Below are 143,429 nucleotides of genomic sequence, written 5' to 3'. Positions count from 1 at the left end.
GGAGGGAAGGGAGGGGGCGAGGAGGGGGGAAATGGTCAGGGTGAGGTGAGGGGAGGGAGGGGGCGAGGAGGGGGAAATGGTCAGGGTGAGGTGAGGGGAGGGAGGGAGTGAGGAGGGGGTAGAGAGTCGAGAGGGGAGCTGAAGGCTGAAGGTCGAAGAGAAAGGTCTTGAGACCGGCCTTGAAGGAGGAAAGGGAGGAAGCGGCGAAGGCACTGGGAGATGGAAGTTCCAGAAGATCTAATTTCTCCCCCTCTAGAAAATAATCTGTTCTTCTATTTTTTCTACCTACCGAGGTGAATAACTTCACACGTGCCCACATTAAATTCCATCTGCCACCTACTCGCCCACTCCCCTCGCCTATCTATATCCCGCTGCAATCTTTTTGCATCATCCTCAGAGCTCACTCTCCCACCGAGTTTAGTGTCATCTGTGAATTTAGATACGTTACAGTCAATGTCCTCATCTGGATCATTGATGTAAATTGTAAATAGCTGAGGCCCAAACACTGATCCTTGTGGCACTCCACTAGTCACCTCCTGCCACTTCGAGAATGACCCGTTTATCCCTACTCTCTGTTTTCTACCCGTCAGCCCCTCTTCAATCCATGTTAATATGTTCCCATTAATCCCGTGGGCCTTAACCTTGTGCAATAGCCTTTTGTGTGGCACTTTGTCAAATGCCTTTTTAAAATCTAAATATACTACATCTACTGGTTCCCCCCTTCTAACCTGCAGATACATCTTCAAAACACTCTAAAGGATTAGTGAAGCGTGACTTCCCTTTTATAAAGCCATGTTGACTGCCTAATCTTGTTATGGTCTTCCAGGAATCCCATAACGACATCCTTAATTGAGGACTCAAGAATTTTCCCTCCCACTGATGTCAGACTAACTGGTCTATAGTTCCCCATCTTCTCTCTCCCACCCTTCTTAAATAGTGGTGTTACGATTGCAATCTTCCAATCAATGGGAACCGGTCCAGAATCCAGAGAATTTTGGAAGATCAAAGACAAACCATCCACTGTCGCAGTAACCACCTCTTTTAAAACCCTGGGATGTAGGCCATCAGGTCCAGGGGATTTATCAGTTTTAAGATCTGATAATTTACCGAAAACCATTTCTTTACTAATATTAATTCCTCCAAGTTGCTCACTAACATTTTCTTCTTGGTTCATCTCTATTATTGGTAGGTTTTCAGTGTCTTCTAAGGTGAACCTAACTTTGTATCATCTGCAAACTTGGAAATAGTGCTCCCTATGGCCAAGTCCAGATCATTAATATATATTAGAAAGAGCAGTGGTCCCAATACCGATCCCTGGGGGACACCGCTGCACACCTCCGTCCATTGCGAGAAACACCCATTAACACCACCCTCTGCTTTCTGTCACTCAGTCAGTTCATAATCCAAACGGCTACTGTCCCCTTAATACTGTGGGCCTCTAATTTCTGTATTAATCTCTTATGCGGTACTGTGTCAAAAGCCTTTTTAAAATCCATGTAAATAATGTCCACCGCATTTCCCTCATCAACCCTCGCAGTCACCTCTTCAAAAAATTCCATTAGATTTGTTCGGCAAGATTTGCCTTTAACAAATCCATGTTGGGGTCTCTAATTACCTCGTGTTCCTCTAAGTAGAGATTTATTCTGTCCCGGATTATGGTCTCCAGTAGTTTTCCTATGACCGAAGTTAGGCTGACTGGCCTGTAATTTCCGGGCTTGTCTTTCTGCCCCTTTTTGTAGAGTGGGGTAACATTAGCCACTCTCCAGTCTCTTGGCACTACTCCTGTGTCCAATGACGATTGAAATATAATGGCCAAAGCCTCCGCTATTTGAACCCATATCTCCCACAGCAACCTTGGGTGAAACCCCTCTGGTCCTGGTGACTTATCAATTTTGAGCCCAGTCAATCTTTTCAGAACTTCCTCTCTGTCGATAGTAATCTGATCTATGTCCTCTGCCCTCTCACCAATGCTGCGGCATTTGGGGCATCCATTTCCGTTGTGAAGACAGATGCAAAGTACTCGTTCAGTACATCAGTCATCCCTCTGCCTCCACAACAAGATGGCCGTCATTGCCTTTGATTGGCCCCACCCTACCTTTAACTAACCTTTTTTCCTTTATGTGCTTGTAAAATATTTTAGGATTCCCCGTTATGTTACCCGCTAACCTCTTCTCAAGATCTTAAAGTTGATCTGTTCAGTAATTGGGAGCCAGTAGAGCTTGGCAAGGACTGGGGTGATGGGGGTACGGAGCCTCGTGTGGGTGAGAATCTGGGAGCGGAGATCTGAATTAGTTGTATTGTGTGTGTGGTGTTGCTGCGGAGACAGCGGGGAATAGTCCGGCCGAGAAGTGACGAAGGTGTGGACGAGGGTCTCGGCTGCTGTGGGTGTGAGGTTTGGATGGAGACGGGCAATGTAGGGGGAATAAAGTGGTCCTGTTCCGGGAACAAATGTGGGAGGAAAGGAAAGCTGGGAATCGAAGCTGACGCCGACGTGGCGCACGGGTTTGGGGAGTCTGAGGGAGAGTCCAGGGGAGGTTGAGAAGTTCAACTTGCAGGAGAGAACACGTTGACGGGAGCCAAAGATTACATCTTGCCAATGTTCAGCTGCAGGAAATTCCCCTCTCCCTCATGTGAAGGTCTAGCTTCCTCTTGAATGGAACTACACTCTCTGATTCAACCATCATTTTAGACAGCGAGTGCTATGAAGCTATTACTATATCAACGACATAATTTGTATTTATTATCAATAATAACAATTCCAGGACACCGGGAGAGAGAGAGAAACTCCCTTCTCTTTTCCAATAGCCCCGCGGGATCTCTACCATCCACCTGAACAGACAGATGGGACCTCGGTTTAACGTCCCAGTAACCCCCCCCACCCCACCCTTCACCAGCGCTGGATTGGAGCATCAGCTTAGACTGTAATTTAGTTATATAGCGGCTTTCACACCCAAGGCACTGACCTGACATTGGGAATGTGGCGCAAGGCCTAATGTGTTATCACATCTTCCTTTATAGGTGCCCAGCGGGCAATGGTTGGTGGTTTTCGGGCAAATACTGTAATATGTACGGGAAGAAAGAGGACGCCATTATAATGGCAGTGTCCTCAGCCTTTACTGTGTTCATACTAATGGTGGTGTGCACACTGGTCATCAGCCTCTCCCTAAAGCAGAAATACCAGAAGGAAATGAGAAAAAATAAACAAGGAAAAATATTTATAAATGTGAGTATTTACAACTTTATTCGTCAAATATTTGGAGTCCAGCAGCATATTGGTTAGAGCATTCGCCTCGCAATCGAGAGGACCTGGGTTCGATTCCCAGGCAGGGAGAAATTTTAGGCAAATTTCCACATGCTTGTTTATTTAGCAGTAAGTAGTAACGCAGTTGTTATTCGATTGGCAAATTGCTTTTTCCGAGGATTATAATCCCTTCAAAAAATAAATACTGTTAATAATAAAAAATAACAATTTGCTCACTCAACCCACGACTGTTTGTGTCGGCTGCCGCACTTCGCCCAAAATATACAGTCAATTCCACTTTACAGTATATTCTGTGAAGCGCTTTGAGACGTCTCAAAGACATGATAAGGCTCTATATCAAATGCAAGATTTATTATTATAATTGCAAGTAGTTTTTTAATCTTATAAAGAGACACTTTCTTTCTCTCTGTTGACGATTCAGGACATCCGCGTTATAACCCATTTGTAATGTAATCATCGGTGGTACAATATCTCAAGACCTGCTCACAAAGTAAAGGATGTTTCCAACCTGGGAGGTTTACTCAAAATTAATGAGAGAAGTATATTCTTTTTTTTAAAAAATTATATTACTCAACTTCTGTATTTCCCATTCAAATGTATTAAACAGTATTAAAAAGTAGTGTAGCTCAAAAGGGGCTAGTCTTCTGTAAGAAATAAAATCCTATGACAATCATGACTTTGTTTCTAAATCTATATTAGTAGTGCGCTCGCCACATAAGCGAGAGAACCTGGGTTTGATTCCCGGGCAGAGCAAAATGTTGGACAAGTTTCCTTATTCCACTCTGTTTACCTAATTGTGAATAGGAACCCCGGTTGTCAGTCGATTGGCAGATCATTTTTCGGCGGCTAATAATCCCTCCAAAAAAATTGGTTACTCAATCTACCACTGTTTGTGAGACTTGGCTGTGTCCAATTGGCTGCTGCATTTTGCCCACAAAATATGCAGTCAATTCACTTCACAATATTTTCTGTGAAGCGCTTTGAGACGTCTCAACAGTATCTCAACAACTGGGTACTATCCTCACACAGCGTAGTACCCGGAGCACTTGGAAAACATGTCCCTCAAACCTGGCAAAGCCATCGACAAATGGTGAAGGTGATAAGTGGTGAATGTGGATTATTCCTAATATTCTCTCTGTCTGATCAACCGATCTGTATTTCCTCCAAACCCAATATGAAAAGAATTAAAGGAATCACAAAACTGATATATTGCCTTTCCTAAATACATGTTTTGGTGAGACAGAGGCAGAGATGGGGGTAGAGTCGGCAATGTTGCGGACGAGAAGCAAAGGGGTCCTGTGATCAGAGACCGAATGTGAGGAAGGAAGGACGAAAGGAGGGAGGGAGGGAGGGAGACTGGCTGCTGCGTTTCGCCCACAAAATTCACAGACTCAGACGCCACAGTGACGTATTGGGTGTGATATCAAATGCAGATTATTATGATTATGAAATTAACTTTGTGAATGGTGGAGAAGGAGACACTAGTGATGAGGGCATGAGAGAGGTCAAGAGTCAGCAGCTTTGGGTATCAAGTTTCATCAGAGGTGAACTATGTGGGACAGGACTCAGCTCAGCTCCACCACTGTCCCACTGAGGCTCAGCTCCACCACTGTCCCACTGAGGCTCAGCTCCGCCACTGTCCCACTGACAGCTCAGCTCCACCACTGTCCCACTGAGGCTCAGCTCCACCACTGTCCCACTGAGGCTCAGCTCCACCACTGTCCCACTGAGGCTCAGCTCCACCACTGTCCCACTGACAGCTCAGCTCCACCACTGTCCCACTGACAGCTCAGCTCCACCACTGTCCCACTGACAGCTCAGCTCCACCACTGTCCCACTGAGGCTCAGCTCCACCACTGTCCCACTGACAGCTCAGCTCCACCACTGTCCCACTGACAGCTCTGCTCCACCACTGTCCCACTGACAGCTCAGCTCCACCACTGTCCCACTGAGGCTCAGCTCCACCACTGTCCCACTGACAGCTCAGCTCCACCACTGTCCCACTGAGGCTCAGCTCCACCACTGTCCCACTGACAGCTCAGCTCCACCACTGTCCCACTGAGGCTCAGCTCCACCACTGTCCCACTGACAGCTCAGCTCCACCACTGTCCCACTGACAGCTCTGCTCCACCACTGTCCCACTGACAGCTCTGCTCCACCACTGTCCCACTGACAGCACAGCTCCACCACTGTCCCACTGAGCTCAGCTCCACCACTGTCCCACTGAGGCTCAGCTCCACCACTGTCCCACTGAGGCTCAGCTCCACCACTGTCCCACTGAGGCTCAGCTCCACCACTGTCCCACTGAGGCTCAGCTCCACCACTGTCCCACTGACAGCTCAGCTCCACCACTGTCCCACTGACAGCTCAGCTCCACCACTGTCCCACTGACAGCTCAGCTCCACCACTGTCCCACTGAGGCTCAGCTCCGCCACTGTCCCACTGACAGCTCAGCTCCACCACTGTCCCACTGAGGCTCAGCTCCACCACTGACCCACTGAGGCTCAGCTCCACCACTGACCCACTGAGGCTCAGCTCCACCACTGTCCCACTGACAGCTCAGCTCCACCACTGTCCCACTGAGGCTCAGCTCCACCACTGACCCACTGAGGCTCAGCTCCACCACTGACCCACTGAGGCTCAGCTCCACCACTGTCCCACTGACAGTGACACTGAGGCTCGCGCGGCACTGGAGGTTTTTGAGCCTAAAATCAGATCATAAATTGAAACTAAAGTCGGCGACACGAACCGATCCGTCACCGCAGGTCAGTGCCCGGGGGCGGGGACAGTGCCTGGTGTCTGGGGTTTAGGGGGTTGGTGTGTGGGGTTTAGGGGGTTGGTGTTTGGGGTTTAGGGGGTTGGTGTCTGGGGTTTAGGGGGTTGGTGACTGGGGTTTAGGGGGTTGGTGACTGGGGTTTAGGGGTTGGTGACTGGGGTTTAGGGGGTTGGTGACTGGGGTTTAGGGGGTTGGTGTTTGGGGTTTAGGGGGTTGGTGTTTGGGGTTTAGGGGTTGGTGTCTGGGGTTTAGGGGGTTGGTGTCTGGGGTTTAGGGGTTTGTGTCTGGGGTTTAGGGGTTTGTGTCTGGGGTTTAGGGGTTGGTGTTGGGGTTTAGGGGTTGGTGTCTGGGGTTTAGGGGGTTGGTGTCTGGGGTTTAGGGGTTGGTGTCTGGGGTTTAGGGGTTGGTGTTTGGGGTTTAGGGGTTGGTGTCTGGGGTTTAGGGGGTTGGTGTCTGGGGTTTAGGGGGTTGGTGTCTGGGGTTTAGGGGTTGGTGTTTGGGGTTTAGGGGGTTGGTGTTTGGGGTTTAGGGGTTGGTGTTTGGGGTTTAGGGGGTTGGTGTCTGGGGTTTAGGGGGTTGGTGTCTGGGGTTTAGGGGGTTGGTGTCTGGGGTTTAGGGGGTTGGTGTTTGGGGTTTAGGGGGTTGGTGTTTGGGGTTTAGGGGGTTGGTGTCTGGGGTTTAGGGGGTTGGTGTCTGGGGTTTAGGGGTTGGTGTTTGGGGTTTAGGGGGTTGGTGTTTGGGGTTTAGGGGGTTGGTGTTTGGGGTTTAGGGGTTGGTGTCTGGGGTTTAGGGGTTGGTGACTGGGGTTTAGGGGGTTGGTGACTGGGGTTTAGGGGGTTGGTGACTGGGGTTTAGGGGTTGGTGTCTGGGGTTTAGGGGGTTGGTGTCTGGGGTTTAGGGGGTTGGTGTTTGGGGTTTAGGGGGTTGGTGTTTGGGGTTTAGGGGGTTGGTGTCTGGGGTTTAGGGGTTGGTGTCTGGGGTTTAGGGGGTTGGTGTTTGGGGTTTAGGGGTTGGTGTCTGGGGTTTAGGGGTTGGTGTTTGGGGTTTAGGGGGTTGGTGTCTGGGGTTTAGGGGGTTGGTGTCTGGGGTTTAGGGGGTTGGTGTTTGGGGTTTAGGGGGTTGGTGTTTGGGGTTTAGGGGGTTGGTGTCTGGGGTTTAGGGGGTTGGTGACTGGGGTTTAGGGGGTTGGTGACTGGGGTTTAGGGGGTTGGTGACTGGGGTTTAGGGGGTTGGTGACTGGGGTTTAGGGGGTTGGTGTTTGGGGTTTAGGGGGTTGGTGTTTGGGGTTTAGGGGGTTGGTGTCTGGGTTTAGGGGTTGGTGTCTGGGGTTTAGGGGGTTGGTGTTGGGGTTTAGGGGTTTGTGTCTGGGGTTTAGGGGTTGGTGTTTGGGGTTTAGGGGGTGGTGTTTGGGGTTTAGGGGGTTGGTGTCTGGGGTTTAGGGGGTTGGTGTCTGGGGTTTAGGGGGTTGGTGTTTGGGGTTTAGGGGGTTGGTGTTTGGGGTTTAGGGGGTTGGTGTCTGGGGTTTAGGGGTTGGTGTCTGGGGTTTAGGGGGTTGGTGTTTGGGGTTTAGGGGTTTGTGTCTGGGGTTTAGGGGTTGGTGTCTGGGGTTTATGGGGTTGGTGACTGGGGTTTAGGGGGTTGGTGTCTGGGGTTTAGGGGGTTGGTGTTTGGGGTTTAGGGGGTTGGTGTTTGGGGTTTAGGGGGTTGGTGTTTGGGGTTTAGGGGGTTGGTGTCTGGGGTTTAGGGGGTTGGTGTCTGGGGTTTAGGGGGTTGGTGTTTGGGGTTTAGGGGTTGGTGTTTGGGGTTTAGGGGTTGGTGTCTGGGGTTTAGGGGGTTGGTGTTTGGGGTTTAGGGGGTTGGTGTCTGGGGTTTAGGGGTTTGTGTCTGGGGTTTAGGGGTTGGTGTCTGGGGTTTAGGGTTGGTGTCTGGGGTTTAGGGGTTGGTGTCTGGGGTTTAGGGGTTGGTGTCTGGGGTTTAGGGGTTGGTGTCTGGGGTTTAGGGGTTGGTGTCTGGGGTTTAGGGGTTTGTGTCTGGGGTTTAGGGGTTGGTGTCTGGGGTTTAGGGGTTGGTGTCTGGGGTTTAGGGGTTGGTGTCTGGGTTTAGGGGTTGGTGTCTGGGGTTTAGGGGTTGGTGTCTGGGGTTTAGGGGGTTGGTGTCTGGGGTTTAGGGGTTGGTGTCTGGGGTTTAGGGGGTTGGTGTTTGGGGTTTAGGGGTTTGTGTCTGGGGTTTAGGGGGTTGGTGTTTGGGGTTTAGGGGGTTGGTGTTTGGGGTTTAGGGGGTTGGTGTCTGGGGTTTAGGGGGTTGGTGTCTGGGGTTTAGGGGGTTGGTGTTTGGGGTTTAGGGGGTTGGTGTTTGGGGTTTAGGGGGTTGGTGTCTGGGGTTTAGGGGTTGGTGTCTGGGGTTTAGGGGGTTGGTGTTTGGGGTTTAGGGGTTTGTGTCTGGGGTTTAGGGGTTGGTGTCTGGGGTTTATGGGGTTGGTGACTGGGGTTTAGGGGGTTGGTGTCTGGGGTTTAGGGGGTTGGTGTTTGGGGTTTAGGGGGTTGGTGTTTGGGGTTTAGGGGTTGGTGTTTGGGGTTTAGGGGGTTGGTGTCTGGGGTTTAGGGGGTTGGTGTCTGGGGTTTAGGGGGTTGGTGTTTGGGGTTTAGGGGTTGGTGTTTGGGGTTTAGGGGTTGGTGTCTGGGGTTTAGGGGTTGGTGTTTGGGGTTTAGGGGTTGGTGTCTGGGGTTTAGGGGTTTGTGTCTGGGGTTTAGGGGTTGGTGTCTGGGGTTTAGGGGTTGGTGTCTGGGGTTTAGGGGTTGGTGTCTGGGGTTTAGGGGTTGGTGTCTGGGGTTTAGGGGTTGGTGTCTGGGGTTTAGGGGGTTGGTGTCTGGGGTTTAGGGGTTTGTGTCTGGGGTTTAGGGGTTGGTGTCTGGGGTTTAGGGTTGGTGTCTGGGGTTTAGGGGTTGGTGTCTGGGGTTTAGGGGTTGGTGTCTGGGGTTTAGGGGTTGGTGTCTGGGGTTTAGGGGGTTGGTGTCTGGGGTTTAGGGATTGGTGTCTGGGGTTTAGGGGGTTGGTGTTTGGTGTTTAGGGGTTGGTGTTAGGGGTTGGTGTTAGGGGTTGGTGTCTGGGGTTTAGGGGTTGGTGTTAGGGGTTGGTGTCTGGGGTTTAGTGGGGTTTGTGTTAGGGGTTGGTGTCTGGGGTTTAGGGGTTTGGTGTTTGGGTTTGGTGCCTGGTGTTTTGGGGGCTTGGTGTTAGGGGTTGGTGTCTGGGGATTTTGGGGGTTGGTGTTAGGGGTTGGTGTCTGCGGTTTAGTGGGGTTTGTGTTTAGGGTTGGTTTCTGGGGTTGAGGGGGTTGGTGTTAGCGGTTGGTGTCTGAGGCTTTTGCGGGTTGGTGTTAGGGTTTGGGGTCTATGGTTTAGGGGGTTGGTGTTAGGGGTTGGTGTCTGGGGTTTAAGGGGGTTGGTGTTAGGGATTGGTGTCTGGGGTTTAGGGGGTTGGTGTTAGGGGTTGGTGTCTGGGGTTTAGTGGGGTTTGTGTTAGGGGTTGGTGTCTGGGGTTTAGGGGGTTGGTGTTTGGGGTTGGTGTCTGGGGTTTAAGGGGGTTTGTGTTAGGGGTTGGTGTCTGGGGTTTAGGGGGTTGGTGTTAGGAGTTGGTGTCTGGGGCTTTAGGGGATTTGTGTTAGGGGTTGGTGTCTGCGGTTTAGGGGGGTTGGCGTTAGGGGTTGGTGTCTGAGGCTTTTGCGGGTTGGTGTTAGGGTTTGGTGTCTATGGTTTAGGGTTTGGTGTTCGGGGTTGGTATCTGGGGGTTTAGGGTTTGGTGTTAGCGGTTGGTGTCTGAGGCTTTTGCGGGTTGGTGTTAGGGTTTGGTGTCTATGGTTTAGGGGGTTGGTGTTAGCGGTTGGTGTCTGGGGTTTAAGGGGGTTGGTGTTGGGGGTTGGTGTCTAGGGGCTTTAGGAGTTTGGTGTTAGGGGTTGGTGTCTGGGGTTTAGGGGGTTGGTGTTAGGGGTTGGTGTCTGGGGTTTAGGGGGTTGGTGTTAGGGGTTGGTGTCTGGGGTTTAGGGGCTTGTGTTAGGGCTTGGTGTCTGGGGTTTTGGGGGGTTGGTGTTAGGGGATTGGTGTCTGCGGTTTAGGAGGGTTGGTATTTGGGGTTGGTGTCTGTAGTTTAGGGGGTTTGTGTTAGGGTTTGGTGTCTGGGGGTTTAGTGGGTTTTGTGCTTGAGGTTGGTATCTAAGGGGTTTCGGGGGGTTGGTATTAGGGTTTGGTGTCTGGGGGTTTAAGGGTTGGTGTTAGGGGTTGGTGTCTGGGGTTTAGTGGGGTTTGTGTTAGGGGTTGGTGTCTGGGATTTAGGGGTTTGGTGTTAGGGGTTGGTGTCTGGGGTTTAGGGGGTTGGTGTTCGGGTTTGGTGCCTGGGGTTTAGGGGCTTGTATTCGGGGTTGGTGTATGGGGTTTTGGGGGGTTGGTGTTAGGGGATTGGTGTCTGCGGTTTAGGAGGGTTGGTATTTGGGGTTGGTGTTTGTAGTTTAGGGGGTTTGTGTTAGGGGTTAGTATCTGGGGTTTCTGGGGGTTGGTGTTAGGGGTTGATGTCTGGGGTTTAGTTGGTTTTGTGCTTGGGGTTGGTATCTGTGGGGTTTCGGGGGGTTGGTGTTAGGGTTTGGTGTCTGGGGGTTTAGTGTAGTTGGTGTCAGGGTTGGTGTCTGGGTGTTTAGGGTGTTGGTGTTAGGGGTTTGTATCTGGGGATTGAGGGGTTCGGTGTTAGGGGTTAGCGTCTGGCAGTTTAGGTGTTCGGTGTTAGGGGTTGGTGTCTGGGTGTTTAGGGGATTAGTGTTAGGGGTTGTTGTCTAGTGTTTAGGGGGTTGCTGATAGGGGTTGATGTCTGGGGTTTATTGGGGTTTGTGTTAGGGGTTGGTATCTGGGGATTTAGGGGTTTGGTGTTAGGGGTTAGTGTTTGGCGGTTTAGGGGGTTGGTGTTTGGGGTTGGTGTCTGGGGTTTAGTGGGGTTTGTGTTAAGGGTTGGTATCTAGGGTTTAGGGGGTTGCTGATAGTGGTGGGTGTCTGGGGTTTAAGGGGGTTGTTGTTAGGGGTTGGTGTCTGGGAATATAGGGATTTGGTGTTAGGTGTTGGTGTCTGGCGGTTTAGGGGTTTGGTGTCTGGGGTTTTGGGGCTTGTGTTAGGGGTTGGTGCCTGGGGTTTTGGGGGGTTGGTGTTAGGGGATTGGTGTCTGCGGTTTAGGAGGGTTGGTATTTGGGGTTGGTGTCTGGGGGTTTAGGGTTTTTGGTGTTCGGGGTTGGTGTCTGGGGTTTAGGAGGGTTGGTATTTGGGGTTGGTGTCTGGGGTTTAGGAGGGTTGGTGTTCGGGGTTGGTGTCTGGGGTTTAGGAGGGTTGGTGTCTGGGGTTTAGTGGGGTTTGTGCTTGAGGTTGGTATCTGGGTGGGGGGATGGTGCTGGTGTTGGAGATTTGGTGATTCACAGTGAGTGTAATATGAGCGCTGTGATGAGGCGCTGTAGTTATTATTCCTGTTGTGATTATTATTGGTGGTGATCACTTGTCTCCTCACCTCTGTTCCAGACGCCATCTTCATCATAATTCAGCGGTGATCAGTGTCCTCGTGATGGGACGGACGTCAGTGCCGGATCTTGTCTCCGTGGTGACTGGTCTCCTGCTCTGCATCACATCCCTGGCTCTGGCTCACGGTGCCCGTAAGGTGAGGTCTGGTGAGAGCCTCGGGGGAACTCTGCCTCAGTCTCCCTCTGACCATTCACCTCATGGGCTCAGACACTCAGTCTCGGCACCGGGTTAGAGGATTTTGTTGTTTGCCCAACGGGTTCCTGACACGTGCGGAAACCATCACTGTGCTTCAGAGTATCCAAACCACACTGAGGTTTCCATACATCCCACCTGTACATGGAAATGTGGTTTCACCCACAAAATACACAGTCACTTCACTTTACAGTGTGTCCTGTGAAGCGCTTTGAAACGTCTCGAAGATGTGATGAGGCGCTGTATCAAATGCCGGGATTATTATTAAATCCCAGAGAGAGATTGTTGGAATGGAATACACTCTCTCTCTCTCTCTCCCCCTGGAGGGACACATCCTGTTTACCCAATTCCGGAGAGTATTAGGCGCAGGTTGGCGAGAGCCAAGGTTTGGGGGGGCCCCAGAGTGTGTGTTGGGGTAACTGCTGGAGTGTAACCCGCTAAACCCACACCGCTCGGCCATTGATATCACTGTCCGGCAGCTTTCCCGCTGCTCGTCCAGCGAGGACCCCCCTCCCCGTTAGTTAGGGCTTTGGCTGTGGGGTTACCAGGAGCTGAGGGGGAGGATTCCCGGCCCCCAGTGACTGGTCGGCCCTTCATGACGAATGGGGAAGGGAGTTTCTCCTGGTGTCCTGACTGACAGTCCCTTTTGGACGTGATGAAGTGCCTGTGTTTGCTCTCACCCCCACTGCTCTCCACCCCATCACACACCCTTTTATACATTACGTTTTGAAATATTCATGTAATTCTCTCAGAAAAAAATATTATAAATTTACCTTCTACCTGCACGTTTGGTCGGGTATTTACATCAGACATAGGAACAGGAGGAGGCCATTCAGCCCCTCGAGCCTGTTTGGTCATTCTCTATGAGATCGTGGATGATCTGTACCTCAACTCCAATTACCCGCCTTTGCCCCGTATCCCTTGATCCCGACCTCACAAACATCTCCCACCTCAGTGTTGAAAATGTGAATGGATCCACAGCCATAATCCACAGCGTTATTGTGGGAGAGAGTTCCAGATTCCCACTACCGTTTGTGTGACAAACTGCTTCCTGTTTCCACTCCTAAATGGCCGGACTCTAATCTTAAGATGATGGCTCTGGTTCTGGATTCCCCACCGGAGGAAATAGTGTCTCTGTAGCTGCGCTATCAAACCCCTTTATCATTTTATTATTAACTTCAATCAGATCAGCCTCAAACCTTCTAAACTCAAGGGAATACAGACCAAGTTTATAATAATAATAATAATAATAATAATAATCCTTGCATTCTGGACATCTCAAAGCGCTTCACAGAATAGGCTGTAAAGTGAATTGACTGTACATTTGTGGGCAAAATGTGACACCAACAGCATGCCACCTGCCCTCGTAATATAAGCCGTTCCCAATCTGTCTCTCTCTCTCTCTCTTTCTCTCTCCTTTGTTGGTGATGATCGTAAATCGATGTCCCTGACTCACTGTGGAGTCCCTGTAGCTCAGTGGTTAGAGCTCTCGCCTCACAAGCGAGAAGTCCTGGGATTGATTCCCGGTCAGGGTGAAACCTTCGGCAAGTTTCCTTACTCCCCGCGCCTCTGGTTACCAGCAGTAAGTAGGAACCTGGTTGTTAGTCGATTGGCGGATTGTGTTCTGGGGGCAATAATCCCTTTTTTTTAAAAAATTATAATAATGTGGTCACTGAATCCACGACTGTGTGTGGGACGCTGCTCTGCGCAATTGGCTGCCGCGTTTCACCCACAAAATGTACAGTCAATTCACTTTACAGTGTATCCTGTGAAGCGCTTTGAGACGTCTCGAAGACGTGATGAGGTGCTGTGTTAAACGCCAGGATTATTATTATTATGTTTATTATTGTTGATGAATTTCTTTCATTCCAGATCAGCCTGGGTCTGGCCGCTGGCTTCCTGCTGCAGGGCTGTGCTGCAGGGTTGGGAGTCGCTCAGTGCTGGAGCGAGGAGGATGGCAGTGGTCCCCTGGTGGAGCTGCACGAGGAGGCCAACTGGGCGGCCACTGTGCTGGGGCTGCCCCTCCTCATCTTCGGCTTCCACTGGCTCAACAACGACCGGCTGACGGCCAACGCCGTGCTGGGGGGGGCCATCCTGGCCGCGAGCTTCTCTGATTGTCTGGGGGCGGAGGGCAGGGCTGTGGCGCTGAGCGTGGCTGGCACTGTGCCAGTGCTCACCGCCCTCACCGCCAGCCTCTGCTCCCTCAACCCGTACGGCATCGGGGGCTGCTTGGCCCTCAACCTGCTGGGGGTCCTGGATGAGGTCAAACACGACCCCCTCCTGGGGTTCAGCAAAGTGGGCATTCGCAACCTGCTGCTGTGGGGAGGGACCCTGGGCCTGCACAAGGCACTGAGCGACCAGCACCGGGCACAGGGGGACGGCTGAACAACACCCACCAACACAGGGTTTACCCTCTAGTTACCCCCGGCCCAGCCCGGCCCGGCCCGGCTGGATTAGCCATGTGTAGTGTGTCCCAGATGCAGCCAGAAAAACAGCGCCCAGTATGGAGGGAGCTATAGAAGTGCAAGTTGTTGTTGAACAGTTAGTGTGGGAGGGGCTGAAGTTAGTGTGGGGGTGCTGGGGTTTGTGTTGGGGGGCTGGGTTAGTGTGGGGGGGCTGGGGTTCGTGTTGGGGGGCTGGGTTAGTGTGGGGGGCTGGGGTTCGTGTTGGGGGGCTGGGTTAGTGTGGGGGGGCTGGGGTTAGTGTGGAGGGTGCTGGATTAGTTTTGGGGGCTGGGGTTAGTGTGGGGGGCCTGGGGTTAGTGTGGGGGGGGGCTGGGGTTAGTGTGGGTGGGGCTGCGGTTAGTGTGGGTGGGGCTGGGGTTAGTTGGGGGGCTGGGGTTAGTGGGGACCTGGGTTAGTGTGGGGTGCTGGGGTTTAGTGTGAGCGGGCTGGGGTTAGTGTGGGTCGGGCTGGGGTTAGTGGGGGGGGGGGGCGGGGTTAGTTGAGAGGGGCTGGGGTTAGTGTGTGGGGGGGCTGGGGTTAGTGTGTGGGGGCGCTGGGGTTAGTGTGTGGGGGTGCTGGGTTAGTGTGTGGGGGTGCTGGGGTTAGTGTGTGGGGGTGCTGGGGTTAGTGTGTGGGGGTGCTGGGGTTAGTGTGTGGGGGTGCTGGGGTTAGTGTGTGGGGGTGCTGGGGTTAGTGTGTGGGGGGCTGGGGTTAGTGTGTGGGGTGCTGGGGTTAGTGTGTGGGGGCGCTGGGGTTAGTGTGTGGGGCGCTGGGGTTAGTGTGTGGGGGCGCTGGGGTTAGTGTGTGGGGGTGCTGGGGTTAGTGTGTGGGGGCGCTGGGGTTAGTGTGGGTGGGGCTGGGGTTAGTGTGGGTATTGTTGATTCAGGAAAGGGTGGGGTTTAGAACGACCACCTCTTTCCCCGCGCCCTCCGCCCCACTCCCCCGCGCCCTCCCCTCCACCCCCCGCGCCCTCTCCCCCACCCCCCGCCCTCCCTTCCCCCTCCCCGAGGCCCCCTCAGAGGAGAGGGAGGGAGCTGAAGAGACACTGACCACCTGAGGTTTGTGACCGGCAGACGGTGCTGTATGAGAGCAGTCAGCAACATTGGCCTTTGTGAACTGGTCGCTGCAGTGGAATTTAACCACTAATAAAGTTCTAGTTTTCTTGCTCCGGGTGTGACTCCCTCTCTGTGACCTTCCCAATGTTTCATATAATCCTGAACTCATTGTCGCAAGTCTGGCAGTCTGACTTGCCAATCTCTGTCTCTAACCCTGACCTGGGAGTGTGGACACACAGTGTAGAGGAGCTTTACTGTGTCTCTAACCCTGACCTGGGAGTGTGGACACACAGTGTAGAGGGAGAACATAAGAACATAAGAAATGCTCGATGAAAAAAGACTAAGGTCCATCCGGTTGGCCTTCCACCTCCCTGATGGTCACATGTGGAGTCCTGTAGCTCAGTGGTTAGAGCACTCGCTTTGCAAGTGAGAGACCTGAGTTCAATTCCAGGCAGAGGGCGAAACCTTGGGCAAGTTTCCTTACTCCACACAGAGCCTAATAATAATCCCTTCAAAAGCCAGAAACAATAATAAATTGGTCATTTTCAATCCCTGACTGTTTGTGGGACATTGCTGTGCGCAATTGGCTGCCGCGTTCGCCCACAAATATACAGTCAATTCACTTTACAGTGTGTTCTGTGAAGCGCTTTGGGATGTCCTCCCGACGTGAAAAGCGCTATATCAAATGCAAGGATTATTATTTATTATTATTATGTAGATATGTCCCCATCTCCCTGTGCGCTGTATCCCATCATATTATTCCCTAAAAGAAAACTGTCTAATCTGCGTTTGAAAGTATCAACATTTCCTGCTTCACCGTCTCCCCGGGAGTCTGTTCCACACGGTCACTATCCGCTCACTGAAATGGTGTTTGGTGGACTTGTTCTGTATTTATGCCCTTCAATCGCAGGCCGTGGCCTCTGGTTTACTATTCTGGACACGTTGAAGCAGCCCATCATGTTCCAGATTGTTTGGCCCCTTTAGAACCTTAGACAGCAATCATATCGCCTCTCACTCTTCTCGTTTCCAGGGTGAACCCCAACTGATCCCTGACTGTTCAGCGACTTGGAACATCCTCCCAACGTAAAAGGCGCTTTACAAATGTAATTTTGTTGTTGTTGTTGTCCAATTTACTCAGTCGCTCCTCACAGTCCAGTCCTTCAATTCCCTCAAATCTTTTTAATTGCCCTCTGTATCTTCTCGATTTCTCCAATATCCTTTTTGTGCTGCGGTGACCAGAACTGTACACAGTCTCTAAGTACAGTCTCACCAATGATTTATACAGTGGCACTATTTCCCCACTATTTTGGCTGCTATTGATCTTTTGATACATCCCAACATCTGGTTTGCTTTATTCACTGCCACAGAGCATTGTTGGGAGAGCTTCAATTTATTGTCAATCAGGACCCCCAGGTCCTTTTCATTTTCCATACATATTATTTTCCTTCCATTCAAATAATAGTCCTTTCCAGGATGTTTTGTCCCCATGTGAAGTACTTTACATTTCTCCACATTGAATTTCATCTGCCACCGATCTGCCCATTTCCCAAGTATGTTTGAATCCTCCTGTAACCTCTCTTGTTCAGCTTCGCAATCTTCCCCCTTCATTAGCTTGGTGTCATCTGCAAACTTATCCTAGTTTCAAATAATTTACAAAAGAGGTCCCAAATCAGACCCTTGTGGAACTCCACTGGTAACATTTTCCCAGTCTGATGACATTCCTGTACCACCACTCTCTGGATTCCTCCAGTCAACCAATTGCGTATCCATTGTAATTTACCTCCACCGATTCCCGCTTTCTTTACTTTCAGTACCAGCCTCTCAAGAGGAACTGTAACAAAGGTCTTACTGACATCCAGATATACAACATTCACAACGTTACCCTTATCAAGCTCCTTGTCACACCATCAAAGAAACCAGTAAATTAGATTGGCAAGACCTTCCCTTCATGAACCCATATTGGCTATCATTAATGATTTTATTTCTGTCCAGACGCTCCATGATTTTATCATAGAATCATAGAATCATACAGCACAGAAAAAGGCCATTCGGCCCATCATGTCTGCGCCGGCTCCTAAAAGACCAATCCAACTCAGTCGCACCGGCCCTCTTTCTCCCCATAGCCCTGCAATCCTGTCCTCTCCAAATATCCATCTACTTTTCTCTTAAAAGGTGTTATGGAGTCGGCTTCCACTACCCTTTCAGGTAATGCATTCCAGATCCGCTGGTGAAAACATTTCTCCTAACCTCCCCTCTGTTTCTTTAAACAACTAACTTAAGTCGGTGTCTTCGGGTTACTGACCCACATGCCATTGGAAACAGTTCCCGGTTCAACCTATCAAATCCTCTCATGATCTTGAAAACCTCTATTAAATCCTCTCTGAATCTTCTCTGCTCTGGGGAGAATAATCCTAGTTTCGCTAACCTCTCCTCATAACTAAGGTCAGACAAGCAACCGTTTACTACCACTCTCTGCTTTCTGACTCCTCGCCAGTTCTGGATCCATGTTGCCACAGTCTCTTTAATACCGGGGGCTTCTATTTTGTTTACAAGTCTCTTATGTGGCACTTTGTCAAACGCCTTTTGAAAATCCAGATAAACTATGTCTACTGCACTACCTTCATCCACCCTCTCAGTCACTTCATCAAAAACTATTAGGTTTGTCAGACACGATCTGCCTTTAACAAATCTGTGTTGACTGTCCTTTATTAAACCATATTTTTCTAAGAGAGAATTTATATTGTCCCGGATTATAGTCTCCAGAAGTTTCCCTCCTACTGATGTTTGGCTGATTGGCTGTAGTTCTCAGGTTTATCCTTCTGCCCCTTTTTGTACAGGGAGTAACATTTGCCACTCTCCAGCCCTCGGGCACCTCCCAGTGTCCAAAGAGGATTGAAAGATTGTGGCCAAAGCCTCCGCTATTTCCACCCTCGTTTCCCTCAGTAACCTCGGATGCATCCCGTCCGGACCGGGTGACTATCTATGTTGAGCACCGAAAGCCTTTTTAGTACCTCCTCTCTGTTGATTTTTATCATATCTGATTTCTGTTCACACTCCTGCGATATTGTGCCATTGGTTACATCGTCTTCTTTTGTGAAGACAGTTGCAAAGTACTTATTTAGTACATCAGCCAATGCCCTCTGCCTCAACAAGAAGATTTCCACTTGGGTCCCTAATTGGACCCACTCTACCTTTGACTACCCTTTTACTCTTGATATGCTTATAAAATACCTTAGTGTTCCCTTTTATGTTTCCTGCTAATCTTTTCTCGTACAATCTCTTCGCCCCTCTTATTTTCCTTTCACTTCTCCTCTGTACTTCCTATATTCTGTTTGATTATCCTGTGAGTTTTGGACCTGACATTTGTCATAATAAATTGTCATAATAATAGACATTTGTAATTTGTCATAATCCTTAATAAGAGTCTCCATAATTTTACCCACAATGGATGTCAAACTTACTGGTCTGTAGTTTCCTGGGTTACTTTTGTTACCTTTCTTCAAAATATGAGTAACATCTGCCTTTCTCCAGTCCCCTGGGAGCCTTTAAACCAAGGCTGGATGAGACGTTAAACCACGATCCCATCTGTGTCTGTTCAGGTGGACGTTAAACCAACAAATGCAACAATTATTATTTTTACACTATCTGGTGCGAGTGAGCATGGTTCAGCCTTTTGCCTTTGGATTAGGTAAGTGTGGATTCAAGCCCCATGTCAGTGACTTAGATAGTGGCCTGGCAGTCCAGGCACACACTCCAGGAGATGCTGGGAGATTGTCAGAGGTACTAAAGTCACTAAACTTAGCTAATATCAGTAGATAATCATGCACCCTCTGCCCTAGGCATCCACTGCGCTGTGATGTCCTGCCCAATATTCCTCCATCGTCAAAATGGACGTAGTAAGCCTGGCTCAGTTCAGAGGACTCTCATCTCCACATTAGGAGGTTGTGGGTTCAAGCCCCACGTCAGGACTTGGAATCACACAGTCTAAGCTGATGCTCCAATACAGTGCTGGGGGCGGGTGTGGGGGGCACTATGGGAGGTGCCATCCTCGGGAGGAGATGTTAACCGAGGTCCCGTCTGCCTGTTCAGGCGGATGGTAAAGATCCCGCGGGGCTATTGGAAAAGAGAAGGGAAAATTGGTCACTCGCTCCGTGGCTGTTTGTGGGACACAGCTGTGCGCAGACTCGCTGCCGTGTTCATCTACAAAATAGTGCTCCACTTTACAGTCATTCCTGTGAAGTGCTTTGAGATCTCGATAAGGCGCTGTATCAAATGTGCAGATTATTCTTGTTATAAATCAGAATTGGCTCATCTCATCCCTCTGCACGTGGGTGGTCACTGGTGCAGACCAACAGACACATTTGCCTACATAACAGTCACTACACCTAGTGCATACACTACATTGCATGATTGTTAGATGTTTTGTTGTGGCAAGGTGGAATATTGTACCTATCCAATGCCAATCCTTCCTTCATTCAAGTCCAGTCACTGGGGGCCGGGAATCCTCCCCCTCAGCTCCTGGTAACCCCACAGCCAAAGCCCTAACTAACGGGGAGGGGGGTCCTCGCTGGACAAGTAACGGGAAAGCTGCCGGACAGTGATATCAATGGCCGAGCGGTGTGGGTTCAGCGGGTTACACTCCAGCAGTTACCCCAACACACACTCTGGGGCCCCCCCAAGCCTTGGCTCTCGCCAACCTGTGCCTAATACTCTCCGGAATTAGGTAAACAGGGGGCGTCCCTTCAGGAGAGAGAAAGAGCGCATTCTATTCCAACACTCTCTCTCTGGGATTCCCAGGTGTGGGGGGATGTGGGGAATTCTCAGGTGGTTTGGAGACTCTTAAGCAGGTGATGGGTTTCCACAAGTGTCAGATACCCGGCTGACCTAAAAAATACATATATAATTTAAATTGTAAAGCATTGCACATTACTCAGCTCTACATGGGAGTCTGAGGGATACTCTTAAACACGGTGATGGGTTTCCATATGTGTCTGACCCCCGACTGACGCCCCCAAAAACATTCCTTCATTCAAACCACACAGCTGCAGATTTAGTCAGTACCAGAAATAATCATTTATTTTACATTTAAATAATTTAATCACACGCTATTTATTTTTCCTCACTGCCGCGTTAGAATCTTCCCCTTCGCCCAAGGGAGTTTGTTTTTCTTTGTTAAATAAAAAACCTGGGGTGTTTCCATGCACTGATGTCTAACAGGATTTCCTAACCAGAAAACCCAAGGGTGATTTATTTCGGTGATGGAAGCAGATTGTGCCAAACACTATACAAGAACTCCACCAAGCTCTATGTTTCCACTTACTACGATTCCGAGGATTTAGACCTTAACGAGATATAATAGGAAGCATCCCTCTATTCCTAGGGGATTATTTTCTTTTTGTACTGAACAGTAGAACCAGAGGTCACGGTCTGCGATTGAAGGGGGTAAGTTCAGAACAAATCTGAGGAAATATTACTTCAGTGAGCGAGTAGTAAACGTATGGAACAGACTCCCGAGGGAGACAGACGGTAAAAGCAGAAAGTGTTCATTCTTTCAAGAATAAATTAAGATAGAATTCTGCTAGGAAATAATAAGTCGGGATACAGTATATAGTTTGGAACATGACATGCGACTGCCAGGTTGGTGGAAAGCAAACTGGATGAGCCTTGTTCTTCTTTTGCCGAGCAAATTCTTCTGTTCTTATTCCTCACAAACTGACGTCACTGGGAACCTCTCTCCTGGGTTCAGTGCTGGTGATGTTTAAGGGTGTGTGTGAGTGAGCTATTACATCTACACCACTGGGTTGTTTGAGAGGACATCTGTATTGGCTGGAGACACGTTGTCATGTTTCTGCCAACAGGTGAAATGCCTTCCCAAGTCTCTGGGCTCCTTGATGGATTACATTTATACAATGCCCCTCGCGCAGGGTAGAGTCCCACAGCGGTGACAGTGGTGGAGCACGAAGCCGAGCCTGGGATAGGTGACTACAGGCACAGTCGAAGAGGAAGGCCTTCAGGCGCAACCTAAAGTTGGGGAAGGAAGAGCCAAGGTGGAGGGATGGAGGGAGAGTATTTCAGAGTTTCGGGCCGTAGTGGCTGAAAGCGCGGCCTCCCATGGTGGAGAGGACAACTTGAAGGACAAGCAGGAGGCCGGAGCCATTGAGCAGAGGCAACTTGTTATGGGTTGGGGAGTAAGAAGGTTGGAGAGGTATGGAGGTAGGATTAGAAGCTACTGCCTGGTATGAAGCAGAACCACTCACCCCAACCCCCTCCCTGAGGACTCGGGTTTTCATTCCAGGCTGTGCTAATCTTGGCTGGGACCACTAGGGACCACTAGATTGATTCTTGAGAATGGAGAACTGATCACTATGTTGGGTGGACGGGTGGCAAATGCTGCCTAATGTGGACACGTGCAGTGAAGGGATTGGGGGTGGACGATAATTAGTGGGAATGGAAACTAAATGGTATTACTCTACAGGACACAAGACAGGAGAGGGGTCGGGGGAGGGGGGGGATTGGGTTGGTGGGGGAGGGTGGGAAGACAAATTGCTGATGCCCTCAGCATGGTGTGCAATGTTGCAGTGTCAAGAAGAGTGAGTGGCTCTTCGGTTGTGGAGCTAAAGGGATGGATGTCATAGGAATTGATTGTGAGTTCCATTGCCCCCATTAAAAGGCTGTGGGTGGGTCCCCGGCTGTCCCCATTAACAAGTCATTTTGATACTTCACATTTACCAGGATGAACGTCAGTCACTGGTCACCATGAAAACAGAATCGGGAACAGAAGCAAATGCATGTCTCTGATCTCACCACTGAGCACTTTGTCATTTACAGCAAAATTCCCAATGTGCACATTCCATTCCAACAATCTCTCTCTGGGATTTCCATGTGTAGGTGAGATACATGGAATTATCAGCTTGGTTTGGAGACTCTTTAAGCAGCTGATGGATTTCTGCATGTGTCAGACACCTGGTTGGCCAAAAAAAACATCTTCAGGTGGGAATAAAGAGGAGGAATTCTCCACAGCTCCCAGCTAGACAGCGCTCCCATCCTTTTATTGGACAATCCATCTTCAGAGTTCTGGCCGTGTATGTGCTGGTGCTCACTCCCCCACTGGAGTTCTCTACTATAATCCCATTGCCCTGCTCTATGCCTATGCTTGTGCTCACTCCCCCCCAAATGGAGCTCTTTACCGCATATTTGCCTTCCAGATTCAACTTTGTAATACCATTTTGGACTTCATGGCTGACCTTTGAAATTTATCAATAATAAAATAATTTGAGCTGTGAGTTGCAAGTTGCTCCCAAGGCTCATTAAAGTTTATTTTAATCATTCAGTCTTTATTTCACATCTCAGACTCCCCTGTCTGGGTTTCGTTGAGAAACGCTATCATATAAATCATTGTCCTAGATTTGCCACCATTCAATGTGTTAAGCGTCCTGGCTGTGTTCTGGGGTTGAGACTCTTATATTTTGTACAGTTGTGTTTTGCATTGTTTGGGAGGGATTCCTCGTATCAGTACGGTAGCTTTGGTCACACAACCCAAGACCATGCCTTCACTCTCCTACCCCACCCTCCACCCCTCCTGATCCCAACCCTCAGCTTGGGTACAAATACTTGATTGTCCAGTGCCTTGGGATGTCCTCCCGACGTGAAAGGTGCTGTATAGATGTAATATGTTGTTGCTGTCTCTGTCTATTGTGATTTTCCTCACTGAGGGCAGGGAAAGAGGCAAGAGTGGACATCTCTGGGTCTGAGGTGATGTACCTTAGGATAATAAAGAGGGAATGGAGGGATTTGAACCAGGCAGCTCTGCAGTACTCCAGGGCACAGCTCTAATCACTGACCAGCCTGTGGAGCGGAGTAGGGCAGGTGGGGCATTGGGATCAAGGCATCCTGGTCTATTTGAGTCAAGTTCCCAATCAGCCAGGCTAATGAATACTGGATGTTTTAACAAGTGGGTCTGGAATATTAAAGGAAGCAATATAAAGAGCACCGGTCAAGTCCTCATTCAAAATTCAGTCTTGAACACCCAGTCTCAGCAAGCACATACTGGCTTGAAGACTGACCAGTGGCAATTCACTAGTTAAGTGTCTGGGTGGGGGAGGAGGTGTTAGCTATGTTGAGAATGTGGACCCGAGCTGGGGGTTGGGATCAGGAGGGGTGGAGGGCAGGAAGGGTGGGGTTAGGAGGGTGACCGAAGGCGAGTTAGGAGAGTCTTGAGACGGGCCTTGAAGGAGGCGAGGGAGGAGGGACTGTGGGATGGAGTTCCAGAGGGTGGGGGCAGAGAGGCTGAAGGCCTGCCAGCCAATGGTGAGGTGGGCCGGGCGGGGGACATGGAGTAGGCTGGAGCCCGCTGAACAGAGGGAGTGAATCTCTGGTTGAATCTCTGTCCTGACTAGCTTGACTAACCTGCCAGCTAACCTACTGCACTAGGCCTTACACAGAACCCTGAATAAGCTGCTCTCTGGAAGCCTGATAGTGATGTCTAAATGCAGACGAGTGAGTTTGTACTTATTATAGTCTGGATTTTATGGGATTTGAACCATACAGTACGTGGGGGGAGGAGAGGAGACAGAATCAAAGGGGTCACTATCAATGAGATATGATATGGGACAAGTCAACACTGTGAAAGCGCTGGTCACTGGGTTACGCCAATGGTTTCCAGTTTGTGTTATTCGGTGGGGATTAAAGGGCTAAAGTGCTAATCACAACGGTTGTTGTGTTAATTGTTCGGAAGAGGGGTTCGCTCGCTCGCTCGCTCTGTAACTGGGGGCGGGGGGGGGGGTCTCACTGTGTACAGCACAGCCTCTCACTGTGTAACTGGGTTGGGGCCTCTCACTGTGTACAACAGGCTGAGGAGTCTTGTTGCTCACTGTCACTGACTGATAGCCTGTGGGCACTGGCACCTCCTGACCTTAACTGCGACTCTGTACCTGACCTGGACTTGGCTTAACCTGACTCTTCCAACAAATTCACACTCAGAGGGTGTGTGTGTGAATGTCTGAGTGAGTATCTGAGTGTGTCTGAGTGAGTGTTTGAGTGTGTGTATGTATCTAAGAGAGTGTGTGCCTGAGTGTGTGTGTGTGTATGTACGTTGAATGAGTGAATGTGTGTTGAGTGTGTGTGGATTTTGCTGGTTCTACCTTAAACTTATCTGCTGGGATGAACTTATTAATTCCCTACAATGTGGTCTGTTCCTTTCTGTCCAGGTTTGGACTAAAATTAATTTCTGTAACTGTACCCCAACCCTCTGCATTTATTTCCTGGTGAATGTTTGAGAATGTGTCGAGTGTGTGTATGTGTTGAGTGTGTGTTTGAGAATGTGCGTGTATGAGTGTTGAGCATGTGTTGACTGTGTGTGTTGAGTATGCATGTGAGAGTGAGTTTGATGAGAGTAAGGCCGGTATTAAAGGGACTGACTGACCTGTGTGTGTTTTAACCCCAGTAATGTGGATGCTGATGAGGACCAGGGACAGGCTGAGGTTTGATGATTTATTCTAAAGGGGCAATTACACACTTCATCATTAAATACTGGGGTAATTTAACGGGGAAGCGGGGAGGGGGAGGGGGTATCCGAACCCATCACGGAAGCTCCCGGAAAGTCATGACCGACAAGCACTGATAAGCAAGGTTTTCAATTTGTTTCTTAAAATCTCTCTCTCTTTAACGTATAGACTGACTGACACTGGCTGGGTAGCATCTCGAGGTAACTGTGGTTCAGTGGTTCTCTCTCTCTCTCTCAACGTCTCCCTCCCTCTCTTTCCGTCGCTCTCGCTCTCTCTCTCTCTCTCTCTCCCTCCCTCTCTTCCCCCGTTACTTCTGTATCTGAAATATAAAGAGCCTCAGGTTAATGTTTTTGGCGGCGAGCAGCTTGTTACACTCTATGGAGTCTATGATGGGCAGCGGCATGTATTCCGTCTCATTGTTCTCGTTGGTGAAGGCGAAATGGTAGATGACAGGGTTGATCTTGACGTCGTCGTACGGACCTTTGAGCAGGAGGAAAGAGCACTCCATGGGTGATCCTGCCTTGCTCTTCAGGATCAGCTGGAATGAGAGAGTGCGCTTGCAGGACAGGTTGGGGTTGCGTTCGGAGTCGTTGACTCGGGCCTTCAACACCCAGGTCTGGTTCAGCACCGTGAAGCGCGGCGTCTCGTAGTACAGCCGGGTGATGAAGTCATCCGTCCGGTAAGGTCTAAACTGCACTTCTGTGGAGAGGAGGGGAAACGGGGAGAGAGCAAGAGGCAAGTGTCAGATAGACTGATAAGAGTCCTGACTTACAAAGCAAAGCTCTAACCAACACACTACAGTGCAGTCCTGTAGCTCAGTGATTAGAGCCCTCGCCTCACAAGCGAGAAGACCTGGGTTTGGTTCCCGGGCAGGGCAAAACCTTAGGCAAGTTTCCTTACTCCACACACCTCTGTTTACCAGCAGTAAGTAAGAACCCGGCTATTTGTCAATTGGTGAATCGCTTTCCAGGGGTAATAATCCCTTCAAAAAAGAATAATAATTTGGTCACTCAATTTGGTCACGGCTGTTTGTGGGACGCTGCTGTGCACAATTGGCTGCTGCGTTTCACCGACAAAATATACAGTCAATTCTCTTTACAGTACATCCCGTGAAGCGCTTTGAGAAGCCTCAACGACGTGATAAGGCGCTGTATCAAATGCAAAGATTATTTGTAAGCGCAGACTCTTCAGTCTTGAGAGACGATGACTCAGAGAGGACCTCATAGAGGTGTATAACATTGTAATTGAAAATGTAAACCCAGATCATTACATTAGTATGTGTCAAGACAACAGATCAACAGGTCACAGGTTTAGAGGTGTAAAGGGGCAATTTCAGGACAGACACCAGGAAGTGTTTCTTTACCCAGAGGGTAATTAACGGCTGGAACAGGGTTGGGCAGGAAGGGTGGTTGAGGCCCGGACACTGCGACTTGTTTAAACAGCTGCTTGATGCTGTGATGGGGGGATGGTATGATTCTACCGTTAAGTGCTCTGGGACGGTACTGCACGTGAGGAGTGTTATATAAACGCAAGTTGTTGTAGGTGGGTATTCTGAAGGGAGTTGTTGTTGTTGTTGCCGTTGTCGTCGGGTGGGTGTTCTGGAGGGAGGAGATCGGATGGACTTCTCCATCCCAACTGATCCTGGGCCGAGCTCACAAATACGTGCAGTACTACCCCGTACTGCAGGTGGCGCACCGCCCGGTTAGTCTCAGCGTTGCTGCAGTTTTACACTGAACTACCCACAGCTTCCAGCAGAGAGCAGTACAGAGGGCACAATCAGACACCAGTAACAATCCGGCATTTCACACAGCGCCTCATCACATCGTCGAGGCGTCTCAAAGCGCTTCACAGGATACACTGTAAAGTGAGTTGACTGCATTTTGTGGGTGAAACGCGGCAGCCAATTGCACGCAGCCGCGTCCCACACACAGCCGTGGGTTCAGTGAACAAATTATTACTATTTTTTTTTGAAGGGATCATCACCCCCGGAAAAGCGATGCACCAATTGACCGGGTTACTACTTACTGCTGGTAAACAGAGGCGTGTGGAGTAAGGAAACGTGCCCGGTGTTTCGCCCGCCTGGAATAGAACCCAGGTCCTCTCGGTTGCGAGGTGAGGGATCTAACCGAGAAGCTACGGGACTCCAAGCTACAGGACTATAGCACTTACTGCTGCACTCAGGGCTTGAATCTTCCTTTTTTTTTGCACAGGAAATTGCTGGGAAAGAGTACAACAAAATGAGAGCATTGAGATAATGAAGCTTTATGTGGAGCTCTGTCTAATTGTGTGTCTCTCTGCTCTCTATCTCTCTGTATGTGTGTGTCTCTCTCTCTGCCCCTCTCTGTACATGTCTTTGTCTCTGTCTCTTTAACTGTGCCTATGAGTGTCTCTCTCTGATTCTAACTCTGTATGTGTGTATCTCTCTCTGCCTCTCTAACTGTGTGTGTGTATCTCTCCCTCTATCTGTCTAATAGACAGCCAACACACAATAACAACAACAACAAGATTTCATTTATAGAGCGCCTTTCACGTCCGGAGGACGTCCCAAGGCGCTGGACAGTTGGGTCAGGACCCGAGCATTGGGGGGAAATGGTGAGGGGAGGGAAGGGAGGGAGCGAGGAGGAGGGAAATGGTCAGGAGGAGGGGAGGGAGGGGAGGCGAGGAGGGGGGAAATGGTCAGGGTGAGGGGAGGGAAGGGAGGGAGCGAGGAGAGGGTAGAGAGTCGAGAGCGGAGCTGAAGGCTGAAGGTCAAAGAGAAAGGTTTTGAGACCGGCCTTGAAGGAGGAAAAGGAGGAAGCGGCGAAGGCACTGGGGATGGAGTTCCAGAGCCTCAGGGCTGAGAGGCTGAAGGCCACCGATGGTAGGGCGGTTGGGGCGGGGGATGTGGAGCAGACCGGAGCCAGAGGAACGGAGGGTACGGGCAGGTAAGTGGGGGATAGTAGGTCAGAGAGGTAGGAGGGAGCGAGGCCGTGAATGGCCTTGTAGGTGAGGATGAGGAGGGAGGGCCGGGAAGGCCGACGAGGAGAGAGTTCCCATAGTCCAGCCTTGAGGTGATAAAGGTGTGGACCAGAGTTTCAGCCGCGTGAGGGGTGAGGTAGTGCCGTAGTCTGGCGATGTTCCGGAGGTGATGGAAGGCGGTGCCAGTTGTGGTGCGGATATGAGGAAGAAAGGACAGCTCAGGGTCGAACAGAACCCCGAGGTTCCTGATGGCTTTGAGAGGTGGAGAGTGCAGCCTTGGATGCTGATGGTGTCGGCGCCTGAGGTGCGGAGGCGCTGACGTGAGCCAATCAGGAGGGCCTCAGTTTTGCGCACGTTGAGCTGAAGAAAGTTGTCTCTCGTCCAGGACTCGATGTCGGACAGGCAGCTGTCAGGACATCGGTGGTCGTGGAGTTGAGGGTAGAGGAGGAAAGGTAGAGTTGGGTGTCATCCGCATACATGTGGAAGTTAACCCCATGTCTGCGGATGATGTCACCACAGGGGGAGCATATAGAGGGTGAAGAGGAGGGGACCGAGGACAGAGCCCTGAGGGACACCGCACGAGACAGTGCGGGCGGTGGAGGAAAGCCGTTCGTGGAAACAAAGTGAAGACGGTGGGAGAGGACGACCTAAACCACTCAAGGACAGGGCCTTGAAGGTTGAGGTGGGAGGACAAGCGGTGGAGGAGGATAGAGTGGTCGACCGTATCGAATGCGGCCGATAGGTCGAGGAGGACGAGGAGGCAGAGGGAGCCCTGGTCGCAGATGGTCAGGATGTCATTGGTGACCTTGACCAGGGCAGTTTCTGTGCTATGGGCAGCACGGAAACCCGACTGAAGGGGTTCGAATAATGAATGGGTGGAGAGGAAAGAGCGCAGCTGGGAGGCGACAACTCGTTCCAGGACCTTGGACAGGAAGGGGAGGTTGGAGATGGGCCGGTAGCTTGATAGCTGCGACGCATCAAGGGAGGGTTTTTTTAAGGTGGGAGTGATGGTGGCAGTTTTTAGGGGAATGGGAATAGAGCCACAGGAGAGGGACAGGTTAATAGTGTCTGTGAGAAGTGGGGCAAGGAGGTGGAGCTGGGAGATAAGGAGTGGAGTGGGGATGGGGTCAAGGGAGCAGGTGGTGGGTTTCAGGGACAGGATGAGATTGATGACAGAGGGTGGGGAAACGGGTACAAAGATGTGTAGGGGAGGATGGGTAGGAGTCGGAGTGTGGGAGGGAGGGGGTGGGTGGATGTTGGAGGGGAAGTGACCGCGGAGCGGATTCCCTTGATTTTGGATTCAAGGAAATCCAGCATCTCCTCGCAGTGAAGGTTGGAGGAGATGACCTGCGCGGGGTGGCGGGGGGGACCGAGGAGTTGGGATGTGGTGGAGAACAGAAGCCTGGGGTTGTTCTTCGCCTCCAGGATTATCCTGGAGTAGAAGGACGACTTGGCCGAGGCTAGAGTGGAGCGGTAGATTTTGAGGAGGTCCAGCCAGATTTGTCGGTGGACCGTTAGGCCAGATTTGAGGCAGGTGCGTTCAGCGGCCCGCACCTGGCTCTTCAGTGAGCGGAGGTGGGTGGTGAACCAGGGGGAGGAGCGGGAGTAGGAGACAGTACGGGAGGTGATGGGGGCAAGAGTGTCAAGTGTGGAGGAGAGGGTGTTGTGGAGGAGGGTGAGAGCAGAAGAGGGGTCAGTGAGGGTTGAAGGCCAGAGGGAGAGGAGTTCAGAGGACTCCAAGGCAGCGGTTAGGGATTGTGGGGGTAACTTCTTCCAGGGGCGGTAGAAGATGGTGGTGGGTCTGGTGGAGGTGGGGAGGGGGTGGAGGTGGTGAAGGAGATGAAGTGGTGATCGGAGATGGCCTTGTCGGTAATGGTGACATCCGAGACACTGAGGCCCCGGGTGATCACCAAATCGAGTGGGTGGCCGTGACTGTGAGTGGCGGAGTTGATGTGGAGGGAGAGGTTGAGCGAGGAGAGGAGGGAGGAGAAGTCAGAGGAGATGGAGCAGGAGGGGGTGAAGTGCAGGTTGAAGTCGCCCAGGATGATGAGGCGATCAGAGCAGAGGCAGAGAATGTTAGTAGGGTAAAAATATCGGCAAAATACACAGCAAAATAGAAGCTCATAGTATTAAAGGGACAGTGGCAGCGGATACAGAACTGTCTGAGAGACAGAAAGCAGAGAGTGGTGGTGAACGGTTGTTTTTCTGACTGGAGGGAAGTGTGCAGTGGTGTCCCCCCGGGGGTCAGTATTGGGGCCACTGCTGTTTGTGATCTATATAAATGACCTGGACCTGGACTTGGGTATATGGAGCACAATTCCCAAGTTTGCAGGTGACACTAAGCTGGAAACAGTAGTAAACAGTGAGGGGGATAGTAACCGACTGCAAGAGGATAGAGACAGACTGGTAACACGGGCAGACACGTGGCAGATGGAGTTTAATGTGGAGAAATGTGAAGTGATGCATTTTGAGAGGAAGAATGAGGAGAGGCAATATAAGCTGATGGTACAGTCTTAATGGGGTGAAGGGACAGAGAGACCTGGGGGTCATATAGTAAATCTCTGAAGGTGGCCGGACAGGCAGATACAGCTGTTAAAAAAGCATCCGGGATACTCGGCTTTATAAATAGGGCATAGAATACACAAATCAGGAAGTTATGATGAACCTTTATATAAAACACCGGTGAGGCCTCAGCGAGAGACTGGGTTCAGTTCTGGGCCCCACACAGGATGTCAAGGCATTGGAGAGGGTGCAAAGGAGATTGACCAGAATGGTACCAGGAATGAGGGACCTCAGTTATCAGGAGAGGTAGAGAAGCTCGGATTATTCTCCTCGGAGCAGAGAAGGTTAAGAGGAGACTTAATAGAAGTTTTCAAAATGATGAGGGGATTCGATAGGGTGAACGAGGAGAAACTATTCCCACTGGCGGTGGGTCGGTAACCCGAGGACACCCATTTAAAATAGCTGTTAAAAGAAACAGAGGGGAGGGGAGGAGAAATGTTTTTACACAGCGAGTTGTTGGGGTCTGGAATGCATTGGCTGAAAGGCCGGTGGGAACCGATTCGATAATGGCTTTTGTGTGGGGGAGTGGGGTTGATCAGGGCTATGGGGAGAGAGCGGGGGAGTGGGGTTGATTTGGAAGCTCTTTTCAAAGAGCCGACAGACACATTGGGCCAAATGGCCTCCAGTGACTGGTCGGCCCTTCCAGGTCGTGCTGATGAGCCGGGCCGGGCTGTGCTATCATCAGCAGTGAGTGCCCTGGAATACTGCGGCCCCTCCTGGCTCAGGAACCGGACTGGAGACCGTTGTGTTGTGCAGTGTTACCTGTGTAGCCGATCTTCTCGAAGCTCAGCAGGTTGAAGATGCTGTTGTACAGCTGCATCTCTTTCCTGTGTGTTTGGTCCATTCCATCCAGAATCTCCATCAGCTCATTGCCTGTCTTGCTCGGATGTCCACACTCTGCTTCATGTACCGTCAGCTCATGGTAGGGTCCCAGCCAGGGGCAGCCAATCCGCTTGTACTTGCACTGTGTCACCCTGCGGGGAGGGAAGCGGGGGGGGAGGGGGGAAGTGGGGGGGGGTTAGGGAGGTGGTGGGAGGGTGGGAGAACAACAGACGGAGAATAAAAATAATAATAATACTAATCCTCACATTTCATACAGTGCCTTACACGGCTTCGAGACGTCTCAAAGCGCTTCACAGGACACACTGTAAAGTGAATTGACTATATTTTGTGGAGGAAACGCGGCAGCCAATCGTGCACAGCAGCGTCCCACAAACAGCCGTGGATTAAGTGACCAAATTATTCATTTATTTATTTACTGAAGGGATTATTAACCCCCGAAAAGCAATCCACCAATTAAGTAACAACAGGGTTCCTGCTTACTACTGGTAAACAGAGTCATGGGGAGTAAGGAAACTTGCCTAAGGCTTTGCCCTGCCCGGGAATCGAACCCAGTTCCACTCGCTTACGAGGCGAGGGCTCTCACCACTGAGCTACAGGACTGCGCGAATTAGACTCAGTTTGCAAAGTGTCCCCCAGGCTGAGCAGGTGCCACTGTCCCGTGTTCGGAGCCTGTTCCCCCGGGAACCATCTCTGCATTGTGAACACTCCCCGCCACACACCACACAGGATCATACTCCACACCACAAGACAAGGGGCAACCAAACACAGAGCCTTACAGCACAGAAACAGGCCCTTCAGACCATCCAGGCTGGAGCTGGGAGTTTGTGTGCGTGTGAGCTGGTCAAATCCCATTTTCCCATTCATTTGCTCCCTCGTCGGGGGCTGTGTATGTGTGTGGGGGGGTCTGAATCTGATTACATCCTCGCAGGACACCCCCTCCCCACCCCATATCCTCCAATTAGAGTCGAACTGTTTCTTAAATACATCCCAGTGACCCGGCCTCAGTCGCCCTCCCTGATGAGCACGGTTCCAGACGTTAATTGTTAATAATAATATTAATAATAATAATCTTGCATTTGATTTGGCATTTTAATCACATCCCTGAGACGTCTCGAAGCTCTTCATAGAATATACTGTAATTTAATAACCGGTTGTTAGTCGATTGGTGGATAATAATAATAATAATAATCCTTGCATCTGATACAGCGCCTTATCATGTCTGCGAGGCGTCTCAAAGCGCTTCACAGGATATACTGTAAAGTGAATTGACTGTATATTTGTGGGCGAAACGCGGCAGCCAATTGCGCACAGCAGTGTCCCACAAACAGCCGTAGATTGAGTGACCAATTTATTATTTTTATTATTTTTGAAGCAATTATTACCCCTGGAAAAGTGATATTCAGTGTTTATTATTATTTTTTATTATTTATTTATTATTACCCCTGGAAAAGTGTAGCTCAGTGGTTAGAGCACTCGCCTTGCAATCGAGATACTTGGGTTCGATTCCCGGCAGGGCAAAACCTTGGGCAAGTTTCCTTACTCCACATGTCTGATAATAATCCCTCAAGAAAAAAATAATAAATTGGTCACTTAATCCACATTGTTTGTGGGACACTGCTGTGCGCAATTGGCTGCCGCGTTTCACCCACAAAATACAGTCAATTCACTTTACAGTATAGTCTGTGAAGCACTTTGAGCGTCTAGAAGACGTGAAAAGCGCTATATCAGATGCAAGGATTATTATTATTATTATTATCCACCAATCGACTAACAACCGGGTCCCTACTTACTGCTGGTAAGCAGAGGCGTGTGGAGTATGGAAACTTGCCTAAGGTTTCACCCTGCCCAGGAATCAAACCCGGGTCCTCTCGCTTGTGAGGCGAGTGCTCTAACCACTGGGCAAGAGGATTCCACACTATTTTACTATTGAGCAATCTTACACTATTATGTGAAAAGCAACTCCATATAAGTTACACGGTTCTTTGAGATTTTATCCATCTGGTCAGCTGACCATTATACTCCCATAATCCACACGTGTTTTTCACTCACTTTGCCCTGGAGTAAGTATTCCTTGAGATTCTAGCATTTTTTTAACTCTTACTCTGCAGTAACTAATCCTTCTAATACTTGATATAATCTCACTCCCTTTGCCCCATATCCCTGACCTAACAAAACTCTATCCCCTTGAAAATGTGAATGGATCCACAGCCATAATCCACAGCGTTATTGTGGGAGAGAGTTCCAGATTCCCACTACCGTTTGTGTGACAAACTGCTTCCTGTTTCCACTCCTAAATGGCCGGACTCTAATCTTAAGATGATGGCTCTGGTTCTGGATTCCCCACCAGAGGAAATAGTGTCTCTGTAGCTGCTCTATCAAACCCCTTTATCATTTTATTATTAACTTCAATCAGATCAGCCTCAAACCTTCTAAACTCAAGGGAATACAGACCAAGTTTATGCCACCTGCCCTCGTAATTTAACTCTTTAAGCCCTGGCATTACGTTTCTCATTCCCGCCCACCCCCCCCTCACCTGAAGGTGCTGGCCTGTGCTGGGGAAGCGCGTTCCCGCTGCCCTCCGAAACCTCTCCCATGTGACCATCCTTCAGGTGTGAGCCTAGACAGTGAGTGGCGGCAGGTTATTATACTGTGGGGATCAGCCCTGATTTACTCCCCCGCCCGACCCACCCCACCATCGGCGGTCAGGCCTTCAGCCTCTCTGCCCCCACCGTTTGGAACTCCATCCCACAGTCCACCCGCATCGCCCCCTCCCTCGCCTCCTTCAAGGCACATCTCAAAAGCCTCCTCTTCTACCGCGCCTTCAGTCACCCTCCTACCCCCACCCTCCCTGCCCTCCACCCCTCTTTATCCCAACCCCCAGCTCAGGCACAAATCCCTGACTGTCCAGCGCCTTGGGTCATCGTCCCGATGTGAAAGGCCTGTGTAAATGTCATGTGTTGTTGCCTTTGGCAGCATCTCCTCAGAGACACTTCCAGGAAGACAACACGCACTTCCTTCCCTGACCTCCCAAGGGTGAAGGGCCTAGTGTCCACCCATGAAGCTAGAATCTAGTGACCATTAATTAATAACAATAATAATGCTTGCATTTGATATAGCACCTTATCACGTCTTCGAGACGTCTCAAAGAGCTTCACGGACTACACTGTAAAATGTAGTGACTGTGTTTTGTGGGCGAAACACGGCAGTCAGTTTATGCACAGCAGCGTCCCCACAAACAGCATTTGGAGGATTGTTGTCCAGGACACCGGGAGAGAGAGAGAAACTCCCTTCTCTTTTCCAATAGTCCCGCGGGATCTTTACCATCCACCTGAACAGGCAGACGGGACCTCGGGTTAACGTCTCCTCCCACAATGCGACCCCCCCCAGTGCTGTATTGGAGCATCAGCTTAGACTGTGTGATTCCAAGTCCTGACGTGGAGCTTGAACCCACAACCTCCTGATTGAGAGAGAGCATTACCAAAGTGCCAGACTGACACACATATTAGCTTTCAAAAGGGAACTAAATAGATTTCTAAAAAGAAATAAATTATAGGAGGATGGGGAAAAGGATAGAAAGAATTGATCACAAGATCAATCCATAAGATAAAGACCCAGCTGACCTCATCTAAGTGTCCTGAGCTTAACCACCTTTCCTGGTAACCTGTCCCAAAGAAAAACTTCAGAGACGAGAGAGAGAGAGTGCTACCACCGAGCCAGGTTGACAGGTATTTAACAGGACCTTGGAGAAATAGCTGCTAAGGATGCCTTTGGCATTGCAGTGCTCTCCCAGCTCTGCATTTGAGCTCAAAGTGCCAAAATAGGGCTTGAACCCATCAACCTTCTGAGCCTGACATGAGAGTGTGACCAACTGAGCCAGACAAAGCTTGTGAGGACAAAGTTAAAACTGCAGTAATAATAATAATCTTTGCATGTGATATATCACGTCGTTGAGACGTCTCAAAGCAACAACAAATTACGTGCACACAGCGCTTGCCTTTCACGTCAGGAGGACATCCCAAGGCGCTGGACAGTCAGGATTTAGACCTGAGCTGGGGGTTGGGATCAGGAGGGGGGGGCGGGGGAGGGCAGGGAGGGTGGGGATAGGAAGGTGACCGAAGGCGCGGTTGAAGAGAAGGGTCTTGAGATGGGCTTTGAAGGAGGCGAGGGAGGGAGCGGGTGAAGGTAATGCTGGATTAAGTTCCAAAGGTTGGGGGCAGTGAGGCCAATGGTGGGGCAGACTGGGCAGGGGATGTGGAGCAGGCCGGAGCCTGCTGAGCAGAGGGAGTGGACAGGTCTATATCACAGCCAAAGTGCACCAGAGCCAAAGTGAAGTAAGAAATTCCACTTCAATGTGGATTAAGACATGCCTCCCCCCCCACCCCCTCCCCCATTCAGTACAGTATTTTGCCCCCTCCCTGCATTTCACATTGACAAAAGACAGAAGGGTTTCAGTCCATCCCCATCACAGTGCAACCTGTTTACAGAGGGATTCTGCTCACAGACTGACCGGGTGGGTGGGTTATGCACACAAAGTGCAGTCACTCCTGGAGCTGACACGCCAGCTTCCTGCCTGCACCTGCCCACAGGAAGTCAGTCAGTCAGTGAAGGAAGTGACACTGCGGTGACCTGATGGCCGGGAAGCAAGACGAGCAGCCATTTATATTTTACAGAAAGTTGTACTAATAATAATCTGCTATTTGATTCTGCGCTGTGTTATGTTGAAACATCACAAAACACTTCACAGACTTTTCTGTTTACTCGGGGCAGACGCAGTGACCAAATTGCACATTAGTGCAGTGGTGTCCCCCCGGGGGTCAGTATTGGGACCACTGCTGTTTGTGATCTATATAAATGACCTGGACCTGGACTTGGGTATATGGAGCACAATTCCCAAGTTTGCAGGTGACACTAAGCTGGAAACAGTAGTAAACAGTGAGGGGGATAGTAACCGACTGCAAGAGGATAGAGACAGACTGGTAACACGGGCAGACACGTGGCAGATGGAGTTTAATGTGGAGAAATGTGAAGTGATGCATTTTGAGAGGAAGAATGAGGAGAGGCAATATAAGCTGATGGTACAGTCTTAATGGGGGTGAAGGGACAGAGAGACCTGGGGGTCATATAGTAAATCTCTGAAGGTGGCCGGACAGGCAGATACAGCTGTTAAAGAGCATCCGGGATACTCGGCTTTATAAATAGGGCATAGAATACACAAGTCAGGAAGTTATGATGAACCTTTATATAAAACACTGGTGAGGCCTCAGCGAGAGACTTGGTTCAGTTCTGGGCCTCACACTTTAGGAAGGATGTCAAGGCATTGGAGAGGGTGCAAAGGAGATTGACCAGAATGGTACCAGGAATGAGGGACCTCAGTTATCAGGAGAGGTAGAGAAGCTCGGATTATTCTCCTCGGAGCAGAGAAGGTTAAGAGGAGACTTAATAGAAGGTTTCAAAATGATGAGGGGATTCGATAGGGTGAACGAGGAGAAACTATTCCCACTGGCGGTGGGTCGGTAACCCGAGGACACCCATTTAAAATAGCTGTTAAAAGAAACAGAGGGGAGGGGAGGAGAAATGTGTTCACACAGCGAGTTATTAGGATCTCGAATGCATTGCCTGAAAGGCCGATGGGAACCGATTCCATAACAACTTTTAAGAGAGAAGCAGATACTTATTTGGAGAGGACAAGTTTGCAGAGCTATGGGGAGAGAGCGGGGGAGTGGGGTTGATCAGGGCTATGGGGAGAGAGCGGGGGAGTGGGGTTGATCAGGGCTATGGGGAGAGAGCGGGGGAGTGGGGCTGATCAGGGCTATGGGGAGAGAGCGGGTGAGTGGGGTTGATCAGGGCTATGGGGAGAGAGCGGGGGAGTGGGGTTGATCAGGGCTATGGGGAGAGAGCGGGGGAGTGGGGCTGATCAGGGCTATGGGGAGTGGGATTGATTTGGAAGCTCTTTTCGAGCAGCTGACACAGACACGATGGGCCAAATGGCCTCCTTCTGTGCTGAAACAAAAACAGAAGTCGCTGGGAACACTCAGCAGGTCAGGCAGCATCTATGGAGAAAGGAAAGTGAGTCAACGTTTCGGGTCCACGACCCTTCGTCAAAACGGGTAATTCTATGATTCTACGAATGACTGATTATATTTTATCAGGGGGATTGTCGGCTGGGGCACTGGGAGAGAGAAACTCCCTTCTCTTTTCAAATAGCGTTACAAGATCTTTAACATCCACCTGAACAGGCAAATGGGACCTTGGTTTAACGTCTCACCTGAAGGACAGCGGCTACAGCAATGCAGAGCTCCCCCAGCACTGCACTAGAGTGTCAAAAATACTATAATGCTTGCATTTGACACAGCTGTTTATGTACAACAACAACAAAATTACATTTGTTAAACGCCTTTCACTTTGTTTTGGACCCGAGCTGGGGGTTGGGATCGGGTGTGTGGAGGGCAGAGGGGAAAGTAGGGTGATCAAAGCCAAGTTCAAAGAGGAGGGTCTTGAAATGTTTTTAAAGGAGGCGAAGGAGGGTGCGAGGCAGAGGGACTGCAGGATGGAGTTCCAGAGGGTGTGGGCAGCGTGGCAGAAGGCCGCCCGCCAATATTGGGGTGGGCGAGGCAAGGGGACATGAAGCAGGCCGGAGCCCGCTGAGGGGAGGGAGCGAGCAGGATGGGAGGGGGTTAGGAGGTGGCAGAGGTCGGGGGGAGCAAGACCACAGAGGGCTTTGAAGGTGAGGACCAGGATCTTGGACTGTACCCTCTGTGTGATGGGAAGCCAGTGGAGTCGGGTGAGGATGGGGGTGATAGGGTCACGGAGCCGGTGCGGGAGAGGACACGGGCTGCAGAGTTCTGGATGATCTGCAGTCTGTGGAGGAAGGAGTTGGGGGCCGACAAGCAGTGAGTTTGCACAGTCGAACCTCGATGTAATGAAAGCGTGTGTGAGGGTTTCTCTAATGAATACACTACAAGACTTTACATGACCCAGAGTCCAGAGGGCTAGTTACTGCCAGGCTGACACTTCATAAGAAAGGTTCGATTTGATGGACCCAAACCTCCTGTTATAATAGGGTTGCACAGTATATGTGCATACATGGAATGTGTATCATGAGCTGTTAACCACGGAGCCGAGAGCTTCTGTCCACATGAAAAGGATCTCAGTCCAGAAAGCAAACTGAACAGCAAACGGCTGCTTTCCATTTTGATGCAGAATAACAAGTTGTAACGCTTCAGTGCCCTTCAAGTAAAATAAACGTGCTTCACAAAGTGCTTCACAAAACAGGATCCATTACAAATGAAGTGAACACCTGTAATACAGGCAAACGCAGCAGCTACTTTTTACCACAGACAGTGAGGTGAGCTGTGAGGTGAGCTGCCAGGTAAAGTGAACTTGAGGCTGATTTTATTACAATAATAATCCTGGCATTTGATACAGCACCTTATCATGTTGTTGAGACGTCTCAAAGCTCTTCACAGAACATACTGTAATGTGGATTAACTGTGTATGTTGTGGGCGAAATTTAATATAAATACAGGTTACTATATATTTTGGTATATATCCACTCAGCCGGCTCTGGCCTCCTGTTTGTCCCTCGTCCCCTCCGCTCCACCATCGCCGGCCGTGCTTTCAGCCACTACACCCTGAAACTCTGGAACCCTCTCCCTCAATCCCTCCGCCTTGCCCCTCCCTCCCTCCCTCCCTCCCCACCTTCAAATCCCGTCTAAAGACCTTCCTTTATGATGGTGCTGATGGTCACCACCCACCTCCCTCTCCCCTTCCCTCTCCCCCCTTCCCTCTCCCCCCTCCCTCTCCCTCTCCCCCGGCTCGGGGTCAGACTCCGCCACTGGGAAGCGCTCTGGAACGCTACCCCATGTGAAGGCCACTGTACAACTGCAAGTTGTTGTTGAGGAAAATAAAAGCTGTGAGCGATGGTGGGGAATTTGTCCCTGAATCACAAGGCAGACACGACCTAAACTAGTGATAATAAAAGAGGTGCTGACCTGATAGTAACGAGCAGCCCAGTACTGAATACAACAACAAGAACTTATATAGCACCCACTATGCAGGGCAGCGTCTCAGAGCTTAACAGTGGCAGAACCTGACTCCGAGCCGGGGGGGAAGATGGCCTTGAGCACTGTCGAAGAGGAAGGTTTTCAGGTGGGACTTGAAAAAGGGTAGAGAGGAGCACGGCAGAGAGACCGAGGGGGAGAGTTCCAGAGTTTCAGGCTGTAGTGGCTGAAAGCGCAACCTCTGATGGTGGGGCGGAGGGTGCGAGGGACGAGCAGGAGCTGGTGCCAGTCGAGCGGAGGCGTCTGGTGGTAGATTGGAGAGTGAGGGGGTCGGAGAGGTGGGGAGTGAGGGGGTCGGAGAGGTGGGGAGTGAGGGGGTCGGAGAGGTGGGGAGTGAGGGGGTTGGAGAGGTGGGGAGTGAGGGGGTCGGAAAGGTGGGGAGTGAGGGGGTCGGAGAGGTGGGGAGTGAGGGGGTTGGAGAGGTGGAGAGTGAGGGAGTTGGAGAAGTGGAGAGTGAGGGGATCAGAGAGGTGGAGAGTGAGGGCGTCGGAGAGGCGGGGAGTGAGGGGGTCGGAGAGGTGGGGAGTGAGGGGTCGGAGAGGTGGGGAGTGAGGGGGTCGGAGAGGTGGGGAGTGAGGGGGTCGGAGAGGTGGGGAGTGAGGGGGTCGGAGAGGTGGGGAGTGAGGGGTCGGAGAGGTGGGGAGGTGCCAGGGAGTGAAGGGATTTGAACACGAGAGTGAGAGCATCTTGAAGTGGATGTGTTGGGTGATGGGGAGCCAGTGGAGCCTGGGCCAGAGCGGGTGAGATGTGGGGATGGAGTTTGGTTCAGGTCAGTGTGTGGGCGGCAGAGTCTGAATGAGATGATCTTGTGAACAGTGGAGCTGAGGAGACCGGCGAGGAGGGGGTTGCAGTAATCCAGGGGGAGGTGACAAACACATGCACAAGGACTTCGGCTGCATATGGGGGTAAGGTACGGTCGGAGGTGGGCAATGTGGCGGAGGTGGAGGAAGGCCTCCTGGTCAGGGACCGGATGTGGAGGAGGAAGGACAGCTGGGGGATTGCGCATTGGTTCGGTGAGTGTGAGGGGGAACCCAGTACTGAATACACAATGTTCTGACGGCAGTAAAGACTTCACTGGCTCGGCTCACGTAAGGTAAAGGCCACACAGACCTACCTCTGAGGGCATTGCTGTAGCTGATGAACTTTAACCTTTGGCGTAGAATCAAAGGGTTTCACAATACACTATCCATTGGCTCTCAGTGATGTTCATTCAACCCACTTCCCCTCCTCCCCCCCTCACTGTACCATATCCCTTCAAGCCTCGATCCTTCATACACCTGTCCTCCTCCCTCTTCAAACCCACACTGGACTCTGCCTCTTGGCTTTAGTTTTTTTAAGGGAATAATAATCCTTACATTTGATACAACGCCTCATCACGTCTTTGAGACGTTTCAAAGCGCTTCACAGGATATACTGTAAAGTGAATTGACTGTATATTTGTGGGTGAAACATGGCAGCCAGTTGTACACAGCAGGTAAAGTGATCCGCACATCGATTAACAACCGGGTTCCTACTTATTGCTGGTAAACAGAGGCGTGCGGAGTAAGGAAACTTGCCCAACATTTTGCCCTGCCCAGGAATCAAACCCGGGTCCTTTCGCTTGTGAGGCGAGAGCTCTAACCATTACACTACAGGACTCCACTATAAGCAAACAGAGTGAAGACATTTCCAGGCCCCCTGTCATTTAGGGGCCTGGCTCTCACACACACACAAACACACCCACACACATACCCACACACACAAACACACCCACACACATACCCACACACACAAACACACACACACACATACCCACACACACAGACAGACAGAAACACACAAACACACCCACACACATACCCACACACACAGACAGAAACACACACACACCCACAGACAAACACAGACATACACACCCACGAACAAACACACACACACACAGAGAAACACACACATACACACACCCACCCACAAACATACACACAGACACACACTCACGCACAAACCCACCTACAGACAATCACAGACACACACACATACCCACAGACAAATACACCCACACACAGCCTCCCCACCCGCCCTGTGCACTGGCTTGTGTACGTACTCCCTTTGCACTTGGTTACCACGCTGCCTGCTTGTGAGTTCCGAGGAGGGTAAGGCATTACCTGTCCTGGCAATCTTCCTTCTGGTGGGTCTCCAGAACGGAGCGTGGGAACTGCTTCAGGCAGAAGCCGCACTCGCTGGGCAGCTCGCTCACTGCCTTCTCCACGGCCAGGTTGCGGCAGCACAGGCTCTTGCTGATCTCACAGCGGCAGTTTGGGCAGGTGGCCTGCTCCTCCTTCAGCCTGGCGTCAGCCAACAGGTGTATAAAACAGCCAGCGCACATCAAGTGACCGTTCGTGCACTGCCGGGCGGAAAGAAAACTTACATTTATACCATGTTTGGACACTTGCCGTAAGACTGTCTGTTGTTGTTGTTGCTGTAAACATGAGGGAGGACAGTGCTGGGGAATGGAGCACTGGTCAGGACAGCTCACAGCACTCCTTCTTGTAAATGTACCCGATCCATCCTCAGAACCATCCCCCTCTCCGGTGAGCTCCTGATCACCGTACTTACTGTTCTGGTGGCCACTCACGGGCAGACTGTCTGTCGTATTAGTGCCTCTCTGTGCTGTATGTAAAGGGAACTTAAGTTAGTGCCTTTCAATAATAATAATCCTTGCATTTGATATAACGCTTTATCACATCGTCGAGACCTCTCAAAGCACTTCCTGTATATGTGTTCCTCCCTCCCTCTGTCAGACACTGTTTCACTCTCTCTCACTCTCTCTCTCTCTGTCTTCCTCCCTCTGTTGACCCCATGTCTGTGGATGGCATCACCAAGGAGCAGCGTGGAAATGAGAAAAAGGAAGTGCCAAGGATAGAGCTTTCGAGTCCCCGCAGGTGACCGTGGGGAGGGGAGGGGCTGGAGGAGAAACTGTTTGCGGAGATGAAGTGATGGTAGTGGGTCAAGTGGGACTTGATCTAGGAGAGCGGTCCCTCTGAGGTGGATGAGGGAGGAGAGGTGGTGGAGGAGGATGACGTGGTCAACTGTGTCAAACCAGCGGAGAGATTCAGGAGGATGAGGAGGTAGAGGGAGCCCCGGTCACAGAGAGAGTGAACGTCGTTTGTGACTGTGAATGAGCGCCGTCTCTGTGCTGTGGGCAGAATGAAAACCAGACTGGATGGGCTCGAGGAGGGACTTGAGGAGGGAGTGGAGGGGCTCGAGGAGAGAGTGGAGGGGCTCAAGGAGTGGAGGGGCTCGAGGAGAGAGTGGAGGGGCTCGAGGAGAGATTGGAGGGGCTCAAGGAGAGAGTGAGGGGCTCGAGGAGAGATTGGAGGGGCTCAAGGAGAGAGTGAGGGGCTCGAGGAGAGAGTGGAGGGGCTCGAGGAGGGAGTGGAGGGGCTCGAGGAGGGAGTGGAGGGGCTCGAGGAGGGAGGGGAGGGGCTCGAGGAGGGAGTGGAGGGGCTCGAGGAGGGAGTGGAGGGGCTCGAGGAGGGAGTTGAGGGGCTCGAGGAGAGAGTGAGGGGCTCGAGGAGAGAGTGGAGGGGCTCGAGGAGAGAGTGGAGGGAGAGGTGTGAGAAGTTAGTTGTTAACAACACATTCCAGGACTCTGGAGATGATGAGGGGGGAAGTTGGAGATGGATGGGTTTGTGAATTTTGAAGGACAAAAAGTGGGTTTTAGAGGAGGGGCTGATGACAGGGGTTTTGAAGGAGAGTGGGATAGTGGTGGAGGAATGGGACTGGTTGACTGTGTGCATTAGCAAGGGGCAAAAGAGGGGCATTTGGGTATGGAGGGGATCAAGGCAGCAGGTGGTGGGTTTCCTACGGCATATATCGCAAACAAGAGGACCTGGGTTTGATTCCTGGCGGGGCAAAAGCTCAGGGGAGTTTCCTTACTCCGTAGGCTTCTGTTTACCCAGCAGTAAGTAGTAATCCAGTTGCTGGCCAATTGGCTTTCTGGGGGTAATAATACCTACAAAAATATAATAATTTGGTCGCTCAATCCATGACTGTTTGTGGGACGCTGCTGTGCGCAATTGGCTGCCACGTTTTGCCCACAAAATATACAGACAATTCACTTTGCAGTATATTCTGTGAAGCGCTTTGGGTGGTCTCCACGACATGATAAATTGCTGTATCAAATACAAGGATTATTATATGGGTAATGATGGTTGTGAGGACCAATTATTATTTGGGGGATTATTCTGTGGAGTCCTCTAGAGTAGTATTTGAGCACTTGTCTTGGAACCGGAGTTTAATTCCCAGGCAGGGTGAAACCTTAGTAAAGATCCCTTACTTCACACACACGTTTCTGTTTACCTCGCAGTAAGCACGAACCTGCTTCTTAGTTGATGCTTTCCAGGTAATAATCACTTCAAAAACTAAATATTAATAATTTGGTCACTCAATCCACCTCTGTTTGCATTGAATGACCAAATTGACGCAATTGGCTGCCACGTTCCACCCACGAAACACAGTCACTCCACATTACAATTTATCCTGTGAAGCGCTTTGAGGCGTCTCAACGAGGTGACGAGGCGCTGTATCAAATGCAAGGAATATTATTAATACAAAACGGTAAGAATAAGACCTTTTCTCAAAACATCACCTTGAAAGAGGGGATGATCCAAAGAAAAAGTCTTGTTATAATAAACCTCGAAGTCCTGTAGCTCAGTGGTTAGAGCACTCGCCTCGCAAACGAGAGACCTGGGTTCGATTCCCGGCCAGAGGAAACCTTGGGCAAGTTTCCTTACACCACACACACGCCTGATAATAATCCCTCAAGAAAAAATAATTGGTCACTCAATCCGTGACTGTTTGGGACATTGCTGTGCGCAATTGGCTGCTGCGTTTCGCCCACAAATATACAGTCACTACACTTTACAGTATATTCTGTGAAGCGCTTTGAGATGTCTAGTAGATATGGTAAGGCGCTATTTCAAATGTAAAGATTATTATTATTATAAACCAATATTATTTGGGGGATTGTTGTCCGGGACACCGGGAGAGAGAGAGAAACTCCCTTCTCTTTTCCAATAGCCCCGCGGGATCTTTACCATCCGCCTGAACAGGCAGACGGGACCTCGGGTTAACGTCTCATCTGAAGGATGGGAGACTGAAGACTGTGAGGAGTGTTAGTTGCCGGAGAATCCTCACAGCAGAGTGTGTAGGAGATGAAGCCTGATTCTGGAAAATTCGAAAGCAACGTCACATCAACTCAATTCTAGAGTAGGAAGGACTGAAACCATGTCTTGCTCAAAGACTGACAGCTCAACCTGGAGCTGTTCATGTCACGAGCACAGCTATTATAATAACAATCCTTATATTTGATACAGCATCTTAACACGTCTTCGAGACATCTCAAAGCGCTTCACAGAATATACTGTAATGTGAATTGACTATATATTTTGTGGGAGAAACATGACAGCCAATTGCGCACAGCAGGTCCCACAAACAGTCGTGGATTGAGTGACCAAATTATTATTATTATTTATTTAGTTATTTTTGAAGAGATGATTACCCCCGAAAAGTGATCCGGCAATCGATTAACAATCGGGTTCCTACTGATTGCTGGTAAACTGAGGCGTGTGATGGAAGGAAACTTGCCTATGGTTTCACCCTGCCCGAGAATCGAACCCAGGTCCTCTTGCTTTGCGAGGCGAGGGCTCTAACCACTGAGCTACAGGACTCCAGATTCAGTGATGCTCCCACCTTTGAGACTGTGGGCGTATGTTGTCTGAGGTCTGTGGTGAATCAATGAATGACAAGGGGGTTAGTGTATGTAGAAGAGTAACACGGGGCCTCTATATGGAAAGCCTGCAAAATGGTTAAGCAATTAGGACTGCAGAGACAGCAAGGTTTTCTATTGAATTCCATTTTCAGTGTAGAACAGTCACATTTGACAACCGGCTGAGACTTTGCGAATCAGAGGGGTGGAATTTTATAGTATTAGTATCAGCAAAATAAAAAATTGTCATCAGTAGTTAAAGAGACAGAAGCACCACTGAGATCACTTCACTGCAACCAGACACATCTACAGAGAGGGTGGTCCTCGCTGGACAAGCAGCGGGAAAGCTTGCCAGACAGCGATAACAATGGCAAACAATGTGGTTTTAACTGGTTAGACCTCAGCCATTATTCCAAAGCAGACTCTGGGGTCCCCAAGCCTTGATCCTTGCCAACCGGCACCTAATACCCTCTGGAATTAGGTAAACAGGATGAGTCCCTCCAGGGAGAGAGGGCGCATTCCAACTCCAACAATCGATCTCTGGGATTACCATGTGTAGGTGGGATAATAATAATAATAATCCTTGCATTTGATATAGTGCTTTTTACATCTTCCAGACGTCACAAAGCACTTCACAGAATACAATGTAAAGTGAATTGACTGTATATTTTGTGGGCAAACCACGGCAGCCAATTGCACACAGCAGCGTCACACAAACAGTTGTGGATTGAGTGACCAAATTATTATTTTTTTCTTAAGGGATTTCTTCAGGCGTGTGGAGTAGGGAAACTTGCCCATGGTTTCGCCCAGTTGGGAATCCAACCAGATCTCTCGCTTGCGATTCTACAGGGATGTATAGAAATCTCAGTTTTATTTGGAGGCTGTGAAGCATGGTGATGGGTTTCCACATGTGTTAGACACTCGGCTGGGCAAAAAAAAGACACATCTATGCTACGCTAAGAGCGTTGGGTGCTAGAGTCACTCAATGGGAATCGTCACCCACCACCCCTTCTCCCACTGAACTCGAACCTCTATCAGAGTCCCAAAGTTTTTCCACTTAGAACTGAAAGGCCCATCTCTGTGCTAAAGAGATTCCTGTAAGGAAGGCTGCCAGGGCCTCAGGGTCATCTTCACATATAATTCATGTTAACATTACTCACCATCGATAATATTAATCCTTGTGTTTGATACAGAGTCTTATCACTTTGTTGAGGCGTCTCAAACCGCTTCACAGAATATCATAGAATCATAGAATTATACAGCACAGAAGGAGGCCATTCGGTCCATCATGTCTGTGCTGACTCTTTGAAAAGAGCTTCGAAATCAATCCCACTCCCCCGCTCTCTCCCCATAGCCCTGATCAACCACACTCCCCCGTTCTCTCCCCATAGCCCTGATCAACCCCACTCCCCCGCTCTCTCCCCATAGCCCTGATTAACCCCACTCCCCCGCTCTCTCCCCATAGCCCTGATCAACCCCACTCCCCCGCTCTCTCCCCATAGCCCTGATCAACCCCACTCCCCCGCTCTCTCCCCATAGAGCTGCAAGCTTGTACTCCCCAAATAATTATCTACTTCTCTCTTAAAAGTTGTTATGGAATCGGTTCCCACCGGCCTTTCAGGCAATGCATTCCAGACCCCAACAACTCGCTGTGTGAACACATTTCTCCTCCCCGCCCCTCTGTTTCTTATAACAGCTATTTTAAATGGGTGTCCTCGGGTTACCGACCCACCGCCAGTGGGAATAATTTCTCCTCGTTCACCCTATCGAATCCCCTCCTCTTAACCTTCTCTGCTCCGAGGAGAATAATCCGAGCTTCTCTACCTCTCCTGATAACTGAGGTCCCTCATTCCTGGTACCATTCTGGTCAATCTCCTTCGCACCCTCTCCAATGCCTTGACATCCTTCCTACAGTGTGGGGCCCAGAACTGAACACAGTCTCTCGCTGAGGCCTCACCAGTGTTTTATATAAAGGTTCATTTTGGCGGCAAAATGCGGCAGCCAATTGCACACAGCAGTGTCCCACAAACAATCGTGGATTGAGTGCCCACATTTCTTTTAGGGATTGTTACCCCTGGAAAGTGATCCACCAACCGACTAACAACTGGGTTACTATTTATTGTAAACGAAGTGTGAGGAGTGAGGAAACTTGCCTAAGGTTTCAACTCGCCCGGGAATTGAACCCAAGTCCTCCAGTATATCAATTATAACATAAGAACTGCTCGACAAAAAACAGCCAAGGTCCATCCGGTTGGCCTTCCACCTCCCTGGTGGTCACATGTACATATGTCCCCATCTCCCTGTGCGCTGTATCCCATCATATTATTCCCTAAAAGAAAACTGTCTAATCTGCGTTTGAAAGTATCAACATTTCCTGCTTCACCGTCTCCCCGGGGAGTCTGTTCCACACGGTCACTATCCGCTCACTGAAATGGTGTTTGGTGGACTTGTTCTGTATTTATGCCCTTCAATCGCAGGGCGTGGCCTCTGGTTTACTATTCTGGACACGTTGAAGCAGCCCATCATGATCCAGATTGTTTGGCCCCTTTAGAACCTTAGACAGCAATCATGTCGGCTCTCACTCTTCTCGTTTCCAGGGTGAACCCCAACTGATCCCTGACTGTTCAGCGACTTGGAACATCCTCCCAACGTAAAAGGCGCTTTACAAATGTAATTTTGTTGTTGTTGTTGTCCAATTTACTCAGTCGCTCCTCACAGTCCAGTCCTTCAATTCCCTCAAATCTTTTTGATTGCCCTCTGTATCTTCTCGATTTCTCCAATATCCTTTTTGTACTGTGGTGACCAGAACTGTACACAGTCTCTAAGTACAGTCTCACCAATGATCTATACAGTGGCACTATTACCCCACTATTTTAGTTGTTATTGATCTTTTGATACATTCCATCCCAACAACTGATTTACTCACTGATTCTACTTCCTGACATGAATACTGTACATATCTGCACCTTACAATGAAAAGAGAAACGTCTTTGAGAGACTAGCAGGGGATAGGTGACCAATGAAATGTTTAACTTTTCCAGTGCTTTCAGGAAGCTTGGAAATCCTAAGGTCTTCTCTAGCCAACTCTCCCACCAATTATACTGTAACTCCAGGCATCACCAGGCTATTTAATTTCTCTCTAAGCCTTACACAAAGGAATCCTACCTCAGGTGTAGCTCAATACTCAACTACCTCAGTACCTCAGTTCTTGTCGCTCAAGAATTAATTGTTCAAACCCTATCGAGGAATCATTGAATATTATAGCATAGAAGGAGGCCATTCGGCCCATTGTGTCTGTGATGGTTCTTTGAAAGAGCTACCAACTAGTCTCACTCCCCGCTCTTACCCCAACTAATCTCACTCCCTGCTCTACCCCATAACCCTGCAAATGTTTCCTTTTCAATTCCCTTTTGAAAGCTTCAATCAAATCTGATTCAACCATCCTTTCAGGCAGTGCATTCCAGACCGTAACCAACTCTCTGGGTAAAAAAAAATTCTCCTCATCTCCCCTCTGGTTTCTTGGCAATAATCTTAAACCTGTGTCCTCTGGTTACCGACCCACCCACCAGAGGAAACAGTTTCTCCCTATTTACTCTATCGAATCCCCTCATCATTTTGAACATCTTTATTAAATCTCATCTTAACCTTCTCTGCTAATAAGGAGAACAATGACGGCCTCTCTAGTCTCTCCACATAATTGAAGTCCCTCATCCCTGGTACCATCCTGGTAAATCTCCTCTACGCCTTCTCCAAGGCCTTGACATCTTTCCTAAGGTGCGGTGCCTGCTTCATTACTGTACCTGTTCCTGTGTGTGATCTGGCTCTGTGGAGAGGTCGGGGGAATCCAGTCAAAGAAAAGACTCACAAAAGAGGAGCAAGCCGCCGCTTTCACCCACATCTTTTCAATGGTCTCAGGGGAAGGTAAGAGATTGTTGGTGAGTCAACCAACTCGTTGGTGACTCCAATTGGGCAGAGAGGCACCCACTGCAGCCTCTGGATGGTAGAGAGGGAGGCTGCTTCTTTACCACAGCCACCAAAGTGGTCACTCAAGCTGGATAATGAGAATAGGGCAATAAAGCCGGCAATGTGAACAGGGAATAGGAGTGAACCGGGCAACATGAGGTGGGCCATGTAAGCAGGGCAAGGCATGCCAGGCAATAACTGGACAATAGGAAGCAGGCAATGTCACCTGGCAATGCAAGACAGTAAACAAGGAAAGCAATGCAGGCAATGCAAGGTTGGCAATACAGATCTGACAAGCTGGCAATACCAACCAGACAATGAGACCTGCGGGCAATGTGAGACGGCAATACGAGTTGGGCAATGGCACCCAGAGATATGAGGTGGGCAATGCACAAGCCAGTCCATTTGGCTGGAGAAAGTGGGCATTTGTGAATTGAACAGTTTGTATTGAGGTCAGGCAAATGGCGGAGACCTATGATAGAGATTGCGCTTTCAAGTTGAAAAAGCAGAGAAAACAGGATTACGTTGTTAAGGAGTCCTGCAGCTCAGTGATTAGAGCATTCGCCTCGCAAGCGAGAGACCTGGGTTTGATTCCAGGCAGGGCAAAACCTTGGGCAATTTTTCTTACTCCACACACCTGATAATAATCCTTCAAGAAAAAAACAGTAATAATTTGGTCACTTCAATCCATGACTGTTTGTGGGACGCTGCTGTGCGCAATTGGCTGCCACGTTTATACCACAAAATATACAGTTAATTCACTTTACAGAATATTCTGTGAAGCGCTTTGAGATGTGGAGAAGATGTGATAAGGCGCTATATCAAATGCAAGGATTATTATTATCATTATTATTGATCACTACACAGAAGTCCAGAGAACTATGAGGAAGGACAGAGTGAGAGGAATATGGAGTTCCACAGCTCTGGGGCACTATGATAGGAGAAGGAGTGACACTGCAGAGAAATGATCACCACAGTCAGGCAGGAGAGGGTACAGTCAACAGCTCTGGACTTTTGAAAGAACAAGAGGAAAGTCGTGGTGGCTGTGAGTTTCAGTCCCATGTCAGGACTTTGAGTTCACTGTTTGGGTTAACCCTCCAGGCAGTACTCGGGAGAGCACTGCATTGGCAGAGTTGCCATCTTTCAGATGAGATAAAAATAATAATAATCCTTGCATTTGATATAGCACCTTATGGAATTAGAGCACTCGCCTCGCAAGCGAGAGAACCTGGGTCCCAGCAGGGCAAAATGTTGTGTTTCCTTACTCCACACACGCCCCGGTTTCCCTAGCGGTAAGTAGGAACCCGGTTGTTAGTCGATTGGTGGATCACTTTCCGGGGGTAATAAATCCCTTCAAAATAAAATAAAAATTTGGTCACTCAATCCGACGGTGTGTGGGACGCTGCTGTGCGCAATTGGCTGCTGCGTTTCACCCACAAATTATACAGTCGATTCACATTACAATATATCCTGTGAAGCGCTTTGAGACGTCTCGACGACGTGATAAGGCGCCGTATCAAATGCCAGGATTATTATTATTACAAAACGGTAACAAGGATTATTGTTATTATCGATGGTGGGTAATGTTAACATGAATTATATGTGAAGATGACCCTGAGGCCCTGGCAGCCTTCCTTACAGGAATCTCTTTAGCACAGAGATGGGCCTTTCAGTTCTAGGTGAAGAAACATTGGGACTCTGCTAGAAGTTCGAGTTCAGCTGGGGAGAGACCTCATGGTGAAGCTGATGGCTGTGCCAGCAATCACTATACCATCCAAACCTAGACTGTCAGCGCTGGTGTAGCTGTCGTGTTGGACAGAGCAGCTTTGTATCAGGCATTACAGGAAGTTGTCCCTAAGGATGTCAATACCCTCAGCCAGTTGGCACATCATTACCATTATCCATTTAGCTCAGCCCGGGCCCCAATCCAGCGTCCAATTCACACAACCTGTGTACTGATACACAGACCGTTTAGCTCAGTGTGTACTAATACGCAGACCATTTAGCTCAGCCTTTGTACTAATACACAGATCATTTAGCTCAGCCTGAGTACCACTGCACCATCTCACAACCCATCTAACTCCCCAAAAGATTATTTTGATACTAATAACCTGAACAACAACAACTTGCATTTATATAGTTCCCTTCACACTGGATGGCATCTTGGAGAGCTGAACTCTTTTAATTTCTAGGAATCTGTCCAGGTCCTTTTAGAAACCCTTCATAATAATAAAATAATAATAATCCTTGCATTTTATATAGCACCTTATCACGTCATTGAGAAGTCTCAAAGTGCTTCACAGAATATACTCTAAAGTGAAATGTCTGTACATTTTGCGAGCGAAATGCGGCAGCCAATTGGGCACAGCAGCGTCCCACAAACAGTCGTCGATTGAGTGACCACATTTTTTTTGAGGGAATATTTCCCCAGAAAGCGAAAATACAATAGTTCTAAATTAAGGGTCTAGCTATATGGCTAAGGGAATTGATATTTTAAGGTCACTCAGAAAATACAAACTGTGTTTTAAATATGACCTGCGAGGAGCGCTGACAAATGTTTTTCTTCGTTTGCATTACTCAAGACTGATTTGCAAAGAGCCAGTTGGCTTGAGTTTTAAATGCTGACACCTCATGTCATCTAATCACTTCTGCATTCCAGGCAATAGATTGAATTACAGCCTTAAATTCACTACACCACTCTGATATGACTTGGAATATATTATCAGAACAAAGTAGCTTTGTTTTACAATTTTACAGTCTTGGTAAAAAAACACACTTAAGGGCACCTCATCATATGAAAGCCAAAGACATTTAGTGGGGAATCATTAATAATACTAATAATCCTTGCAAAATATAAAATACTGCAGGTGCTGGAAATATGAAACAAAAACAGAGGTCGCTGGGAACACTCAGCAGGTCAGGCAGCATCTATGGAGAAAGGAAAGTGAGTCAACATTTCAGGTCCACGACCCTCCGTCAGAACCTTCGTCAAATAATCCTTGCATTTGATATAGTGCCTTATCACGTCATTGAGACGTCTCAAAGCGCTTCACAGGATATACCATAAAGTGCATCAACTGTGTTTTTTGTGGGCGAAACGAGACAGGCAATTGCACACAGCAGCGTCCCACAAGTAGTCATGGATTGAGTGACCACATTATTTTTTTTAAGAGATTATTACCCCCGGAAAGCGATCCCAAACAACTAACAACTAGGTTCCTCCTCGCTGTAAGGTAAAGAGAGGTGTGTGCAATAAGGAAACTTGTCTAAGGTTTTTCCTCGCCTGGGAATCGAACCAGGAACCTCTCGCTTGTGAGGCGAGTGCTCTAACCACTACACTACAGGACTGCACTAGGATGGTACCAGTGATGAGTAGTGTATACTACATGAATCAGCATAGACACGATGGGGAGAAGGAGAGAGAGAGAGAGAGAGCAGGGAATGGGGTTAAGAGTAGAGAGCGCCAGTGGGGGAGCGAGCCCCAGCACAGACACCATGGGGAGAGAGAGAGAGAGAGAAAGAGAGAGAGCAGGGAATGGGGTTGGAGTAGAGAGCTCCAGTGGGGGAGCGAGCCCCAGCACAGACACCATGGGGAGAGAGAGAAAGAGAGCAAGGAATGGGGTTGGAGTAGAGAGCTCCAGTGGGGGAGCGAGCCCCAGCACAGACACCATGGGGAGAGAGAGAGAGAGAGAGAGAGAGCAGGGAATGGGGTTGGAGTAGAGAGCTCCAGTGGGGGAGCGAGCCCCAGCACAGACACCATGGGGAGAGAGAGAGAGAGAGAGAAAGAGAGAGAGCAGGGAATGGGGTTGGAGTAGAGAGCTCAAGTGGGGGAGCGAGCCCCAGCACAGACAACATGGGGAGAGAGAGAAAGAGAGCAGGGAATGGGGTTGGAGTAGAGAGCTCCAGTGGGGGAGTGACCCCCAGCACAGACACCATGGGGAGAGAGAGAGAGCAGGGAATGGGGTTAGAGTAGAGCTCCAGTGGGGGAGCGACCCCCAGCACAGACACGATGAGGGGGAAGGAGAGAGAGAGAGAAAGCAGGGAATGGGGTAGAGAGCTCCAGTGGGGGAGTGAGCCCCAGCACAGACACGATGGGGAGAGAGAGAGAGCAGGGAATGAGGTTAGAGTAGAGAGTTCCAGTGGGGGAGCGACCCCCAGCACAGACACGATGAGGGGGAAGGAGAGAGAGAGAGAAAGCAGGGAATGGGGTAGAGAGCTCCAGTGGGGGAGTGAGCCCCAGCACAGACACGATGGGGAGAGAGAGAGAGCAGGGAATGAGGTTGGAGTAGAGAGCTCCAGTGGGGGAGCGAGCCCCAGCACAGACACCATGGGGAGAGAGAGAGAGAGAGAGAGAAAGAGAGAGAGCAGGGAATGGGGTTGGAGTAGAGAGCTCAAGTGGGGGAGCGAGCCCCAGCACAGACAACATGGGGAGAGAGAGAAAGAGAGCAGGGAATGGGGTTGGAGTAGAGAGCTCCAGTGGGGGAGTGACCCCCAGCACAGACACCATGGGGAGAGAGAGAGAGCAGGGAATGGGGTTAGAGTAGAGAGCTCCAGTGGGGGAGCGACCCCCAGCACAGACATGATGGGGAGAGAGAGAGAGCAGGGAATGGGGTTAGAGTAGAGAGTCCAGTGGGGGAGCGACCCCCAGCACAGACACGATGGGGGGAAGGAGAGAGAGAGAGAGAGAGAGCAGGGAATGGGGTAGAGAGCTCCAGTGGGGGAGTGAGCCCCAGCACAGACACGATGGGGAGAGAGAGAGAGCAGGGAATGAGGTTAGCGTAGAGAGCTCCGGGGGGGGGGGGGGGGGGGAGTGATCACAGACACGATGGATTGAATATAATAATAATAATCCTTGATTTGATACAGTGCCTTATCATGTCATCGAAACATTTCACATTGTTTCGCAGGAATCACTCAAAATGTGGTGACTGCATCTGGTGGGCAAACACGGCAGCCAAATTGCGCACAGCAATGTCCAACAAGTGAATGACCAATTGTGTCTGGGGGATTGTTGGCAGGTACGCTGGCAGAAACTTCCTTTCTTTTACTAATAGTGCCATGGGATCTTTAACATCCACCCAAACTGGTACACAGGACCTCAGCTTAGCCTTTCACGTCAGGAGGACATCCCAAAGCATTGGACAGTCAGGGATTTGGACCCAAGAAGGGGGTTGGGATCAGGAGGGGTGGAGGGTAGGGAGGGTGGTGGTAGGAAGGTGGCCAAAGGCATGATCAAAGAGGAGGGTTTTGAGATGGGTATTGAACAAGGCAAGGGAGGGGGTGGGGTGGGGTGGAGCAGGAGGCCAGAATCCTTTTGCAAGGCGGTGAGAGCGGACAGGCTGGTATGGGGTTAGCAGGTCACGGAGGTAGGGAGGAGCGAGGCCGTGGAGGGCTTTGAAGGTGAGTTCGAGGATTTTGAACTCTATCCTCTTGGGGATGGGGAGCCAGTGGAGCCGGGTGACGGTGGGAGCTCAGAAGAGAGGTGGCTAAAGGTGCAGTTAGAAATTGTTACCAGGAAATATCGCAGAATTCAGAATAGGTCATAATAACGGAATGGCGAGTACATTTAAATAGTTAAAGGTTTATTGTTTTTGACAATAGGATAATGCAGATCACTGTGCAGATAGCTTCCTGCACACAGCTAGGAATGTGTTACCTCGCAGGGAGGAGGAATCCGGTTGTTAGTCAATTGGCGGATCACTTTTCCAGGAGTAATAATTCTTCAAAATTAAAAATAAATTGGTCACTCAGTCCACGACTGTTTGTGCGCAATTGGCTGCCGTGTTTTGCCCACAAAATATACAATTCACTTTACAGTATATTCTGTGAAGCGCTTTGAGATGTCTAGAAGACGTGGTAAGGCGCTATATCAAATGCAAGGATTATTATGTCAGACTTTTCCACTTGTATACTGTACTGCCCACTCAATTGACACTCACTCAATAGGATCAGAGCCCTCTGGAGATCCCAACATGAGATTCATTGGGATTTGAGAACATCCCATCCCCTCAGATCACTGGGGTCAATATCACCCACATCCACTCTCCTGGAGGCAGAGCAGCTCAGGCAGACACAGCAGCTGAGGACAATGGAAAAGCTCACTCCAATCTTTAAACAAGTTGATTAGCAGCGGCCCTTCACTTGTTAAGTGACAGGAGAGCGAGTATAGGACGCTCCAGATCACTCACTATTAATGACACCTCATCACCTGCCACTGTCTAACCTTTCTTTCAGTACCAGGCAATGTTCAGCTCAATTTATTCTCTACCCAAATAAGCTCAGAGTCCTAGTGAGTCGTGGTTAGAGCACTCGCCTCGCCAGCAAACGATCTGGGTTCGATTCCCGGGCAGGGCGAAACCCTAAGCAAGTGTCCTCACTCCACATGCCTCGGTTTACTTAGCAGTAAGTAGGAACCTGGTTGTTAGTTGATTGGCGAATCGCTTTCCAGGGGTAATAATACCTTCAAAAAAATTAATAATCCGATCACTCGATTCACAACTGTTTGGATTGAGTGACCAAATTGGCACAATTGGATGCCACGTTTCACCCACAAAACACACAGTCACTACACTTTACATTCTTGGATATTCTTGGAAGTCCTTTGAGACGACCGAGGGACGTGATAAGGTTTTATATCAAATGCAAAATTATTATTAATACAGGTCTTGGGATGGGCCAGGTGGACCACAATAGTCTTCTGTGGCCAAACCTCACAAGATTAGCTGTTACTGTTTGGTACAAAAGTGAAGTGGACCAAGATGGCACAAGAGTGTTCCTACAAATGCCAACTTGTTGACTGGAAGAACCCAGAGGGCAGTGCTATAGGGAACGTCATCAGACTGGGAAAATTTTACCAATGGAATTCCACAAGTGTCTGTTTTGGATCCTCTTTTGTTTAATATTTTACTGTCCAACAAACAGTTGTGGATTGAGTGATTTTTTGGTTTGTTTGTAGGGATTATTACTCCTGGAAAGCGATCCACCAATCGAGTAACAACTGGGTTCCATTTACTGCTAGGTAAGTTCTATGATAAACAGAGGCGTGTGTGTGGAGTAAGGAAACTTTCTTAAGGTTTCGCCCTCCTCCTGCCCGGGAATCAAACCCAGATCATCTCGCTTGAAGCGATCGCACTAACCACTACTGGACCCCACGAGGTACCCAATGAGAACATTATTTTAATGCAATAAGTTGTACTGATGATGAATCCAACTGGATTAGTAACCATTTTTCCATAAAACACTCACACAAAACAAACGCAAGATCTTTATTGTTTTTTATACAAGATGTTTGGGAAACACGGCAATGGTAAAGACAGACATCTTATAATATAATTCTGTGGGCAAAACGCAGCACCCAAATGAGCCCAGCAGTGTCCCACAAATAATCATGGATCGAGTGACCAAATTATTATTATTTTTATGTACATACAGTATAGAGATGCTTATAGATACAATCTTTATAGATACAAGCCTCAGTGCCGTTTCTGGCACATTACAATCTTGCATAAAATGTACAGAATTCACATTCTCTCCCTCAATCCCTCCACCTTGCCCCCTCCCTCTCCCCCCGGCTCGGGGTCAGACTCCGCCACTGTCAAGCGCTCTAAGTCAATACTCCACTTGAAGGGCGCTGTGTAAATGCAAGTTGTTGTTTTTATGTGACTTTACAGCTTTACAGAGTGGTGGGATGACACCATTAGTCATGGAGGCTGAAGAAGAGGGATATTGCAGTAGAGAGTGGGGATTGTATAGAGATAAATAACAGCGCAGACTTGAAAGGCTGAACAGCCCGTGTTTTTGCTGGGATATACTATTCCTGTATTAAATGGAAAGAAACATCAAGTCAATGTTTTCGAAACCCTCCCCTCCCCTCCAAAGAAAATTGGCCACGATTGTTTGGGGATACTGCTGTGCGCAATTGGCTGCTGCATTTCGCCCACAAAATACAGTCAATTCACTCTATAATAATAATAATCCTTGTATTTGATGTAGCGCATTATCACATCTTCGAGACGTCTCAAAGCGTTTCACAAAATATACTGTGAAATGTAGTGACTGTATTTTGTGGCCAAACGTGGCAGCCAATTGTACACAGCAGTGTCCCACAAACAGTTGGTGGATTGAATGACCAAATGTTTTTTTTTTGAGGGATTATTACCCCCAGAAAGTGCAAATACAGTAGTTCCAAATAAAGGGTCTAAATATATGGCTAAGGGAATTGCTATTTTAAGGTCATGTGCTGTTTTGAATATGGATTGAATGACTAAATTATTCGGTCAGGAGGTGCCAGGGCGCGAAGGGATTTGTAGACGAGAGAAAGGATCTTGAAATCGATCTGTTCTGTGATAAGGAGCCAGTGCAGCCCGGAGAAGATTTGTGCGATGGGAGTACGGAGTTTAGTGGGGGTGAGAATATGGGAGGCAGATCAGCTTCAAAACAGCCACACATTCCCAAAACCTGGCCTGACAGGAGTGTACACAGGGGTTCAAGAGAGGGGTCAACGGTAACAGACAGCTTCTGAATAACAGGCAATAAAAGGTATGCTGGCCCCTACATCCGAATTGCTGAAGACATTTTAAAGAACAAACCACAGGCACACGGAACAATTGGTAAAAGGAGATGTTTATTAACACATTCGAATATTGACAGGAGAGATAGACAACTGAACCTGTGAGAGGATAAAAAAAAAAGGTCAACACTGAGGTGTAGTACACAATTGAAAGAGAATTTTCAGAGACAAATCATTTATTATTATGTACCGTAGCGATATCTGCGAAGATTTTAGTGTTTGTTTTGGTCAGGTGAGTGCCTGACATATATGGGAACCAATCACCATTCTTAAAGAGCATCCGCACCAGACAGAGTACCACGTACGTATATCCCACACGTGGGAATGTCCATGTCTGTGTGTCAGTGCGTACTGTGGTTTCAGTGGGTGTGGCAGGAATTAATAATAACAAAATCTTTGCATTTGATATAGTGCCTTATCACATCGTTGAGCCGTCTCAAAGCGTTTCACAGGATACACGGTAAAGTGAATTGACTGTATATTTTGTGGGCGAAACATGGCAGATTGCGCACAGCAGCGTCCAACAAACAGTCGTGGATTGAGCGACCAAATATATAGAAAGGAATCCGCCAATCGACTAACAACTGGGTTTCTACTTACTACTAAGTAAACATTCGTGTAGAGGAAGGAAATTTGCCTAAGGTTTAACCCTATCCGGGAATCGAACCTGGTCCTCTCGCTTGTGAGGCGAGTGCTGTATCCACTACACTACAGGAACGCTGGGATCTCCAGTCCAGTGCAGCTCAGTTAGTATTCAAGTGGGCACCAAGTCGGCTTACAACTACCCACGGACTTCTTCTTCTGAAGAAGAATACTTTGTTTTGCAACATCACGAGGACACCATCCGGCTCCATCAAACAGACATTCCTTCCAGGATCAACTGTTGGCCAGATTCCAACCGGTTTAACCTTGAGCAACAGTCACAGGGCGTACCACAGGAAAATGGCAACTCATCTCTCAACTCACCTCTCCCTCCCACCAACCTGTCTCCATGCCTCAATCATCAGCTAAGCCAAAGAGCTGACAAGACAGTAGAGAATAATAATATTAATCAAAACATCATCAATTGTAAAGTGCAGGGACTGTAGTTTTGTGAGCAAGTCTGGCTGCCGGTTGTGCACAGCAGTGCCCCACAAAAAGCCATGGAAACAGTGACCAATTTTATTTGGGGATTGAAAATAACTTCCATCTCTATTCGACTAATGCAACAGAGGATCTTTATCATCTAACTCGAAACAGGCAGAGAGTACATCAGTCTCATCTGAAGGATAGCATCTACAATAATGCAACACTCCCTCAGCACTGCATTGGAGTGTAAGCTTGGACCATGTGAGTTCACGTCCAGAACCCACAACCTTCTGATGGTCAGGTTACATCCCCTGATTTGGCAGGATTAAATATAACAAAATAAAAACATTTATTATAACAATACTCTATTTAACCTGCCCTCTGACATACAGCTAAGCCAGGATAAAAGTTGAAGGTCTCCCAACTGAAGCGCTGTATAATAACTCCCGATATAAATAGCTGATTAAACCACACGACATGCAAGAGTGAATTCAAGAGCAGCTTCTGTTCCCGTCACCTTCTCTGGAACAGCAGGTCAGAGAGAGCTCTCCCCCCAACTCCCCTTCCCTTCCCTGATCTCTGTGCCTGGTTGGCGAGCTCCTCTCTCACACAGCTGCTGGCTGCGGAGTGCTCTCACACTGTTAATACTACTTTCGCTCACAGCCTTCCATTCACCCTCACAGCACACATTGCACACCCAGTTCCTTCCCTCACTACAAACATCACATGCTTCTAACCCAGAACGTACAGGATTCCTTACAATTGACAGTCACAGCCCTTCGCTCCCTCTCCAGTTTCACGTGTCGGTGCTCCAACTACTATCATGTGTCGCTCGGCTCACCTAGAATCACAGATCAGTGACGATAGTGTTAGCCAAGACCTGACAGGAGAGATGAGGAGCTGGTAATGCTATCCAGGGATTGGGAGTGAAATTCAAACCAAGGTATGAGTCAGCCTGAGATCCCAGTTCTGCTCACAATCACGAGTTTTAACCATAAAGCTGGTGACTCATGCTGGGCCCATGACTACCCCGGTGATGTGAAAAGGGCAGGGAATGTCAGCAGTTAATTGTCCCTTGCGACAAAGTTTAATCCAGCGCTGACCAGATATCCACTTGAGCACAACCGGAGCAGTATCCTGGCTGATGTTTGGCCCTCTGTGGCCAGGACTGAGTCACAGTAAGTCTCTCCCCCGCACTCCTTGGACCAATGTCAGCTAATGTAGGGCATGAGGCCTGGGGTGAGAGAGAGAGGCGGAGCCGGGCAATGTTGTGGGGGGGTGGGGTGGGTGTCAGAATGGGTCATGGCACAGATGTGGGGATGAAGGACAGTTGAGGGTCGAACAGGATGCCGAGGTTCCATATTGGCTGAAGGCAAAGAGGCTGAAGGCCCAAGAGTCAGCATTTTGGGATATTCACTAACTATTTTTCGATGAGGTAACGGAGAGGGGATAAAGGTACTGCAGTTGGTGTAGTTTATATGGACTTTCAAAAGCCATTTGACAAAGTGCCACATGAAAGACTTGTAAGAAAGATAGAAGTCCACGGTATAAAAGGGACAGTGGCAGCGGATCCAGAACTCACTGGGAGACAGAAAGCAGAGAGTTGTGGTGAACGGCTGCTTTTCTGACTGGAGGGAAGTGTACAGTGGTGTCCCCCAGGGATCGGTATTAGGACCACTGCTCTTCTTAATATACATAAATGATCTGGACTTGGGTATAGGGAGCACCATTTCCAAGTTTGCGGACGACACAAAGTTAGGGAGGGGGTAAACAGTGAGAAGGACAGGAGCGACTGCAGGAAGACATAGACAGATGGTACAATGGGCGACACATGGCAGATGAGTTTCAATGTGGAGAAATGTGAAGTAATGCATTTTGGTAGAAAGAATGAGGGGAAGCAATATAGTCTGGTAATACAATCTTAAGGGGGTGAAGGAACAGAGAGACCTGGGGGGGCAGGTAAATGAATCCTTGAAGGTGGCAGGACAGGGAGATACAGCTGTAAAAAGGGCATATGGGACACTGGGCTTTATAAATAGGGGCATAGAGTACAAGAGTCAGGAGGTTATGATTAACCCATATAAACACTGGTTAGGCCTCAGTTAGAATACTGCCCCAGTTCTGGGCACCGCACTATAGGAAGGACGTTAAGGCATTGGAAAGGGTACAGAGGAGATTTACGAGGATGGTACCAGGAATGAGGGACCGTGATGATGAGGAAAGGATAGAGAGGTTAGGATTATTCTCATTGGAGCAGAGAAGGTTACGAGGACCTGATAGAGGTCTTCAAAATCATGAGGGGATTTGATAGGTTAGAGAGGGAAAAACTGTTCCCACTGGTGGGAGTGTCGGTGACTCGAGGTCACAGATTCAAAATAGTCTCTAAAAGAAGCCGAGGGGAGGGGAGAAGACATGTTTTCACGCAGCGCGTTGTTCGAATCTGGAAGGCATCGCCTGAAAGGGCGGTCGAGGCCGATTCGATAACTACTTTTAAAAACGCGGTGGACGGGTATTTGAGGAGGACGGGTTTGCGGGTTATGGGGAAAGGGCCGGGAGTGGGATTGACATTAATTGCTCTATTCAAAGAGCCGCACAGACTTGATGGGCCGAATGGCCTCTTTTTGTGCTATATGATTCTATGATTACTGCTAGGTAAATAGAGGTGTGCGGAGTAAGGAAACTTGCCTAAGGTTTCACCCTGCCCAGGAATCGAACCTGGGTCCTCTCACTTTTAACAGTAACACAGGCTCACTAGGCCGAACAGCCTCTTCCCACATTATAATTTCCATCATAGCTTCTTTGCCCCTCCTCACGCCCTTTGCCTAACCACGCTTGTCTCCCTCCAGAGGCCTCCAAGTTACGAGATGTCACAAGATGGCCACTGCGGCCATTCTCAGGGTGTCTGTGACATTCCAACGCTTCTGAAAATAGTGACAAGCAGACAGCACTCTGGCCAGCCATCCACACAGCAACCGGCTCAGCCCAGACCTGCTACTGCTGGAACATGGGACCTCCAAGGGCATGTTCCATACACTGCTTTTTCTATCTGTGCTTCCACACGCAGGTAAACAGAGGCATGTGGAGTAAGGGAACTTGCCTAAGGTTTCACCCCGCCCAGGTCCTCTCACACACAAGGCGAGTGTGCTAACCACTACGTTACTGGCTGTTTACCATGCAGTGTCCCACAAACACTCATGGATTATTTGAAAGATTATTACCCCTCGGAAAGCTTTCTGCCAATCAACTAACAACCAGGTTCCTACTTACTGATACAACAGTCAAGATGCACTCAGCAAGGGAGAAGACCTGAGTTGATTCCCGGCAGGGCGAAATGTTGGGCAAGTTTCCTTACTCCACACGCCTTTGTTTACTTAGGAGTCAGTAGGAACCCAATTGTTAGTTGATCAGAAAATTGCTTTTCCGGGGATGATAATCCCTTAAAAAAAATGTTCTTTGTAGGACACTGATGTACGCAATCGGCTGCGGTATTTTGCCCACAAATACAGTCAATTCACTTTACAGTATATTATGTGAAGCGCTTTGAGACATTTTGAAGACATAATAAGGCGCTATATCAAATGCAAGGATTATTATTAAGACCCCTGCCAAAAACTTAGATTGTGAGGACTTTAGAAAAATGTCTTCATTTGGGAACTGCTTATCAAATAAGATGTCAAACTGACATCCTTTCGGCCTGTTCAGGTGGATGTCAAAGATCCTGAGACACTATTGGAAATAGAAGGAAATTTCCCCCGGTGTCCTAGCTGGCAATCCTCCAGATTAAATCACTCATGGGGTGTGTGTGCATCTGTGTAAGACCTTGTTGTGTGCAAAATACCCACTGAATGGCAGCCTACAAAAATAGTCACTACACTTGACCATGATTACAGCAAAGCAATACATTTCCACGTGGCAGATGCTCTAAATGAAAGACCTTGCTTCACCATCCCTTTGCTCTTCTCTCTGATAAAGGACAAAACAGAGGGAGGGAGGGAATGAAATATGAAAGTTCGGTCAAAGATGAGTCAAGGCGGACACAGATAGGGAGTGAAGGGGTTAACTGGAGACACCTTGAATAAGCCCTGTAGAAATGGGAGTGGGGTGGGGTGGAGGAGAAGAGGAGGCAGTATGTAAAGCAGACAAATAGTCACTGATCCTGGGAGTTAACAACAGAGAGAATGACAGACAGGCGGAAATACAAGAATATTTGCCACTTTCTGGAAAAACAACTGCAAAATGACTGCGTTTAGTTTTTAGTCTACGCAAAGTTCATAGGCTGCTGTAACAGTGCACCTCGGGGCTGTGCTATCGTTAGCACAACACAAACCCCAGCTTTACTCTGAGCTCACTGGCATTTACACCAGCACTCCACCCGCCAAACTCTTAAGAAGTAAATGACCCCTCTATTGTATTGAAGGACACACATTTTACAAACTACTCCAGCCCCACCCCAGGCAGAACATAGCCGGCAAGGCTTACGCCACTGCCGGCAGCCGGGCCAAAATGGGAGGGCAGAGAAAGGCAAATACAGCAGCACAGATCAGCAGTCTTGCTTCTCCTCCAGCATATATTACAATGTTTTCCCCCTTAATAATAATAATCCTTGCATTTGATTTGAGGCAAATCACGTCGTTGAGATGTCTCAAAGCGCTTTACAGAATACACTGTACGGTGGATTGACTGTGTGTTCTGTGGATGAGACAAGCCTGGAGACTGAGTGCGATACACAGACATTGATTAGGCACACGAGCTGTGTCAGGGGAGAGGGAAACTGGATGGGTGATCTGCTGACTGCCTGCACCGAGCTCATTCAGGCCAACATTTAAACCTGTGACCTCGTGGGAGCTCCACAAGAGCTTTGTGCTGACGGACTGGACTGGCTGCCATTTCACCTCAATCTCAAAATAGGTTTCATTCATACTTCTAGTCCGTGAGTACAAGGAAAAGCATCTACAAGCATTCATGATTGATCCAGTGCTGCACTAACCTAGAAAGCAGTCCTCGGGAGGGTTAACACTATAGTCTGTGATGAAGAGTTAATACACCAGTAATGACAGAACGGCAGGCAACGGTTCTGGAGTGGCCATTCACCACGGGCTCTGGAGTGGGTGAGCAGCGTAGCTGACAAGCTCTGGGGCGACCGGTGATTAATTGCAGTGAATTCGAGAAGTGTAAACACACAAACATTCAATGATAACAATAATCCTTGCATTTGATACAGCACCTTTATCCCATCGACGTGACGTCTCAAAGCGCTTTACGGAACATATTGTAAAGTGGATTGACTTGTGTATTTGTGGGCGAAACGTGGCAGCCAATTGAGCACAGCAGCGTCCCACAATCAGTCGTAGATTCGAATCATACAACACAGAAGCCGTTCGGCCCATCGTGTCCGTGCCGGCTCAATGAAAGAGCTGTCTAAATTAATCCCACTCCCCCACGCTCTCTCCACGGCCTTGCAAATTTGTCCTCCCCAAATATCTATCCACTTCTCTCTTGAAAGTAATTATCGATTCTGCTTGCACCACCCTTTCAGGCAGTTCATTCCGGACCCAAACAACTCGTGATTGAGTGACTACATTTTTTTGAGGGATTATTATTGCATATTGTTTATATATTGTTGTATACATTGTAAAATTGATTGACTGTGTAATTTATGGGGGGAAATGGTGCATCTGGACTTGCCATGTGTGAAGCTATTGGTAAGGAATGCTCCAGCAGTCCTCAGGAGGGTTAACATATAGCCTGTGATGAAGAGTTAATACACCAGTAATGACAGTGCACTGAAAGATTCAGACCATCTGATGCAGTGCTGCTATGGCTGTGCAGGTAGACAGACAGCAGGGATCAAAATGGAGACCATCACCTGCAACACATGCACACAATTTACATGTAAACCCAGTTACACAAGATAAATGTGGTGCTGATAACAACCAGCCTTCACCCAACACTGATGAAACTGGCATTTCATTTGAGAGAGAATAGTGCAAAGGGGTGCACGACAAACTGAACTCATAATCCACAAGGTGTCAGACACGGATACTGTTACTGTTATCGTCTGGAGAAATATTCCACAAAAGTGGGCACAGGTTAAAAGCATTCATCGGCCTTTTATCAGTGGATTATTTAAGAGGAAGGTTTGGTAACATGACACGTTCAGTCAGTGGGTCACAACTACCTTTCCGGATGTTTGCATTAGGCAATCCGCATTAAACAAACGCCAGCCATCTTGCTCCTCACCCTGGCCTCAGTTTAGGGCAACAGATTGCAGCGACTTCTAAAAAGGGAACACTCCCTCAGGCGCTACACCAGGCTCAGCCCCATCCCATATACTGACATGTTATTTTACGTCTGTTTTACTGACTAAAAACTGCAGGACCTTAAGCTTAGAACAATGCTTTTTCTGACCAGACTCCCACACGCAAGATCATCCCTAGAGGAAATAACCAGATTCAATCATCTCTCGACAGCACACAGAGAGCCACTAGTCGGTGCGACATATTTGAGACGTGAACTTTTGTAATTATTTTTATAAACCACTTCTCACACACACACAAACACTATATACACAGCACAGGAACACAATACATCATGTTACAACAGAGGATCTTAACAGTGCTCTGTAAAGAGTTGCAATTCCATTGATGACAATATTTTATATCAAATATATTAAACATTTTGGAAAAAAATACATGGAGTGAGTACCTGTAAGGAAACTGAGTGCCAGCCCGGCTAGCTGCTGTCTGATGTCGATAATGGGATACAATGGGTCTATGTAATGTGGGATTTACCTTTAGGAAGGTTTGGGTTTCTGCACCGACAGAAGGGAATTTACTGCAGTTTGACAGGTTGAGTACTGCAAAGGGGACAGTTCATCCCAAGGAGAGAGGGCTGCAGGGGATTTTACAGGGTAGTTTTTTTGTGGGAGGAAGGCAAGAGATAGGGGCAGGTATCAAGGTGGGCAGCAGGAGAGAGGATGGGGATCGGGAGGATGAAATGGGGAGGGGGCAACGGAACGGGCGACAGAATGGGAGGGCGTGACCAAACGGGGGTGGGGGCGCGGAACGTGGCGGAGCGATGGAACGGGTAAGTGTATGGGGGAAGTGTGGGGCGAGGGGGGGATGTGTGCGCTCGGTGGGGCAGTGTGGGCTAAGGGGGCAGGGTGTGGACCGAGGGAGGGGGAAGTTTGGGCTGGGGGGGTGGGAGGGAATGTGGGCTGAGTGTGGGCTGAGTTGGGGGGGGGGTGTGGGGAGTGTGGCTTAGTTGTGGGGGGGGGGTGTGGGCTGAACGGGGAGGGAATGTGGGCTGAGAGGGGCGGGAGGGGGGAGTTGGGTGAGGGGTTGTGCGTGGGGCGAGGGAGTGATGTGTGGGGCGGGGGGGTTAGTGGGGGGCAGTGGGGATTAGTGGGGCAGGGTGGGTGGGGCAAAGGGAGAGAGTGGGGGGCAGTGGGGGAGAGAGTGGGGGGCATTGGGGGAGTGGGTGGCAGTGGGGGACAGGGGTGATGGTGGGGGGGTGTTGGGGTGATGGTGGGGGGGGTGTTGGGGGTGATGGTGTGGGGGTGTTGGGGGTGATGGTGCGGGGGTGGGGGGTGATGGGGCGGTGTTGGGTGTGGGGGTTGATGGGGTGGGGGGTGATGGGGTGTGGGGTGATGGGGCGGTGATGGGGAGGGGTGATGGTGGGGGGTGGGGGTGATGGTGGGGGGAGGGGGTGATGGTGGGGGGGAGGGGGTGATGGTGGGGGGGAGGGGGTGATGGTGGGGGGGAGGGGGTGATGGTGGGGGGGAGGGGGTGATGGTGGGGGGGAGGGGGTGATGGTGGGGGGGAGGGGGTGATGGTGGGGGGAGGGGGTGATGGGGGTGTTGGGGGTCGCCAGTACCTGATAGACTGACGCCTTCGGCAGGTCCAGGCAGACGGTGCAGCACAGCACCGAGTACAGCCTCTCCTCCAGCTTGTTCTCGCTGCCGGCCTTGGCCGCCGCCCCCTCGGGCGCCTCGAGTCGGGCCCGTTTCTTGGAGCTCGGCCCCTCCTCCAGCTCCGGGTGGTGACTGTCCTGAGGCGCCGGGTGGTGGTGCAGGGAGTCAGCGGGGCCCGGGCCGGAGGCCGCTGCTGACGAGGCCGGCGGCTCCCTCTCCTCGGCCGCCGACATGGTGTTGTTTCACGGTGGGTGAGGCGGGTGTTAGCGGTGAAGGCTTCTCCCTACGGGAGTCCGCGGCCTGAGGCCTCACAGCGGCTCCGCGTCGGAGCCTCACAGCAACCGCCAGACCGCGGCCGCCATCTTGCCTCCTCTGTGACGCAGCCGCCGCCACCAGCACCGCCCCCCGCCCTGCACCAATCAGCAGCCTCCCCTCACTCCGCCCTGCACCAATCAGCGGCCTCCCCCACCTGCCCTGCACCAATCAGCAGCCTCCCCTCCCTCCGCCCTGCACCAATCAGCGGCCTCCCCTCCCTCCGCCCTGCACCAATCAGCGGCCTCCCCTCACTCCGCCCTGCACCAATCAGCAGCCACTACCACTCAACACCAATCAGCGGCCTCCCCTCACTCCGCCCTGCACCAATCAGCAGCCTCCCCTCCCTCCGCTCTGCACCAATCAACAGCCTCCCCTCCCGCCCAACACCAATCAGCAGCCTCCCCTCCCGCTCTGCACCAATCAGCAGCCGCCCCTGCAGTCCAGTCCGCTCCAGTCACTGCGCCCCCTGTGGCGGCTTAGGGGTGGCCTTCGCTTTGCTGTTCTCAGTACATAAACAGATGATCATTTTCCAGTCCTTCGCACCTGTGCAGTGCAGTAATCCGCCGCCATCAGCGGGTTTACTGCTGCCCAACTGCTCAGCATTAATCAGCGCTCTCCCCCCCTCACCCCCATTACAAACACATTCCCCTTTTCTCTTCCCCCCATATCCCAACCTCAACCCTTCTCTTTGGTTTGAAATCTAACTTTCAAGTTCCACCCCAGATGGACATCACCATTCCCGGATGGACATCACCATTCCCGGATGGACATCACCATTCCCGGATGGACATCACCATTCCCGGATGGACATCACCATTCCCGGATGGACATCACCATTCCCGGATGGACATCACCATTCCCGGATGGACATCACCATTCCCGGATGGACATCACCATTCCCGGATGGACATCACCATTCCCGGATGGACACCTAAACTTCTGGTCCATTAGACTGTGAATTCTAATAAGTCTGATGTACAATTTTGTCAGTAAATTTTATTCTTACAGATGACACCTGAACACCCCCTCTTCAACCATGGCTGCAGTCACCGCGACTCAGCATCAGGCATTAAGCTCTCCTCGACACTGCCCTACGTGAAGATAGCTATAATAAATGCAAGTTGTTGGTCCAAAGTGCTATGTGATACGTGTGAACTCCAGTCGACTGGTTCTGTTGGGCACTAAACTCAATTTGCCATTAGAATCCTGGTTTTACTCTGTGATCCATTTCACCCACATGGCCGTTATTGCTCATGCAGACAAAAAGGAGAAAAATATGGTGAAACCTTGTAGATTCCATACAATGAGAAATTTAACATATAATATATACATATACACACACACACACAGAGCACAGCATAATAATAATAATAATAATCCTTGCATTTGATATAGCGCTTTTCACGTCGGGAGGACGTCCCAAAGCGCTTCACAGAACACACTGTAAAGTGAATTGACTGTATATTTGTGGGCGAACGCGGCAGCCAATTGCGCACAGCAATGTCCCACAAACAGTCGTAGATTGAAAATGACCAATTTATTATTGTGTTTGGTTTTGGAGGGAATATTATTAGGCTCTGTGTGGAGTAAGGAAACTTGCCCAAGGTTTGGCCCTCTGCCTGGAATTGAACCCAGGTGTCTCGCTCGCAAAGCGAGTGCTCTAACCACTGAGCTACAGGACTCCACATAAGACCCATAACACCAACTATCTCTTTGGTGTTTAGTTTCACTACGTGGAGGCTGAATGAACAGCAATTTGAGAATGACATTACATTTACACATCACTCGTCATGTTGGGGAGATGTCCGAGGCACTGGACAGTCAAAGATTTGAACCTGAGCTGGGGTTGGGATTAGGAGGGGTGGAGGGCAGCGGTAGGAGGGCGACCAAAGACGCAGTCAAAGAGGAGGGTTGACGGAGGCAAGGAATGGGACGAGGTGGATGGACTGCGGGATGGAGTTCCAAAGGGTGGGGGCAGAGAGGCTGAAAGTCTGACCATCGATAGTGGGGCAGACCGGGGACGTAGACCACCCTCATTCCTCTGTGTATAACAGAACATATCAATGTAAATCTGTATCATTGACCTCACTGTGGGTCACAAAACACAAGTCACAATGCATTAAGAATCCACACGATCATTATTAGCATTTTTATTAAAGCAAGCATTCTATAATCCAAACGTTCAGTTTCTGATGCTCAACCATCAAACACACTGCCAACTAAATGCAGTGTGGATCTGCTGAGCATTCCCCCGGTAATGGATTACAAAACTTTTAAAGAAAGGAATGCATCAAATAACATTTCTGTGTGCATAAAACACCTACCCCGGCCTAGAAAACTTTTCATTTTACAATTTTTTTGGTATTTTCCCATTACGTCTAGGACTAGCATCACTTTATGCCAGACCTGGCAGTGACTTGGTTCCGTAAACTTTCTTACGGGTTTTCCTTTCTTTTTTTGTACGGTTTTTTCATTTTGCGATGTTTTAATCATTTTTTAAGCTTTTTCCAATGTTTAGATTTTTTTTCTTCAATAATGCAAGCTTCACGGTCTTCCTTTCCTGCAGGGGGCAAAGAGATGCATTAAGAAATCGTTATCAAAATGGATGGATTCAGTTAAATTCCATCTGAAGAAATTTAAGACAATCATTTGAGAATTATAAAGTGCGCAATTGGCTGCTACGTTTCACCCTCAACAGTCAATCACTTCAGTATATCATGGGTTTTAAAACATGCATTTACATTGCGCCCTTCACGTGGTGTGGTGTCCCAGAGCGCTTGACAGTGGTGGAGTCTGACCCTGAGCCAGGAGAGGGGGGGTGATTGTAAACACGATCAAAAAGGTCTTTTGGCGAGATTTGAAAGTGGGGAGAGAGGGGGCAAGGCAGAGGGATTGAGGGAGAGAGCTCCAGAACTTCAGGGCGTAGTGACAGCCGTCGATGGTAGAGCGGAAGGGGTGAGGAATGAACAGGAGGCCAGAGCCAGCCAAGCAAAGGCAGCAGGTGGTGGAGTGGGGGTGGGTGGGCACGTTGGAAAGGTAGGGAGGTGTGTATGGTGGAGCTGGGGAAACCAGCGAGGAGGGCATTGGACTAGTCCAGCTGGGAAGTGACGAAAGTGGGACGAGCGTTTTAGCTGCTGTGGGTGTGAGGCACCAAGGGAGGCGGGCAAAGTGGTGGAGGTGGAAAAATGCAGTCCTGGTCAGGGAATGGATGTGAGGGTGGCGGGGGAGGGACATCTCAACGACATAAGGCGCTAAATCAAATACAGGGATTATTATTTTTATAAGATTAAATAGAGAGAATAAGGGCAGTAAACCAATGAAGCATTCTTATAATGGAAGAGTGCACCAGGACTGGTCAAACAAACTCTTTGACTGCAACTCCATCCCAGAATCAATCCAACTTCCTCCCTCCCTCACCATTTTCAAGGTCCGTCTCAAGACCAACCTAATTGTTTTTGGTCATCTTATTATGTTTTCCACGTTAAGCGCCTTGGGATGTCCTCCCAACATGAAAGGCACTATATACGTATAAATTTGTATTGTAAAGTAAGTGGACACAGATTCATTGCATGGTTTTCAATTAAGTTGCTGAGGTGTTACTTCACACAACTGGACACAATACAGAAAGACAGGCTGAATTTTCCACGTGAGTGCTTTTACATCAGTTCTCAGCTATTTAATAATAATAATCCTTGCATTTGATATAGCGCTTTTCACGTCGGGAGGACGTCCCAAAGCGCTTCGCAGAACACTGTAAAGTGGATCGACTATACTTTGTGGGCAAAACGTGACAACCAATTGTGCACAGCAGTGTCCCACAGTCACAGATTGAGTGTTTTTTTTTGATTGTTTATTACCCCGAGAAAGCGATCCACCATTCGACTGCTGGTAAGCAGAGGCATGGAGAATAAGTCATCTTGCCTAAGGTTTTACCCTGCCCAGGAATTAAACTAGTTCTGTCACTTGCGAGGCAAGTGCTCTAACCACTACACTATGGGACTCCATGTTCAATGGGATAGAAAATGTAAACCCAGAGCAATTGGGATACACCAGGCCAGCCATCTGCTCTCAGGATTGTGAAGGACAATTTCAGCGCAGTAAGCAGGAATTATTTCTTTACACAGAGGGTGGTCAACAACAGGAAAGGGTTACAAGGAAAGATGGCAGATACCAAGACGTTAGATGTATTAAAGGAATGGTTTGTGCTGTAATGAGAAGACAGTACAGTTGGCATTGTGGAAAATTATAAAAAGAAATGCCTTGAAGTGCAGTGAACCAGATACTCGAAACGTAGTGACAAAACAGCTACACTGCACACAGCTACACAGAAGAGAAAAAACAATAATTATTGCATTTGATATAGCACCTTATCATGTATTCAAAACATCTCAAAGCGCTTCACAGAATATACTGTAAAGTGAATTAACTATTTTGTGGACGAAATGCAGCAGCCAATTGCGCACAGCATTGCCCAACAAACCGTCGTGGATTGAGTGGGCAAATTTTTTGATTTTTTGGGAGGGATTATTACCCCCGAAAAGCGATCCGTTAATCGGCTAATAACCGGATTCCTACTTACTGCTGGTAAACAGAGGTGTGTGGAGAAAGAAAACTTGCCCAATGTTTCGCCCTGCCAGGGAATTGAACCACTGAGCTACAGGACTCCACACAAAAAAAAATCCACTGCACACTGCTACACGGAAGAGAAAATGTGTGCATCAAACACAGCACAGCACTCTGGACAGTTAATTTAGGAATGGCCCACCTTATTTGTATGGTACTCACCTCCTGAAAATTAAACACCCGCAGCATTTGGCACAACTACTTTCTGAGCAGCCTCTTTAGCCTGGTGGGCCTGCAGCACTGCTACAGCCTCATCAACCTAATTTAAAAGATGGGGACAAAATGTACAAAGTGACTGACAGGCTTAATTGCTTCCCCGAATTTTATGGCAAGTTATAAATATTTATTTTGGGGTAAACCATAGAAATGCACGTTGCTCATGCTGGCAATGGCAATCTAAGCAACTTGGACATTCCTTAACCAATTGTAACAAAATATCTTCTTAATTGCAAGTAGAAATTATTATTTTAGAAATTGTATTCCAAACAGGCAGAAACATAATGTAAAAATTGGTTTGCATAAATTGTACAAGAAAACTCACAGAAGTCATATCAGTTGAGACTACGACATTTAATATGACTTACACGAAGTCCGAGTTACAGTGAAACTGTATCAATCGTAGAAAATCCAATTTAATCAATAATCTACACAGCACATATTTAAGTCACTGCAGCTGATAAGTGCACATGTGGTGAAGCGTTAAGACTACATTTCCCACAATGTGGTGCCTTGGCCAGTCACCACAGGCACTTACTTACCCTTAAGTGTTGGAATCCAATTGAATTGCAGGAAACCAAGCTCTTCTGCTCATTTGTGTTTTAGTCAAGACTACATTTCCCTTGATTCAGTGCAGCTGATAAGTAGGGAGTAATGGGGGGTAGGGGGCAGTCTTACAAGTTAGGTGATTAATATGAGTTATGTAAAGGAATCTAAGTGGTTTTGATAGGAAACAGAATGGGACTCGGGTAAATGTACGACAGGCGATTATACGATTGATAAGACTTGTGTGAGTTTGATTGTAAAGCACAGGACATTCGCTCAACTAGTCTGTGCTGGGGTTTATACTCCACAAGAAGGAGTCTCCAGAAACTCCCAACACCCTCCCATACCCTTCTATTCCAGTCTCCCTTATGTGTATATCGATCTTCCTCTTTGGTTCAAGCTTCTCAGAATGTTAAAGAAAAAGCAATAACCTACCTTGGAGCGCAGAGACTCAGGGGACTCCAGCATGTGAAGCAGCTCAGAGTTGTCGATCTCAAGAAGCATGCCTGTGATTTTCCCGGCCAGACTTGGATGCATGTTCTGGATCAGGGGGAAGAGGCGTTCACCTGCAAACACACATTGACTGATTAACTGGGTTGTTACCGTGCTGATTGCGTTGTACAGTTTGTAGTGAAAGGAACACTCTCTCTGTCCTTCTGCATCTTAGCAAACTTTTTTTTAAAAATAAGAAAGACAACATGAAAGGGAGGAACAAAGCTGCATTCTTCAATCCTGGCATCATAACCTTTTAGGTCATCCAAGGGATGGACAATGTAGAAACAAAAATAAGGGGCATCAAAATGGACTGAACTGAGCATGGCTAATTTGGATCAAGCGCTCAGCCTACCATTTCCACATAACAAGCTTATTCTCAGCAATGACCAACTGCAAAGTCACATACGTGTTCAATCACTAGTCATGCCTTGCCACTTGCTGGGAACTTAAAATAACTTATTCATAATTAAGGAAAGCAATTTATATCAAATCTTATTTACAAAGTCTTTAAAAGTTAAAGAGTTTGGAGTCTGGCTGTGGAATGGTCATAGATTTCATAGAATGTTACGGCACAGGAGGCCATTCAACCCATCGAGTCTGTGCGGCTCTTTGACAGAGCGTCACTTTCACTAACCCCAATCACCAGCTTTCTCCCCATAACCCCACAAACCCGTCTTCCCCGATACCTGTCCAGTTCTCTCTTAAAAGCTGTTATGGAATCGGACTTCACTGCCCTTTCGGGCGGATCATTCCAAATCCCAACAACTCGCTGAGTGAAAACATTTCTTCTAACCTCCCCTCTGCTTCTTTTGGTAGATATCTTCAGACTGTGACCGCGGGTCACAGACACACCTACCAGCGGAAACAGCTTTCCCTATCTCGCCTGTCGAAACCTTTCATGATCTTGAAGACCTCTATCAGGTCCCCACGTAACCTTCTCTGCTCTAATGGGAAAAGTCCTAACGTCTCCACTGTCCTCATAGCTAAGGTTCCCCATTCCTGGTGTCATTCTTGTGAATCTCCTCTGTACCCTTTCCAGTGCCTTAATGTCCTTCCTGAGGTAATGTGCCCAGAACTGGACGCAGTACTCCAGCTGAGGCCTAACCAGTGTTTTGTACAGATTTACCATAACCCCTACTCTTATACTCTGTGCCCTACTAATAAAGCTCAGTACACCAAATGCCTTTTTACTGCCCTATCTACCTGCCCCGATACCTTTAATGATTCGCTTACTTGAACGCCCAGATCTCTCTGTACGTTCACCCCCTTAAGATTGAGCTCCAAGTCTATATTGCCTCCTATCATTCTTCCTATCTACGTGTATCACCTCACACTTATCCACATTGAAACCCATCTGCCACATGTCAGCCCATTCCACCATTCTGTGTATGTCTGTCTGCAGTCGGTTAGTCCTCCTCACTATTTACCACATGACCATGTGACCACATGGTCTACATGACCACAAGTCATGTCAGACTTGTGGAAAGAAATGGCTCTGACACATAACCCATGAAGGTGGCTCCAAGGTGACATGATTGGCACTGGAATGTTGGAATCGAGGCAGCCCTCTGCAACGGTCTCCTGTCTGGTTCCTGAGCCAAGCGGGTCCACAGTATTCCAGGACACTGCTGATGACAGTACAGCTCAGCTCATCAGCAGAAGGGCAGACCAGTCACTTGTGGAGGCACGTGGTGAGGGAGAAAAGAGAGATACTGACAAGAGAGTAATGTGATTCGTGTGACTAACAAACTAGTTCCTGTGGAGAATTTTGGTTTTTAAAATGGTTTTGTTCTCCTGCTTTAGAATGACATGTCAGATTTTAACCCCTACACCTTTTTTAAAATCCTACTGGTCACCTTAATCCAGTGTAAAGCTGGTACAAAGCTCTGCTCCTGGGCTACACTGAGAGGAGGAAACAAAGGCAAGATCTTCTGATCAAAATAGCAATGCAGTGTCCCCTGCTGGCAAAGGCACGCATGCAGATGCAGCACGGAAAAATAATAATCCTTCATTTGATACAGCACCTTATCACATCTTTGAGACATCGCAAAGCAATTCACAGAATAGTGTATTTTGCAGTCAATTGTGCACAGCAGTGTCCCACACACAGCCATGATTCAATGACCAATTTATCATTTATTTTAAAGGAATCATTACCCCCAGAAACGCCATCCGCCAATCAACTAACAACCAGGTTTCTACTTGAAATCAGTAGCATAGGGAAACAAAACAAATTTGTTGATAGGACCATTACAGGGAACAATTTTTTGAGACGAGTGAACTGGCAACAGCTCAAAGGAAAGCAGGAGACGATTGAGTACACAATTCTGAAAGATCACGCAAGAACAGTCGTTCATTTGGGGTAGTTAGGAGACGTGGGCCATGCATCATTACCTGCCAAGTGACGGGCAGCCAAATCAGGTCCTCACACGTTTGCTGATGCAGCTCAGCAACCATAACCTAATCAAGGTGCCACGTGCAGTTTTTGGTAGTTTCTACATCAAAATAGCATCTCTGCTCATCAACATGTGGCAGCACTAGTTTAGCATTCTAACTTACACGTGCATTGCTTTGTGTCTGAAATGCTTACCCAGCATCTGCTTCTGCTCCTGTGGAGGGGCAGCAGCCAGCATCGAGGCAGTCAGGGGTTCTTGGCCTTGTACGTGAACGGCAGGCTGTAAAGGAAAAGCAGAATAATAATCCTCATTTCTGATATAGGACCTTATCATGTCTTTGAGACGACTGTGAAGTTAATTGACTGTAAACTTTGTGAGTGAAACACGGCAGCCAATTGCACACAGCAGGGTCCCACAAACAGTCGTGGATTGAGTGACTAAATTTAAAAAATTCTAAGGGATTGTTACCCCCGAAAAGTGATCCACCAATCGACTAACAACTGAGTTTCTACTTTCTGCTAGGTAAGCAGAGGCGTTTGTATGTGGAACAAGGAATCTTGCCTACGGCTGTGCTCTGCCCCGAAACCAAACCCTGGTCCTCTCGCTTGTGAGGCGAGTTCTCTAACCACTGCCCTACAGGACCCCAAGTACGGCAAAGTGTGAGGTTTCCAATGTTAAACTTTATTTAAAAAATTGCATTGTAAATTTTGCTTTGGGGGATTAAGGGGGCAAGGTGACACTTCAGTGTTCTGAACTGAACATGAATTGAAGGGATTATTACCCCCAGACAGCTATCCATCAATCGACTAACAACCAGGTTCCTACTTACCTCAAGGTAAACGGAAGCGTGTAGGATGAGGAAACTTGCCTGAAACAAGTATATGGCATATAGGTGTAAACGCCTGAGGGAGTTTGCACGTATATGGTGAACAGTCAGAACGGACATGAACTAACAAAATGGCCAGCTGCCACTCCTATACTGGAGGAATATGGAACCATAACTAAAAGCTGTCTCTCACATTTTGTTGATACCATGTGGGCGGACTTAGTTTCATTAAAACCAATAAGAACATTGGGAACACTGCAGGATTTGCCCTCAGGAGGGAGGATTCTTACAAACAGGTTTCAGCACAGAATAGGCCTTTGCTTCTGCTTTTTTTTTAAAAACAGTCTCAAGCCTTTTATTGTTTCATTCCACTTTCCAGCGCTTTATTACAATAATCCTTGCATTTGATACAGCGCCTTATTGCGTCTCCTCGACGTCTCATAGCACTTCACAGAATATACTGTAAAGTGAATTGACTGTAGACTTCGGGGACAAAAAGCAGCAGCCAATTGTGCACAGCAGCGTCCCACAAACACAGACTGATTGACCAAATTATTCCCCCCCATATCCCATGCATTCTCAGCTGCTAATTCGGTTTCGTCTTGTAATGATCCCAATAGTCACTTGTGCTAATTATTCTAACCGTGACAAGCCTCTGAGTGAGGTTCAGTTAATGCTTTCCCCTGGTTTTGACAAACCTGATACGATAGGGGCCCCTCATTCCCAGCTGAATGAAATCGTCTGCCCCGCCCTTCAGTATGTTAAACACCTCCATCATATTGCCACAGACATCTTTTGTCCAGCATCATTCTTGTGAATGTCTTAACATGTGTTAGGTCAGGGTATTGAGCGATATGGAGCAGGGCGGGTAAATAGAGTTGAGGTACAGATCGCAAGGGGCTCCGGGTCCAGGCTTTTGACTGCCAAGGGCCAATGCCATGTTTGAGAAACGTCCGAGGGTGGCATAACAAATATTTTAGTGTTTCCCTTCCAGAAACATAACATTTACAGGGTATTTAGAGAGCAGGTGGGCCAGATGAAATGGTGGGGGGGGGGGCTGAAATCAGCCCAATGGCCGGATGCACCCGACGAGGTGCCAGTTGGACCACCCTGATCTACTAGAATGGCGGAACAGGCTCGAGGGGCTGAAGGCCTCCTCCTGTTCCTATGACATACTAAATGTAAATCTCATGTACAATACATCAGGTGAATAAAATCTGACAATGTCGGAACAGGAGTTTGATCCAAAGGGAACATACCTGTTGCATGGTGACCTGAGGCTGGGCGTTGAGATGCTGTTGAGGATTGCGAACTCCAGCAGCGTACTTGTACTGTGTGAATGAACGGACACCGGGAGCAGTAGTGCCTGGGCGAGGACCCATCGTCTGTGTTGCTGTGTTTGCTTACACAAAAATGAAAATGAACGAAACCGCTCAAAAGTCTTAAGTTTTAAGACTTAAGACTAACTATCATCAAATTCAACTGAAATCTATGCATCTTAACAGTCAACAACAAAAATGTTAGAAAAGGAAGTACAGTAGAACACCAGCATGCAAATAGAACTGCCAGGTGCAAGTGGATGGAGATAGACACAGCCGCAGAGAGGCAAAAGAGAGCGAGCGAGTGAAAGAGAGGAGAGGAGAGGAAGAGAGAGAGAGTCGCAAAGGGAGATGACAGGAAGAGTTAGAGATGAGATCAGAGCCAGAAGTCAGCAGCACTTTACAGGGAAAGGTGAACTAAGTTCCTGTGCATTAACAGGTGCTATAAATTAAATGCATTTTGTGCTCATAAAATACAAACTGACCGACTCTCTGGGTGCTCATGACACGTGGCACCTGGGCTGAGGTTGGTCTCATTGAGCTGATGGTTGGTGGTCGAGGGCCTGTTGGACGCATGCCACTCGGCATGTTCTGGAATGCTGTTAAGGAAGAAAACTATTACAATCAGACAGTGCAATCTCAAACAGAACAGTAAACAAAAAAGGAAATTAAATAAAATAACAAGGCACAGAGAAAGGGACTAAGTGGATAGGTCTTTCAAAGGGTCAGGTAGTTATAACGATAATAATACTTGCACTTGATATACAGCCTTATCGTGTCTTCAAGATGTCTCAAAGCTTTTCTCAGAATATACTGTAAAGTAGATTGACTATATTTGAGGGCAAAACACGGCAGCCAATAACACACAGGAACATCCCATACAGTCGTGGATTGTGCAACCAAATTATTTATTTTTGGAGGGATTATTACCCCTTGGAAAAGCAATCCGCCAACAACTGGGTTCCTACTTACAGCTGGTAAACAGAGGCGTGTGGAGTAAGGACACTTGGCTAAGGTTTTGCCCTGCTCAGGAATGGAACCTGGGTCCTCTTGCCTGCGAGCTGAGCGTGAACCATTGAGCTACAGAACTCCACAATGTTGGGTTGAATAGCCTCCTCCTGTGCTGTGAAATTCTATGTATCCAAACAACATTCCTTTTATGTTAGCAATTAAGTGCATGACCCACTCCTCATTAACACACAAAAATAAACTTAAATAAACAGGTTAGTGTTCAGTATACACTTACGTTGGGGTCTGACACTCTGGGGATTCCAGCGAGGACTTGGTCGGAGTTGAGCAATCTGACCTGCTGGGTAATATGCTGTACGGTTCTGAGCCTGTGTACACAAAATAATGAAAAGGGTTCAGGCTTCAAAACGGGTTTACTATTTAACTTACAGGAAACTCCCTCCACTCCACCATTGCTGGCCGTGCCTTCAGCCACTACACCCCGAAACCCTGAAACTCTCTCCCTCAACCCCTCCGCCTTGCCCCCTCGCTCCCCACTTTCAAATCCCACCTTTTTGATTGTGCTTACGATCACCCTCTCCCCCTGGCTTACGATCAGACTCCGCCACTATCAAGCGCTCTGGGACGCCACCCCACGTGAAGGGCACAATATAAATGCAAGTTGTCGAATACAATATTTGTTCCCATTTTCACCCTCCGTGCAAGATGTTTACCTGAGGGGGAATGGCAGTCATGAAGTAGCCAGAGGGTGGAGCAGACTGGTACGGGTTGATCACAGGATTGGGTACAGCTCTGACACTCGCCATCCTCTGCATGTACTGGTTTGTCAGATGAGCTTGTCGTTCTTCTTTGCGCTGAGCCAAGGCAACATACAAGGGCTTCGTGCTGACAATCCGCCCATTCATTTCAGTTACAGCCTTGGTGGCCTCTTCTGGGGAGGAGAAGCAAACAAACCCAAAGCCTTTGCTGCGTCCGTGTTCCATCATTACCTACAAAAAAGTCATACACTTAGATTGTACCCGTTGTTACGATCTGGAAATCACTGCCTGAAAGGGTGGACGCCAACTCGATAGTAACTTTCAAAAGGGATTTGGAGAGGTACGTGAAAAAGAAATATTTGCAGGGCTACGGGATACAAGTGGGGGGAGTGGGACTAGTTGGGCAGCTCTTTCAAAGAGCCGCACAGGCACAATGGGCTGAATGGCCTCCTTCAGATTCTAAGATTTAATCAAGACACTAATTGATATTATAAATCAACAACAAGATTGCATTTATAGAGCGCCTTTTTACGTCGGGAGGACCTCCCAAGGCGCTGGACAGTTTGGTCAGGACACGAGCATTGGGGGGAAATGGTCAGGGGGAGGGAAGGGAGGGGGCGAGGAGGGGGTAATGGTCAGGGGGAGGGGAGGGAAGGGAGGGAGCGAGGAGGGGGTAGAGAGTTGAGAGGGGAGGTTGAAGACAAAGATCTTGAGACCGGCCTTGAAGGAGGAAAGGGAGGAAGCGGCGAAGGCACTGGGGATGGAGTTCCAGAGCCTCAGGGCTGAGAGGCTGAAGGCCCGGCCACCGATGGTCGGGCGGTTGGGGCGGGGGATGTGGAGCAGACCGGAGCCAGAGGAACGGAGGTTATGGGCAGGTAAGTAGGGGGATAGTAGGTCGGAGAGGTAGGAGGGAGCGAGGCCGTGAATGGCCTTGTAGGTGAGGATCTTGAATTCGAGCACCCATAGACAGCCTCATTAATATAAAGATGATCTAAAGAGCAACACAAATGGGAATATTTCATTCTGTAAACATTCCCTTCCTCAATTCCAGCCTTGTAGGGAGATACAGAATGGAACTTTACTGGATAATGTTTTTAAAAGGCACGTGGAATACACAGTACATATGTTTTAGCCAGTTACATATAACCTTTACCGTTACAAAAACCTTCTGTTTGAGACCAAGAACAGCGTAGGAAAGAACTAAATCCAGCTCAGTCAACAGCACTCTCTCTTGCCTTTTGACTCAGATGGTTGTTGGGTTCAAGCCCCAGGTCAGGACTTAAGAGCTCAGTTTTGACTAGCAATCCCACCCATTACTTGGGATATGTCCTTTGCATGAGACAAACCGAGACCTTGTCTGCCTTCAAATTGGACGTTAAAAATCACATTGCACTACTCGCAAAGAGAAGGGAGTCTCTCTCTCCTGGCATGCTGGCGAACAACCCCCAAATAAAACTGATTATTCACTTTATCGCTGTGAAACATTTCTGCACAGAAATTGGCTGCCGCCTTCGCCTACAAAATAGTCGCTGCAGTAAATCCTGAGAAGCGCTTTGAGACGTTTCGATGACATGATATCAAATGCAATGATTATTACCTTAGCACTTGTAATTGTTCCGAATGGTGAAAATTCTTTACGCAGACGCTCATCATCAATACCGTCATCCAGATTTTTGACGTACAGATTGACTCCCTGAACATTGAAATAAAGACGCCATGAAATTTGCACGAAACATTTGAAAACAAGTATGACTTTATAGCAAAAACTAATTTTCTGGGTTATAGCTTCAATTCGCTTCAAATCACTTAACTCCAAAAAGCTGAAAAATAACACATTTTCATTTCATCCTCAAGTTTGCCTAAAATTGGATTGAAGTGGGGAGGGTGTGTAACACTACATCACACACTTGCATTTTAGCAGTAAGTTAGTCACATACTCAATCCAGGAGTGAAATTGTACCCCAATTGACAGTCGAGTTGCTGCCACTATTCACCTGGTATCTTGTGATTCTGTCCTGTTTCATCTGCTCAAACTTTCGCTTCAGCTCAGTCTGTCGCTCAACTTTCTTCTGGGCACGGCCAACGTACACCTGTCTCCCGTTGATTTCTTTTCCATTCATCTCGTCCACAGCCTAATAAAACCAGGAATGAGGAAAACATGACGAACGCAGAAAAAATACAGTGAGCTGACTAGATCACAGTCAAGCTTCGGGTTGTGCAACTGGCAGCCCCTTTCAAGCGCCCCACATGAAGGGCACTAGATAATAGATTTGTTGTTGTTGTATTTCAAGCTTGTGCCCAAGCTGTGTGTGTGAATGATACAAATGGCTGCCGGCTCTGGGCCAAAATCCTAGTGAAATCATCACAGAAATTGAGTGTTTGGAATGGAATGTGCACTCTCCCCAAAGGGACAACAACTGCTTACCTACTTGGGAAAGGATTTGGCACAGGTTGGCAAGAGTTCAGGCTTGGAAAACCCCCCAAAATGCAGAGGGGTAGCTGCTGGTGTCTAACCGGCTTAAAAACCACATAGCTTACAACTGAGGGCACTGTCTGTTAAGTCTGTCCAGCTCGGACCAGCTTACCCATCCTGTGGTACATACTTTCTAGCTATCTCAGAGCAGAAATAAAAACAGCAAGGAGGTGGCGCTAGATCATTACAAACATATTGCGATCCATTCTGGGAGCCACAATCGCAGAAGATGTCAAGAAGGCCATGGTGAAGGAACAGAGGAGATTCACAAAGATAATAGGAGACAACAGCAACATTTTGAAGTTATCTTTTTCTCAACTCTGTTGGGTGTTCTCTTTTGCAATCGTGTTTTTTTCTTATTTTTTTAACAAGTATCTTGCCTGGTCATTCCAGAAGGCACACATCCAGGACTATGCAAGGATGGCAGATTGCTCTTAACGAGACTCCACCAGAAAGGAAATCGGGTTATTTTGATGGTGCCAAGTTTAAATTGTTTTTGGTGGGTTAATAAATGGAAGTATGCCCTACAAAACGACAGTGGCTGCTTGAAGCAGAATTTACAACAGCGTGTGAAAGGCAATCAAGATAAATACAGTGAAAGCCACTTTAGCTGGAAACTCGTTAACCCGGGACGCCGGGTAAATGGGACAAAACGGCAAGCCCTTATTCATTTGTATTCTCAGCCAATTTAAACATGTTGGCTAATCCGGACAAATTGCCACACTGACCGTCACTGAAACCATTCACTCTGTGTCTCGAGCGGCGGAAGTCAAATCGTGATTTGTCAAAACCTGGAGCTGCTTGGGAATGGACAGAGTTCTCATCCATCCACATGCCAGTCCAGGCTGTCAATCACCTGAAAGCCACTGCTATAATAATAATCTTGAATTTGCTATAGTGTGTTTCACGTCTTCGAGACGTCTCAAAGCGCCTCACAGAATATGCTGTAAAGTGAATTGACTGTATTTTTGGTGGGCGAAACGCAGAAGCCAATTGCGCACAGCAGCGTCCCACACACAGTCGTGGATTGAAAATGAACAATTTATTATTGTTTTGTTTGGGAGCGATTCTTATCAAATGGCGGGGCAGGCTCGAGGGGCCGAATGGCCTACTACTGCTCCTAATTCTTATGTTCTTATTATCAGGCATGTGGAGTAAGGAAACTTGCCCAAGGTTTCGCCCTGCCTGGAATTGAACGCAGGTCTCTTGCTTGCAAAGCAGGTGCTCTAACCACTGAGCTACAGGATTCCACTATTCGTCCCCTTCCCATCTCATGGGAATGAGGAGCCTCCGCTCCTCTGCTGGGTATGAAGAACTTCAGTTAACCTCAGACACCGCTTAAGCCAGACAAATGTTTCCAGCTTAAGTGGCTTCCACTGTCTTTGGAGACAAAAATATAAAAGGTGTGAGGAAGGAGCAAGGCAGGAGATGAAACAGACAGCTATTTCAAAGGCACTTCATGTTGTAAAATTCTGGTAAAATTCCTTTGGATTCTTACAAAAATACACTTACCTTCTGAGCATCCTCGTGCTTTTCGAAACTGACAAAACCAAAGCCCCTTGATCTTCCACTATCGTCGGTCATGACCTTCACACTCAAGAATGCTCCTTTAAACAATATGCACAAAAAAAAACTCAGTGCAGGAATTACAAGTATTACAGGTTATACAATAAACGTTCCCTCTCTACTTTCAAATTCCACCTAAAGACTTTCCTTTTTGATCGTGCTTAGTCATCTCACCTCTCCCCCTGGCTTGTTGTCAGACCAGCCATTGCCAAGGGCTCCGAGATGCTACCCCGTGTGAAGAGCGCTATGTAAATGCAATGGGTGGAGTGACCAACGTGCAGCCGAAGAGGTATGTACATATTAACGCAAGGCCCACCTGTTGGGGATATGGAATGATCTGATAACTGGGAGCCGAAAAGTTTTCAGTCCATGGACACAGAGCTTACCCCCACCAGTGAGGAGGCTTCATTAAACAATGGAAGTGCAAACTAAGATCTTTGTAAGGGATGAGAAACGATTCTGCATAACAGTGACATTGATTTCTTCAAGGAGTTCAGAAGTGCGGTGTAAACTAACCAAATTTATTGAAGAGTTCTTTCAACCTCTCGTCATCCATATCTTCACCAAAGTTCTTGATGTACACATTGGTGAACTCTTTAGCTTTTGCTCCAAGTTCAGCCTCGCGCTCTTTACGTGATTTGAAACGACCCACAAACCTATAGAAAACAGTGTTCAAATATACAAACTACAGAAAACAGTGTTCAGGTGTTCACCTCCTTGTGAAAGCAGCAACTCGTTTATATCAGTCCTCTTTCGTCACACAGATCCGCTCAGTGAATGTGGCCTGCTTCAGGTTTCCCACCCTATGCCCTTAACAGCAAGCTTTTAGCTATTCTGCCCCTGTAGTGTAGTGGTTAGAACACTCGCCTCGCACACAAGAGGATCAAGGTTCGATTCCCAGGCGGGGTGAAACCTTAGGCAAGTTTCCTTACTCCCTCATGTTCTGTCCTACGGCTCTGAACCCCTCAATCTCCCTGGCGTATCCCTCAGCCTTACCAAACCGGTGTGCAACCTAGGAGTCAGGTTCGACCCACAGCTATCCTTCCTTCCCCACCATGACCAAGACTGCCTTCCTCCACCACATTGCCCACATCCAACCATACCTTACACCAGACGCAGTCCAAACCCTCGTCCATGCATTCGTCACTTTCTGCCTCAACTATTCAAACGCCCTCCTTGCCAGTCTCCCCAGCTCTACCATCCACAAAATCCAGGTGACCCAAAATTCCGCCGCCCACATATACACCTGTTCTAAACTCTGCACCCTCATCACACATAGCCAGGTTCCCTACTGCTGAGCGGTTCAATTAAAAAGATCCTGACACTCATTTTCAAATCCCTCTCCGCTCTGGCACTTCCCTACCTCTATGACCTGTTTATTCCCAACCCACTACCTCCGCTTGACTGGCTCCGGCCTCCTGCATGTCCCTTGTGCCCTCTGTTCCACCATCAGTGGCTGCGCTTTCAGCTACTATGCCCCAAAACTCTGGACAAACGTCCTCTATGCCCCCGCCTTGCTCCTTCCCTCCCCATCTTCAGGTCGTGCCTGAAGACCTTCATCCTTTTCCATGCCTACGGTCACCTCCTCCAGCTCAGCGTCGTTCTCCACCACTGTCAAGCATTCTGGGCACTACCCTGTGTGTTACCCTATGTAAATGTGAGTTGTTGTTGTCAAGACAGTAAAGTGAATTGACTGTATATTTTGCAGGTGAAACATGGCAGCCAGTTGTGCACAGCAGCATCCCACAAACAGTCGTGGATTGAGTGAGTAATTTTTACTGGGGGGGGAGGGAGAGAAGAGTTAATTGTCCTTGGAAAGTGACCCGCCAATCAACTAACAACCAGATTCCTACTTACTGTTAGGTAACAGAGGCGTGTGGAGTAAGAAAACTTGCCCAACGTTTCACCCTGCCGGGAATCAAACCCAGGTCCTCTCATTTCAGAGTGCTCTAATCACTAAACTACAGGACTCCATGTGTACTACATTCACAATAAAATCCATTGAAATGAGGTGTTACTTTGGGGGGAAAAAAGATGCGAGTGCTGCATTTAAAGTACCTTTACTCTGAAAGATGTGCGGTGCTGAGCACAATGTCACATTCCCATTATCCATTTGCGAAGTGATTACAGCTTTCAAAAACTGAAAGCACAAAAGCCCTTTCTTTCTTCAACTGAAAGCTAATGATCAACAGCTGCATTGTAGTTGTGACACATCAGTTTTGCACATCAAAGCAGAAATATGCTCTCACTAACAGCAGAGAAAGGATTCCTGAAAGAGTAAACTCAGCCACCGGGTGCCGAGAACTTCACAGGATCATTCAATAGTTTAGAAATCCTCAAAATGAAGATATCCTCTGAAAAGAACACTCCCCTCAATCAAGGGGACTGTTACCTTTTAGTTTATTTATCAGAGCAGTTCAACTTATAAGATATTTCAACCTGGAGACCTCATTTGTACGTACACTTTGCGATCGTTGAGAAGCATGCCGTTCATCTTCTCAATGGCACGTTCGGCCGCTTCATGGGTCTCAAAGTGGACAAACCCGTAGCCCTTAGATCCATTCTCATCACAGACCACCTGGAAGACACACATTGCTCAATCTATTCATCACAATTAGTAGTGGATTCCCTTTCCAAAATGACTTAAATTAGGGTTAAGGGGTAGTTATACTAGTTGGTAGCTCTTTCAAAGAGCTGGTACAAGTCGATGGGTCGAATGACCACCTTCTGTGCTGTAAGATTCTATGAAAACATTTGAAGAACCTAAAGGGGAGGGGTACAAGATGCATGCACCATTTCACTACAGTAACCTTGGTTTACTTCAGTAGCTAACTGACAAAAAGACCTATCAACAGTCTTAATTCAAATCATTGTGTACGTAACCACACATCATAACACTTATGTTTGCCAGGACACAGCCGGCATAAACTCCCTTCTCTTTTTGTAACTTGTGCCATGGGATCTTTTAACATTCAACTGAACAAACAGACTTGGTTTAATCTCTCATCTGAAGGATGGCACCTCCAACAACGCAACAGGTATCAGCCTTGGGTCTATTTACCTAGGCAAGCTATAAAAGCTGATCATTTTAGACTCAAATGGCCAATATGCGATAGGAGGGCACAAGCAGGAGTTAACATGGAGTCAACTTTGCAAACCAAAAATTCAAGAACACGAGCAATCAGCAAAAAAATATTCAGACAACAGAAATTTGGTTAACAAAGGATCCAACATTTGTGTGCAACATAACAGGAACTGATCCACGTTACAAAAGCTGTCCTTGTTTTTGAATCGTCAGGTTTGGCTGCTGCTTACCTTGCAGGAAAGTATGTTGCCAAATGCGGAGAATGTGTCATACAGCGCTTTGTTATCAATGGACTTGTCCAGGTTCTTGATGAAGATGTTTCCAACTCCAGATTTCCGCAGAGATGGGTCACGTTGAGACCACATGATACGAACAGGCTTGCCTTTGATGACATCGAAATTCATGGTGTCCAAAGCACGTTCAGCTGAGGGAATAACCGGTTTGATACAGAATTATTCATCACATTCAGCAATGACTGATACCATCCAACCGAATAATAATGCAGAGCAAGATCAATTCAACAACAACAACATGCATTATCATATGAATTCTGCTTTATTTTATAAAAACAATTCAAGCTCTTTCTTGTATAAACAGAACCAAGACATTCTAGAGGACTTCGGGTATTCTCTAGGTCAGTTTGTAACACAAGCCAATAGCACAGCTTTTTGCACCATATTGAATTACTGATGGTAGCTTATGGCAAAAGCCAGGAGAAAGACAAATTGCCCACTTTCCTTGTGTCTTCGCAAAAAAAAGGTTCCAACCCTGCAACTCCATCCCAAGTCTTTGGCCCCACCCCCTCGGTTGCCACCTGCTCCAGCCACCCCTTTGGTCATCCTCCGACTTCCAGCGATTTGAGATGTCCTCCCGACGTGAAAGGTGCTATACAAATGTCATTTGTTGTTGGTTCAGCAGTTTGACTTCTGACACACTGGCCGATAGACATCTGGCGCATGCTTGCAGGAAGCCAGCCAGGGAGTTACATCAGCCCTAGCAATACAGACACGCTCGCAAGAGCGCTCTCATCTTACACAAGAAGCCTAAAATGTATTGCACTTTTGGTCCACAAGAAACCAATTGTTCAGCAAATTCATGTTCTAGTAAGGTGCGTCTTAAAATAAGCACACCTCATAAACCTGGGGAAAAAACACACATCAAAGCAAAGCAAGTTAAAGAAAAGAAAGCCTAAATGCAAAATCCATTTGATGTTGAAGCAGTAGCCAGGTTCCTGCAGTTTGTGTATTACAGATGCATTGTTGAATTTGGGTTAAAGCATTACTTGAACCCAAGCGAAACAAAATCTACAAGGAAGGTGGAAGACCAATTGGATGAACCTTAGTCTTCTTTCACATAGCAAATTCTTATGTTCTTAATACAGATAATCCTTACATTTGAATGCGACTTTCATGTCAGGAAGACATCTCAAAATGCTGAATTTATTGTAAGCATAGTAACTGTTTTCCCCCAAAAAAAGCATCCCAATTTGTTTATAGTGCAAATGTTGCTGTCCGCTCGGCAACCACACTTTGGTAGCAACAGTGTAACATGGAATCAAGGAATACTTGTGAAGATCAGACCACTTGCTAACTACACAAGCAGAAACCATTACCCCCAGAAAGCAATCCCAACTGGGTTCCTACTTTCCGCTAGGTAAATGGAGGGAATCGATCCCAGGTACTCTGGCTTGCAGGGGAGTTTGCTAGCCACCTCACTACGGGACTCCAAGAAATAATTATCGACTCTATCCCAACCGGTTGTAATCTCAAAAGCTTTCATCAGGTCATCTCTTAAACTTCTTAACTCTCGTGGAAAAAAGCCAATTTCCCCACCCCCAGCAGATCAAATTCAAGACCCTCGTTCTCACATTCAAATCCCTCCAAAACTTCACCACACCCGACTTCTGTGATCTCCTGAAAGCCAACCGACACCCAGCCAGGGGAGCCGGATTCCAAGCCGGGGGGGGAGCGGGGGGGGGGGCGCGGGGGGGAGGAAGCATGGTGGCCATAAGCACGGTTAAAGAGATGCTTTGAGATGACCTCCCAGCGTAAATCGTAAGCTAGGTCACACCTTTCTTTACTGTTTATTTCCTCTGCCAATAACCAGCACGCCCAAACCTGCAATACACTAAGACATTCAAAGTGTACCAGTTCAATTTTCATCAAGGGTATTTATGGGATCTTGCAGTGTTAATGTAATGTAATGTACTGTAATTAATGTAAAAGTATTAATTCGGCCTCAGCGAGAGACCGTGTTCAGTTCTGGGCCCCACACTGTCTGAAGGATGTCAAGGCATTGGAGAGGGTGCAAAGGAGAGGTAGAGAAGCTCGGATTATTCTCCTCGGAGCAGAGAAGGTTAAGAGGAGACTTAATTTTTCAAAATGATGAGGGGATTCGATAGGATGAACGAGGAGAAACTATTCCCACTGGCGGTGGGTCGGTAACCCGAGGACACCCATTTATAATAGCTGTTATAAGAAACAGAGGGGAGGGGAGGAGAAATGTGTTCACACAGCGATTTGTTGGGGTCTGGAATGCATTGCCTGAAAGGCCGATGGGAACCGATTCCATAACAACTTTTAAGAGAGAAGCAGATAATTATTTGGGGACAAGTTTGCAGGTCTATGGGGAGGGAGCGGGAGAGTGGTTGATCAGGGCTATGGGGAGAGAGTGGGGGAGTGGGGTTGATCAGGGCTATGGGGAGAGAGTGGGGCAGTGGGGTTGATCAGGGCTATGGGGAGAGAGTGGGGGAGTGGGGTTGATCCGGGCTATGGGGAGAGAGCGGGGGAGTGGGGTTGATCCGGGCTATGGGGAGAGAGTGGGGTTTAATCCGGGCTATGGGGAGAGAGTGGGGGAGTGGGGTTGATCAGGGCTATGGGGAGAGAGTGGGGTTGATCAGGGCTATGAGGAGAGAGGGGGAGTGGGGTTGATCAGGGCTATGGGGAGAGAGGAGGAGTGGGGTTGATCAGGGCTATGGGGAGAGAGGAGGAGTGGGGTTGATTGGGGCTATGGGGAGAGAGGGGGAGTGGGGTTGATTGGGGCTATGGGGAGAGAGGGGGAGTGGGATGGATTTTGAATCTCTTATCAAAGAGCCGTTACAGACACGATGGGCCGAATGGCCTTCTTCTGTGAGGTATAATTCTATTCTGAGGAGTTTCAAGGCTCTATTAAAATGAATACAATTTGTATCCGAGCCACGACCTCCTCGTTTTTTGAACAAATCGCATTACAAGACTGAAGACGTAAGTTTATTTAACCTCCTTCCCCAACTTTTAATAGCAATTCAAACAGAATGGTGACAAAGAAACACTCTTCTGAACAGACTAAATCACCTAACCTTAGAATTTGGATTCTAAATCAGTCTCCACAATAACGATTGATACTGTATAACCACATTGTCAAACTGCTGGATACAAGCTTAGTTTTAACACACACATTCTTGCCAAAAAACTAAGGGAAACCAAGTTTGATTCATATGAAAATGTTACAGAATAGGGCAAATTACTTCATATTAATAATCCTTGCATTTGATGTCGCGCCTTATTAAGACGTATCAAAGTGCTTCACAGAATATACTGAATATCAAAATGTGGACCAATTCTATCAGAATAGTCACGATTACTTTTGTGGCTCTGGCCTGGAACCTACTACTATACTCACGATTACAGTTCAGGTCCTTAAGTGAATCATCAATTTCTAAAATGTGAAATCAGGGTATATATCAAGACTGAAAAAGGGACATTTGACCAACCCACATTAATGATACCAGCTTCCAGCAGTGAGTTCCACACTCACCACACTCTGCGTAACGTTCCTCCAAAGTGCCCATTAGATCTACTGCTGGTTTTAATATTCATGCCCCCGCATTTTAATCTCAGTAATAAGTGAACAGCTTATTAGCATCCACATTATTGAATCTTTTCAGAATATTCAACGCTTCCATCAGGAGGCTCTCTCAAGTGCTTCATCCACAGATAGAAAAGCTTTAATCTGCCTGAACTTTCCTGATCCCTGTGGCCACACATCCCTAACATTCTTGCAAGCTTACACTGCATTCTCTCCAATACTAGAATAACCTTCCTGTAATACGATGGCCAGATCTGCACAGTCCTGCAAATGTGGTCCAACTGAGGTGTTATATAAATTCAACATTACTTCTCTTAATATTCTATTCTTCTGGATATAAATCCTAACAGCAGTATCCTAGAGTATAAATAAACTAGGCTTCTTTATTCTACCAGCCAAAGTAAATCGCTGCACATTTCCTGATATTGAATTTCACCCGTCACCTATGCTGCAAGACTTGCGTCTTCCTGCATTTTTTTTGCGATCCTCTTCATTGTTTACCACAGCCCCAATTTGGTGTTATCTGCAAATTTTGACACTATACCTTCTTTAGGCGAGTGAATCATTTATGCACATGTTGAAGATCAGGAGTTTTACAGATCTATGATCTGTGTAAGGCTGATGGTAAACTCGCCAAGCATATCCCTCTTGAAAGCAGGATAAGGCCACCCACCAATGTATTCATCAATAATGTATTGGATGGCAGAGGGGGATGGACTTGGTGTACCTTTTCTAGATATTCCTGGCAGAATCGTATCACTTCTGTTTGCAAATGACCGCTGGCCATTCTGGCTGCTGAGCTGTGTGGCCCATCAGGAAGCTCCTGGTACCTGACGTCAAACCCATCCTTGCTGGATTTAAGCGGGACCACCTTGAAGCTAAACAGGATCCATGCTTAGCAATGAAATGTCAGAATTGAGCCAGCCGTCTCTGGTAGTCTTAGTAGTCCAGTTCCTGAACCAGGCAGATCTGGAGGACTCCCAAGACACTGCTGATGACAGTACAGCCAGGCTGTTGCTGGATCTCTGAAGCTTCTCTGGAACCTCCATGTATAGGCTGGTTGCATGGAACCCCTCATTCCTGCATCATTCACTTCCTTATTCGCTGGCTCTATGCTTTGTTAGCATGAGGCTTGAGCAGTAATCCAAAGACTATTAACTTCGAGGTCCTGCTACAAGGCTGTAAATATATAGCCAATGTTCTCTCCTGCACTAGGCCCACCAAGCCCATCATCCACATCTTAGCTCGGCTCAAATGGCTCCCCATCAACCAGGGATCAAGTTGAAGACCCCCACTCTCACCTTTAAATCCCTCCATGATCTCGGCCCCCCCCCACCCCACACCCTACCTCTGCAACCTTCTTCAATCCCACCAACCCGAACACTCCCGTCGCTCAGCAAGCAATGGCCTGCTTCATGTTCTCCAATCTATGTGCCCCACCACTGGTGTGTGGGCTTATAGCTAGTCTGCTGCTCTATGGAATTCTGTCTCCAAGTCCCTCTGACTCCCTCCTTCTTTTCAAGGCGCATCTCAATAACAATAATAATCCTTGCATTTGATGTAGCGCTTTTCACATCTTCTAGACGTCTCAAAGCGCTTCACAGAATATTCAGTAACGTGAATTGACTGTATATTTGTGGGCGAAACGCAGCAGCCAATTGCGCACAGCAGTGTCCCGCAAACAGCCATGGATTGAAGTGACCAATTTATTATTGTCAAATCCACTTTGACTGCACATTCGGTCATCGTTCCCCTTCCCACCCATGCTTGAGTGCCCGTACAGTTCTGTGAAGCATTTTGAGACATCCTCCTCCCAATGTGAATGGCACCATATAGAAGTGTTACTGTACTGTACCACCTGCTCCACAGGGCTGCAGTTAGGATCTCCGCAGTCCTCCCCAGACTGTCCTTCCTCATCAACACAGGTAAGTTTATTACAACTGTAGGTTAGGACCATTTTCTCCAGTTCTTCATTCCTATTTGCCCCCTTGAGTGAAGAATTGCCCATTCTTCTTCCTTTCCCTGGCGAGCGACTGCCTGCTGGATTAAATCACCCAGATACTTAACTCATGCCTATTGTCAGATATTTCTCTATCTTGCACTCATATTTGCCACATATGCACAAAGCAGAAATTGACCCTGCAGCAAACCGATAACCCAAAAATCGACCACTCCCTTTAACATGTTATCACTACAAATACCAACTTCTGGGTTATCAGGTCTTCATCAATGTCACTCTGTTTGTGGATGCAGAAACCAGTTGGCAGGCAGGAAGCAAACCAGCTGCAAAGCATAAGCAATAACAATATCCAGCTATTGCACCTGGATTCAGTTGAGATCTTACCGATCCCAACTCCCACCAGAGCAAGGCACACAGAGAAGGAAGATAGTCAGCTGTCACATCTTGGCTCGTGCCAGCTCCTTCACTGGAATCTCAGTTCCCTTATCTTCCCCATAACATTGATTAGTGTTCCGGAAGTCCTATTCCAATTTTCTTTTAAATGCAGCCATTTGTGTAAGGTCAAAAACTGTGTGTTAGCAAAGAAATATTCTAATATCACCATTATTCTTCTGATAATCCTTAATCTGTCATGTTGCACTGACAATGGAAGCCATCTCTATTTACCTCACCAAAAACATTCAGAATTATGAAATGCTCTTAACCCTTGTATTATTCTGTCAATCTCTAAGGTAGTCACTATAATCATGATTGCCTTCTGTAATGAGTTGCTCAAAACTAGCCACAATACTCAACTACAGCAAACCAAAGTCTTGACCATCTAAACATTACCTCCTTGCTCTTAAATTCGATCGATAAAAGGCTGGAGTTAATTTTGCTTTTTCATGGTCTACTTGGATTTAAATAATATAAATTTAGGAATAGGAGAAAGTACATCAGCCTACCAGTTGATAGCACTTGCCTCGTCTCTGGGTCAGAAGGAAACAAAGAAAATAACTGCTGGGTTCTGAGCTCTATCAACTGATAGAAGATGAGCCAAAATGTCGTACCTATTAGCTCTGAACAGGTTCCCATTTTGTATGTTCTCAGTCAACTCATTAAATCTCATGCGCTGTAGTAAAATCATTGACAAACGTTCTCATTGCAGCACATTGTAACCTAAGATATGACAGTTAGGACTGACTTTTCCTGTCTTAAACACACACTTCCCATTACAAGTTAACCTGGGAAAAAGACAATGATAACCATTTTTCTCCCAGTTGAACACCAAACCCCAAGAATCGTCTGAAAACTATAGAGAAGGCTTCAAAGGTTATAAACTGCAAGGCAACCCTGTGACAATTAGAAGAGATTTAGTCACAGGGCCCTCACAAATTAGGCGTGTGCAGTGTAGAGGAAGTGGACCTTGACCTGGAAGAATTTTTCCGTACTTTGGTATAACGCAGGGGCTGGGCCCACACTGCGTTACAACAAAGTTGTCCCATCATAAAGTGAATTTACTACAATATTTCTCTTTGTGGAATACCATCTACTATCTTGACATCACTCCACTGCAGCAATTTTAAAAAGCTTCCCTTTCTCTCCCCATCCCCATTTGCCGAGTGGTAAAAGCAACTGCTCAGCACAGCACTAAGACAATGGCACCAAGTCACGGGTTCAATGTCCGCTTTGCTGCATTAGCTGATTTTAGCTCAGACATCACTAGAAGTGCTACAGTTGTTTTTCACACTGAAGTCGAAGGAGGACAAGGAATCAACAACAACTTGCGCTTATACAGCATAGCATCCTTCACGCAGGGCAGCATCCCGAAGTGCCTAAGGAGTCTTGGTCTCAGGCAGGGGACATAGTATCAGAAGTTACAGCATGGACCACAAAGCACTCAAGCCATCAAGCCTGATTCAGTGACTACTCAACCAATTTGAGCTAATTAATGTAAGGATCATTATTAATCGAACAAAGATTACTGGTTAGGAGGATAATCATCCTTATACTTGGTATAGTATCTTTCACCCCAGGTCATCTCAAAGCTCCTCATCGGGTGTTTGCTTTACTGTAAATTGTAAGGACTTTTTTTAACGAGGTTGATCATGTCAAAGGGGAGAATTTATTTCCACTGGTCGGTGAGTTAGAAACTAAAGATAGACTGATCTAAAATAAATACCAAAAGAGCAAATGAAGAGGTTATGAGAACTTCACCTGCACAATAAATACATTGTACGGTTCAGAGGAGAAATATAAGAACGGGAAAAGGGCAGAATGGGATCCTGTGGCATAAATTTCTATTGTTCTTCAACTGGCCAATTTCTACTTCTGATCACTACCAGTCAGTAATAGAAAGTAGCACACGGGGATGTCATGCAAGAATATGCTTAAGATCAGCTGTGACACCCCCCAGTCAATGTACCTGCTGAGCACAGCCTAACAAATGAGTGAACATTTGAACAAGGTACCAAAGGGCTGCCAATGCCCATTTCCTTTAGTTGAAAAATAGCCAAAGAATGTTCTAAACACATCTTCAATGCAACAAATAGACAATTTGCTACTAAGTTGTCTAAATATAAGATGACATTTGTACGCTTACCAGCATTCTAAATTGCAATGCTGATTACTGGCAGTTTTTGTCCAAATTTCCCCAATGATACCATTTAAATCCATTACACGTGAAATCTATGCACCATAAATATTACACCAATTCAGGTCACTATTATCAAACTACACGTACAGCAGGCATGGGAAACATTCAACCCATTAACATGGCATTAGATAATAGTAGATCTATCAGTTTCTAGGCTAGACTGCACCACTTCTAAAGCCTAAACAAGGACTGAAGCACACATTCTAGATTACCTTAACGATAAAATAATGCAAGTCACGCTTCTCCTGTCGACTCACTCACTCAGAACCACACACACTAGATACATGGTTAACATTCAATAAACTGCAAATGCTTGAAATCCGAAGCGAACGAACAATCTTGGGATTTTGCATCTGAGAAGCAGATCAACGCCTTGGGTATTCAAACGCAAGGCAATACCCAAAAAGTAACCTACGTTCGGCTGAAAAATCTCATGTTGCCAGGACAGAAACCAACGTTACACAATACTTCTGTATATAATACAGCATGAAAGCCTGTAGCACAAGTTGCCCGCCCCCCCCCCAACCCAAAAAACAATCTACCCTAGCAAGCTGGTTAAAGCCCTCCGGAGTCACTAAGCGTGTGGTTAAATACCAGCCCCGCGACGAAACACGGAATCAGCCCCCAAACACGAGCTGCGCTGGTTTCTCTGAAATGCTGCACTCTTGTCCAGCGCCTCGGGACGTCCTCCCGACGCGAAAGGCGCTATACAAATGTGATCTTGTCGTTGTTCTTCTCCCCCCCCACCCCACCCCTCACCCACCATTTAAAGTACCTTTTGGCATTCCTCTACTTCATTTGGCTCTATGAAACAGATAAGATGAAGGGAACCAACCGAACCTGCAGTGACACACACACATACACAACAGACAGCTCCACCACAGCACAGGACTGAACAAACAGCAGCGTATACCTGTACTCCTCCCTCCCTCACCCCCCCCCCCTCTCTCTCTCTCCACTCGGTGCCTCCCCCAAGCGGGTAATCGTGGCCAAAGCACATGGCTTTCATACTGGGCTCGGGAGCCAGGGCTGGCTAGGCCCGAGCTTGCACCCGGGGGAAGAGAGGGAGAATAGGGGAGCAAATACATAACATAACACCAGACCCCCCCCCCCCTCCCATAGGAAGTGACAAGGAACGAGCGGGGTCCCAGAGCCAGGGGGTGGGGGGGGGCATGTGAAGTGAAGCCAAGCATGCCTAAGGCATGCTTGGCTTCACTTCACGTGCCCCCCCACCCCCCTGGCTCTGGGACCTCCCTCCTCCACTCACTCCCTCACTCACTCACTCCCCCCCACACTCACTCACCGTCCGCCGGCTGCTGGAAGTTGACGTAGGCGTACCCGAGCGAGCGGCGGGTGATCATGTCCCGGCACACGCGGATGGACAGGATGGGGCCGGCCGGCGAGAACTTCTCGTACAGCATGGCCTCGGTCACGTCCGGGTGCAGGTCGCCGACGTAGAGGGAGGCCATGGGGTAGCTGGGGGCGCTGGGGTTCATGCCTCCTCAGGGAGGGTGTGAGAGAGAGAGAGAGAGAGAGAGAGGGAGGGACTGGAGCTCGAGGGAGGGAGGAGAGGAGGCAGTGGGAGAGACTGGAGCTTGAGGGAGGGAAGGAGGCAGTGGGAAAGAGAGGGAGAGACTGGAGCTTGAGGGAGGGAGGGAAGGAGGCAGTGGGAAGACAGAGGGAGAGGCTTGTGTGTGTGGGGGGGGGGGGGGAGGATGGAGGCCGTTGCTTGCTTGGCTTGTTGGCTTGGTTTTGGCTGCGGTACAGGTGGTGTGGCGGCTGCGGTTTAGTTGGGGGTCTTTATTTCTTTCTTTCGAGGATGGGGGGGGGGGCTTTTATTTTTCTCCCCAAAGGGTGTGCGTTGGGGGCTGGTTGGGGGGTGGGGGGGGGGGTCTGGTTTCTTCCTGGTCCGGTGTTCGGTGAGGAGGGCGAGAGGAAAAAAAAAAAAGGGGGTGTGTGTTTCGGAGACGTCTCTTTTCTGTTTTTTTTTAAAAAAATTATTAGAAATCCAATCAAATTTCAAATTAAAAAGCGAAACGCGCGCGCGCACAGAGAGAGAGAGGGAGAGGGGGAGAGGGAGAGGGGGTTAAAAAATCTAAATAAAATCGAGGAAAGAGGGGATTAAAATGAACTTTTTCTTTTCGGGGGAAAAAAAAAACCCCCAAAAAAGAATCAATCGGGGGATCAGAAAACGGTAATTGTGATAATATTAATAATAAAAGCGGCGGCGGGAAGTTTACAGAGAGGACCGAAAAACAGGGCGACCAGAGAGAGAGAGAGAGAGAGAGAGGGGCGGGGAAAGGGGAGAGCGGCGGCGGCGGGTTCACGGGAGGCCGGAGATGGCGCCTGGCGGGCGGGCGGGCGGTGACGAGGCCGCGGCGGGTTGGCTCCGGGCTCGGGAGGCGGAGGGCCTGGGGCCTGGTGCTGTCGAGCGGCTCGGGGAGGGCCTGGGCTCGGCTCGGCTCGGGGCTGGAAGGTCTCGGGCTGCCGATGGCCGATCGGTGGTCTGCCTTGAAGTTCTGCTCCTGTAATGGCTGCTCACTCACTCGCTCGCTCGGGAGCCGGTTGATCGTTCGCCGCCGCCGTCCGTTGAGAGAGAGAGAGAGAGAGAGAGAGCGCTCCTCTTCGGTGCGACACGTTCACTTTAAAACGAAAAAAAATTCTCGTGGGTGGTTTTTTTTTTCTCTTATCGTCGTTTGGGTGGGTTTTTTTTTCTTCTTCTTCTTCTGCTTAAAAAAATTCTTTTTTTTTTTCTTCTTCTTAAATCGCGGTGACGGTGACAACTGTTTTCTTTTCTTTTCCCCCGGGTTCAGTCAGAGACACAGACACACGGAGAGAGAGGGAGAGAGAGAGAGAGAGGAAAAGGGAAGCCCCCAAAAAAAAATGATTTTCTTTTTTTCTTTTTGAAGAGACGTCGATGGTATTTTTTTTCCCCCCCCCCTCGAGGCTTTCAGGAAGATATTTTTTTTTTTAGTATTTTTTTATTTTTTTGGGGTGGGGGGTGACGGTGGTTTTCTCCCCCTCTTCTTTTTTACTATTTTTTTTTAAATTTATATTTTTAATTAAACAGAAAAGTGTGGCCGACGCGGAGAGCTCGGGGGCACACACACACGCACGGACACGCAGCCGGGGGAATCGGAGGGTCAAACGGCTCGGGCGGCCGTTATTTATAGGCGCGAGGGTGCGCGGCGTCACTTCCGGCGACGGGCTAAACCCCGCCCTCCCTCCGCACGCGCTCCCCCCCCCGCCGCTTCCGCCCCGGCTCGTGGCGCATGCGCCCGCCGGCCGCCTGCTGCCACCGCGCGCGGCTCTCCCCGGCGGCGCATGCGCCCTCCTCCTGCTCCGGCCCCGGCTCGGCTTCGCTGCGCACGCGCACTTTCTCCTTCCCGCCCAAGTCCGTCTCGCTCGGCTGTGCGCGCAACACACGAACGAACGTGCGTCAGAAACGTGCGGCTTCACTCACTCCGCCGCTTGGAAAATAGTCCCTCTTCTTTTTTTGTGTGGGGGGGTTTGATGATGTGGGGGGTGTGGGGGAGGGGGGAGGGGTGGGAGGGAGACCAAAGGCACCGTCGGAGAGAAGGGTCTTGAGACCGGCCTTGAAGGAGGTGAGGGAGGAAGCGAAGGGACCGTGGGATGGAGGTCCAGAGTGTGGGGGCAGAGAGGCCACCGATGGTGGGGGGGTCGGGCGGGAGACATGGAGCAGCCGGAGCCCGATGAGCGGAGGGAGCGGGCGGGTTGGTAGGGAGACAGGGGGTCAGAGGGAGGAGGGGGCAAAGCCATGGATGGCCTTGAAAGTGAGGACGAGGATCTTGAACTCGATCCTCTGGGGGATGGGGAGCCGGTGGAGTCGGGCGAGGGTTGGGGTGATGGGGTCGGGCGAGGGTGGGGGTGATGGGGTTGGGCGAGGGTGGGAGTGATGGGGTCGGGCGAGGGTGGGAGTGATGGGGTCGGGCGAGGGTGGGGTATGGGGTTGGGCGAGGGTGGGGGTGATGGGGTCGGGCGAGGGTGGGAGTGATGGGGTCGGGCGAGGGTGGGGGTGATGGGGTCGGGCGAGGGTGGGAGTGATGGGGTCGGGCGAGGTGATGAGGTCGGATGATGGTGGCGGTGATGGGGTCGGGTGAGGGTGGGTGTGATGGGGTCGGGCGAGGGTGGGAGTGATGGGGTCGGGCGAGGGTGGGAGTGATGGGGTCGGGCGAGGGTGGGAGTGATGGGGTCGGGCGAGGGTGGGAGTGATGGGGTCGGGCGAGGGTGATGGGTCGGGCGGGGGTGATGGGGTCGGGCGAGGGTGGGGGTGATGGGGTTGGGCGAGGGTGGGAGTGATGGAGTCGGGCGAGGGTGGGAGTGATGGGGTCGGGTGAGGGTGGGAGTGATGGGGTCGGGCGAGGGTGGGGGTGATGGGGTCGGGCGAGGGTGGGGTGGTGGGGTCGGGCGAGGGTGGAGTGATGGGGTCGGGCGAGGGTGGGAGTGATGGGGTCAGGCGAGGGTGGGAGTGATGGGGTCGGGTGAGGGTGGGGTGATGGGTCGGGCGAGGGTGGGAGTGATGGGGTTGGGCGAGGGTGGGAGTGATGGGGTCGGGCGAGGGTGGGAGTGATGGGGTCGGGCGAGGGTGGGAGTGATGGGGTCGGGCGAGGGTGGGGGTGATGGGGTCGGCGAGGGTGGGAGTGATGGGGTCGGGCGAGGGTGGGGGTGATGGGGTCGGGCGAGGGTGGGGGTGATGGGGTCGGGCGAGGGTGGGGGTAATGGGGTCGGGCGAGGGTGGGAGTGATGGGGTCGGGCGAGGGTGGGAGTGATGGGGTCGGGCGAGGGTGGGAGTGATGGGGTCGGGCGAGGGTGGGGGTGATGGGGTCGGGCGAGGGTGGGGGTGATGGGGTCGGGCGAGGGTGGGAGTGATGGGGTCGGGCGAGGGTGGGAGTGATGGGGTCACGGAGTCTGGTGCGTGAGAGTACATGAGCTGCAGAGTTGTGGATGATCTGCAGGTTGTGAAGGGAAGAGGTGGGAAGGCCGATGAGGGAGTTCCCGTAATCGAGCCTTGAGGTGACGAATGTGTGGGTGAGGGTTTGGGGGCCTGAGGGGTGAGGCAGTGGCGGAGTCTGGCAATGGTGCGGAGGTGGTGGTAGGCAGTGCCGGTCATGACACGGATGTGGGGGAGAAAGGACAGTTCAGGGTCAAACAAGACCCCCAGGTTCCTGACCGGGTTAGTGAGGGTGAGTGTGCAGCCGTGGAGGCTGGTGCTGCCAGCGTCTGAGGGGCGGAGGCCCTGGCCCGAGCCAATCAGGAGGGCCTCGGTTTTACTGACTTTCAGTTGGAGAAAGTTGTCCCTCGTCCAGGACTTGATGTCGGACAGGCAGTCGGTCAGGACACCAGTAGTCCTGGAGTTCAGGGTGGAGGCAGAGAGTTGGGTGTCATCCGCATAGTGTGGAAATTTACCCCATGTCTGTGGATGATGTCACCAAGTGGGAGTATGTGGAGGGTGAAGAGGAGGGGACTGAGGACAGAGTCCTGAGGAACACCGCACAAGACAGTGGAGGAGAAGCCGTTTGCTGCAACGAAGTGGAGGCGGTGTGAAAGGTAGGACCTGAACCAGTCAAGGACAGAACCTTGAAGGTTGAGGTGGGAGGAGAGACGGTGGAGGAGGATTGAGTGGTCCACAGTATCAAAGGCGGTGGAGAGATCGAGGAGGACGAGGAGGCAGAGGGAGCCCTGGTCGCACATGGTCAAAATGTCATTTGTGACCTTGACCAGAGCAGTTTCCGTGCTGTGGGCAGCACAGAAACCCCGACTGGAAGGGCATGTGAAGGGAGTGGGGGGAGAGGAAAGAGCAAAGCTGGGAGACAACAGCTCTCTCAAGTACCTCAAACAGAAAAGTGAGGTGGGAGATGGGCCGATAGCTGGATAGCTGTGTGGTTCAGGGGAAGATTTCTTCAAGGTGGGTGTGATAGTGGCTGTTTTGAGGAGACTAGGAACAGTGTACAACCTCTCCCTCCACATCCACTCAGCCACCCACGTTCCTGGGCATCCACTCGACCTCACAATCATAGGATCATAGAGTCGTACAGCACAAAATCACCGATAAAGCCATCTCAGATCACCATTTAATCTCCCTTAACTGCCCAACTCTCTCCCCACCGCCACCCAACCCACCTCCATCTGCTACCGCCCCGGAAAATAATCTCTCCTCACTCCCTCTCCGCTGCCCTGAAATCGTTTGAACTCCTCCCCCTCTGGCCTACCTCCCGCAATGATATATCCTTCTCGCTCACTCTCCTCCACAATTCCCACTCCACCACTCTGGATGCCCTTGCCCCTCTCACCTCCCGAACCATCTCCTACTCACAAACCTCACCCTGGTACACCTCTGCTCACTCAAGGGTCAGGTGTGTGCCACTGAACCCACCTGGCTCAAGTCTGATCTAACGGTCCACCAGCAGATCTGGCTGGACCACATAAACACTACTGCACCGCCCTCGACTCCGCTAAATCGTCTGTCTATTTCAAGGTAATCCTGAAGGCCAAGGACAACCCCAGGCTTCTCCTCTCCACTACCAACCGGCTCCTCCGTCTACCCTCTCACGCCTCGCCCATTCTTTCCTCCAACTCTAACTGCGAGGAGATGCTGGATTTCCTTGAGACCAAAATTGAGGGGATCCGTTCAGCTGCCTCCCTCCTCCCATCTGCCGCCCCCTCCCCATCTCTCCTTCACACTCCAGCCAATACCCATCCCTCCCTCCACACCTTCGAACCTGTCTCCCCCTCCTCTCGCACCACCACTATAACCCGCATGAAGCACAACACCTGCTCCCTTGACCCCATCCTTTGTGGAGTCCTGTAGCTCAGTGGTTAGAGCACTCGCTTTGCAAGCGAGAGACCTGAGTTCAATTCCAGGCAGGGCGAAACCTTGGGCAAGTTTCCTTGCTCCACACGCCTAATAATAATCCCTCCAAAAAAAAAAAAAACCAAAAACAATAATAAATTGGTCATTTTCAATCTACGACTGTTTGTGGGACATTGCTGTGCGCAATTGGCTGCCGCGTTCGCCCACAAATATACAGTCAATTCACTTTACAGTATATTCTGTGAAGCGCTTTGGGACGTCCTCCCGACGTGAAAAGCGCTATAACAAATGCAAGGATTATTATTATTATTATTATTATTATCCTTACCCCTATCCTTACCTCCCAGCTCCACCTCCTCTGCCCCTTTACTCTCAGAGCTCACCAACCTCTCCCTGTCAACTGGCACCATTCCCACCCCTCTAAAAACAGCTGTCATCACCCCATCCTAAAAAAACCTTCCCTGGACCCATCCCTGCCCAGTAACTACCAGATCATCTCCAACCTCCCTTTCCTTTCCAAGGTCTTTGAAAGAGTTGTTGCTTCCCAGCTTCACTCCTTCTTTTCCTGTCACTCCCTTCATGAACCACTCCAAATCGAGTTTCCTGCCTACAGCACGGAAACAGCCCTGGTCAAGGTGATTAATGAGATTCTGTCCATCTGTGACCAGGGCTCCCTCTGCCTCCTCGTCATTTCTGCTGCCTTTGACACTGTGGAACACTCTATCCTCCTCCACCGCCTCTCCTCTCGCCTTAACCTTCAACTTTCTCTCCTCAAATGGTTCTCTCACACCGGCTCCACTTTATCCCCATACTAACTCGTGCAGTGTTCCTCGGGGCTTTGTCCTCGGTCCTCTCCTCTTCAATCTGTACATGGAGTCCTGTAGCTCAGTGGTGAGAGCACTCGCTTTGCAAGCGAGAGACCTGAGTTCAATTCCAGGCAGAGGGCGAAACCTTGGGCAAGTTTCCTTACTCCACACACCTACTAATAATCCCTCCAAAACCAAAAAAACAATAATAAATTGGTCATTTTCAATCTACAACTGTTTGTGGGACATTGCTGTGCGCAATTGGCTGCCGCGTTCGCCCACAAATATACAGTCAATTCACTTTACAGTGTGTTCTGCGAAACGCTTTGGGACGTCCTCCCGACGTGAAAAGCACTATATCAAATGCAAGGATTATTATTATTATTATGCTCCCTCTTGGTGACATCATCTGCACACTGTAAAGTGGATTGACCGTGTATTTTGTGGGGAAAACACGGCAGCCAATTGCAAACAACAGTGTCTCACAAACAGTTGTGGATTGAGTGACCATTTTTATTTTTAAGCGATTATTATCCCCGGAAAGCAATTCACCAATTGACTAACATCCGGGTTCCTACTTACTGCTGGGTAAACAGAGGGGTGTGGAGTAAGGAAACTTGCCTGATGATCACAGACATCATCAACCTGTCCCTCTCCTCTGGCTCTGTTCCCATTCCCCTAAAAACTGCCACCATCACTCCTGCATTGAAAAAACCCTCCCTTGATGCGTCGCAGCTATCAAGCTACCGGCCCATCTCCAACCTCCCCTTCCTGTCCTTCAGTGGTTTAGGTTTAGGTTGTACCTCTCCCACCGTCTTCACTTTGTTTCCACAAACGGCTTCTCCTCCCCCCCCCGCACTGTCTCGTGCGGTGTCCCTCAGGGCTCTGTCCTCGGTCCCCTCCTCTTCACCCTCTATATGCTCCCCTGTGGTGACATCATCCGCAGACATGGGGTTCACTCCCACATGTATGCGGATGACACCCAACTCTACCTTTCCTCCTCTACCCTCAACTCCACGACCCCCGATGTCCTGACAGCTGTCTGTCCGACATCGAGTCCTGGACGAGAGATAACTTTGTTCAGCTCAACGTGCGAAAAACTGAGGCCCTCCTGATTGGCTCCGTCAGCGCCTCCGCACCTCAGGCACTGACAGCATCAGCTCCGCACTCTCCACCTCTCAAAGCCATCAGGAACCTCGGGGTTCTGTTCAACCCTGAGCTGTCCTTTCTCCCCCATATCCGCACCACAACCGGCACCGCCTTCCATCACCTCCGGAACATCGCCAGACTACGGCACTACCTCACCCCTCACGCGGCTGAAACTCTGGTCCACACCTTTATCACCTCAAGGCTGGACTATGGGAACTCTCTCCTCGCGGCCTTCCCGGCCCTCCCTCCACACTGCAGGTCATTCAGAACTCTGCAGCTCGTATACTGACCCGCACCACATCACTCCCACCCTCACCCTCGCCCTCACCCTCGCCCGCCCTCACCCTCGCCCTCACCCTCGCCCTCACTCGCCTCCACTGCTCCCCATCCGCCAGAGGATCGAATTCAAGATCCTCATCCTCACCTACAAGGCCATTCACGGCCTCGCACCCTCCTACCTCTCCGACCTACTATCCCCCACTTACCTGCCCGTACCCTCCGTTCCTCTGGCTCCGGTCTGCTCCACATCCCCCACCCCGACCGCCCTACCATCGGTGGCCTTCAGCCTCTCAGCCCCGAGGCTCTGGAACTCCATCCCCAGTGCCTTCACCGCTTCCTCCCTTTCCTCCTTCGAGGCCGGTCTCAAGACCTTTCTCTTTGCTCGTGCCTTCACCTCCCCTCTCGACTCTCTAACCCCTCCTCGCTCCCTCCCTTCCCTCCCTTCCCTCCGCTCACCATTTTCCCCCCTCCTCGCTCCCTCCCTTCCCTCCCCTCACCCTGACCATTTCCCCACTGCTCGGGTCCTGACCCAACTGTCCAGCACCTTGGGATGGCCTCCCGACGTGAAAGGCGCTCTATAAGTGAAATCTTGTTGTTGTTGTTGCCTAAGGTTTTGCCCTGGCAGGGAATTGAACTCAGGTCCTCTCAACAACAACTTGCATTTATATAGTGCCCTTCATGCAGGTTAGGGTCCAGGAGCACTCTCACTTGGAGGTGAGTGCGCCATTTCAACTCTCCTTCCCACTCTGACCCCTCCATCCACGGTCTCCTACGCTGTTCCAATGAGCCACAGCTCGAGGAACAGCACCTCATTTATCTGTTAGCTCTCTGGCCTCAATACTGATTTCAAGTGAGAGTGCTCCTGGACACTATCCCGCATGAAGGGCGCTATATAAATGTAAATGCCGTAGGCAAGTTTGCTTACTCCACCTAACACTAAGTAGGAACCCGGATTTCAACACATTCAGACCTTAACAGCTCACCTTCCCCTCCCTCTCTTCTGTGACCATTGCCACATCATCTTGAGTCCCAGAAACACCTTTACTCTCTCTGGTCTGCCTTTTTGTTGCAATTTTTATCCCCCCCGCCCTTTGTTTTGCATTATTAACACCTTGATTCCCCTGTTTTGTTGCAATCCCCCAGTTGTTTTGCATCATTAACACCTTTTTAACCCATCATACCCTGTCCTCTACCCCATTTTCTCCTTTGTCTTCCTTGCCCTGCCTCCCCCCTCTCTGTTAGCCCTTAAAAGCCTCTCCTTCCCAACATGCCCCAGTTATAATGAAGGGTGATGGACCCGAAATGTTGACTCACTTTCCTTTCTCCATAGATGCTGCCTGATCTGCTGAGAGTTCCCAGCGACTTCTGTTTTTGTTCCACTTTACAATATATTCTGTGAACCGCTTTGGGAGACGTCTCGATGATGTCGTCGTAATGTCAATGACCTTGTAATAAAATCAATAAGGTAGGAGATTCCAGCAGTAGGAGTTGCTGTTCCTTTGATCCTCTGACTTGCAGACAAACACAGCTCTCGCTTTGTTGTTTCTGTTCTCTTGCTATCTCGGGAAGGTACCCTTTCAACCTGCAGGTCCAACTGTGAGAGCCGCTGCCAAATGAATTGATCTTTTCATAGATCACAATAATAATAATCCTTGCATTTGATATCACAAGCCATCTCAAAGCCCCTCACAGTTGTAAAGTGTAGTGACTATGTATTTTATGACTGAGCATAGGAAGCGGGCAGTTTGGTAGGGGGTTAGGAGGTCGCAGAGGTTGGGGGGAGCAAGACCATGGAGGGCTTTGAAGGTGAGGACCAGGATCTTGAACTGCACCCTCTGTGTGATGGGAAGCCAGTGGAGTCGGGTGAGGATGGGGGTGATAGGGTCACGGAGCCGGTGCGGGAGAGGACACGGGCTGCAGAGTTCGGGATGATCTGCAGTCTGTGGAGGGAGGAGTTGGGGGCCGACAAGCAGTGAGTTTGCATAGTCAAACCTCGATGTAATGAAGCCGTGTGTGAGGGTCTCGGGGGCTACAGTGTGAGACACTAAGGAGGTGTCCTGTGACATTCAGCAGAGTGGAGGGCAGCCAGGTATTGCAATGGAGAGAGGAAAAGACGGTCTGTCAGTCCAGAACTTGGCGTCTTGACGAACCCTCAACTATCGTTTTGACTCCACACCTGTTCCATGACACCAGGAGTCCTGTAGCTCAGTGGTTAGAGCACTCGCTTTGCAAGTGAGAGACCTGAGTTCAATTCCAGGCAGAGGGCGAAACCTTGGGCAAGTTTCCTTACTCCACACAGAGCCTAATAATAATCCCTCCAAAACAATAATAAATTGGTCATTTTCAACCCACGACTGTTTGTGGGACATTGCTGTGCGCAATTGGCTGCCGCGTTCGCCCACAAATATACAGTCAATTCACTTTACAGCACATTCTGTGAAGCGCTTTGTCGAGATGTCGAGAAAACGTGAAAAGCGCTATATCAAATGCAAGGATTATTATTATTACGAGCAGAGTCGGTCAAACTTGCGGAGGTGGGGGAAGACAGAGCAGGTCATGGAACAGGTGTGGAGTCAAAACGATAGTTGTGGGTTCGTCAAGACGCCAAGTTCTGGACTGACAGACCGTCTTTTCCTCTCTCCATTACAATACCTGGCTGCCCTCCACTCTGCTGAATGTCACAGTCTGTGAAACACGTTATCAAACTTCGCTATAAGTCATATGTATCTATATAAAGTTTGTGAAGATGGTGTGGCAGGTAAACTGCGAGGTCTGTCACATGTGGGAGTCAGTGGAGGGCGCCTTAAGTCCGGGCGACTTCGTCTGCCGCAAGTGTCTGGAAATCAGAGAGCTCCAGCTGAGAGTAGCTGAGCTGGAGTCTCAGGTGGAGACGCTGCGCAGCATTAGGGATGGAGAAAACTTCCTGGACAGCTTTATCCTGGAGCCGGACACTCCCCTGAGTCCCAAGGAAGAAGAATGTAGCAGCGACGGACATGACTGGGTGACAGTCAGGCGGGCAGGCAAGCGTTCCCGAAAGAGAGGGGCTGAAGAATCCCAGACTTTAGCCTTGTCTGACAAGTATGAAATATTGGCAACCTGTGTGGACAAGGAAATCTGTGAGGAAGACGGACAAACTGACCCCAACACCCTTGTGCAGGAGGTTAAAAATGTAATTCTTATTGGGGATGAGACAGTTGGGAGGACTGATACAGTTTTCTGTAGCCGTAGCAGGGAGACAAGAGGACTCTGTTGTCTTCCTGGGGACAGGGTGAAGGATGTCACCGCCGGGCTGGAGATAAGTTCCAGGAATTGGGAATTAAACTAAGGAATAGAACTTCCAAAGTGATGATATCGGGACTGTTACCTGAGCCGGGAGCTAATTGGTACAGGCAAAAGAAGATCATAGATCTGAATGCCTGGCTAAAAGAGTGGTGCGGAGAGCAGGAATTCCAATTCATGGGCCACTGGCACGAGTATTGGGGAAGATGGGAGCTTTTCCAAAGGAATGGGCTCCACCTAAATAGGGCTGGGACAAATGTCCTGGCTACGCGAATAAATAGGGAGGTAGAAAGGGCTTTAAACTACTAAGGGGGGGGGGGAGGTAAAAACATAGTAAAGTATAGTCCACCACAGTTAAACTTGAGATCAACAAAAGCAAGAGAGCAGATTAACAAGGGAGAAGAGCAAAGTGTGTCAAGCCGGGAAAGGAAGTACAGTGATAGAGTGCTGGTGAATAGGGTTAATAGCCGGAAGTCAGAATTAAGGGCACTATATCTGAATGCACGAAGCATTCGTAACAAGATAGATGAATTAGTTGCACAAATAGAGACAAACCGGTATGATCTAGTAGCCATCACCGAGACATGGTTACAGGGTGATCAGGGATGGGAACTGAATATTCCCGGCTACGTGGTATATAGGAAAGATAGGCGATGTGGTAAACGAGGAGGGGGAGTGGCCCTGCTAATAAAGGATGGGATAAAAACAGTAGAGAGGAAAGATTTTAAATCTGAAAAGCAAGATGTAGAGTCAGTATGGGTAGAGATACGTAACTTCAAGGGGCAGAAAACTATAGTGGGAGTAGTTTATAGACCCCCAAACAGTGGTCAAAGTATCGCTCAAGGTATAAATCAAGAGATTAGTGGAGCATGTAGCAAAGGAAAGACACTAATTGTGGGTGATTTTAACCTGCACATAGACTGGGACAACCAAATTGGGAAAGGTAACATAGAAGAGGAGTTTATAGAATGTATTAGAGATAATTTTCTAGATCAATATGCTGAGGAGCCGACCAGGGAACAAGCCATATTAGACCTTGTTTTGTGTAATGAAACAGGGCTGATCAGCAAACTGGAACTTAAGGCTCCTCTCGGGCAAAGCGATCATAATATGATGGAATTTAGCGTTAAGTTAGAGAGGGAAGTAGTTAAGTCTGAAGCAAAAGTCTTCAATTTAAATCGAGCCAACTTTGCTGGTATGAGAGAGGATTTAGCCAGAATAAACTGGGAGACTAAACTTAAAGATTTGACGGTAGACCAGCAATGGCAGACATTCAAGGAGATAGTGCAAAATTCCCAACGAGCACATATTCCTTTGAGGAATAAGAATGCCATGGGAAAGGTGGTGCAGCCATGGCTAACTAGAGCAGTTAGGGAAAGTATCAAATCAAAAGAAAAAGCCTATAAAACAGCGAAGATGAGTAGTAAACCCGAGGATTGGGAGAACTTTAGGGAACAACAGAGGAGGACCAAAAAATTGATCAAGAGGGAGAAAATAGATTACGAGGGCAAACTAGCAAAGAACATAAAAACAGACTCCAAGAGTTTTTACAAATATATAAAGAGGAAAAGGCTAGCGAGGGTGAATGTGGGTCCATTACAGGCAGAGACCGGAGGAATTATAATAGGGGACAAAGACATGGCAGAGTCATTAAACAAGTATTTTTCTACAGTCTTCACCGTAGAAGACACTGGAAACATACCAAAAATAGAGGACCAAGAAGACAATGTTAGCGAGCAACTTAGGGAGATTAACATTAGTAAAGAGATGGTTCTAGGTAAATTGTCGGGTCTTAAAACCGATAAATCCCCTGGACCGGATGGCCTGCATCCGAGAGTTTTAAAGGAGGTGGCTACTGAGATAGTGGATGGCATGTCTATAATCTTCCAAAAGTCTGTGGATACTGGAAAAGTTCCCATTGATTGGAAGATTGCAAACGTAACTCCACTATTTAAGAAGGGTGGGAGAGAAAATAGGGAAAACTATAGACCAGTTAGTTTGACGTCAGTTGTAGGGAAAATTCTTGAGTCCTTAATAAAAGACGTAGTTATGGGATACCTGGAAGACCATAAAAAGATTAGGCAGAGTCAACATGGCTTTACAAAAGGGAAGTCATGCTTGACTAACCTTTTAGAATTTTTTGAGGATGTATCAGCAGGTTGGATAGGGGGGAACCAGTAGATGTGGTATATTTGGATTTTAGGAAGGCATTTGACAAGGTGACACGGGATTAATGGGAAAATATTAACATGGATAGAAGAGTGGCTATCGGGTAGAAAGCAGAGAGTAGTGATAAACGGATCATTCTCGAATTGGCAGGAGATGTAACTAGTGGAGTGCCACAAGGATCAGTGCCTCGGCCTCAGCTGTTTACCATTTACATCAATGATCTGGACGAGGACATTGAATGTAATGTGTCTAAATTCGCGGATGATACTAAACTCGGTGGGAGAGTGAGCTCTCAGGATGATGCAAAAAGATTGCAACGATATAGATAGGCGCGGGGAGTGGGCAAGTAGGTGGCAGATGGAATTCAATGTTAGCAAGTGTGAAATTATTCACCTTGGTAGCAAGAATAAAAGAACAGATTATTTTCTGGAAGGGGAGAAGTTAGATAGTGTTAGTATTCAAAGGGATTTGGGTGTCCTTGTACACCAGTCCCAAAAAGTTAGTTTGCAGGTGCAGCAGCAACTAAGAAGGTGAACGGCAGTTAGCGTTCATTGCAAAAGGTTTAGAATATAAGAGTAGGGAAGTCTTGCTGCAACTGTATAGGGCTTTGGTGAGACCGCACCGAGAGGATTGTGTGCAGCTTTGGTTTCCTTATTTAAAAAAGGACATACTTGCCCTCGAGGGGGTGCAGCGTAGATTCACTCGGTTAGTTCCTGGGATGAGGGGACTGACCTATGAGGAGAGGCTGAATAAACTGGGCTGTATTCTCTAGAGTACAGAAGAATTAGGGGGATCTTATTGAAACATATAAGATCCTTAAAGGGCTGATAAAGTAGACACAGAGGGACTGTTTCCCCGGTGGGAGAATCTATAACCGGGGGTCACAGTCTGAAAATTAAGTGTCAGCCTTTTAGAACAGAGTTGAGGAAACATTTCTTCATGATCATATCGAATGGCGGAGCCGGCACGAAGGGCCAAATGGCCGACTCCTGCTCCTAATTCTTATGTTCTTATGTTATGTTCTTATATGAGATGTTAAACTGAGGTCACATCTGCCTGTTCAGGTGGATGTTAACGATCCCACTGCACTAATACAAAAGGGGAAGGGAGTTTCTCTCTCCCAGTGGTCCAGCCAACAATCTGTACCCCAGGAAACGGTCACTCACTTCATGGCTGTTTGTGGGCAAGTTTCTGGAACAGACTCCCAAGGGAGACGGTGCAAACAGAAAATGTCATTTGTTTCAAGAACAAATTATTATTTGTTATTATTAATGTTTATTATTATTACATTATTTGTGTGTGTGATCAATTAATATTTGTCCACAAATAATGTAAGTTTTTATTTAAATTGAATTAAATTAATTAATTTCAGTTAATTGAACTTGAATTGGGTAACGAGTGAATCTTTAATAAGGGATGAGATGATATCACCTACTCTCGTCCCCCTATGGCCCACAAAGGACATGAGCCGATGAAGAGCAGGCGGTTTTACACTTGTGTTCTCGCTCACAGTCATGTTGAAAGCTTGTTCATTAAATGTTGGAGATTTCTGTCTGGCTTCACTAATTTATCTGCGGAGTCCTGTAGCTCAGTGGTTAGAGCACTCGCCTCACAAGCGAAAGGACCTGGGTTCAATTCCCTGGCAGGGCGAAACGTTGGGCAAGTTTCCTTACTCCACACGACTCTTTTTACCTAGCAGTAAGTAGGAACCTGGTTGTTAGTCGATTGGCAGATTACTTTTCCAGGGGTAGTAATCCCTTCAAAATAAATAGATGATAATAATTTGGTCACTCAATCTATGACTGTTTGTGGGGCACTGCTGTGTGCAATTGGCTGCCGTGTTTCGCCCACAAAATGTACAGTCAATTCACTTCACAGTATATTCTGTGAAGAGCTTTGAGACATCTCCCTATGGGAGACATCTATTTGGGCATATGACATCTATTTGGGCATCTCAGGTAAACTATTGGGCAAACTAAGGTCGGGGTGTAAGGGGATGAAGCTGAGGCCTTTACTGAGGACGGATCATTGGGGATCAGAACCTGCTGAATGTTCCCAGCGACTTCTGTTTTGTTTTCCCTTCAAACTTGCCTCCATATTGATCAAAGTATCCCGACTCCCTTATATTATATCCTCAGTTTCATTGACTTTTAAGTTGCTGAAAACTGATTTTTTACGTTTTTTCTTTGGTTAAGCAGACCTCTTGTAGCTGAGCAGATCCTCTCCCGCTTTGGTAAATAGGATCAGTCTTGTTTTTCTATTAATTTGTTCTGTTGGGATATGAATGATTCCCTTCAGATAATTCTCTGACCTCCCTGAAACCAATGAATTTGGTCACTCATTCCATGACTGTTTGTGGGACACTGCTGTGCGCAATTGGCTGCCACATTTCGCCCACAAAATATACAGTCAATTCTGTGAAGCGCTTTAAGACGTCTCGAAGACACGATAAGGTGCTATATCAAATGCAAGGATTATTTATTATATTGTGTTCTTAAGTTTCCTTACTCCACATGCCTCTGATTAACTAGAAGTAAGTAGGAACATGGTTGTTAGTGTGCGCTAACCACAACACTACGCAACTCCACAAGGGGTGGAGGAAGCACCGCAGCAAGAACTCAGCTACAATCAGCCGTCCGGACTGATGACTGCACTCTCCTGAGACCTTAGGAAACATTAACTAGATTCAAACAATTATACATAGTGAGTCAAATGTCCTCGCTCCGAGGTCTATCTGAGATGTTCAAACTGCATTGTCATGTAGACGTTTACACATATCAACTCAGTGACAAAAACTTTCAACAACACAATGAAAGACATCTGTAACAGCTGCTCACTCTCTACCAATGTTGTCTTTAAAAAAGAACATAATTAATAATTAAATACTCTACCAATAAGACTTCACTTTGTCAAATAATCAGCCGGGTGTCTGACTCGTGCAATTCTGGAGAGGATTAGGCACAGGGCTTTGGCTGCAGGGTTAACAAGAGCTGAGGGGGAGGATTCCCTGTCCCCAGACTGTCCTTCTAAGTCCTGCCGATAAGCCAAGCTGGGCTGTGCTGTCATCAGCAGTGAGTGCCCTGGAATACCACGGACCCACCTGGCTCAGGAACCGGACTAGATACTCTCACAGAGGGCTGGCTTGATTTTCATACATATCCTTGATTTCCCACATTTTGTGGCCAAACACATTACATAGAGTCAGTTCAGCTCCAAGGAAACCCCACTTACCTCCTTCTCAAGTAAGATAGTCATCAGTTGGTCATTTGACATCTGACAAGTAACAATAATAATAATCCTTGCATTTGATATAGCGCTTTTCACGTCGTCTATACGTCTCAAAGCGCTTCACAGAATATACTGTCAAGTGAATTGACTATATTTGTGGGCGAACTCGGCAGCCAATTGTCACAGCAATGTCCCAACAAACAGTCGTGGATTGAAAATGACCAATTTATTATTGTTTTGGTTTTGGAGGATTATTATTAGGCTCTGTGTGGAGTAAGGAAACTTGCCCGAGGTTTCGCCCTCTGCCTGGAATTGAACCCAGGTGTCTCGCTTGCAAAGCGAGTGCTCTAACCACTGAGCTACAGGACTCCCAAGTGCGAGTTTGAGCCTCATTAGGTGACTGTTAGGTGCCAGGAACTCCCTGCGAGTTTCCTGGTGGGCAACACAGCTCAGCATTGCCACCATCTTCCTGCCCACAGCTCAGGCCCATGTACCTTTCCATTGAGCGATGGTTCCACCATTGGAGTTTAAGCAGCAGGTAATTACCTCTCTGCAGGCCAATCAAAGTGGTTTTCAGGTGTGGAAGCTGGATCTACTTTGTGTTCATAAACTCCATCCCCGGAGCCAGAAGTGGCTTCACAAGATCCATGTCTATTTGGAGTCCTGCAGTGTAGTGGTCAAAGCATTCACCTCGCGAGCGAGAGGAGGGAGCAAAACCTTTGTCAAGTTTCCTTACTCCACACACCTCTCCGCACCAGCTGCTTAATCCAGATCCTCATGTGAAGGGCAGATAGACATGCCCACTGTGAAGCCATCTCTGCCTCCAGGCTGCTCAGTGACAGGTCAGTGTTAGCCAGAGCCTTCCCTCCCATGTTTGCCACAAACCCACCTCACTGCTTGATCCCGGACTTGCTAATGGCTTGAAGGAAGACCACTCCCCCCCCCGAAGAATCTGAGAATCATAGAAATGTACAGCGCAGAAAGCGGCCATTCTGCCCGCTGAGCTGAGGGAGTGGGCAGGTTGGTAGAGGGTTAGGAAGTCACAGAGGTAGAAGGGAGCAAGGCCATGGAGGGCATTGAAGGTGAGGACCAGGATCTTGGACTGTATCCTCTGTGTGATGGGAAGCCAGTGGAGTCGGGTGAGGATGGGGGAGATGGGGTCACGGAGTTTGGTGCGGGAGTGGACACGGGCTGCAGAGTTCTGGATGATCTGCAGTCTGTGGAGGGAGGAGTTGGGGGCCGACAAGCAGTGAGTTTGCATAGTCAAGTTTCGATATAATGAAGGTGTGTGTGAGGGTTTCGGCGCCTGTGGTGTGAGACAGTTGCGGAGGTGGGAAGGCAGAGCGGGTCATGGCACAGATGTGGGGCAGAAAGGATAGTTGAGGGTCAAACAAGACCCCAAGGTTCGGGACTGGCTTGGCAAGGTGGAGTGAGCCCCATGAATGGTGATGCTGTCAGCGACTGAGGTGAGGAGGTGCTGACGGGAGTCAATCAGGAGCCTCGGTCTTGTTGACATTCAACTGAAGAAAGTTCGCTCTCATTCAGGACTTCACGTCTGACAGACATTCTGTCAGGACAGCAGTGGGTCCTGGAGTCAAGGGTGGAGGCAGAGAGAGAGAGTTGGATGTCATCCACATACATGTGGAAGTTGACCCCATGTCACTAAAAGGGAGTATATAGATGTTGAAGAGGAGGGGACCAAGGACAGAACCCTGAGGAACGCCACACAAGACGGTTCGGGGGCTGGAGGAGAAGCCGTTTGTGAAGATGAAGTGCAGGCGGTGTGAGAGGTACGATCTGAAACAATCAAGGACAGAGCTGCGAAGGTTGAGGTGAGAGCATAGGTGGTGGATGGGGATAGAGTGGTCAATGGTGTTGAAGGCAGCAGAAAAGTCAAGGAGGACGTGGAGGCAGAGGGAGCCCTGGTCGCAGATGGACAAAATGTCATTTGACCAGGGCTGTTTCTGTGCTGTGAGTGGCTCGGAAACCCGATTGGAGGGAAGGGAGTGGCAAGAGAGGAAGGAGCGAATTTGGGAACAAATGACTTATTCCAGGACCTTGGAAAAGAAAGGGAGGTTGGAGATGGGGCCATAGTTTCAGAGCAGGAATGGATCCAGGGAGGGTTGTTTAAGGATATGAGTGATAAGGGTCATTTTTAAAGGAGTGGGAACGGTACCAGAGGACAGGGAGAGGTTTATGATGTCTGTGAGTAGAGAAGCAAGGAGGTGGAACTGGGAGTTAAGGAGAGGGGTAGGGATGGGATCGAGGGAGCAGGTGGTCTGTTTCATGTGGGTTATAGTGGTGATGAGAGAGGAGTGGGAGATAGGTTCAAAGGTGTGGAGGGGAGGGATGGGTAGGGACCTGGGGGAGAAGGGGAGATGGGGAAGGAGTAGCAGACGGATGGGCAGATGCAGCTGAGAAGATCCCTTCAACTTTGGATTTGAGGAAGTCCAGCAACGCCTCACAATTTTTAGGAATTGATTTCTCTTTTGAAGGCTAATATGCATTCTGCTTCAACCACTGCTCCTGGCATGGCGTTCTGTATCCTAACTGTTACGTGTGAAAAATAATTCTTCTAACCTTCCCATTTGCTAACCTTCTTAATGTGATAATAATAATCCTTGCATTTGATATAGTGCCTTATCACGTCATTGAGACTTCTCAAAGCGCTTCAGTATATTTTGTGGGTGAAACGTGGCAGCCAATTACGCACAGCAGCGTCCCACAAACAGTCGTGGATTGAGTGACCAAATTATATTAGTTTGAGGGATTTTTACCTCCAGAAAGCAAACCTCCAATCAACTACAACTGGATTCCTACTCACTGCTGGTAAACCGAGGTGTGTGGAGTAAGGAAACTTGCCTAAGGTTCAACCCTGCCCAGGAATCGAACCCAGGTCTCTTGCTTGTGAGGCGAGCACTGTAACCATTGAGCTACAGGACACCACTAATATATGGAATCTGCTTGAACCACCGCTCCTGACAGGGCAATCCTAACTATAATGTGTGAAAAACCTTCCTCCAAACCTCCCCATTTACCAGCTCTCTTAAATTAGTTAATTAGTGAAGTCGTGTAGCTCAGTGATTAGAGCACTCGCCTTGCAAGCGAGAGACCTGGGCTCACACCGGGCAGCGTCTCAGAGCGCTTAACAGTGACGCTAAGCTGGGGGAGGCAGGTGGTGACCATAAGCACGGTAAAAGAGGAAGGTCGTCAGTTGTGATCTAAAAGAGGGGAAGGAGGGGGCAAGGCGGAGGGATTGCGGGAGAGAGTTCCAAAGCTTTGGAGCGCAGTGGATGAAAACACGGCTGCTTATGGTGGAGCGGAGGGGATGAGGGGCAAGCACGAGGCCAGAGCCAGTCGAGCGGAGGCAGTGGGTGGTGGAGTGGGGAAGAAGCAGGTTCGAGAGGTAGGGAGGTGTCAGGGTGTGAAGGGATTTGTAGACAAGTGAGAAGATCATGATATTAATCTATTCTGTGATAGAGAGCGAGTGGAGCCTGGTGAGAACTGGTGTGGTTGATGTAGTGTTTTGTGGTGGGTGAGAATATGGACAGTGGAGTTCTGAATCAGTTGTAGTCTATGGGTAGTGGAGTTGGGGAGTCCAGCGAGGAAGGCTTTGGAGTAGTAGAGGCAGGAGGTAACAAAGTCGTGGATGAGGGTTTCAGCTGTGTTGAGGGTGAGGTATGGTCGGACGTGAGTAATAACATGGAGTGCAGCTGTGTTTATTTGAAAAGAGTTTGTGTTTGCTGAACTGTGCTGTTTGACTTTACTATTGGTATTAATTGCTGGGGGCAGGGAGTCCTCCCCCTCAGCTCCTGGTAACCCTTCAGCCAAAGCCCTCACGGAGAGGGTGGTCCTAGCTGGACAAGCAGCAGGAAAGCTTGTCAGGCAACGCTCTAAATGGCAAGCTATTTGGTTTTAACTGATTAAACTCCAGCAGTTACCCCAACACACACTCATTGCATGAAAGACTGATATTTGGCCTGAATCTACACTGGCCTGCCAAACTGGATGGCTGGTTGCAGTTCTACACAACCTCACATTTTGGACTTGAACCTGCTTTGCTTTCAACACACATTAACTTGGACTTATTTAGTACCTTTTCACATATGACAACATCTCCACTCTCTTGCCCCACCTTTATGGAGTCCTGTAGTGTAGTTAGAGCACTCGCCTCGTGTGCAAGAGGACCCAGGTTCAATTCTCAGGCAGGGCAAAACCTTACTCCACACGCCTTGCTTACCGAGCAGTAAGTAGGAACCTGGTTGTTAGTCGATTGGCGGATCACTTTCCATGGGTAATAAAATAAATAATTTGGTCACTCAATCCACGATTGTTTGTGGGACGCTGCTGAGCACAATTTGCTGCCGCGTTTTGCCCATAAAATACAGTCAATTCACTTTACAGTATATTCTGTAAAGTGCTTTGAAACGTCTCAAAGACGTGATAAGGCGCTGTATGAAATACAAAGAATTATTATTGTGGGCTTGGGCCTCCTGCTTATATACAGGACATCCTGAGGCAATGGACAAAAAAGACCATGGTCTATCTAGTTCGCCACCATCCTGGCAGTCACGTCCACTTGAAATGTCCCAAACTATGTACTGTATCCCCAGATACTATTTCCTAAAATAAATCTAATTTGCTTTTGAAAGAATCAACACTTTCTGCTTCCACCGTTCCACCAAATAGCTTTATACCGCCTCCCCCGCTCCAACCCCAATCACCTCGGGTTCCCAAAGGGCAGGCTCTGGGTCACCACTGATGGAGAGGGGAGAGTACCTGTCAATAGAGGGCACTGTGCCATGTGATGATCATAAGGTTGGTTTGGATGAAGGAACTTCAGCCCCCAACTCAGCTCAGGTGACAAACCCATCACCCCATCCTCGCTTGGCTCCACTGATTCCCATCTCACAGTGATTTGAATGAGTTCTTGTCCTTGTCCTTTAGTGTAGCGGTTAGAGCGCGCGCCTCACAGGCGAAGGTAATAATCCCTTCAATAAATAATAATTTAGGCAATCAATCCATGACTGTGGGACACTCCCTCCGCTCAGTGGATTCCGGTCTGCTTCACCTCCCCCGCATTGCCCGCTCCACCGTCAGCGGGCCGGCCTTCAGCCTGTCTGCCCCACCCTCTGGAACTCCATCCCATAGTCCCTCTGCCTCACCCCTCCCTTGCCTTCTTTAAGACCAGTCTCAAGACCCTGCTCTTCGCCTATGCCTTCAGTCAGCCTCCTACCCTCCCTCCACCCCTCTTGATTCCAATCACCAGCTCGGGTGCGGATCCCTGACTGTCCAGCGCCTTAGGACGTCTTCCTGACGTGAAAGGTGCTATACAGATGTATTTTGTTGTGCATAATTGGCTGGCTCATTTTGCCCACAAATATAGTCAATTCACTTGACAGTATATTCCGTGAAGTGCTTTGAGACGTCTAGACGACGTGAAAAGCACTATATATTGTATTATTATTATCTCAGGACTTGGCAGATTTGCTTCCTTTGGACAGTCTGAACAGGATGGGGACAGCGAAATCTCTAGTGAGTGCAGCTGCCTGTAGCGTTAGCTTGGTGCTTCTGCCCTCAGGTCCTGCTGACAACGTGATAGGAATTATTATGCTGTGCTGCTGTGGCTACGGTTCGTGTCACTGCGTGGAACATACAGTTGGTGCGCAACCCCAGGGCACTAATAAAATGCTGTTTACGTCAAAGGTTCTATCTGTTCAGGAGCGTATTTTTGGTTTGCGTCGACAAATAGAGCAGAAACGCTGTTTTGTTCAGGTATTCAGGTTCCAAACTGGAAAAGGCTTTGTGACGTCCTTCTGATGTGAAAGGCACCATAATAATATCCATGGATTTGATAAAGTACCTTATCACGTCTTCAAGACAGTTCAAAGCACTTCACAGAATATACTGTGAAATGAATTGACTCTATATTGTGTGCATAAAACACAGCAGCCAATTGCGTACAGCAGTGTCTCACAAACAGTCGTGGATTGAGGGACCAAATTATTATTATTTATTTATTATTATTCAATGTAGCACATACCTTGGGGGAAACATGTTTGAACCAATTAGAAAGCGATTTCAGGCCATTGGAACAACAAATTTGGATCACCATTAAAGCAGATAAATTGGCCAGACTATTGCAATCAAATGGGTTCACTTATCTTAACATCTTAAAATAGAAAATAAAAGGCAAAGTTATGAAATACACAGCCTCAGGCAGCAATGCTTCAGGTTGAATACACAATTAGCAGTATCTTTCCACAAATCTAATGCAAGCACCACTAAAGATAAATATCATCTTGACATCAATCCTTTTTGTCCATCTTGGCACACTTTACCCAACACACATTATCCAATAAACTCCCGTCTTGCCCCTACTGAGTCTTGCGAACGGTCAACAGAGAATATTTGAGGTTCAACAGTATTTAGTGGAAACGTCAAGATTTCCATATTTTCCCACCAATGCTGCTAAAATTGAGGAAATGCGATTTGTTATCAGAATATCAGTCACTTGTACCCCTAGGCCTGATTTTTTTCCAGGGTAGGAGGAAAGGAAGAGAGGGATGTAAAGACAGCATGCACACACAAGAACACAACACAATTTGGAAACTAATTGTTTCTGTTCTTCATACTATTCCAGATTTTAATTTTGCTTTTGGTACATTTATTCTTGCTTTTTTATTCATTTATTCTCCCAATGACAAGACAGTACAGATTTTGCTGTCAATGTAGCACAACTGTTGGTCCATACCACAGTTCTCAAACCCCTTTAAAGCATTTTGTTTTTCCAGTAACTAGTAATTTCTTCACTACCTCAACTGTTGTAATTTGTCATTTTTGGTCTTTGATTTTGCTCGTGATCCATACATTTATTCTGTCAATTATCATTTCTGCATGGGTTCTATCAATAATAATGAATAAGTGAATAACTAAGATACTAACATTTCCGAGGATAACCATTTCTCATAACATTGGAGTTGCCATTACAGGCCACTACCAGCTACTTAACTGTATTTAACCAGGACACTGGGGGAAATTCCACTATAAAGCTAATAATAAAATGTCCACTGAATGCAAAGGATTTCACTTCAAGGGTCTTTTTGTTGAAGGTAATGCATAATATTTAGTCTCACTTTTGTTTAACACTAAAGTGATTCAAATAGTGAATTCTGACAATGTACTATTTACAACTAACATGGAAATTAAGCCCCATTTTGCCCAACAGTCACAGGAATAGGTTAACGAGACCTGTGATCAGACGACCACTGTAGATTGACATTAATCTGAAAAGCAATGACTCCTTCATTGCTGATCAGACACCTTCCAGAGTTTCCAATCACATACATCTAGACTAGCTCTGGATCTCCATTTCACTTCAGACACAAGGTAGACATACATCAGCATACAATTTTTTAGGAAGTCAAATTGAAGTTTAAAAAAAATCCATTCATAAAACATTTTATTCCACTTACATCAACTTTACACATTTTTTTCTTGATAACAATTATGCTTGTGTCCTTATGAAAAGTCCAGAAGACATGAATGCAGCTAGCCATACAGCAATATATCTCATTACTTCCCCATTAACTATTTCACAGCCACATGCGTGTTAGGCAATTATCAAGAGCACAAAGCCAAAAAAAACAAAAGTCGTTTCCAGATGACACATGAGAAGGTCTTCACCTTTTAAACGTACATTATCAAAGTTATCAAGCGTTTTAATTTTACTGCATGTCTGCTTGTACATTTGTTCTTACATCGACAATAATTTCTTTTAAATACAAATAAAATGTCCAGATGTCATTTGTGTAGCAAAATGAAAACGTGAGCAATGGTGAACCTTGCAATTCATGGAATGTTAATCCTCCTCTGCCCTCACCCCCCCCAAAAAATCCTGAGAAATGTAATGGATGGTGCGCATTCGATCAACAATTTAGAGCTCTAGGGAATTGCACGATTCACTTTGAATCTATGCCATTAATGTATGCTAAATTTATGGGGCATTCCTTTTTGTTAGTACAAGTGTTTGACATTAGCCTTGTGGTAAGCCAAAGCTACAAGGAGTACTAACCAAACATTTAAAACCTGTATAAAAATTCCACCCTGAATTTACATTGGCCACCTGGAAGGTACAGTACAAACAAGAGTTCCCAATATGAATTGGCTCCTCTCCCCTACTATCAAACACAAACCACATGGGAAACACAGAGACTCAACAGAAGTGACAGAAGCTTTTCAAAGACCTAAAATAGAAACTAGTGGGACAGCAGATTACAAATAGTCTTGATGGTGAAGATACAGGAATGAAGCAGACAGAACGAGGCGGTCGGTGGACGTTTAGTTCTCTCCTCCTTCACCCGCATCAGCTTCTTCTCCTTGGTTGTCTGAAGTCCACAACTAGAAGTAGATAAAATTCCATTTATCACCCATTCTGTTAATAATAGTAATCCTCGCATTTGATACGTCATTGATTGTCACGTCGTTGATAAGCGTTTCACAGAATCCAGTGGAAAGTGAATTGACTGTATATTTTATGGTCAAAATGTTGCTGCCAATTGTGCACAGCAGTGTCTCACAAGCAATTGTGGATTCAGTGACCAATTATATCTCTTGGAATGATTCGAGAAAGCGAACCATCAATCGACTAACAACCGGGTTCCTATACACTAAGTAAACAGAGGCGCGTGGAGTAAGGAAACTTGCCTACGGTTTCACCCTGCCTGGGAATCGAACCCGGTACATCTTGCGAGGCGAGTGCTCTAACCACTACGCTACAGGACTCCACAGCTGACAATGCAGTCCGGACAAGTGTTCAATTGCTAATGCACCATTTCTCCAGCACATGTGCGTAGTATGCATTAAATTCAAGTTGAATTCATTACAAAGTGCATCATCTGCAGATTATTAAGTGTTTAGGTTACAGCTTCTTTAATTACAAACCATGGGAAATGTCCCTGCCTCTACATATTAGCAATCATATTTTTAAAATGCTGTGTAAAGCCTCATGTATGCAACAATAAATTACATACACAGGGTCCTCAATGTTGGGAGGACACCCCAAGGCATTTGACATTCAGGGATTTGGACTTGAGCTGGGATCAGGAGGGGTGGAGGACAGGGAGGATAAGGAAGGAGGGTGACCGAAGGCAAAAGGAGGCAAAAAGGAAGGTCTTGAGGCAGGCCTTGAAGGAGGCAAGGGAGGAAGCAAGGCAATGAGACTGTGGGCTGGAGTTACAGAGGGTGCTGTCGCTGTATGCACAGCCTCCACAGCCATGGAAGCCAAACTAGCTAATCTAGGTCTCCTCTAAAAACGCATTCGCTTACAATCTTGAAAGGGTAAATTGTGAACAGTTATGCTGTTCTGGAGTGTTGGTAATACAATCCCATGTCAGGCTGTGACCTGCATCTAATACACACCATAATGCACTGATTGCTTGATGAAAACCACCACCCAAAGTAAGCCAACATTCACCAGAGGAAGTGTCCCACTCTTGAATCAATATCTTCTCTGTAGAAATACTTACTGTCAAGTTGTCTCGCAATAATTGCATTATTAATGTGCTGTCTTTATAGGAATCTTCGTTCAGCGTATCAAGCTCTGCAATTGCTTCATCAAAAGCCTTTATAGGAGAAGAGAGATGCATGAACATAATCACACACAAAAACCATAAACTCCCTCCCACCTCACCCACTGATCAATTTGGATTCTACTCACAGTCTTTGCGAGAGCACAAGCCTGCTCCGGGGAGTTAAGGATTTCATAATAAAAGACGGAAAGTTAAGGGCCAGTCCCAGGCGGATCGGGTGTGTTGGTTGCATCTCTTTCTTACTGATCTCAAATGCCTCCTGGTACGCCTGTTGCGAGTGCTCAACTGTAGCTAAAGCCAAAAAAAGGAAATAAGACAATTTTAGAAATAAACTTCACAAGTTACAACTCTGCACCAATTCACAAAAGCGACAATTTAACTTTCATCATCAAAAAGCCTTTATAGGAGAAGAGAGATGCATGAACATAATCACACACAAAAACCATAAACTCCCTCCCACCTCACCCACTGATCAATTTGGATTCTACTCACAGTCTTTGCGAGAGCACAAGCCTGCTCCGGGGAGTTAAGGATTTCATAATAAAAGACGGAAAGTTAAGGGCCAGTCCCAGGCGGATCGGGTGTGTTGGTTGCATCTCTTTCTTACTGATCTCAAATGCCTCCTGGTACGCCTGTTGCGAGTGCTCAACTGTAGCTAAAGCCAAAAAAAGGAAATAAGACAATTTTAGAAATAAACTTCACAAGTTACAACTCTGCACCAATTCACAAAAGCGACAATTTAACTTTCATAGGGAGTGCTCTTCACGTTTGGAGGAAGTTTAAGTTGAAAATGTAGCAAATGCAAACAACGAGGAAGATGGTAGCAGAGTGCAGGAAGACAACAACAACAACAAGATTCCATTTATAGAGCGCCTTTCACGTCGGGAGGACGTCCCAAGGCGCTGACAGACTGGTGAAATGGGCAGACATGTGGCAGATGAAATTTAATGCAGAAGTCTGGAGTGATACATTTTGGGAGGAAGAATGAAGAGAGGCAATATACACTAAATAGTACAGTTTTAAAGGGGGTATAGGAGCAGAGACTTGGGGTTTCACATACACAGGTCTTTGAAAGTGGCAGGACATGTTGATGAAGATGTTAGCAAAGCATATGGGAACCAGGCTTTATAAATAAAAGAATATAAAAGCAAGAAAGTTATGTTAAACCTCTAGGTCTCTGCTGGAGTATTGTGTCTAATTCTGGGCACCACACTTTAGGAAGGATGTCAAGGCCTTGGAGAGGGAGCAAAGAAGATTTACTAGAATGGTCCCAGGGATGAAGGACTTCAGTTACTTGGAGAGACGAGAGCGGCTGAGATCCTTCTCCATTGAGCAGAGCAGAAAAACAAAACATTACATTTGTATAATGCCTTTCAAGTCAGGAGGAAGTCCCAAGACGCTGGACAGTCAGGGATTTGGGCCAGAGCTGGGGTTTGGGACCGGGCGGGGGGGGGGGGGAGGGTGGAGGGCAGGAAGGTGGCTAAAGGCGCAGTCAATGTGGAAGGACTTGAGATGTACACTGAAGGAGGCAAGGGAGGGGACAAGGCAAGGGGACTGCGAGATGGAGTTCCAAAGTGTGGGAGCAGAGAAGCTGAAGGCCTGACAGCTGATGGGTCAGTAACCAGAGGACACAGATGTAACATTAAGACAATTGGCAAAAGAACCAGGAGGGAATTTTTTTTTGTAATGTAACGATTAATGATCTGGAAAGCACTGACTGAAAGGCTGGTGGAAGGAAATATTTGCAGGGCCAGGGGGACAATAGAGGGGCTAGTTGGGTACTGGTTTCAGATTGTCAGCACAAACACGATGGGCCCAAATGGCCTCCTTCAAAGAAACATAGAATTATAGAGCACAGAAGGAGGCTATTCAGCCTACTCTTTGAAAAGAGCTACCCAATTCAATCCTATTCCCGCTCTCTCCCAATAGCCCTGATCAACCCCACTCCCACACTCTCTCCCCAAAGCCCTGCAAACTTGTCCTCACCAAATAATTAGCTACCGCTCTCTTAAAAGCCATTATCGAATCGGCCTCCACCGGCCTTTCAGGCAATACATTCCAGATCCCAACAACTCGCTGTGTGAACACATTTCTCCTCCCCTCCCCTCCGTTTCTTTAACAGCTATTTTAAATGGGTGTCCTCGGGTTACTGACCCACCGCCAGTGGGAATAGTTTCTCCTCGTTCACCCTATCGAATCCCCTCATTATTTTGAAAACTTCTATTAAGTCTCCTCTTAACCTTCTCTGCTCCGAGGAGAATAATCCGAGCTTCTCTACCTCTCCTGATAACTGAGGTCCCTCATTCCTGGTACCATTCTGGTCAATCTCCTTTGCACCCTCTCCAATGCCTTGACATCCTTCCTACAGTGTGGGGCCCAGAACTGAACCCAGTCTCTCGCTGAGGCCTCACCAGTGTTTTACATAAAGGTTCATCATAACTTCCTGACTTGTGTATTCTATGCCCTATTTATAAAGCCGAGTATCCCGGATGCTCTTTAACAGCTGTATCTGCCTGTCCGGCCACCTTCAGAGATTTACTATATGACCCCCAGGTCTCTCTGTCCCTTCACCCCCATTAAGACTGTACCATCAGCTTATATTGCCTCTCCTCATTCTTCCTCTCAAAGTGCATCACTTCACATTTCTCCACATTAAACTCCATCTGCCACGTGTCTGCCCGTGTTACCAGTCTGTCTCTATCCTCTTGCAGTCGGTTACTATCCCCTCACTGTTTACTACTGTTTCCAGCTTAGTGTCACCTGCAAACTTGGGAATTGTGCTCCATATACCCAAGTCCAGGTCCAGGTCATTTATATAGATCACAAACAGCAGTGGCCCCAATACTGACCCCCGGGGGGACACCACTGCACACTTCCCTCCAGTCAGAAAAACAACCGTTCACCACCACTCTCTGCTTTCTGTCTCTCAGACAGTTCTGTATCCGCTGTCACTGTCCCTTTAATATCGGGGGCTTCGATTTTGCTACAAGTCTCTTATGTGGCACTTTAACGCCTTTTGAAAATCCATATAAACTATACATCAACTGCACTACAGGTCTCCGTTATTGCCACTACATCATAACCCAATGAGACAACTTGAGCCTGCAGCTCACCAAGCTTATTTGTCACACACACTGCATTTACGCACATGCACTCCAAGAACGACTGAGTCTGCTCTGCATTTCTCCGCCATCTAATCCCTCCTTTTCCTGGACTCCTTATTACATTGTAATTCTTCTCTCCCAGCCCTCTGCGTAACTTGTTTGTCTTCTCTGATGCTACATTTTGATTCCCTTCTCCCCTCAAAATTAGTTTAAACGCACCCCCACAGCACAAGTTAACCTCCCCGTGAGGACATTGGTCGCAGCCCTGTTCAGGTGTAACCCATCCACGTTGTATAGGTCCCATCTCCTTCTGTACAGTAAGACTCCATCAGTGCTTCACAGAGTCAGGGGAGAGAGAGAGGAGTGAGTGAGAAAGAGACGACCAAAAGCGCGACTGGAAAGAAAGGTCTTCAGACAGGTTTTCAGGCCAAGAAGGGAAGGGCTGAGGCCCTCTAGGGATGGTGGGGCAGTGGCTGAAAGCTTGGCCACCCCTGGCTGAGCGGGGACATGGATTAGGCTCGTGTTCGCTGAGCAGATGGAGCAATCAGGGTAGTAGGGTTGCACAAGGCCACATAGGGATTTAAATGTTAAATGCGAGTTCAAGGATGTTAAATTTGATCTGGTGGAGGTGAGTGAAGTGAGAGAGCGAGCGTGTGTGCATCATAGGATCACAAAGCTTTGGTATGAAATGTCACAAGCTACAGAATTTTGGGTATAATATAATCCTTATATTTGATATAGTGCCGTACATATTGTAAAGTGGATTGATTGTGTATTTCATGGGTGAAACGCAGCAGCCAATTGCTCACAGCAGTGTCCCACAAACAGTTGCGGATTGACTGACTTTGTGGAGTGGGGCACTGGCCTCCTGCTCATCCCTCTCACCCTCCGCCCCACCATCGGAGGTCGCGCTTTCAGTCACTATGCCCCAAAACTCTGGAACACTACCCCTCAATCCCTCCACCTTGCCGCCTCTCTCCCCCTTTTCAAGTCCCACCTGAAAACCTTCCTCTTTGACCATAATAATCCCTCCAAAACCCAAAACAATAATAAATTGGTCATTTTCAATCTACGACTGTTTGTGGGACATTGCTGTGCGCAATTGGCTGCCGCGTTCGCCCACAAATATACAGTCAATTCACTTTACAGTGTGTTCTGTGAAGCGCTTTGGGATGTCCTCCAGACGTGAAAAGCGCTATATCAAATGCAAGGGTTATTATTATTATGCTTACTGCCAGCCCCCATCCCCTGGGTCAGGATCTGCCACTGTTAGGTGAATTGCTACCCTGTGTGAAGAGCACTACATAAATGCAAGTTGTTTTTGTTGTTGTGTGGAATAAGGAAATTTACCTAAGGTTTCGCCCTGCCTGGGAATTGAACTCAGATCCTCATGCTTGCAAAGTGAGTGCTCTAACCACAACGCTAAAGGACTCCACACTGGATTCCCACTGGACTCCAACTGGATGGTCTGTACTGTGCGTAGGGAGGAGCTGGGGAGTCCAGATGAGCAAGGGTGGGAAAACCCACCGGAGCTGAGTGCATCCACTGGATTTTGGACAAAAGCTCATGACCTACTCCGATTCGATACATAGGAAGGTATGTGGAGCTTGGGTCAGTTACAACAAATTACCCTTGTATAGCACACTTCATATTGGAAAGACGTCCCAACAACTTGGATTTATACAGCACTCTCCACACTGGACGGCGTCCCAGGGCACTGGATAATCAGAGGTTTTGGATTAGCAGAGGATTAGGATGGTCAAATATTGGGTTCATGGATAAGTCGGCAATTATTTAAGAATTTGTGACTGTTATATATGGAACAGGCTCCCGAGGAAGACGGGGAAGCAGAAAGTATCAACTCTTTCAAGCACAAATTAGATACGATTTATGTCTGAAGGCGAACCAGGTGGATCTTGGTCTTCCTTCGCCCAGCAATTCTTATGTTCCTACACACTGGAATTAAGGAGGTTGGGGCAGATATTTCACAGGGTGCCTGGCAATGTTCAAAACAAATACTCCACTGTGTAGCATGGATACTTTTAAGCATGGTGATGGGTTTCCACGTGTCAAAACACCTGGAAGACCAATAAAAGTATTACAGCAGAGGATGCAGAGATGGGGTACATGCGAGAGGTAAGGGTAGATAAAGAGAAGGTTGAAGACGTAGGGGTAACAAAATACATAATTAAATATAATTTGGTGTTTTAGCATACCTTTCTTGTCCTCTCCAGCTGCCACCTCAGCTAAATAACGATAGTAATCTCCCTTCATTTTCAAGTAGAAAACTTTGCTTTCTGCACTAGTAGCATTGGCTATCAAGTATTTGTCCAGAAGTCCCTGTTAAATAGAAGCACAGACACAGTTAGCAAACTAAACACCTGATTTACACCTTAGACAACAATACTACATGTTTGAAAGCTAATGCAGAATTCACATTTGAATTCACATCAATCAGAACTTGAAAACAACTGTAAAAAAACCTCTGAAAAGCTCAATACCACTACAGTTCCTATCAGTTGCATTCAGTGAAAAGAAAGCTATCACATGAGTTTAAAGGGGAGCAAAAAAACAACTCTTAAGAAAATGACCCACAGAGTGCTACTAAATGAACCAGAGCCCTAATGTGGTGCTTATGGCAAAAAGAAATCCAGTTGTGGCTAAAAAACTAGTATCTGCAATACCAAAAAACATCTTCCATCTGGCACATAGTGCTTTGCCACCTCCAAATTATTTTACTTGATGGAGCTGGACTGATAGAAGTTGTGGTTTAATGGCTATTGATCTGTCTATCCTGCTGTTAACCCTGCCCAAACTACAAATAGTGGTCAAAATGATGCAAAAAAAAAGTTGGTAGGTACTACTATAAATACATTTGTGTTCTCTTTAAACGCATTTGCTCCCAGCACTTCAGAGACAATATGGTAACAATAATCCTTGCATTGGATATAGCGCCTTATCACTTCTTCGAGACGCCTCCAAGTGCTTCACAGAATATACTGTAAAGTGGATACACTGTACATTTTGTGGGTGAAACATGGCAGCCAATTGCGCACAGCAGTGTCCAACAAACAGCCGTGAATTGAGTGACCAAATTATTATTGTTTTTGAGGGGATTACCATCCCCAGAATGAGATCTGCCAATCGGCTAACAGCCAAGTTCCTACTTACTGCTCGGCAAACAGAGATGTGTGGAGTATGGAAACTTGCCTAACATTTCGCCCTGCATGGGAATCGAACCCGGGCCCTCTCGCTTGCGAGGTGAGTGCTCCAACCACTAAGCTACAGGACTCCACGACAGAAAGGCATAGAAACAAAATGATGACCCGTTATATTTGTGATCTGAGTTTATACAGTTAATCTGGATTTACAAATAAACTCTAAAACAAAGGTGTGCACATTCAAGACACTATTGTAGTGCTGTAGCAGGCACTAAATAAGCCCTGGTTGTTTTGTCCTGAGAGTGACAGTGGCTGGGCTGATAAACATATTGCTACACAATATGCTCAAACACCCTATAAAGAGAAGGGCTATGGTAAGACCAAACTTGTCATATTCAAATCCTGCGTCAAGAGAAAACGGGATACATCAGGCATTAGAAAGATGTACATGAAGTGAATGAGAGGTGAGAACTCAAGTGGAGTATGAACATCAACATAGAATACTTGAGCCTGAATGGCCCATTTCCGTGTCACTTCACTCAAGCATTTAACACTCCAAACCTTTCTCATTCTTCTTCATCTGTCAGAGGTGTAACCAATAGAAATCACAGCTTATCATCTGCCATAGCCCTTATAGTTGGCCATCCCACCCTATGTGTTTCCCACAACACACTCACCCACATTTCACCCACCCCCCCAACAGTCACGTTCACTTACATCTACATCAATTCCGCCCGCAAACTACACACCCGTGTTCCCTTCATCCCTGGCAACCCCTCCCACGCAGACACTTCACAATGCTCCCCTTTCACTCCCCCCACAACGCTCCCTTTTCAGACCTCCCACAAGTCACAACCTTCGCTTCACACACCTATACACACAACAATGCTTCCCTCTCACACACATTTCCTCCTCTTCCCTCCACCCCCCTCTCAGCAATGCTAGGTAGTCAAACAGTTCATTCTAAGCAGTGGGTTTACTGGAACAGCCCTAAAATTTCCAAAAGCATATCTTGGAATTCAATCTGGAAAAGGGATTAGTTTGTTCAGCAAGTTAGGAAAGAACCTGCATTGAAAATGTGCATGCAGAAAATCAAGTTACATTTTATAAGTCAGAAGAATGTTTGTTGCACCTACCATGTCATTCGTTTGTAGTGTGCAACCATGACCTCCATGGTTGCACACTACAACTCACCAGCCAGTCAGGAACCTGGGCGTCTTGTTCAACCCTCATCTGTATTTTCTCCCCCACATTCAAGTCATGACCCACTCTGCCTTCCCTCACCTCCGTAACGTCGCCCGACTCCGCCACTGCCTCACCCCTCAGGCCTCTGAAACTCTTGTTCATACCTTCATCACCTCCAGACTCGACTATGCAAACTCCCTACTTGTCGGCCTTCCCAACCCCTCCCTCCACAGCTGCAGATAATCCAGAACTCTGCCGCCCGTGTCCTCTCCCGCACCAAACTCCGTGACCCCATCTCCCCCACTCTCGTCCGACTCCATTGGCTCTCTATCCTTCAGAGGATCCAGTTCAAGATCCTGGTCCTCACCTACAAAGCCCTCCATGGCCTCCCCCCACCCTATCTCTGCGACCTCCTAACCCCCTACCAACCCGCCCGCTCCCTCCACTCAGCCGCTCTGGCTGCTCCACGTCCCCCGCCCCACCATTGGCGGGACAGCCTTCAGCCACTCTGTCCCCAACCTCTGGAATTCCATCCCCCAGTCACTCCGCCTCGCCCCCTCCGTAGCCTCCGACCATGCCATCTGTCACCCCCCTCCCCTTCAGGTCTGAAATGCTGTACATCGTCCAGCGCCTTGGGACGTCCTCCCGATGTGAAAGGCTCTATACAAATGTAATCTTGGTGGTGTTGTTAAGTGCAATGTACATACTTTTTGCATAAGCATCTCTGGTCAAATTACACCAGAGTATATCGTTGCCACAGGCACCTGGACTACTAGAGCAGCCTTCCTGGTGAGAAACATTCCCACTAAAGAACTTTATTGCTATATTAGGAGCAATTCCTCTACTGTAGTCTAATTTTGTTGGAACATACAGGACCCTTGGATAAAAGGCTCTGACAAAAGGTAGAATAGTGGGCGTGAAAGGATAACATACAAAATATTATATATTTCCCCACAAAGTAAGAGTCAATTCACCTTACAGTATATTCTGTGAAGTGATTTAAGACATCTCAGCAACGCAATAAGGCACTATATTAAGGGCAAGGATCGTTATTATACTAAAAGGAAAACAAAAGTAGACGAAGATCGAAAATCCAGCTCACCTTCAATAGGTCTATCCACTAACAGTAAAACAGGTTACTACTACCAAATAAACCAATCCTATGAAGCAACTAATCACATCAATAATTCAGTTATGGTGCTCTTGAGTTAGTCAAGGCAAATTGTTAAAAGTGGAATGAAGAGTCTCACATGTATACCAGGAAATGTTGTACCTAAAAAACCTGATTGCAAAATAACTCAGGAGCATATTGCCTTTGTAAACAAAACGCTATTTTGTTGATAAAAAATATTTAAAGATCTAACAGTATTTTGACATGAGCAAATGATGATATCAGATGCCTGGATGTCCCCTCTCACCCATAACACCCTTCCAAACTTCCTCTCCTGATCCATTCATTCACATCATTTGTAGGAAACAATGATGTCAGTTTCTACATAACCAGAAAAGTCCAATTTAGATGTGGTGAGGCACCTTCTATTGGTAGTCTCAAACACTAAATAGTAGCAATACGTAGTACAGGAAAAACAGGTAATACGGTGTAATATTACAAGTGTAACATTAAAGTTCTCAGTAAAAGCTCATTTAATAATCCTAATATAATAATAATCCTTGCATTTGATATAGTGCTTTTCACGTCGGGAGGACGTCCCAAAGCGCTTCACAGAATAGACTGTAAAGTGAATTGACTGTATATTTGTGGGCGAACGCGGCAGCCAATTGCGCACAGCAATGTCCCACAAACAGTCGTAGATTGAAAATGACCAATTTATTATTGTTTTTGGTTTTGGAGGAATTATTATTAGGCTCTGTGTGGAGTAAGGAAACTTGCCCAAGGTTTGGCCCTCTGCCTGGAATTGAACTCAGGTCTCTCGCTTGCAAAGCGAGTGCTCTAACCACTGAGCTACAGGACTCCATTTGGTTGGTAAAGAGAATTCATTCCAACTAAGATGACAATGTGTAACAACCATATAAACCTCGATGATCCCAGACTCAATCTGCACGAAATTAGTGATCTCAACAAGGACAGCAGCAATTGCCCTGAATAATGGAGGGAAAACTTTTTTTTTTTAAAAAGTAGGAACCTGGTTGTTAGTCGATTGGCGGATTGCTTTTCCTGGGGTAATAATTCCCTAAAAAAATAATAAATTGGTCACTTCAATCCACGACTGTTTGTGGGACGCTGCTGTGCACAATTGGCTGCTGTGTATCTTCCACAAAATAGTCAATTCACTTTACAGTATAATCTGTGAAGCACTCTTGAGACGCCATGAAGATGTGATAAGGCGCTATATCAAATGCAAGGATTATTATTAATATATCATTATAAAACAAAACCACACCATCCAGCCAACTCTGAAGACTGGACTGTGGCGACACCTGCTGACATTCAGTATCTGGGTTCACAGAGAATTCCCACTTGACTGAGATAGAAGAGATCACCTATGGTATGGTACCACTGCAGAAGAATGAAATGTTATGAAAGAAGACCATCTGCCCATTCAGTTCGCCTTCCATCATCCTGGAAGTCACATGCATGTATCCCACGATATTAATGCCTAAAAGAAATCAATCTAATTTGCTTTTCTCACATTACAAAGAGATGTGAGAAAAGTGAAGATGAAAATTAGACAAGAACTCAAAAAGCAACGCTCAGTCCTGCAGGAAGTCCTAATTGTTGAAAGGGAAGCAATGGCACTGACCTGTTTTGTGCCCCCCCCACCCTTCACCCACCTTGGCTGCTGCGTTCTGCCCCCTACCCCCCCACAATATCACAGAGTTCTTCTGACTCCTTCCCTCCAGTCTTTCAAGGCCAGTCTCAAAACATACCTCTTAGGCTAATAAAACCCTTCTGAGATATTTTAAAAATAAAAGCTAGTCTTCATTTAGCAACAGCAGCTAGATTTTCATTAGGTATTCACACAATTTACCAACTCAAATGTAACTTCAAGACTTTAAATTGCACATTCCTATTATCCCATCAGGACTGTTTTGCAAGTGGTGGACTGAACTATACAAATGTAATCTTGTTATTGTTGCTGTTGAACAAACTACAGTTCATTTCTATCCAGCAGCTAGTTCTGCTTTCATCTCTGCCCTGCCCCCCCCATCCCCAGTCAGGTCTTCAGTCTCTCTGCCCCACTCAATGATACTCCATCCCTCCCTTGTCTCCTTCAAGACTCACCTCTTTGACTGAGACTTCAGGTCACCCTCTTCTCCCCACCCTCCATCTCTCCTGAACCCAACTCGGGTCCAAATTCTTGACTGCCAATGTAAAAGTCACGATACAAATGTCATTTGTTGTTTTTGTACCCTGCCAGTCTTTTTCCGGAATGTATCTCAATAGTTGCAATGGGCCATCACGTCTCTCACTTCTGCTATTCCAGAGATATGGCATAGGAAGCAATTTTAGTGTTGTTGATTATAAAACACACTTGAAATTATTTTGTTCTGATGGTAAATCACAGAACTCTTACGGTTCTGATACACGGAGCTCAAATTCCACAGGAGCAAACAGTAATTTGCCTATTGATTGAGTTCATACATCAGAAAATAATCTGTCAAATTAAGGCAGGTGGGAAGGCACTGCTGCAGCGCTGACTCGGACGCAGAAGGCAGATAATGCAGAGGTGAGCAAATGTGCTCATTTTAAGAACTGGAAGCTCACATGACCTGCATTAACAACTAACCCTGTACTGGTAATTACAGAAAAACAAGATCCATCACACACCCATGATTAATTATGATTAGCTACCCCTTAGAGCAAATCAATCAGTACAAAAATAGTTTGCATTTACAAATGACCCTCCACGTAGGATGACATGAGTGGTGGCCAACGATAAGACACTAAGTAGATGGGAAGTTGATTGTAGGCGCAGTTGAAGAGGTAGGATTTTAAACTGTATTTAAAGACGGGTAGAGAGCGCGAGATGGGAGTGGTGGAGGAGTTCCGGAGTAGAATCTGAAACCTTGTTGGCACCAGTAGTGCACCAAGTTGACTGAGTGGAGGGGGCAAACAGAGGAGTTGGGTAGGACATCAGAGATAAGGTGGTTCCAAGTCATAAAAGGATTAGTAGGTGAAAATGAGATCTTGAAATTGATCCTTAGCACATTGTCTCCCAGCAGGAGGCTAACAAGGACTGGGGTGATGAACATGTGGAGTTTGGTGCAGGCAAGAATGCAGGTGGCGGAGTTTATTGATGATGGAGTTAGGTAGACCAGTGAGGAATGCATTGAAAAATAGTCTAGCTGGGAGGTCATGAAGGCACGAATAAGGGATTTGGATGGCATTTGGTGTGAGATGTTGGCAGAGGTAGGCATGGTGACGTTGAAGAAAAGCAATCTTGGTCAGAGACTGGATGTGAGGATCACAACTTTTCCATACCCTCCTCTTCAATATCTATACGTTCTCTCTTGGTGACATCATCCGCAGACATTGGGTCAACTTCCACAAGTATGTGGATGACACCCAACTCTCTCTCTCTGCCTCCACTGTTGACCCCAGGACCCACTGCTGTCCTGTCAGAATGTCTGTCAGACATCAAGTCCTGGATGAGAGCAAACTTTCTACAGTGGAATGTCAACAAGACTGAGGCTCCTGATTGGCTCCCGTCAGCGCCTCCTCACCTCAGGCGCTGACAGCATCACCATCCCTGGGGCTCACTCCCCCTCACTGAGCCAGTCCCGAACCTTGGGGTCTTGTTTGACCCTTAACTATCCTTTCTACCCCACATCTGCTCCATGACCCGCTCTGCCTTCCCCACCTCCGCAACATCGCCCGACTCCGCCACTGTCTCACACCACAGCCCCCGAGACCCCCACACACACCTTCATTACATCGAGGCTCGACTATGCAAACTCACTGCTTATCGGCCCCCAACTCCTCCCTCCACAGGCGGCAGATCATCCAGAACTCTGCAGCCCGTGTCCTCTCCCGCACCGGCTCCGTGACCCTATCACCCCCATCCTCGCCCTACTCCACTGGCTTCCCATCACACAGAGGGTACAGTCCAAGATCCTGGTCCTCACCTTCAAAGCCCTCTATGGTCTTGCTCCCCCCGACCTCTGCGACCTCCTAACCCCCTCCCATCCTGCTCGCTCCCTCCGCTCAGTGGGCTCTGACCTGCTTCACGTCCCCCACCTCACTCGTCCCACTATTGGCGGGCAGGCCTTCTGCCACTCTGCCCACACCCTCTGGAATTCCATCCCAGTCCCTCTGCCTCGCCCCCTCCCTTGCCATCTTCAACACCCATCTCAAGACCCTCCTCTTAAACCATGCTTTCGATCTCCCCGCTTCCCGCACTGCCCTCCACCCTCCCGAACCCAAGCTTGGGTCCAAAGCTGTCTTTCCAGCACCTTAAAAAGAGACAACGGGCAATGAGAGGGTGTCGTGCTCGGAAGGAGCTCCAGAGGTTTGGACATCAAAACTGAAGGGAAGGCCACCAATGGTTGCACAAAGAGGGAAGGAAGGATGAGCAAGCTGATTGAGTGAGGGAAATCGGAGTCGGGTAGGAGATGCTCCTGAAGATGAGGTGCCTGGGCGGATTTGCAGGTTAACAGCTCAGCATTGACAAACAAAATTGAGGACAAAGAACCTGGCTCAATTGAGTCTTCAAAAATACCAATATTACAATACGTTTTACATTTAGATAGCACTCGTATGTCTGGAAGAGTCTCAAAGCAGTACACACTGCTGGCTTGACAGCCAAGGGTGGGGTCTAGAAAGGGACAAAAAGGTAAACCTCGAGGCAGGTTATGAACACTAGGGATTGGGGTAGGAATGAGTCTGGGGGACTTTGGGGTGGAGTTCTGGAACAGCAGTGACAGAATGTATTAAAGATCGCCTGCCCATGCGGAAGGGACAGGGCAGGTAACACAAAGCATGCTAGCTAGTGTTAGCTGAATGAAGTAATGACCAGGTGAATAAGGTTGTAGGAGGCGCCGGAGGTAGGGTGGGGCCAAGCTGTGGACGGATTTAAAGGTGAGAACAAGGATTTTACACAGCTGTGGCAGCCCTAACCCCTTTTACAACGAAGGCAGAGAAAGCTGCAGGAAGTGAGCTCACTGAACAAGAATTCTTCCCCACCCCCCTCTGTTGCACCATAAACCATACATGGAAAAGTTCACCTGAAACCTGAATTAAAGATACAAACCTACCCCGGATATACAGAGCAGCGATTAATCAGCCCATCAGCTGCTGATTTGCAATAATTCTTTTAGACGTAGGGATGGATCTTTCTTATCTACACAGTGGTGTCACCAAAAAAAAATGTCAGCGCCCTTCATCAAAGACACACCCAAGACAGAGCGAGGCCGCCTGGACAAATAATCAATGCCTTTTTTATTTTAAAAAAAAGCTCTCTCCGGGAGAAAGAAAGAGGTCAAATGCCGAATTACATATTTTTGCATTCATATTTAATTGGATTAGATTATTTATACGATTTGAAATTGTTATCAATGGGGCGGGGAGAGAGATCGATTTTTCAAAAAAAAAAACTTTCTCGAGTCCGAAGCTGCTCTACGAGCAAAATAATAAAAAAATCGCTGGAAGCACTCGGCGGCCAAGACCGTTAGTAGACTGAAAATTAATTACCGGCAACGCCCAGAGAAAAAAAACTGCCAACGTCTGGTTCACATAACTAAAAAAATCCTTTCAACCGCAACAGATCTCAATTTTTTTTTGTTTCAAAAAGGCTTCAAATGATCGAATTGGCAGAAACCAGGTTAAACCAAACCCGGGCAAACAAAAGGCACTGAAAGAATTCTCACCCGCCAGCCTCGCGAAAGGAAAATAATCCTTTAAAATGACAGATTTCATTATATTTTTAAATTGGGGGAAAAAGGGGCAAAAACAAGACGAGGGGGGGGGGGGGGGGGGGAGGGAATGTAATAATGAACAACGGCTTTCAACGGTTTCCAAAACAGACAATAAAGGAAAGATCCTCACAAAACTGAAAATAAAATTCAGACACGCCTGGCCCAGCTTTTTTTTTTAAAAAGACACACATTCTCGGAGGATGATGATAAAGTCTCTCTCTCCAGATTAGGAATTCCGCACAACCGTGACAATTGTGAATTTCAATGCAGAGGGGGAAGTAGGTGTCCGGATAGTAAACGGATCAGTTTAAGAATAAAATAACGAATAAAGGATCCGACCATCAACCAACCCACTTCCTATACAACATGGACCTAACCGATCACCAACGCCTTGAAGGCACACGTCTACTGGAAGGCGACCCGTCCCTCCCCGTCTGTCTCTTACCAGCACATCATTGCAGATGTCCCTCAGCTCGGCCTCGATCTTCTCCCGGTATTCGCGGGCCATCTGCTGCTTCTTCTCGCTGCCCTCGGTCTTCTGCTCGATGCTGGAGATGACCCTCCAGGAGGAGCGCCGGGCGCCCACCACGTTCTTGTAGGCCACCGACAGCAGGTTCCTCTCCTCGTTGGACAGCTCCAGGCCTTGCTCGGTCACCGCCTTCATGGAGGCCGCCATGTCATCGTAGCGCTCGGCCTGCTCGGCCAGCTTCGCCTTTTGCACCAGCTCGTTCTTATCCATGATTTATTATTATTATCTTCTTCTTCTTCTTTTCCTCCTCTTCTTTCCTTCCCACCCGACTCGGTCAGAAGACGCAACTACACACTACGAGCCAGAGAGAGAGAGAGAGAGAGAACAGGGGATAAAACAAGGATTTAATACAGAAAACGCATTGAAATATCCTTGGATCCAACAGAGAAACCGCGTGGGCAAGTCAGGCAAAGGGAGAGAGAGGGGAGAGGGGAGAGGGAGAGAGGGGAGAGAGAGGAGGGGGGGAAGAGAGGGGGGAGAGAGGAGGGGGGGAGAGGGAGAGAGGGGGGAACGGGAGAACAGCGAAACCCACTCAAGTACCGTATTCCTGGGTTTCAGACGTTCGTGTATTTTTCTGACCAAAGACAAAGGGAACAAATGAAAAAAAATGTCTCCTCACAGCCCCCTCTCGGTCTCCTTCTCTCCAGCCTTCTCCCCTCTGCCCCCATCTGCCCTCTCTCCCCCGGGCGGGCGGGCCAGTGAGAGGGAGCCGCCCGGTACCTGCTCACCCTCGTCCACCTCCCGTGAAACACTTCTCCACCCCTTTCCCTCCGCCTCTCCTCTCTCTCTCTCTCTTTTCCTTGCGGTGTGGCCGCCCCCGCCCTGACACACCCGCCCGCCCGCCCGCCCGCCGTCTGCTCCGAGGGTAAGGAAAGCGCCCGCCAGCCCCAGCCCTCTCCCCGGAGCAGCGAGACGGCCCACACCGAGCCCTCCTCCTCACCCCAACCGGCCAACCCTCCCTCCCGAGCGCCGGGGCCCACACGCAGCGAGTGACCGCTCTCTCTCTCACACACACAGCGAGTGAGGCGACTCCAACCGGAGCCCGGGGGGGGGGTGGGGGGGGACCAGCGGAGGTGCGGGCCCTAGGCCGCAGCCTCTCCTCCATTTTCCTCTCCTCAGCCTCCGGCTCACCGATCAGCGCCTCAGACCCCCCGCCCGCCCGCCCGCGCGCCGCCACCCGACCCCCGACACAGATACAATGAATGAAACGAGAGCGGCGGAGAACGGAGCGACGGTCCCCCACCGTCAAACACAGGTACACACACAATGAATGGAGAAAATGAGAGCGGGAGAGAGCGGGACTGACCGGGGCGGCGGGTGGACGGTTGGTTCGCTGACTGGCTCGCGCGAGTCTGTGTGTCAGTCACGCGGGCGGGAGGGCTCGCGGCAGCGGCTCGGGGGAAGCTGACGCCTCGGCAGCTCGCGGGACGCAACGGCTCGAGGTCGGCAAGGCAGGGCTCGGCACGGGGTTTCCTCCAATGAGGCGCAGGGAGCGGGCGCCCCACCCGCCCGCTGACGTCAGCAGGCGCTGCCACGGCAACGGCCGCCCCAACCGACTGATTGGTCTGACGTGGGTCAGCCGAGGCCCCGCCCCCATCCCCCCCCGGCCCCGCCCCCACCGCACCGCACTGCACTGCTGGTGGGACCCCGCAACAGCCCCCGCACCTCCCACCGCCCCATCACACCATCCGGGCGCCTCAAAGCGCTTCGCAGGATATACCGTAAAGTGCAGTGACTGTATTTTTTGTGGGCGAAACGCGGCCGTCAATCGCAGGGACCGCTCCCTCCGTGACTCCCTGGTTTACTCCTCCGTCACCACTCACACCGGCTCTCCTCCCCTCGGCACCTGCCCCTTAATAATAATAATAATAATAATAATAATAATAATAATAATCCTTGCATTTGATATAGCGCTTTTCACGTCGGGAGGACGTCCCAAAGCGCTTCACAGAACACACTGTAAAGTGAATTGACTGTATATTTGTGGGCGAACGCGGCAGCCAATTGCGCACAGCAATGTCCCACAAACAGTCGTAGATTGAAAATGACCAATTTATTATTGTTTTTGGTTTTGGAGGGATTATTATTAGGCTCTGTGTGGAGTAAGGAAACTTGCCCGAGGTTTCGCCCTCTGCCTGGAATTGAACTCAGGTCTCTCACTTGCAAAGCGAGTGCTCTAACCACTGAGCTACAGGACTCCACAAATGGCAGGTATTGCATCTCCTGCATTGCCAGCACAGGAGATGCAATACCTGCCATTTGACCGCCTCCCGTACCACTGTCCAGGGAGGGGCCCAAACAAGGCTTTCAAGTGAGACAGCGATTTATGTGTACGTCCACCAGTGTAGTTTACTGCATTCACTGCTCACGATGTGGTCTCCTCCATATTGGGGAGACCAAACACAGATTGGGGACCGATTTGCCGAACACCTCCATTCGGTCCACAAGCACAACCCTGAGCTTCCGGTTTCTTGCCATTTCAACTCTCCTATGCTGTTACAATGAACCAAAGAGCACCTCATCTATCTGCCAGAGACCTCGCAGCCCTCTGGCCTCAATATTGATTTCAACTGCTTCAGACCATAAGAGCAGTTCCCATCTCCAATAACAGCTTACCTTCTCCCTTTTCCGTGACCATTAGCGCATCATCTATATTATTATTATCATCTGGATACCAGACACACCTTTCCTCTCTGGTCTGCCTCTGCTGCTCTCCTTTGTTTTGCATCATTAAAGACTGTTTAACCCATCATCCCTGTTTTCCACCCCATTTTCTCCTTTATCTTTCCCTCCCCTCTTAAAACCTCTCCCTCCCAACATGACTCAACACTTATTATTTTTATTTATCTTGAGGGAATTATTACCCCCGGAAAAGCAATCTGCCAATCGTCTAACAACCGGGTTCCGACTTATTGTTAGATAAACAGAGGCATTTGGAGTAAGAAACCCGGAAATCGAACCCAGGTCCTCTTGCTTGTGCTCTAACTGATGACAGCAACAACAGCAACATCAAAAAATTACATTTGTAAAATGCCTTTCACGTCCAGAGGACGTCTCAAGGTGCTGAACAGTCGGGGATCAGGACCCGAGCGTGGCGGGGCAGGGTTGGGATGAGGGAGGGCAGAGAGGTAGGAGGGCGGCTGAAGGCACGGTCAAAAAGGAGGGTCTCAACGCAGCAGTTACCTTAATGCATACTCTGAGGTCCCCAAGCCTTGGCTTTCGCCAACCAGTGCCTATACTTTCCAGAAATTAGGTAAGCAGGATGTTTATCAACAAAAACAGAGAGAGCTGGGAAAGCTCAGCAGGTCAGGCAGCATCTATGGAGAAAGGAAAGTGAGTCAACGTTTCGGGTCCACGACCCTTCATCAGAACGTGGACCCGAAACATTGACTCACTTTCCTCTCTTCATAGATGCTGCCTGACCTGCTGAGCTTTCCCAGCTCTCTCTGTTCTTGTTTCAGATTCCATCATCTGCAGTGTTTTGTGTTTTGTTCATGCTTTACAACAATCTATTCTAGGATTTCCATGTGTAGGTGGGATACGTGGAATTCTCAGTTTGGTTTGGATACTCTTAAGCACGATGATAGGTTTCTGCAAGTGTAAAACACCCATATCAAGGTTTTTTTTTTTGGCTAGCTGGGGTCTGTCACATCCGAAAACCCCTTAACAATGCTTAAGAGTACCTAATTCCGGAAAGTATTAGGCACAGGTTGGCAAGATCGAAGGCTTGGGGGACTCCAGGGTATGCGTTGGGGTAACTGCTGGAGTCTAACTCTCAAGTATAGTGATGGGTTTCCACATGTGTCAGACTACCAGCTGACCACAAAAAATACTGTGCATGAACTGGCGCTCAGTTGGTAGCACTCTTGCATCTCAGTCACACATTGTGTGTTTAAGCTCCATGTCAGGATTTCAGTCCCCCGGCTGACCAAAACAAACTAAATCAATTCTGTTCTTCAACAACCGCTTGCCAGTAGTCAAAATCCAAGTCTAGCATACTGAGGAAGGGCGCAGTGTGTGGAAAGTCCAAGCAATAGTCTAACCTTGTCATCGGAGACTTGTCCTTGGTGGACACTGAGTTGAACTTTCTGTAAACACAGACACTTTATGAAGCGTCTGGTTTCGATCCCTGGAGTATTGGTAAGGGTCATGGACCTTCTGCTCATTCAATTATTATCTTTTCACTGCTGTTTGTGGGACATCGACTGCCGCATTCGCCCATAAAAACACACAACAACAACGAGATTCCATTTATAGAGCGCCTTTCATGTCGGGAGGACGTCCCAAGGCGCTGGACAGTTGGGTCAGGACCCGAGGAGGGGGGAAATGGTCAGGGTGAGGGGAGGGAAGGGAGGGAGCGAGGAGGGGGGAAATGGTCAGGGTGAGGGGAGGGAAGGGAGGGAGCGAGGAGGGGGGAAATGGTCAGGGTGAGGGGAGGGAGGGAGGGAGCGAGGAGGGGGGAAATGATCAGGGTGAGGGGAGGGAAGGGAGGGAGTGAGGAGGGGGGAAATGGTCAGGGTGAGGGGAGGGAAGGAGCGAGGAGGGGGTAGAGAGTCGAGAGGGGAGCTGAAGGCTCGGTCAAAGAGAAAGGTCTTGAGACCGGCCTTGAAGGAGGAAAGGGAGGAAGTAAGGCAACGTCACTACACTTTACAGTAAAATCCTGTGAAGCACTTTAAGATGATATGAAATCTACCATATCATAGATAAGGGACACTGCTGTGCACAATTGGCTGCCGCGTTTCGCCCACAAATATACAGTTAATTCACTTTACAGCACATTCTGTGAAGCGCTTTGAGACGTCGAGAAGACGTGATAAAGCACTATATCAAATGCAAGGATTATTATTATTATTATAATAATTCTTGCATTTGATACAGCGCCTTATCACCACTTTGAGACATTTGAAAAGCTTCAGAGAATGTACTGCAAAGTGAATTGACTGTATATTTGTGGGTGAAAAGCGGCAGCCAATTGTGCACAGCAGTGTCCCACAAACAGTCGTGGATTGAGTGACCAAATTATACATTTTTTTTTGGAAGGAATTATTACCCCCAGAAAAGCGATCCGCCAATCGACTAACAAACGCGTTCCTACTTACCGCAAGGTAAACATAGGTGTGGAGTAAGGAAACTTGTCCAACGTTTCACCCTGCCGGGAATCGAGCTCAAGTCTCTCACTTGCGAGGTGAGAGCTCTAACCACTGAGCTACAGGACTCAACATAATAAGGTGTTATACCAAAGGCAAGAATTATTCATTATTATTATCCTTGCATTTGATATAGCGCTTTGCTATAGAGGTCTCAAAGCGCTTTACAGAATATGCTGTAAAGTGAATTGACTGTATATTTGTGGGCGAAACACGGCAGCCAATTGCACACAGCAGCGTCCCACAAACAGTCAGGGATTGAAAATGACCAATTTATAATTTATTTCTTTTTTTTGGAGGGATTATTACAGGGGTACTGTGCTGCTCCATATGCTGTCATACCTACTGGTCTTTCTTCACCAGCCTGGCTGTTTTTTTGTACTTCCTTCCCTTGCTGTTGCGGCTAAACAAAAATCAATGTACCTTTCTTTCGGGTGAGATGGGACTGTGTCTGTGGGGCGGGGCTGAGGCTAATCACTTGTTAATGTCGCGATTCACTCCTTCATTCAAATAGCAGTTCAGATGTCCACCATTGTTTGTATGTATTCAACATGCACATTAAAAATATTTAATGCACAGCTTGAATACACACTATTTCAATAGATTGAACAAAGATATATAATAGGAGTCCTGTAGCATAGTAGTTGGAGTGCTTGCCTCGTGCGTTCGATTCCCGGGCAGGGCAAAACCTTAGGCAAGTTTCCTTACTCCACACGCCTCTGTTTACCTGCAGTAAGTGGGAACCCGGTTGTTCGTTGATTGGCAGATCGCTTTCCGGGGGTAATAATCCCTCAGAAATAAATAAATAATAGAGTCACTCAATCCACAACTGTTTGTGGGACACTACTCTACACAACTGGCTGCTATGTTTCGCCCACGCCGTCCGGCGTGGAGGGCGCTATATAAATCCAAGTTGTTGTTGTTATATTCTGTGATGCACTTTGAGAGGTCTCAAAGACGTGATAAGGCTCTATTATCAAATGCAAGTATTATTATTATTCGGACTGACTGCAGATGGAACAACCAACAACAACAACAAGATTACATTTGTATAGCGCTTTCACATCGGGAGGACGTCCCAAGGCGCTGATATAAGTACATGCAAGCAGTATTCACATAACCTGCAGATGAATAAAAACCTTAAAGGGTGAAATTATTTTCTGGCATTTTACAATGTGTCTGATACTATTACATTAATATGTATTAAAGATATATATTTGCGATTGAACCAACCTTTCAGACACATACAGGGTTATTGCTGTGATGGTGCAAGCAGCGGGGCTCGTTGAATCTCGGGTGTGCAAACTCGACTTAAAAGAAATAAGTCCAGATTCACTGTTTGTTCCCAGCCTGGTGTTTCTCAAACAGTTGCATCCTCTCTTAGCACTTTTATTTATTCATTCTGTTATTAATTTGATGGCCCCCAGTTCTGCAAGTACATTTGCATTAACAGTCGGGAATTTGGACCCGAGCTGGGCCCAAGTTGGCACCTTGAGACGTCCTCCCGACGAGAAAGGCACTATACAAATGTAATGTGTTGTTGTTGGGATCAGGAGGGGTGGAGGACAGGGACAGCAACTTAATTTTCTGGAAGGCGGAAATGGTAGC

General features: G+C 48.2%; 4 protein-coding genes and 1 non-coding gene across 9 annotated transcripts in view; 1 reads left to right on the top strand and 4 right to left on the bottom strand.

The window, feature by feature from the left end:
• The window catches only part of LOC121848098 (meprin A subunit beta-like), a 23,393-nt gene extending 20,113 nt beyond the window's left edge, over nucleotides 1–3,280 (top strand). Inside the window, exon 12 of the mRNA XM_042331725.1 lies at nucleotides 3,019–3,280. Within this exon, the coding sequence (XP_042187659.1) occupies nucleotides 3,019–3,280 (262 nt within the window). The remainder of the gene's footprint in view (nucleotides 1–3,018) is intronic.
• A 21,758-nt stretch (nucleotides 3,281–25,038) lies between these two features.
• Nucleotides 25,039–66,838, bottom strand: cyhr1 (cysteine/histidine-rich 1). 3 transcript variants are annotated; one of them, XM_042332110.1, is made up of 5 exons: nucleotides 66,423–66,838; nucleotides 41,343–41,581; nucleotides 33,672–33,755; nucleotides 31,058–31,269; nucleotides 25,039–25,474 (listed from the first exon to the last, which is right to left on the bottom strand). In XM_042332110.1, exons 1-5 carry the CDS (start codon nucleotides 66,690–66,692, stop codon nucleotides 25,083–25,085), a joined length of 1,197 nt encoding a protein of 398 aa, XP_042188044.1. In that variant the 5' UTR covers nucleotides 66,693–66,838; the 3' UTR covers nucleotides 25,039–25,082. The 3 variants fall into 3 exon arrangements, with proteins under 3 accessions (XP_042188044.1, XP_042188046.1, XP_042188045.1); XM_042332112.1 differs by lacking the exon at nucleotides 66,423–66,838 and adding an exon at nucleotides 41,794–41,816; XM_042332111.1 differs by lacking the exon at nucleotides 33,672–33,755.
• Nucleotides 31,665–31,738, bottom strand: trnat-cgu. Its single transcript has one exon. It is a non-coding gene; the product is annotated as a tRNA-Thr (tRNA).
• A 2,071-nt stretch (nucleotides 66,839–68,909) lies between the features above and the next one.
• LOC103190536 (polyadenylate-binding protein 1) lies at nucleotides 68,910–96,317 on the bottom strand. 3 transcript variants are annotated; one of them, XM_007911365.2, is made up of 15 exons: nucleotides 95,791–96,316; nucleotides 86,277–86,470; nucleotides 85,424–85,539; nucleotides 83,478–83,617; nucleotides 82,908–83,002; nucleotides 80,917–81,054; nucleotides 80,520–80,615; nucleotides 78,878–79,153; nucleotides 78,442–78,532; nucleotides 77,681–77,794; nucleotides 77,136–77,278; nucleotides 75,245–75,329; nucleotides 72,595–72,725; nucleotides 71,560–71,656; nucleotides 68,910–69,334 (listed from the first exon to the last, which is right to left on the bottom strand). In XM_007911365.2, exons 1-14 carry the CDS (start codon nucleotides 95,981–95,983, stop codon nucleotides 71,570–71,572), a joined length of 1,899 nt encoding a protein of 632 aa, XP_007909556.1. In that variant the 5' UTR covers nucleotides 95,984–96,316; the 3' UTR covers nucleotides 68,910–69,334; nucleotides 71,560–71,569. The 3 variants fall into 3 exon arrangements, with proteins under 3 accessions (XP_007909556.1, XP_042202883.1, XP_042202882.1); XM_042346949.1 differs by having other exon boundaries at nucleotides 77,136–77,269; XM_042346948.1 differs by lacking the exon at nucleotides 68,910–69,334 and having other exon boundaries at nucleotides 71,559–71,656; nucleotides 95,791–96,317.
• A 22,287-nt stretch (nucleotides 96,318–118,604) lies between these two features.
• Nucleotides 118,605–137,347, bottom strand: LOC103190535 (14-3-3 protein zeta). The gene is given in 7 exon segments (XM_042346947.1): nucleotides 118,605–120,629; nucleotides 121,757–121,852; nucleotides 122,312–122,373; nucleotides 122,376–122,474; nucleotides 127,140–127,263; nucleotides 136,591–136,968; nucleotides 137,215–137,347. Coding segments are annotated over 6 exon segments (735 nt in total). The 5' UTR covers nucleotides 136,885–136,968; nucleotides 137,215–137,347; the 3' UTR covers nucleotides 118,605–120,569.
• Between the last annotated feature and the right edge of the window lie 6,082 nt (nucleotides 137,348–143,429).

Source organism: Callorhinchus milii, unplaced genomic scaffold (assembly GCF_018977255.1).
Source record: "Callorhinchus milii isolate IMCB2004 unplaced genomic scaffold, IMCB_Cmil_1.0 Scaffold2, whole genome shotgun sequence".
Taxonomy (NCBI): Eukaryota; Metazoa; Chordata; class Chondrichthyes; order Chimaeriformes; family Callorhinchidae; genus Callorhinchus; species Callorhinchus milii.
The sequence above is the reverse complement of the archived record's forward strand: the minus strand, read 5'-3'. Positions and strand labels throughout refer to the sequence as shown.

Coding starts and splice junctions, on each gene's coding strand:
- cyhr1 (XM_042332110.1), bottom strand. CDS start 66,692: ATGTCGGCGGCCGAGGAGAGGGAGCCGCCGGCCTCGTCAGCAGCGGCC. Junction 41,582..66,422: donor CGAAGGCGTCAGTCTATCAG/GTACTGGCGACC, acceptor TCCGCCCGGCAG/TGCACGAACGGTCACTTGAT. Junction 25,475..31,057: donor CGAGAAGATCGGCTACACAG/GTAACACTGCAC, acceptor TCCTCTCCACAG/AAGTGCAGTTTAGACCTTAC.
- LOC103190536 (XM_042346948.1), bottom strand. CDS start 95,983: ATGAACCCCAGCGCCCCCAGCTACCCCATGGCCTCCCTCTACGTCGGC. Junction 85,540..86,276: donor GCAACATACTTTCCTGCAAG/GTAAGCAGCAGC, acceptor TGTGTCTTCCAG/GTGGTCTGTGATGAGAATGG. Junction 78,533..78,877: donor TGACTGCCATTCCCCCTCAG/GTAAACATCTTG, acceptor TTGTGTACACAG/GCTCAGAACCGTACAGCATA.